The 137,034-nt window shown below is 34.7% G+C and overlaps 1 long non-coding RNA gene and 1 pseudogene across 1 annotated transcript; both read left to right on the top strand.

Moving 5' to 3' along the window:
* Window positions 1–26,251: 26,251 nt before the first annotated feature.
* LOC110196601 (uncharacterized) lies at window positions 26,252–110,833 on the top strand. The gene is made up of 3 exons (XR_002321264.2): window positions 26,252–26,362; window positions 109,171–109,319; window positions 110,387–110,833. It is a non-coding gene; the product is annotated as an uncharacterized LOC110196601 (long non-coding RNA).
* A 7,904-nt stretch (window positions 110,834–118,737) lies between these two features.
* On the top strand, window positions 118,738–119,269 carry LOC110196581 (ras-related protein Rab-2A pseudogene; annotated as a pseudogene).
* Window positions 119,270–137,034: the final 17,765 nt, after the last annotated feature.

The raw sequence follows: 137,034 nt of genomic DNA, 5'->3' as shown, positions 1-137,034 counted from the left end.
ACTTTTACATTTTAATTGGTAAAAATTTGAAAAAAAACAAAAGTTTGAAGGGAGTGACTAGTTTTGAGTACAAATATGAGCAAACAAAACTTAAGCTGATTAACATAGCATGTAATAAAATCTAAAATTGAATATATATGCACATTTAAAAATCATTTAAATACAAATTAATGTGCATTTTCATAAGCATTAAAAATTGGTCTGCATGAAGAAGAAAGTAAAATGAGGTCTGAGATAATTTTCTAGGTGATTTAGATCAGAACAGACTTTCTCCTGAAATCGCCAAATTATTCTAATATGTATATTGTTTTGAATTAAATATATATATGTATGTGTGTGTATATATATTTACACATATATATACACATACAACACACACATACACACACACACACACACACACGAAAGTTCAGTGACCTGAAAAGTATTACACAATCATTAAGGGAAAGAGCATCAGTTCTTTTCTCACTTTATATTGGAAGAGCCTCAGCCAATCACAAAACTAGTAATTATTAGGGTTTTTAAAAAAGATTTTCTTTAAACTTTTTTTAAAAAAAGATTTTTCTTTAAACTTTTTCAGATTTTTTTCATCATAGACAATTAAAACAAATCATTCAAAATTATAGCATTAAAACTTCTAGGCATAGTAGATAAACTAACAAAATTTCATATCAAATTGAAATTCATTAAATAAACAGTTTTCCTCACAGTTGAAAACAAACAAAAAAGGCCCTGTTTCTCCATTCTGCATAAAACTAGGGTAATATATAGCTGCCATGTAATTTTGTTTAATATGTATGAAAATATATTGCTTAAAATGTTGAAATTATGCACTTGCTTTCTTTAAATTTAGTTTCTCACCAGCAAAAAATGATTATTTTTTTTTACAAAGAATAATTACACTTAAATATTGGAAGAAAAGGGGGCTACTGAAATGTTGGCTATAGGAGGGCTATTTATAGTTTTTTAAAGCTACTAGCTTTCTGTGAATTGATTTACCACTTTTTGGATTAAATAGGAATGTCTTATTTTTATATAAGAATTCAGCTGCATTTATTATTTTCTGAGTTTCACTATCTCTAAAATTCATGATTCTATTAATAATATACAAACTAACATCTAATATTTTAATGTTTACTAACTGTTTTATATATTTTATCTCATTTGATCTGAACAACAGCCCAATGTGATGAGGTGGGGTCTGTTGTTATCCTTATTTTAGAGATGAGGAAACTGAGGCTGATAGAGAGGTTAAGTGTCACAATGCTAAGTAAATATTTGAGGCAGAAGTTGAATTCAGATGTCCTTATTCCCGCTCTAGTACTCTATTCACCTCGCTGCCTCAGTGCCATGGTCATTCCCTACATTGCTTTTAACTTCAAAATGGTTACTCTACATCATATAATCCTTAGCACTCCTATGAGGAAGCTAAGGGAGGTAATATTAACATGAGTTAACAGATGAAGAAACTGAGGGTCTGTTAAATTGTGATTTTCGCATTGTCACACAACTAAGGGACAAAAACCCATGTCTCTTACCCAGCGTGCTCCTTTTAGTAAATCATACTTTTTTTTTCCTTTAAGGCCCTAAGCTTTAAATAAAACTATGGAATTTCTGATTATAAATTATTTATTGGCACCAATTTTGGCTAAATTTGACATTTAGGAATCATGAACATTGGTTGATATTTGACATGGACATCCTCTTTTCATCATGGTACACTTATTCAGAACCAACAGGGAGTAAATAGATCCTGAAACAAGATCCAAATATTTTTGGGGCAACCAGTATAAATACATTAAGTTGTGATGTTGCACCCTTAACAAATTTATATCTGATTCTCCATGTAAGTAAGATGTGAAACTAGAATTTATTCATTATGTAACATCTAGAAATAAGAATTCTAAAATATTCATTTGTAATTCTATAATTATTTAGTGTTTGAAATCTTATAATAATTTAATATTTCTATTTATTTGATTAAATATAATAGTTTTTATTGTCTAATCATCTTTGCACTGATAAACTGGCACAGAAATCATACTTCATTGATTACCATTACTGAGTAAATTCTGTACTGCAGTGAGCACTGCAAATTGGCAAAGATGACAAAAGATGGGAATAGTCACTATTGGAAAGGTTGTGATAAGATATGCACAATAGTGAATTGTTGATTGAGGTGTGATTTAGCACAACCATTTTGAAAAGCAATTTGGAATTATACAAATAAAATGACTAAAATGTCTGCACTCTTTGACCCAGAGCTTCTGCAACTAACCTTGCAGCCCAAATTCAAATTTTCAAATACTGCATTTATATAGTGTTTTAATGGTTGCAAAGTGGTTTATATGTACCTCATTTTATCCTCACATCTCCCTAGGTGGTAAATTCTGTTATTATTCCCAATTAATAGATGAGGAAACTGAAGCACAGAGAGGTTAAGTGACTTGCTCAGAGCCACATAGCTATCAAATGTCTAAGGCCACATTTGAGGTCAAGTCTTCATGACTCTCTAGATCCAATACTCTATCCATTACCCTACCTACCTAGCTGTGAGCTTCTGAAGGTCCAGGGACTGTGTTTTTTTCTTTGTATCTCCTGCACTTATCACAGTATTTGGCACATAGTTAGTGCTTAACAAATGTGTCTTGACTTACTGACTGACTGACTATGAGGTATGACCACAGATAAATTAAATTAGTCATGTGCATATGGATGTGTTTGTGTGTGTGATGCATAAGCTCTCTGTGAGGCACTTCCAAAAGAAGAGCTCAGATTTTGGGCAATAGTAGTTCAATTGGAATCAATGTGTTAGCTACTTAAAGTGCTTATAACAAACATTAAAGGAGAGGTTTTGATATGTTTAGTTTTTATTATCTCAATTTTAGTCATAAGATTTCATTTTTTCCTCACAGCTTGCTCCCTATCATTGTTCTCATTAACTACTAAAACATGTAGTTTCTGACATATAAAAATCAAGGCATAAATACTATTCTTAAGGTTGTGTGCTTTCCTGTGATAGAATCTTTTATTTCATTTATCTTAAGTTTATCTCACTGTCTTAAAACTAAAAAGAATATACAGCAATATATATATATTGCTCAAAATATATATTTTGAGAATTGTTACTATCTGTATCTCCATAGTGATTTCAATATAAATATATTCCTTAAGAGAGAGTATTCCTATCTCTAATGAATGTAAAACAATTTAGATAAGAACTGGTAAGTATACTAATTTATCTGAACCAGTAACACAAAGAAGGGTGGGGTACTGAAGAAATATTAGTACATATCCAAAAGAGCAAGGAATAGAGCATTATTTATAGTAGCAGTAGGAAGAAAAAAAAAAAGAGAGATGGGGGGCCTTGATTTTTATCTAATTCTAAGAAGAGAAGACATTTGACATAATTCCATCCAGTCAGTCCTATTGTACTCATTGAACATTAACAATGACTCACAGGTCCCCAGTTTTAGAAAATTATATGCTATATTTCTATTACCCAGTGATTAGAAAACAGTGAAAATTTAAGTTCTGAAAACTAACTTTTTACTGTCTTTTAGTTATACTGCTGGTGGTAAAGATTAGATTATTTAGGATACTGACTGTATTTATTAACATTTTCAAGTAACTTTTTCAAAGAAAATTTATTGAATATGAAAATATTGGCTTGATTACTTTAGAAGCCAGAGTCTTTTGTGTGTCTTTTGTAAAGAAGTTAAGTCATCATCCAGAACAATGTTTTGAATTATTTTTTTTGTCCCCTCTTAGATAGGGAAGAAACTTACTATTTCATAAGATCAGTTGCCTTTGTTTATGTTCCCCCCACACTTCCCCGCTCCTGCCACAGGAGGTTGGCAGTGCTCTCACACAACCCACTTTGGATTGAGAAAGACCACCAGCTCATTCCCTTGGGAATATCAAACTGCCAGCAAATAGTAACAGCTTTAAGTCACAGTTTTACTGGATTGAGCTCAAAACAAGATTAAAAAAAGATTCATGTCATTTAACTTTTGTCTTGACTAATTTACAGTTGTCTTTTTAATTAAAACTAATTATTTCATTAGTTAAAAACATTCAATACTTAAGAAACTCTCCATAAATATTTACAAAACACAATTCAAATCAATTGGTAACCAGGCTTTATTACTGCATATGAAAAAAAAATGCAAGGCACTTCAAAAGGATGACATTTTCCCAAGCTTCTAAAGCTCTTTTCACCTCAATGGAAACTTATTAAGAGCTTTTGAATGAGTTTGTTTGTTAGCTTTCAGGAGGTCTAGTCTGTGTGGTGTTTTCTGTGATCACATATGTATCATAATTTGGCAACTGTGGACATGAATTGGCTGTACTTAGTTACCCAAGCATTTTATGGATGATTATTTGCATCCAGCAACTTTGCAGATAGTGTTATTATAGTAAATTTGGTCATGGTAAAATTTGGCCATGGTAAAATTGGTCATGATCCAAGGAACTATCTAATGGGTACTATCTATATAATGACATTATTGTAAGTGTATTAACTATACTCTACAGCACAGAATACCATTAAACAAGTAAGTTTTACTTTTAAGAGCTCTTAGGATACTGAAGAATAGTTTCTAAAATATTTTTCAAGTGTACATGGCTAAAAGGACATGACAGAGTAGACAGAGCATCAGCCCAGGCCCTAGTCTCACCTCTGACTCATATTGTTGCCCTGAGCAAATCATTTAGCCCTCAGTTCTGAGTGATTCTCTAAGATAATAAATTACAGAACAGTTACATATCTGCCTTGGTAGAGGAAGTTTGCACATTTGGAGCTTTCCTACACCAGTAAAATCACAGTTATAGATATAACCTCAAAAAACAAAAAGACAATTATTGAGAGTAAATTTCCTCATTGACAAAATGGTGTTGGACTAAATATCCTCTACACTTACTTTTTTCTAACTCACATGCTCTGTAAGTTTTCATATCAGTGCTTGATTTATTTTCTGCTATTGCTCTGTTACATCTTGGTACTTTTCAGATGGGCAAAGAATCCAGAGTTGGAAAGAAATCTTATATGTTATTTGTTTGAACTGCCCTTAATTTTATGTATGAAGAACTTGAGGTTAAGTGATTTGCTTGAGATCACAAGGTAGGTAGCACAGTGTAGATCTGAAGCCAGATCCTCTGATTCCAAATTCAATGCTCTTTCTACTACAGCAGGCTTTCTTTGGCAAATGGATAGAATTGTATTTTTAAAAAGAGGAACAGTGACACCCATGCTACAAGTAACCCAATGATATGCAAATATATACCAATTGTACTGATTTGTGTTCCCAAACCTGTAAATTTTGGAATTAATTCTGTGAACTGAGGTAAAATGCACATTGGCAAAATTTTGAATGCTTTCTCCCATATACCGTGGCATTTTCCACCACGCTATGGTGAGCTTTGGCTGAGGCATGTACTGTTTGCCCTGGCTCCTCCCTTCTGAAACCCATCATTCTTATGAGGTGATTGGTAAGAACCTTACCTGCCTCTAAAAGTTGTGAGGTATTCAGAAGGCTAGCTACTGGGAAAGGACTTAGAGAAGGGCTGGGAGACTTGCTTTATTTTATTTTATTTTATTATTTACAAGACATCAGAGGAAGCAGAAAAATAAATAAAACTTTCAGACTCCTGGAGACAATATCTGCTTTCCTTTCTAATTTTTGTTGATATCAATAACAAGACCTGTAGTAGCAAAACTGGGACTAATATTTTACCCCTTACTATACCTTGTTGATGCCCTTACACAACCTTCTGATATTCTCAATTCAGTATTTTCACTGTATGATCCTCATCACTATTACTATATTATTACTACCATATTAATATTACTATTGTATCAAAAATACTCCCCCTCTTAAATACTGGATCTTCATAAAATTTATAGTTTTAAACTTTTAAACATATAGCTTTTAAAATTTAAGCTTATTAGTATCAAAGAAAAGTCTTTTAAAAATTCAACAGCAAAATTTAAATTTCTTTTCACAGATGATAATGGACTTCTATTAGCCTGAGGATCAAGTTTATTGTCTTATCTATGGTAGCTATTTTTTTTTGACACATGAACTGACAAGAAAAAATGTGATATACAGCTTTGGAATACAATTGTCCCAAACTTTAATAATCTGTTTTCAGATTTTTTCTATTAACCCTTTCATCAATGTTTAAGTTAAAATTCTAAAGTACATACAGATTTTATGGAGGTCTTTTGTGTTATTTTAAAAGCTTTGTTGTATTACATATAATTTTTAAAAAAGTATATCTTGGAAAATCTTGGAGGTTGAGTAGTTGTGGGAGATGGCATACAAGTCTGAGATATGACCATACTCACATTTGGTCAAAGTAGAATAGAGTTGAATTGCATTGGCTTTCCAAACCACATTGTTTTAATCCTTGTTTTTCATTTTGTCTTTTGTATATTTAATGTCTTAACTTGTGAAGACATGAGCAAATATTTTTTCCTGCAGAAATCTAGTATGAAATAAACAAGTTTTCAGAATAGGGGAAAAACCATCTTTGGAGTTAGTACTTCCCCACAGGAATGTTTTATAATGGAAATAGGAAAACCAGATTTCTTGTTTTCATGTTCAATTTATTTGAAGGTTTAATTTTGATAGCCTTAGTATTCTTACAGAAAATTAACAAAAACATGTCCCTCCTTGCTTTTGATACTTAATGACTTCATGTAGTGTTTCACATACAGGTTCAACAGTAATTCAGTATAATCAAATGGTTTAAAAAATCATTAGACTTTGAAATTTTGCTTTGGCCTTGTCCACATTTATCAATGCTACCCCACTTTTCCCCCCTTCATATTCTCATCAGTCCCTGCCAATGATAGGATAAATTTTTTGTGTGTCTATGGTAGGGTTGGGAGGGTGGTGTCTAGACCCACATGTGATCTCATCTGTGTATGGAACTCCTGATGTGGAAAAGTCCTTCATCAATACCAATTCATAATTTATCCATAATCTTAGAAAGACGTTTGGGATACAAAATGAATAAATGACATACCAATTGGTCAGCTACATGTCAGAGTCAGTAATTGAACCCATTACTTCTTAACTCCAAGGCCAGCCTTTTATCCACTGTGTCATACTACATTTCAACATAAATTTCTGTCTATAAAATATAACTACACTACAAATATTGTATGTGTATATCTATCTATATCTGTGAATTGTATACATTAATTTTTTTCATAAAACTTGTTTTTAATTTGAAACTTAGGTTGTTTGTAATAGAAATAGTTTGTAAATACTATTTGAAAACAAATATATTGAAGGGTTTTTGTTGTTGTTCAAAGGTTGGTAGTACTCATTTTCTTTATTGAAGATTATAACATTTATATGTTGTAGAGAATTTGCAGAATTATTGCCTTGATGTTCTTTTCCTCTCACTCTTTCTTGGTGATAAAGGTAACACACTACTGTTGGTCAGCTATAATATTCTGTTTTCATTTAAGACTAGAATGAAGGGTAATGACATGTGGACACCCAGAGTTGTCCACTGGTCCCCTTTCCGTGGCAGCAGAAAGTGAGGATGTCTCCAACATGGGACACTCTATGGATAGGAGTCATACAAGATGGTCAGGCATGGATGGGTTGTGATCTGTATCATTGGAAGAAATCCCCGAAACATTGAAGACATAGGTCCATAATGGGTGAAAGTGAGATCATAGAATCAGATAGTAAAGAATCATAGAGGTCAGTGATAATTAGGATCTGAATACAAGTTCCAATACCATATTTATCATTCCCTCCCTCTGTTGTATAAACATTGAAATCTGATAAGTGAAAATCAAGTTTTCATAGTTGAGACTTCTTTGAAAATTTGACTTATATTAAGTGGCATTAGCATAAATTTTGTGGGACAATTGATAAAATAATCAAATGAAAATAAGTGTAAATTAAGCTCATTTTCTTGTCAATTCTTGTTCTTGTGGTTTTGAGTAGCAGTCCCAGTCTGTTTTAGGATTTAATGGTAATGTTTTTAAATAAACATTATTTACTATATTGTAATGCTTACTCAATTTTCTCAGCACCTTGTTTTGTTCAAGGAACTGGCAGTCCTCATTTTCCATTTACCACTAACCGTTGTTGAGAATTTGCAGAATTATTGCCTTGAAGCTTCTTTCCTCTCTTCTATTTCTCAGTGATCAGGGTAATACATTGCTCTAGGCCAGCTATAATATTATGTTTTTGGTGTCAGTCATGCATAGACAGCCACGTTCCTTTTTCAGATTTAAGTTGGCTCTCTCAATGTAAAATGATACATTATGTAGCATAGTGAAATTTTTAGAAGAGAAATTGTATCTTAAATTTGCAGTTATGCTACAGTCAGAGAAATTTCCTCGTTGTATTCTAATTGCAAATCTGTCAGTTCCTGAAACATATGTATCTTAGTAGTGGTTATAAATGAGTGTAAATATGCATGCCTCTGTTGTGTTTAGCCCATAAAGTACCTTGTACTTTGTACTCACTTGGTAGACACTCATATTTATTGTTTCTGAAAATGGGTATGTAATAGTAGATTTTAAATGATGATTGTATATTGGGAGTAGAAAAATCTTAATTGTAATAGTAGCATTGTAGTAATAGTAATCTTATAGTAACTATTGGAAAGATTCATTTTATTACAGTGTTCTAGACCATCTAAAGTCATTCTCACATCATAGGCCTAGTGGAAATATTTCTAAAGCCTGAGTTTAAACATATTCTTATGTATAGTTTTTATGTATGCAGCAACAATGTCTTCCTGCTTTAGAGGCTGTTGGGAAAGTTCCCTAGTGCTTGTACTGCTTGCTATCTCATCATAGCTGCAGCTATCTGTATAGAAATAATTGGATTATACCCACCAATTCCTATTTGAATCTCTGGGTTTTTGAGACCATTTTGGACATATCTGAATCTCTACACTGGCCTCGCCTTGCCCTGTTCCCTTTCTGCTCACTATTCTGACACCTACATCTTTGGACTCGTTTTATTGCTGCTTATTCTTATTTGAAGTCCTTTATGCTTTGGTCCTTCTTACTGTGACTGGTTCTGCTTACTGATATTTTGCCATATATGTTGATAATGTAGACAAGTATTTAAAACTAAAAAACAAAAACAAAACACCAAACTTCTATTTTCTTCTAAATTGCATATGGGAGAAAAATCAAAAGTAGTTCACTAGTTTCACAAAGATTAAAGTAGAAACTCATGATTCTAGTGTTTAAGGCTTTTCACAATTTAACTCTGGGGCAGGTAGGTGGCACAGTGGATAGAGTCCTGGGCAATTGGGAAGACTCATTTTCCTAAGTTCAAATCTGGCCTCAGACACTTAATAGCTGTGTGACTCTGGGCAAGTCATTTAACCCTGTTTACCTCAGTTTTCCCATCTGTAAAATGAGTTGGAGAAGGAAATGGCAAATGACTCCAGTATCTTTGCTATTAAAAAAACCCAAAACTCCAAATGGGGTCACAAAGAGTTAGATGTCACTGAAATGACTGAACAATAACAATTTAACTCTAACCTGTCTGTCTGGCCTTCTTATACTTTTCTGATACAATATCTTTATGTTTCAGCCAAGCTGAATTGCCTATAATCCCATTCTTATCCTCTTCTCCTTCTTCTGGTTGATCCCATATGTGCTGTGCCTCTTTCCCTTTCTACTTTGTTGATGTCCTTGTCTTCCTTCAAGGCCCAATTCTGCTGTACTTCATCTGTGAAGTTTTCCTTTTTTTTAACCTCTCTATCCCTGCTGCCACCAGCTAAGAGTAGTATCACCTTACATTTCTCATAGCATCTCTCCTTTGTCCTTAACTCATGCTAGGGCTTAGTTATGTATTAATTACGTATTTCTTTTTTCTCTATTAGATTGTAATTTCAGAGATTCTGAGTTGGAAGGGACCTTAAAGACCAGATAGTCTCTTGAAATGCCCCAAGTCAGTAATTGTTTATTAATTGTCTGCTAAGTACTAGCAGACTGTGCTAAGCACTGGAGATTCAGAGAGGCAAAGGACAGTCTGCTGTCAAGGAGCTCACATTCTAATGGCAGAAACAACATGAAAACAACTAGGTACAAACAACACATACCCACATATGGACATATCTATCTATATCTATCTATCTATCTATCTATCTATCTATCTATCTATCTATCTATCTATATCTATCTATCTATCGTATGATAAATTGGAGATATTCAACAAAGGGAAAGCACTAGCATTAAGGGGCCTTGGAAGGATTTTCTGTAGAGAGTCAGATTTTAGCTGGGTCTTGAAGGAACCTGAGGAATTCAGGAAGAGAGATGAAGAGGGAGAACATACTAGGCCTGAGGGACAGCTAGTGAGAGTGCCTGGAGTTAGGCGATAGACTATCTTGCAAGACGGGGAATAGGGCATAAGAAGATTTGAAAAGTAGAAAGGGGCCAGGTTATATTAGGCTTTACATGAGAAACAGAGGATTTTGTATTTAGTCCTGAGATGATAGGGAACCACTGGATTTTATTGAAAAAGGGGTGACATGGTCAGACCTGTGATGCAAGAAGATCAATTTAACAGCTGTGGTGGTAGGATTGACTGAAGTAGGGCTTGTGGAAGGTAAGCTATTGCAGTAGTCTAGGGCCTGTACCGTGGTGGTGATAGTGTCAGAGGAGAAAAAGGGACATGTACAAGAGATGTTAATGAGGTAAAATTGAAAGAACTTGGCAACAGATTGGGTATTGGCATAGAAAGGTCAAAAGGAGTAAGGAAATACAAAGAAAGAGGAAGAATTGTCAAGACTATACAACTCTACGACATTGGGTATGTGGCATGAGGGAGAGTAAAAAGATGAGGATATCTTGAGTTGCAAATCTGGGTAACTGGAAATGTGATAGTGCCCTTTCCAGAAACCAAGTGCTTTAATAAACATTTACTGAATGATTATAAAACAAGTTTCCAGAAGAAAGGTAGGTTTATTGTTTTGGAAGTTGTGTGATTAGTTTGGCTCTCTGCATTACTTAGATTCATTAGATGGTTGCTCAAATCTCTGTTCCACTTTGATTTTATATGAGTCTGGATCGATATTTTTGTTGGGAGCATTCTATAAAAGGATGAAGTGAAAATTTCATCTTTTACTTTACCTCCTTTAACCAATGCAAATTTAGTTGTTTCTCATCTGTTCCAAATATTCCTGTTAACATTTTTTTCTTTCCCAAGACTGAAAATAATTGAGTCTTTTGGAACTTACCATATGGCAAAATAGAAATTGATTTCCACTTTTTGCAATCTGTCTGGAAATTAATTGGAAATTGTGCTGAGGAATGGAACTGTAGAAATGTTGTATGGTGTGGTTCAAGAATAGGGCACATTAGCAAGTCCATTTTGGGGAATAAAACCAACTTGGATTTCAGAGCTATAAACCTCTTTTTTCTTGCACATTAAAATTCATTAGGTTTTGGATTTGTTCACTCACTTTATTTGGGATATTTAAGAAAACTACTGAAGATCTAAAGTTACATATTACTCTGAATTCTTCATTGCTTTTTTTCCCCTGAGTTATTGAAATTCATCCAGTGAAAAAGTAGCCCACATGAATTGTCATAAAATTTTAATCCATTGCTGATAATGTAACCTTTCAAAAAACTAACTCACATAAAGCCAGATGGCCATAGGAACTTCCCTATCCTTGTTTGCTTTCTTTACTGTTGGATGGCAGTGATATTAGGTTTGATAGTGTTGCTGCTAGCTGAATCTCTAGTGTCAAGAGAGGCTTCTGAAAAAAGGGAAGAGGAAAATGTCAGTCCCTTCTTACCTTTACTTCTTATCCCTTTGCCTGTTCTCTCCAGCTCCCATTTCAATTTCTTACTAACCTCAGACCAAATATAGGTGGTAAGCAGGAAGGAATTATGGTTTCCAGATCTAGTAAATGAGTTAAGGCATCTATGAATAAATGCATCAAAGCAAAAGAAAATGTTACAACACTTGATGAGACAGAGGACCCTGTGGAATTTGAGGAGAACATGGAACCACAACACAGTGTTCCTAAATGGTTTAAAAGAGAAATGAGAATTATGAGAGCAGAATTTATGGCCTATGCAGCAAAAATAAGGAGCAGAATAGAAAAACTGGAATCTGCAATGCCACAAACCTCGCTAAAGAAATATAAGAGAAAACAACAGATTGGGAATGCAAATACATAGAAGAAAAGGAGAACCTAGAAGTAAAAGTGATAACATTAAAAGAAAATATGCTCACTATGCATGAAAAACAAAGGAAGAATGCATAGAAACAATACAACAGTCATGTGTTTCCCAGAAGAACAGGACAGAACAAAAATCTTAGCATCATAATACAGGAATTAATACAAGACAGCCTTTTAAAACCTCTGATCATATAAAATGGAAAACCAATCAAAAGAATTAATAGATATCCTCCAGAAAAACAGAAACAAAAAAAACTAAGACTGTAGGCTCGAGATTCACAGAAGTCAATTTTAACAATTCAGTCCATTAACGACAAGTTCTGCAAACTTGAAGGTGAAAGACCTTCAAATACAAATGAAATTTGAATAAGACAAGACTATCCTTCAGCTACCAGAAAATGTAGGAAGGAATGGAATAATGTGTTCTAAAGAGCAATGGAGCTCAGGATAAAGCCCAGGATAGCCTACCTTACAAAACTAAGCTTACCTATAAATGATAAAAGATTGAAATTCAAGAATAAAGAAATGCTGTTAAAAAGAAAACCAAATTTGAAGAGATTATTTGTTTCTGCAGCACCCCAGGACAACAGAAATACAAGATGGATTAACAAACGCAGCAGATAAGGGCAGCAGCATCAACAGAGGGACAATAGAGAGATTAATAAAATACTTCTTTCTAAGTGAACACAAAGAGACAGTGGTGAAGGCAGAAGTCAGGTGGAAGTAACAGTGAAGAGGCAGGCCTGGAGCATTATGGATAGAACCTGGCAAACACCCTTCCTTCATGTGAATCAAAGGTTTTTGTGGGTCTACATTACAAAATGAGAAGGTGAATGAAAGGGGGGGGGAGTTGGGAGATAGGGGAGTGCTTGGTATGCCCAGTCGAATCCAGGATTAGTAATGAAGAGAAAGTAATCCCTGTGGTTTCAGGAAGAGAAGAGCATACCTGGGAGTAAGTGAGAAGAAGGGGGAAAATAATGAAAAGGGGAGGAAAATAAGGAGGCATTGCTTTGGTACTGAATGTGTCCTAGAGGATTTGCTACTTGAAAAGACCCCTTGTCTAACACTGGGAGGAGGTAATGGAGCTCTTGAGAGGAAACTGGTACCTGGGATAATGGGAGGGCATGATCCCAGGGAGAAGATTTTTGAGACAAATGAGCAAAAGAACATAATTAGGGAGAAGGTATGGATCAGTTATGGGCTACGTAATCAGCGATGTAGTCAAGGGAGTCCTGTGAAGGAGCATTTTCTTTTCTGTCAGCTGTAGGAATTGACTTTGTTTTGGGAGTGAAGCACAGGGCAAGTTCTACAAGGCAGTGGAAGAAACTGCCTAGAGGGGAGGGACCAGAATGGATGCCTTGGAAGTACTGATTCCTTGAAGAATACAGAGAATAGAGACTAGATAATTATAGGGGTCATGAACCAGAGAATGCGGGTCTAGAGTACACAGAAAGAGAGGATGGATTATGAAGAGAGTAAGAAGAAGCCTCTCTGGAAAAGGGTGCAAAAAAAGAAATACACCCCCTCCTGCACCAATAATAAACAGGATTAATTTAATCCCATATAGGGATCTTAAATAACCCAATCTAAAAAAAAGAAACAGATCTAATTGTAAAGGAACTACCAAAGAAAAATATTCTTGGGACAGCGGGGTGGTGCAGTGGATAGAGCACCAGCCCTTGAGTCAGGAGGACCTGAGTTCAAATCCTGCCTCAGACACATAACACTCACTAATTGTGTGACTCTGGGCAAGTCACTTAACCCTAATCGCCTCACTAAAAAAAATAAAAATAAAAACAATAAATAAATAAATACATACACACACACACACACACATACACACACACACACACATACATTGTCCTGATGGATTCACAAGAATATTCTATCAGACTTTTAATACTCATCCTTTACAAATTATTCTCAAAAATTGAGAAAGAACGCACCCTAAATGAATCCTTTTTTGTGATATAGTCCTAATACCTAAACCAGGTAAAGATAAAACACAGAAAGAAAACTTATATCATTAATGAATTTGTTGTTGTTCAGCCATTCAATTGTGTCTGACTCTTTGTGACTCCATGCACCTTAGCATGCCAGCCTATCTAGTATTTGTCCAAGTCTGTCCAAGTTCACGATCACTGTTTCCATAACACTTTCTATCCATTTCACCTTCTGCCCTCCTCCTTTTGCCTTCAATCTTTCCCAACATCAGGGTCTTTTCCAATGAGTTCTGTCTATTTATTATATGGCTAAAGTACTTAAGCTTCAGCTTCAATATTTGACCTTCCAGTGAATAGCTTGAATTAATATCTTTATGTTTTGACTGATTTGATCTTCGTGCTGTCCAAGGAACTCCCCAAAGTCTTCTCTAGCACCACAATTCAAAAATATGAATTCTGCGGCACTCAGCTTTCCTCCTAGTCCAACTCTCACAGCCATACATTGCTATTGGAAAAACCATAGCTTTGACTATATGGACCTTTGTCAGTAAGGTGATGTCTTTGCTTTTTAGAATGCTATCTAGAGGTTTGCCATAGTTTTTCCTTCCAAGGAGCAAGCATCTTTTGATTTCATGGCTGCAGTCACTATCTGCAGTGATCTTTGAGCCAAGAATATAACATCTGACACTGTGTCCACTTCTTGCCAGGAAGTGATGGGACCAGTTGCCAAGATCTTTTTTTTATATTATGCTTCAAGCCAGCTTTTATGCTTTCCTCTTTCACCCTCAAGAGTCTTCTTAATTCTTCTTCATTTTCTGCCATCAGAGTGCCATCAAATCTTTAATGAATATTGACTTAATAATTTTAAGTAAAATCCTGTCAAAAAAACAGTGATTTGTTGAAGAAATCATTTATTATGACAAAGTGGGATTTAGATTTATACAAGGCATGCCAGGATGGTTAAGCATTAAGAAAGTTATCAACATAATCATATTAAAAACCAAATTATCCATAACCACATAATAATCTGAATAGTTACAGAAATAAAAAAAAACCTTTGACAAAGTGGAGCACTCTTTTATGATGAAAATGGTATAGACTATAAGCTTAAAGCGATCTTTTTTAAAACTTAAAACCAAAAGGATATGAAAAGGAGATAGACTAGAACTCTTTCTAATAAATACAGGAATGAAGTAAAGATGCTCCTTTTCCCTGTGATTTGATATAGTTCTACATATGCTAGAAATAGCAGTAAAGCAAGAGAAATTAAAGACTTAGAGGAAAGGGATAAAATTATCCTTATTTGCTGATATGATAGAACTCCTGGAGAATCAGTAAAGATACAAATTGAGACTATTAATAGTTTCAACAAAGTTACAGGCTACAAAATAAGAAAAAGGTTTGGAACATGTTCTACCAGATTGGTAAAGCTTTGAGTATATTCCTATTGTCTAAGAATCTACCTTGGTGAGTATGATGAAACATATCACTAGCAGATTGGCCACCAGGTAATAAATTCTTTACTCACAGTTTGAAATGACTATGTAACTTTGAACTTGTCACCAAAATATTTGTGTTTTGAAATCTTTAACTTTTATCAGAAAGAAAAAAAAGGTGCTAAGATAATTTTTAAAGAGAAGCAGTTCTTAAAAAAATTAAAGTATGTTTGGTATGTAATAAACCCTACTAAATCTACAGAGATGAAATTTCTCTTTTCACTTTAATATAGACAGCTGAAATTCCCAAAAAAGTATATATCACATTTTGAGATGGACAATGATATAAAATATATTTCATATAAACTTACTTGTTCTACACACAAATAAGAAGTAGTTTAATTTTAAAAACTAGGATTTGGTTTATGTATAGTCTTTACTAGAAAAATTTCAACAAGAAAAAATGTTAAGCAAAATTAAAAAATATCAATGATAGGGAAATTAGTTTATACATGCTGTATTTCTATGGAAATTTCCACAATTATTACCAGTTCATAAGCTAGTAATTATGTTTCTTGAAATCACTCTACTATAGCTTGGGGCTCTTATTAACCTATAGAGACAGACATAAGCTAGAATATAGTCTTTCCTTTTGGTCAGGGAATTAAATATGTGTTTGTGTCTGTCTAGAATTTCAGTGCACAAACACAGAATACAAGCAATGCAAGCATCATTGTGATGACATACTTTTTAACATACTCTTTTTTAAAACATAGTTTTAACATGCTCTTCTTTAAAAACAAAAAACAAAAATCAAAACAAAAACCAGACCTTCTTCTACCAAATCAGGTCAGCCCTTTGTCTACCACTTGTAGGCTTAGAGAAGTGCTAATCTTTTTCAGGATGACCCCATGATGTGATGGAAAGAGCATTGAATGTACTATCTGAGAATGCAGATTTGAAACCTAGCTCTACTACTTGCTGCCCATTTGACCATGTTCAAATTTTTTTTTTACCTTTCTGAGCTATAATTTTCTCATCTGTAAAAAAAAATACTTGGGGCAACTAGGTGGCACAGTGGATAGAGCACCAGCCCTATAGTCAGGAGGACCTGAATTCAAATCTGGCCTCAGACACATAACACTTACTGGCTGTGTGACTCTGGACAAGTCACTTAACTCCATTGCCTAGGCAAAAAAAAAAATACTTGCACTACTTTCTGTACAGACTTATGAGGAAAACACTTAAGACTCTTTAGTAACTAACTCTTCACAGAATCAATTCATCTTTATATGTTACATATGTCCATGAAAAGTTGCATGTGATCTTTTTTGTTAGTTGACTTATATACTCATGTTGACATATTGTTGTTCCAGAGATGTATTATCTTCATTTATCACTGATACTCAATTGATCATGGTTCCCAAGTTTTTAACTTTTAATTTCTGTGATCCTCAGACTCTCTGTCAGCTAGTTAATAATTTATAAAAGTACTTTAGTGCTATTTAAAAGATCTTTTCATGGTATCTTTTTGTTGTGAAAAGAATCTCCTAATTTATATATTGTAAGTTTGTGCTTTTATGTAGAAAGTGTACGCTTTACTTTTTCATTCACCATTAGAATCATATCATATAAATTTTTTCTAAAAAGCCATGAAAAACTTGAAAAAACAGCTTAGCATTCTTCTTAGTGTTTTACTTCTTTTGATTTAGATCTCCCCACTGCCCTTAAAAATAGGGGAAAAGACTAAGAGATTAAATGTTTTTCCTGGGAAAAGACATGCATTTTGGTAATGATTCATTCTGCAAGGGACTGATTGAAGCAGTTTTTACAAAATGTACATGGTTCATCCATCCATAGTGACACAGGAGTACAACACTGTTTATACTTTAAACTTTTGAGCCTTCCCTAGAGGTAAATTTTCTTTAGTGAGAGACCCAACTAGCTGTCCAAGAACTTTTACCCTTGATTAGTGTTTGAAGTAACAGAGTAAAATGTAACTGGCTGACAAACTTGGTTTTGGTTAGGATCACTTTTTTATTATTGAGGGTATGTTATGTGTACGACAGGCGATGTCAGTTCTTAAATTTCAGTATTCTTATAACCTCCAGACTCATTATTTCCCTATGTTGTCAATGCTGAGAGAAGGGACAAAATCTGCCAAACAGAGCATTAGGACTTGAACGGGGACTAATCATTAAATTTTTTTGCTTGTAAAAGGGAATGATAAATTAATTTTCACCAGAAGAATATAGAACTTACATTCATAAAACTTGGTCCTTTACAAACTTAATGGGATACATTGATTTTCATACTTTGTGTACATTATAGGATCTTGAAATGCTCTTTTCATGTATTTTGATGATTTTTTTATGATAAAAAGAAACAACCTTTACCATAGTTTTCCTTTTGTTTTTGTATTGTGCTATGCATTAGAACTTTGGAACGTCTCATATTAGATCCACTTGGAAAGTTATAGAGACCTTTCCGATTTTGTAACCAGCATTAAAAGTTATTTTGAAAATTGCTTGATTTATTTTAGTCTATAGATTGTGCTGGTGGCTTCACACATTTACAGTTATTAGCACCCTACTTCTCAGTTATTACCATCATTCAATCAGTCATCAGTCATTTATTAAGCATCTGCTATGTCCCCTGCATTGTGCTAGGTGATGCGAATACAGAGACAAAAATGAAACATTCATTTCCCCCAGCTTCCTTCCTATTAACTTCTAGTAGAGAAAACCACTTGTAGAGAGATAAAAAAAAAAACAACAACAACTTCTGAAACAAAGGTGGGAAAGCAGTTTATTGGAAGCTGAATTTTGTAGTGTAATGGAAAGAGTACTGAATTTAAATAGCAAGGTTTGAGGTTTTTTCTATCTTTGATACTTACTAATTGTGCTACTATGAGCAAGTCACTTAACTTCTCTTTAAAGTATTGTATAAATAAACATGATTGATATTAGAAACTGCTTTAGTTTTTATTACAAATTATATTTTTTCAGAAATGTAAAATGTTAATTTGGCCCAGAGCCCATTCAGCTATGTGTTCTGTATTTTACTTGACTGCAAACTAACAAACAAATAAAAAATAAGCCAATGTAAAGGATTTATTCAGGAAGGTGAGTTTCAGTGTGTGTCCTAGTAATTTTTTTTTTTTTAGGCAATTGGAGTTAAGTGACTTGCCCAGGGTCACACAGCTAGTGTCAAGTGTTTAGTCTGAGGTTGGATTTGAACTCAGGTCCTCCTGACTTCAGGGCTGGTGCTCCATCCACTGCGACACCTAGCTGCCCTCCTAGTAACTTACTATCCCTGGTAAAAGTATGAAAAAACTGAAAAAGTATAAAAAAAATTCACTTAACAGAAATTGGCATGTAACCTCAGTCATCATCAATACTTTTCCCATGTCCTTGTTGATTACCTATCTTCTTCCCTACAGTGACCGTACCTTTTTGTCTTTCCTCACAGCCCTACCATATTCCCAATCTCTGTACTTCTCAGTGAGTTAGGAAACTGCTCTTCCACTGAAAAGGTTGAAACCTTCCTTAATAAGTTTCCTCCTCTCCATTCTTCAGGCCATTTCAGTATCATTACCAACTTTTCAGTCATGGCAGAGAAAAAAAAAACATACTTATTCTGTATTCTTTATTTAGCTAATCCCCCAAAATGCACTTTTAAAAAACAAATCTTATTTTTTTGTTGTTTTTACCATCATTTCCCAGTATATCCTTCTCCCTCCTTCTTCCAGAGATCCATCCCTCATAATAAAAGAATAAAGGAATAAATTTATCATAATTCATCAAACACATCGAAACAGTCTGACATATGCAGTATTGCAAGTTTATAATCCCCCACCTATTTGAAGAAGCTGAGTAGACAACTTTATCTCTTCTTTGGTGCAGAGTTTGGTCATTATAATAAAACAGCATTCAATTTTGACTTTTTTGTTCTTGTTTTTCGTACTTATACTTTGAATTTTTTCCTGGCTCAACTTACTGCATTTTACATTACTTCATATAAGTTTTCCAGTGCTTCTCTATGCTCATTATTTCTTATAGCAAAGTAATATTTCATCCAAAGTAATAGTCATACTCTATAGGTTGTTGATCCCAGGTAATGAGCATCTAGTTCTTTGCTACTAGGAATAATGCTGCTATAAATATTTGGGTGTCTATAGTACCTTTCTTTTTATTGTTGACCTCCTTGCCTTGAAGTAGGAGCTCTGAGTCAGTGTTATGTACATTTTCATAATTTTCTTTGCACAATTCTGTATTGCTTTCCTGAATGTTTGAATCAATTTATAGCTCTACTTAGAGTGTATCTGTCATTCTACAACCCCTCCAACAATGACTCTCCACTTCTTGTTTTTGCCAGTTTTCTGGGTGTAAAGTAAAATCCCAGAGTTGCTTGACTTCTTTTTTCTTATTATTAATAATTTGGAGCCCTGTTTCTCATAGTTGTTAATAGTTTTAAGTCTTGATAAGACACAGCCCCTTCCTTCATGAGGCTAAAGGGTAAGAAATGTGGACAAATAATTTTAATAAAAGTATAATAAGAAAGTTCACCTTCCCTAAAAGGTTCATCCACTGTAGTACCTCATTATAATTTGCTGGTGATCCTGACTTGTAGGATGCTATTTCAGTGGAATATGTTTGATTCTACAAAGCTGTATAGCTTCCCCTAAGGTCTGGATATCTGTTGTCCAACTACAAGTCTACCTGAATTTAGAAATGCAACCTGCTCAGTGTAAAGAGCTCTGGATTTAGAGTCAAAGGGCCTGAGTTCATCCCACCTTTGATAATTACAGACTGTGTTACTTTGTCCAAGTTGCTTTACCTGTCTGAAACTCAGTTTCCTCTTCTGTGAAATGATGATTTTGTTTAGATCAGGGGTTCTTAATCTGGGGTCTTTCCGCTTGTTTTAAAAGTATTTTGATAACTATGTTTCAATATAATTGATTTTCTTTGTAACACTGTTTTTTTAATGCATTTAAAAACAATATTTTTAAGAAGAATTCCATTGGCTTCACCAGGCTGTCAAAGAGGATCCATGACACTAACATAGTTTAAGAACTCTTGATCTAGATAATCTAAGGTCCCTTCAAGCTCTAATTTGGTCTGTGGTCATCACCAGCTTGACAAAGTGTCATACATCTTTTGGCCCCAGTCACCCTCAGTGAACACTTAAGTTATAAAGAGGTTGTGATCTGTGCTGATGAAGAGGCTAACAATGCTGATGAAAATAAATATGCAATTATGAACATGCGAATGAAGTGTTACTGTGTCTTCCTTGAAGTCATAGCGAAGACCATGATAATAGCTCATATTTATAGAATGCCCTACAGTTTATAAGAGGCAAAATGGTATGATAAAATGCTGAGCTGAAAGCCAGGAAGACCTACATTCAACTCCTGTCTTAACACACAAGCTATGTGACTTAGTGAGGAGAGATGGAGACAGGGGGGAGAGGAGAGAGGAAAGGAGTGTGTGTGTGTGTGTATGTGTATGTGTATGTATATAAAACACACTTGGCCAAAGAATTGCAAAGATATTTTGAAAATATTCAGAAAAAGAGAAATCTTTAATTTTGATTCAAATTTTTTTTAATGGCTTCTTTAATGTTTTATCATTGATTACATAAATTTAATTATTCAGAGAAAGATTAGCCAGGCAATGTTTCTGAAAATTTCTAATGTTCCATTAATCACCATCATTTGCTTGTCTTTCCATTCTACAGTTTATTCTGTTCTCTCTCAGGCTTTGCTTGTACCCTTTTAGATTTTTCCATGTGTGTTAAAACCCTAAGGTCTCAGTTTTTTCAGTTTACACCATTTTCCTACTATACCAAAATACTTGAAACTCCATTGCTATCACATTAGACTTTTCATGAAGCCTATGACTGGTTCATTCTCTTTTAGCTTTGGTTTTTCTCCAGTGGAATATTGGCCAATTGTACTGTCATATGTGTGAAGGCCACACTGATGACTAATGTTTAATAGGCAAATACCAAAACATTTGTTAGCTTGTGATGATTTGTGAGATGTTTTTGGCTAACTGATTAGTATGAGAATTTGGGTAGATAGATGAAAAAATATTTCAAAAAACATTAGAACTCATTCATTTGGGTGGGAGTTTAAAGCTGATTAATGATTATGGTTTGTGTTAGCAGTTATTTTTCATGATTACTCTTATTAACAAAACATAAGTATTAAATTTAAATCCGCTGGGTTAAATTGTGCATCATTTGCAACTTTTAAGGGGGTATTGGTGGAGGCAGACTTGGATTAATCATTTGCTTTTCGTAAGCTTTGCTTTCAACTATACAACATCATGCAAATGATATATTGGCCATAATGAAAGAAAATTGTTATATTCACCTGTTTGTAATGATAATTTGCTAATTGGCTTGTAACAAAGTCTCGGAAAGGTTTTATTTCTCAGTGAAACTGTGGAAAATATCTTGCTAAAGGTTTTAATGACAAAAAGATCTGTTTTTACTTTTCTGATGTCAATGTTGTGCTTTCAGACATGTGCAAACTTAACAGTCATCCTGTCTATATCATTTTCTTTTGGAATGACAGCTTAACAGTTTTCCTGCACGGATTGTGTTAAAAATCTTTACAGACCAGATTCACTAAAACATATGTTCAACTTTTGGGCTCCAAGCTGTACTAGCTGTAGTGCCAACTTTTTTTATTTTTTTCCAAAACTATACTTAACTTTGCAATTTTGTTACCATTGATCCTCATTATTAATGCTGCATTAAAACATCATTAATTTAGATTCTATTAATCTATAACTTCTATCATATCAGGTGATATGAAGCTTACTTTTTCCTAAGAAATAATTACCACATAAACAAATGGGTGGAGATTATTAATATAGCTGAGAGGACCAAATATTTCAAAAAACTTTAGTACTTTGTTGCTTTAAAATCTTGAGGAATATACATAATAATCAAAATATCCTGATCAAAAGGAGGTGCTTGAACCTTGGCATATACATTTCCTTTTATCAATTTCAGTACTAAGTAATATATCTCAGATTAGAACTAAAATCTTCTGACTCCTAGTGCTTTGTTCTTTTCAGTGTACCAAGTTGGCCATGCTTTGTAAATTGCTGTGGAATTGTTTGTTGCTAAATGACTGTTACCAGTAAAACCCTATCCAGACAGACCATTTGCAATGATTGACCCCTTTCCTGTCACTTGAAAGTAATAAAATTTTATCTTTAAAAATTATGTATTTAGGAACAGAACTCAACAATTTATACCATAACATTGAAAAGACAAACACCTTGAGAAGTGTAATCAGCACAGTGATTAATCTGGATTCCAGAGGACTCATAATGAAACATGCTACTCACCTCCTAAGACAGAGGTGATTGACTGAGCACAAATTGAAACAAGTATTTTTTGCACATGGTCAATGTGAGAATTTGTTTTCTTGACTATGCATATTTATTATAGGGTTGCTTTTTTTTTTTTGCCTTTTCAACGACATGAGTGGGGGAAGGTAGGATGGAAAGTAGTTTTTCATTAAATGAACAAAATCAAAGCATATATACTTTAGACTAACTCTAAAATAATTTTCTAGCAATTAGTCTTTCAGTGATGGCTTAATGTAATTCAACTGTTTTCTTGAAAGCAAAAGATAACTATTGATTTAATGAGAAAGGTAGTATACAACCTACTCATTTGTTGTCTGATTGTCTCCCTTTCTGTTGAACAGAATAACCTTGGTTTTCATTGAACTCTATAGCTTTTGTATTTATATATGGTTATATAAACAAATAAATAGTAGTAGTAGTAGTAGTATTTTTGTGTGGGTTGGAACTTCCTTAGTTAAGGAAGCCTATGGAGAGATAGGACTTTTGAGTGCCATACCCTAGCAACCAGAAATGTAGTGTTGAAGTAGTTTATCAGTTTATGGAGAGTGTGATTTGAACATATGCGAATTACATGGACTGTCACTTCATCCTACAGGAAGTAACCAAAAGTGTGCTTGGGGAGGTAGGGATAGGAAGGGAAAAGGGAAAGGGAGAAGAGAAGTCTCATTGTGTCTTCTCCCCTACCCCAAACACAAACATTCACACCTTGTGCTTTTGACCAAATATTTGATATGACATTAAGTAGACTTATAAAAGAACAGAGAAATGGAGAGTGTATGTTAAAAGAGAGGGTACTCAGCAGAATGCTGAGGAGTGAAGAGACGAATGAAAATCAAAGGACAGTGAACCAGTGATAATTACAAATAAACCTATCAGAAATACCTTTGTACTCAAATCTTTGAGTAATATGATTTGGCTTTGGGAATTTTTATTGGTGACAACCATTTTTCTTAATATCATCCCTTTAAGAAGACCAATGTCTTCTGCATCGAGTATGAAGAAATAGGTTTTCAGAACACTGTTAACAAACAGGGATACTTTCCATATAATTAAATGACTTGCCTCCCTTTCTGAACATCACAATGCTGATTGATTGCCCCATCTGAAATAGCATTTTCAATACTGCTCTTAGAAATGGGGAACCTCAGAGCATCTCATTCTGGTTCTTCATATTCCCTAATTCTTCTGAGCTACAATCATATCTGTAGAATTCTACCTGTAATTATGTCAATATTTATAAACTGAAAAAAAAAATGGAAATATTAGGCCATCTTTTTACCTGATTCTAACAGTACCTTTTTCATTGTATTTACTCCCTGATTAGGCAGGCAGAGGGGAAGCTGAATAAAAAGCACACTGACAAATTCAACTCATAAGACGGCTGTGATATTGGGAGATAAAGGAATACATAGGGGCATATAAGGAACAGTGCTGTGATGCTTTTTTTTTTTGGTTCATGATTCCTCTAAGCCAGTAAAACTACAATCAGAGAATTAATTTCCCAATATTTTTAATTGCTCCTATAAAAGTTTTGTCTTTTCCCATCTGTTTGTGATCTTTTCCAATAGCCATGTAGTGCATCAGTACCATTCATGCAATTGGGACCTCCTGTTATTATTGAAAATGACTCTCCATGGAAGATTCCCTAGAGGCAACTGGAGAATATATCAGTTCATGTGAATCAACAGATATCTGTGGTGTGTTTAACTAGTGCTAGGCACAGGGAATCATGTAATCTCCATAATCTGCATATTTGTTTCCAAACATAATTGAAAATGCTGACTGTTTTACTTAGTTAAGCCTTGAATGATTTTAGCTTCGGTTACCATAGCAATCACTGTTCGTATGTTTACCATTAATGGCACTTTAAGATAACTGAGCTGCTTTTGTTAAAAGTCTCAAAATTCCTTTTATGTGAAACTGAAGACAAGATGACTCACTTGGTTGTAGACTTTCTGAACAGGTCAAGCCTGGAAAAGCTTTAGTTAGGAACTTTGATTCATAGTATTAATACCAGCCCTCTTTTTTTTTTAAAGTGACCTTCTTAAGGTCAGATTATTTTCAAGATTTTTTTCTTTTAAACATACATTTTTAGAGTTATAAAATACTTTTATTAATTAGTAAGTTTTATTTTGTATTTATAGTTTGCTCATGATATAATTGACATCATTTAAATTAAAAAAAACAAATAGGAATATACTGGAGTTAGAGCTTTTATTTTTAAATTCAGTTCACAGTGTTTTTAGTTTGTCACATATTTGTAACTGAGAGGATAAACTATTTTAAATCTTATTTGTAACATAACTAGAACAGGTGAACCATTTAGAATTTTTAGCAAAGTCATTGACCCTTTTTCTGATCTTCTCTTGGCTATAAACAATTCATATCTTAAAATCCATCCTGTGTAGTCTTTAGAGAAGAAACAGCATAAATATATTTTGATTTGAATATTCATGTTTCATAGGCATAACAATTTAATATAAAATGTAAGAAAGATAAAATTAGTAGATAGTTGAACAATCACTCATTTATCTTTTTTTAACCTTATAACATAACTCAAATTCTGCCATTAATGTCACAGTTAAACTTTTTTCATACCATCTTGTTTATAGTGTATGTTATATATCTTTTTGAACTACTGTATCACCCATTTGCAGTGATTGTATCAGATGCGATTTTTTACATTAAAATTAAATGGTGATGTTCTGATTCACTGTATTTATCATACAGGTGCTGAAAAAACTTAGAAATCTATCAACATTATCTGTAATGTCTTCATATTTTCTATCATTTTCAGTATTCCAAGTTTAAGCCCTTTCTTTCTATCCTGTTTTCCCCATAGCTTTTCTATACTATTTTGGTACTTTCCTTCTCAACTACCTAGGTTGTTTTTTCTTAAAATTTGAATATTTAAATATATACATTGAAATGAACAAAATATAGCAGTTTCTTTCTCCCTACTACTGCTACAGAAAGAGGAAAATTGGCGTAGAGATATAGGAAAATGTTTAACTGCAACAGCCTCAGCTGAAAATGATTTGTTATCTATCACAAAAAAGTTAGGTTAACAGTGGAGCTAGAGAATTATGTTTTCTCTCCGTTTGTTAATATATAATATCATTTTAAAAAGTGTTGTTTTACTTTTGATAGTGTCAGAATAGACTGCCATCATAAGAAAGGCAATTCAATGTATTTTTAGATTCCATTCTTGAGTTATGCATGTAACTGAACTCAAACCACTTGTAAATCTGTAACATCATTAAGTTGGAAAAAATACCAACTCTTAAAAACTGAGTTTTTTGTCTCTCTTTTTCAGTCAGTGGCCAAAACTGGGCGACTCATGATCAGTCATGAGGCTCCCTTGACAGGAGGCTTTGCATCAGAGATCAGTTCTACAGTTCAGGTATAGTAACTTCTCTCTCTCTCTTTTTGCATAAATTCTAATATTTCATAGATTTTCCTGTGTCTTAGGGAGAAAAAAAAAACTAGTTATCACAACATACAAAAGTAAGTACTTCATTCAAATCCATGTTCACTGCCTTGTAGTTAATGGTGTAATTACATCTTCTGGAAAAGGGCTTTGGGTAAAAATAAAAGCTAAAAAATCCTATGAGAAGAAAGTTTGAAACCAGTTCAATATAGTATGTTCTGGTGTATTTAAAATTGTATTTGAATAAGCTGTATGCAGAGTTTTGCAAAATCTTCTTAGTTTGAATCTGATGTTTTCCCCTAATGAAACCAAAGCTGACTATGAAATGGTTCATTTTGAAGTTAGTCTTAAATGTTTTTAGACTCCAACTTGTAATAAATTACTTTGTCAAAAAGTCAGTCTTTTAAAGTCATTTGTGCAACTAAATTACTTTATGGTACTGGCAGCTGCAGCAGAATGGTTGAAAGGCTTATGTAAAGACATATTTTAAAATAGTCACTCAAAATGTGTGTCCTGTTACATGAGAAAAAATAATATTCCTTTCTGTATCACTTTCAGTTGTTAGAGTATTTACTTAATGCCTCTGTTCACATTTTTTATGCCATATCATGAAGTAGATAACATAAAAAGAGTATATTCCTTTTCCTTTACTTTGTATATTGAAAAGCAAATTAAATCTGACATGTTTTAATGTAAAAATACATTACTGGAATGAAATGTTTACTGTTGAAGTTGTACTGTTCTTTAGCCATATTGAGAATTTTTCTTAATTCCTAAAATATTTTATATTAATTTTAATATTAGATTTTCCTCTACTTTTTTAATTCAATTTTTAATTCACTTCAATATTAGTAGAGATTCCATTTTATTATAAATGGAATGTGTAGAACTCAATCATAGCACTTCCTCAGAAATTAAAATATTACCAATGAATAACATTAAATACCAATTCAGTGTTTATTATAACTTATAGGAAACTATTGATTATTTTGAAGTTTTAACTGCTATAACTTTATTTGTATTACAAAGTACAATAAAATAATTCAAAGTGTTTTTTTAAGGGAAGAACTGTTTTAAAAGTGACATTAATGAATAATTTAAATATGTTTGTCTTTTTTGAAATAGAACAAGGTTAACCATCTGTAGTTACCTACTAAAATGAACCGAGTATTATTGCTACTTAGAATTATTATGAGCTTAATTAGTACAAAGACATACGATGAATGGTTATATACAAAATTTAGTGAAAGCGAGCTTTGAGGTTCTTATAATATAAATTTTTTTCTTTCTTTCCCCTCCTCCCTCTGAGCCTGGGTCTCCCTCTCTCTCTTACCCAGCATGCACATGCAGTGGCCTCTCAAGTACCCAGCTCCAATACTTGATCAGCCCAAAGTTTTGACGTGGGCCAGTTTGCCTCTTGGGCATCCTGGTTACCCCCTGCTACTAGAGGTTATCCTAATGAGTGCAGACACTCAATTGCCTTCTGCCATTTGTTTTCCCATTTTATTAAGAGACAGCTTTCTTGTTAAAAGTCTTACAGTATTGTTTGCATCATCAGTATTTTGTATTTTAAAGCATTTTCCCCCTATGCTTGTCCAGTTTTCCATTGTTCATTTGTGGAAATTGAGTGCTGCTAAATGTTGTTAAAGGTTGATCGTTAAGATCAAGGTTATGTGGTAGGCCAGCTGGAAAAAAGAAATTGCGCTTTACATTTTTTTTAATGATGTGTTCAGTTCACTCTATCCCACATGCAACATTGATTAATACTTGTTGCCTAAATCTGAACTTCACTTGTCTGCTTTCTCTATAAATTTGCCCGCCAAATGCTTTATTACAATAACTTTATAATGACCTTTTCATTGCATTTGAACACCAAAGGGGTGTTCAACAAAAAAGGGATCAGGGTGGTAGTGAGGGAGTAAAGAAAAGTGGATGAAAAAGATTGGAAAGTAAAACTCTGTGGGATTTTTGCTCCTAGCTGTGCCCTTAAAGTATGCTCTCACTTAAGGGCACAGTAAATTTTGTGTGTGTTATGCATACCCACCCACTCTCTTTCTTTAGGAAGTATCAGAAGAGAATGATAGGATTTCTGGATCAGGGGTTTAATTTATTCACTTGTAGTTTTCTCTATTAAAATGCTTCAATTGATCAAACATGAAGTTATTTCAGTTATTAATGAAGCAAGACATTGACATGATACACAAGCATGTCAAACCTCTATATTAAAGAACTTAGAAAATTGAAATTTAATTTTCTTATAACAAGGGAATTGAAGATATACAAGATAAAATTGGAATTATGCAGGAATGATGGGTATAGATATGGCATCATGCAATGTGGAGTAAATGGATTTTAATGAGAAGTTAAAACAGCTCAGTGTTCACAAATATGTCCCTTCATGTCAATGAAAAATATATACCATGATAATGGGGGATAAAATGATTTTACTGAGATTATGCAGTAAGATGTGATGATGCTGTTATATTTGATGACAATGTTTTGTTGTGTACTTTTGAAGTGTTCTAAATATGGTGAGAATCTTTTTAACCCATTTAAAGGTTGTTGGCAGTCTTTTGATTTTTAAATCTGTGACATAAATTAAGAATGCCTTATGTTGTTGAAACTGAAATCACTTAACAATTCTGAGTTGTAGTTGTTTACCCTAGCTGAAATAATGAACTTTTCCCACATTTGTTAGTTGCTAGATTTTCCCTTTGAAAATTTTTCAAAAAGTAACCTTATTATCTCATGATGTCTACTTTTTGATAATCTAAGGAAAGTCCCTTATACAAATTAAAAAAAAATTCTAAATGGAGAAGCCTTAGAGACATTGTTTCATTGTTTTAGTTTCTAATTTAGTTTAGTTTTTTTTTTTAAGATACGTGTGTTGTAGATTAAAATACTGGCTTAAAATGTTCTCCAGATTACATCAACTAATGGAAAATATATGTGAAAATGTGCAGCCGGAAAATACTTGCGAAAAATATTTTTGTGGATTTCTAACCACTTTTAAATCAGTGAGAGATAACATATCATAGTGAATAAAGAACCTATCTGGCAGCCAGGAAGAACTGGGTTCAAGTCTCATATACGTACATTAAAGAATGTTATTGATTTACATTTGTAGAGGAAATTTCCTCATCTGGGAATTCCCTAAACCAATGAAATCACACTCTACAGCCATTAATTCAGCAATAAAATAAAGGCTATAGGTCTTAATTGCAAAAAAAAAAAATTCAAAAGGATGATTATGAACATTAGAGGGAATAATGATTTTTTAAAGAAAATTACTAAACAAAAGAGACACCTAAAAATCTTCCCATATTACCCAAATAAACAAGGTTTGGACCAAATATTAATGTGGTAGAAATTTTTCTTTTCATTTCAATTCTGAGTGGGAAAATATGCTATGTAAAATAGAGTTATCATAGGATGATTTGTTGTATGCAGGAAATATCACCAAATATATCAGTATTTTCAGTGTTTTATTAAAAGATTATTTAATCACATTTTTGTTCTGGACTTGTAATTTCTGTGGTGTGAACAACTCTTAGAGGAGCAATTTTCACTAGTGATGCAGGGCATTCATCTGCAAATTATATTATTAAAGATTTACTTGGGCCACTGAGATGTTAAGTGACTTGTCCACATTCATGAAACTGGGTATTCTGAATTCCAAGGCTGGTCCCTTGTATACTAACACATGCTGCCTGTTATGTCTAATCATATGGAGATACAGCATGCTGTAATGTGTAGGACACTGGTCTTGGAGTTAGGATGGTCTGTGTTCAAATACTTCCGTAGACTTCCTCACAAGCTGTGTGATCTTGGGCAAGTCACTAAACCACTGTATTCCTCAGTTTCTTCATTGTAAAATGAAAAGCTTGTATTTAATGATATCTAAGTTTTCTTCCAATATCATCTTACATAAAAGATGTAAAATGCTATATGAATATTGCTATATTATCTCATCTTTTTCAAAGAAATTGTAGTTATACTGCTCTAGCTGTGTTGCTTACAGATAGAAAAATGATCAAGGTATTATAAGGATTTATTATTTTTATATATTAGAGTTATTAAAATCTCATGTAATGAACTGTGCACATAGAACTTTAATTTAGTGAAAAGTAAATACTTTTAAAAGTAAACTATTATAAAATCTAATAAATTCTTCTCATTAAAATTAATTGGAGTTCATTTGAAGGGGAAGGGGAAAAAGTGTCAGACATAGTCAGGTGTATCTGACTCCTCTGTTGGGGAAAATTTATTGGTTTCAGATTCAAAGCTTGTTATCTCTTCTCATCTAAATTTGTATCTACATCTGTTCTCACTTTGAGGGAAGGCGCTTTCCTTCCTATTTTTCCATTTGACATGTACTAAAAGTGAAGATATACTTCTTCTAAGTGAAAATTTGACCATATTCATCTGAAGAAATTGAAATGTGTGTGTGTGTGTGTGTGTGTGTGTGTGTGTGTGTGTGTGTGTAATAGGCATGAAAGAGCATGCTTGTTAGCTATTATAATTGAGCAAAATAAAGATTTAGTAGATTCATGAACAAATGGATTATTTATTTTATTGATATTGATATTTATTGCCCTTCTGTATTCACAGATTTTTAAAATCTTTTCCATCTTTACACGTATTCTTTTATCAATATTAATTTTAAAATTAGTATTATTGAATCATACACAGAAATATACTTTATTTAAATCACAATATGAAACATAGTTTGTGGCATACTGAAATTTAATATGGCATATTGCTTTAGGCACAGTGGGAACTTACCTTTATTATTCATTTGTAACACATATTCCCATAATGATGAAATAAATTATGAGTCTGATTAGATTGTGCTCTAACAAAAAAACACACAAGAGAAGTAAAATCCTTTTCCCCCGACTTCTGGATTTAGTGCTTAATAAGAATGCCAAAAATCTTGGGGATTGTGGTTGGCTTAAAGATTTGTTTTTTTTTACACATGGAAGCAATAAGGCAGCAATAAAGAGTCCAGTTGGAGACCATGGTAAGTTTCCACACCATTGTTCCATCCTTTCTGTGAGGTCTCTTAACCTAGACTAAAAAGTCAGGGATTGTTGAATGCATATATGTATTTTTAAAGGAATCAGAACACCATAAACTAATAATCTGAAAAGATAAGAAATCACTATGTGAAAGGAAGTCTTTTATGTCCTTTAATGAAAGAGCTTTTGCTTTTCTTACTATCTCAAGTTGTATTTTTTTTTAATAGAGTACTCTAGCAAACAAATTCCTTATGCCTATCAAAATTAAAAATATGCAGTTTTCAGACATTGACAAATCGGTAGAAGTGTAAGGTCAAAGTCAGATTGTAGAGTTTTTGAGATCATGGAAAACTTTATTATAATTAAGATGTTAATGCTGGTATGTTGGAAAATTGAGACTCAGTATAAGGACTCAGTACTGAGTAATAATATAGTGATTATAAGAGCAGTTTTATATTTCTAATTTGCTTTAGACAACATAGTATGTTTGAAAAAATACACCATAGTGTATATAGTAATAGTTCAGTAGAATTGGGACAGATAGGTAGTGAAACCCTGGTGATGGTGTAATTAGGCAAGGCATATAATGATCAGAAATGGGGTGACTTTAATAATAATAATAATTTTGTGGCCTATGAAATAGAGACAGAGATGCTTCCTTTGGCTGATATTTAAATTTGTGTGATGCAGCGGTGATTGGTTTTACCCCTTTACATGGATGAAAAGTAAATAAATAGGCACAGAAATAAGTTCATTAAATAGCCACTATCATTATAAACCAAATGATAGTCTGCACAGATGTAGAGAAGACTACTATGCCAGTCTATACCTTCCCCCCTACTTTGGCAGTTATGCCAAAATACATAGGAAAATAATATCATCCAGAACATCCTCTTTAAATAAAAAACATCTCAATACGTATGCAATGTCACAGGCCTGATCTAAGAACATAAAATTTGCTATCATTTTGGAAATTATAATATTCTAAAAACTTATGATTCATTATAATATATATTACTGTCATTATTACTGATAAACAATTATACTTTAAACAAAAATACTGGCAGTATTTATTTTTAGGAAAATAAGCATCTTGTCCTGTCTCCCAAGCTAGTTTTACATTGTTTCCCCATGGACTCCTGAAATCTATCATGCCCAAAATCAGCCTTATTATATTTCCTCATAAATTGCTCCTTTTAACTTTATTTTTGTCATTTGTGACACCATTCACTCAGTCTCCCATATTTAAAATCTTCATACTTTTTTCCTCTTTCATCTTTGGTATGTAATATGCCAAGTTATCACTTCCTATTGATTCTATTTCAGTTTTCTTCAATTCAATAAACATTTAATAGATGCCTACTATATGACAGACTTTTTGCTAGACATTGGGGATACAAAAATAAAACAATTGTTACTCTCAAGGAGCTTACATTTGATCAGCAGAAAGGAGATACATGGGAGAAAGTGCATAAAAATTAAATACAAAATATGAACAAGATAATTTTTGGAAGGAGATCAGGCTTTCTTTTAGAGAGTATATTGAAGCTGAGCTGTAAAGGAAGGTAGGGATTCCATGAAGCAGAGGGTAAGAAGAACAAGTATAGGGGACGGTTTGCTCAAAAGTATATAGCAGATGGAATTTAGGACACAGGGAACAAGCAGCCAGGACAGTAGGTCTTGAACCAATGGTTTTGTTGTTATATTTTGTTGAATGGTGTATGCTAAGCCTGAAAAGAAGACTGGAGACAGATTGTGAGGGGCTTTAAAAATCAAGCAGAGGAGTTTGTGTAGAATTTCCTGAGAAAAGCAATGATGCAGCTAGACCTGTGCTTTAGGAACATCAATTTGACACCTCTATTAAAGATGAATTGTAGACAGGAGATGAGTAACAAAGATTAATTAGAAAGTGATTGTGATGATTCAGACAAGAGGTGATAAGGTGATAAGGTGATAATGAAAAATTAGGGCTCTCTCTAAAACATCTTCCTTCTTGACCATTTACATGTCAAGCACTGATTAACACTTTTTTTGGACATTTGTTTGTGCCTTTTAAAAAGTCTTGCTGCCTGTGTAAATGGTCAAGATAATGCTCATTTGAATGTAAGGTGCCTTGCAATTCTTAAAATGCTATATAAATGCTAGCTATTAGCAATTATTACTATTCTCTTCTCTGCCTTCTCTGTCCTTTACAACTCATCCTTCATATCACTGACAGATCTGATCATATCACTCTTTATAGTCAAAACCCTTCACTGATTCCCTTTTACCTAGTTCTGTCTGCCTAGCCTGAAGTTTCAAGACTCTGTACTTCAGTCAGATTGGATGCCTCATTGTCCCATATGTATGCGCTGTACTATACTGCCTCTACTTTGTTTCCTTCTCCCAGAACTTTTTCTTTTTCTGCCTGTTGAATTCTTTCCTATCCAAATTTTACAACCCATCAAAAACTCTGCCTCCTCTCTAAGACTTTCTTTGATCCCTCAGTTGATAATGATTTTGTACCTCTTACACATTTGCCATATATTACTTTATGTTATAATCATCTATTTATAGCATTTCCCTCTACCAGACTATAAACCCATTGAGGGCAAGGGCTGCACCTTGATTGCAGTGAAGTTTCTGTGTTCAGATTCACCAGTCTTTAAAGCTTTTAGCTTAAACTTCTACTAAGTTGTCAGTTTGTTTTTGTATCTCCTCCACCACCTAGCACAGGTCTATGTACACAACAGGCACTTTGTAAAGGTGTGTTGAGTTGTTGAATTCTTTGCTGAAACAATTGGTTACCAAAACTTTGATGACGTTTTGATAGCCTTCCTGCCCTGTAATAGGAATAGAGAATTGCTATTTTCCATTGTTCAGAAGTCATTCTAAAAATACTAAAGTGAATAAGTTAGCCTTTTGTTATGGTGCTTAGCACAGTGTGCTGCACTTAGGACACCTAAGTACTTTTCCCCATTTGGGCAAGCAAAAAATGAATTCCTGGGAAGGTCTCCAGAGCAAGATACATACATAGTTACCTCATGTTTATCTTCCATCCCTCCTTCCCCCACCAAAAAAAGTCTAAAATTTGGTGACAGCATTTATTTTTCCTTCCCTCCTTGCTCCCCAGGGATTGTTCCCCAGGAAGCACTTGCCCTTAAAGTACTTAAGTACACCAAATATTTAAGTACTTGGCACATGATTTACCTCACACAAACTCTTAGAAGTCATAGCCTGTGAATTAGTAGCTATGCTCTTCTAAAAATTTCCCAGGAGATTTTACCTATCAGTAGAAATAGGGCTTCAGACCAAGGAACATCTAACCTTATGGTAAAATTGTAATACAAGTCCTATCAATTATTCCCTGATTCAGTTATGATTAATAGACATTTTTTTCCTCTTTTCATCAACTGATGCTGTTTATTGTCACATAGAAATCTCTTGGAAAGTGTATCATAGATAGATAGATAGATAGATAGATAGATAGATAGATAGATAGATAGATAGATAGATAGATAATTTGATATACTAGCTAACCTCATGCCTATCGTATCCTTTGGGAAACAAATATCGCAAGTAAGGCTCATAACCTCCTCCCTCCATGTCTGTACTTCAACTTTTATATTTTCATATTATCAATATGTCTGATTTTCAATGTGTATTCAGTCGGTTCTGACTCTGTGACCTAATTTGGGATTTTCTTGACAAAGATACTGGAGTGGTTTGCCATTTACTTCTCCAGCTCATTTTACAGAAGAAGAAATAGAGGCAAACAGTGTTAAATGACTTGCCTATGTCACACAGCTAGTAAGTATCTGAGGCCAGATTTGAACTCAGAAAGATGAGTTTTCCTGTCTCCAGGCCCAGCATTCTATCCACTTCACCATTTAGCTCCCTTCTTTATCATTATATAGTATAATTGAACAAAATGTGTACCTTGTAAAAGCATAGTTTAGCTTTTAGAGGTAATGTAATCTAGTATAAATATTGCTGACCTTGGAAGCAGAAGATCTAGATTTGAATACCACTCCAGTACTTAATAGTTGTGTGAAAATGGACAAGTCATTGTCCATTGAACAGTCCATTGAGGCTTTCTGAGCCAATTTCTTCACCAATAAAATGGGGAAATGGTATTTCTCTTTCCTGCCCCATTAGGTTCATAGACCTAATCTGTAAGGGACCTTGCAGGCCATCTGATTCAATCTCCTTATTTTACAGATGAGGAAGCTATAGCCAGGGGTACTTACGCAACTTCCTCAAGGTCATATAGGTATTTAAAGCCAGACCCTTTGATTTGAGAACCCTTCTTCTTTACATTGTACAGCACTGCTTTATAAAGGAAAGACTTTGTAAACTTAAAAATGCTACCTAAGTGTGAATTATCATAATTGGTTGTCTACTGTTGATCAAAGGTATTTTAAAAAATCAATTACTAGCAAGGACTGATACTAGCCTCTGTATACATTTTGTTGATTACAGTATTTAAACTCTGATTATCAGAGACCACTTTAAATCTTTCCACAATAATTATAATTACTAATAAAAGCTGTCATTTACGTGGTGCTTTAAGGTTTGTAAAGTGCTTTACATATGTTACCTCATTTGATCCTTATGGGAAATGACCCCCAGGAGCTCTTATTATTCCCATTTTTCTGATAAGGAAACTGAGTCACAGAGACATTAAGTGATTTGCCCAGTGTCATGGAGATAGCAAGAAGTGTTTGAGGCTGGTTCAAATTCAGATCTTATTGATTCCAGGTCCACCACTCTATATACACTGTGCCACCTAACTTCCACAGAGCCAGTGATTTCCGTTTCATCTTTGTATTCTCTTTTCTAACAATTTTTAGGTTAATAATCACCTTGAAATATTCCTAGGCTCCCTTTTGCTTCCTTTCCTTCCTATCTCAGTCTACTTTTCTTTCCTTTCTTCTCATCTTCCCTGTCTATTCTCTTTGCTCAACTCATATTCCACTTCTGTTCCACATATGACCAATGGCATATCCAGCATTGAAGTGTTGGCTGGGTAACAAACCACATTCTATTGAAGCTAGAAATATCTCCTAACAATCATAAATTACGTTCAATAAAGAAGATATTCCTTTATAGGCTACCTGACAATGCCTTTGCATGAACTAGATATCTTTGGCCCCAAGGAAAAAAAATAATCCTTTAATAGCCAAGTAGTGATTTGAGAGTAGGTTGTATAGTTTTTGAGATATGGATTAGAACTATGATTTCATTGATATGAGGAATTCCTGGGTGAGAAAACCCCTTCCACCAGTGCATTTGGAGCCATCTTTGCAACTTATAGTTTTAGAGAGTTGCCTAGGGTATTGAGGGTCACATAATCATATATGCCAATGGTCGCAAACCATATATAGCAGAGGTTAGACTTTAATCCAGGTCTTATAGACTTCTGAGTTAGCTTTATATCCACTATACCATGCTGCCTTTCTCAGTTCTTGGATTATTTGGGAAGTTTTTTTTTCTCCTGTAGTCAGATTTTAGGAATATTATTGCTTATTAGTGTGTCTAACAGAGGATAGAGAAGAAGGTAAATTTGAAATGATTATAATTTACTTTTAAGTAATTTTCATTCATTCAACAAATATTTGTCAACTATTATATTCAAAGTTTTATTCCTAGGCCCAGAAAAAAGATAATAAAATAAGTAATGTAGAGTCTCTGTTCTCAGGATGATTACACTCTAGTCATGGAGATGTGTGTGCAGACATAAATGTAATAGTAGTTCCAGTTGCCTAGAGCTGGAATAAACCTTAGACATGATCTAGATAATCCCTTCTTTTCCTGCATGAGAAAACAAGAGGCCCAGAGAGTTCAAATGACTTGTCCAAGGTCACAGAGGTAGTAAATAGCAGAGGTGCAATTTGAACCCAGTTTTCCTGACATAAGGCCTAGTTCCCCCCCTTCCCCCCATTATACCACGTTACTGTTTAATAGCAATAGTTTGTATCAAGGGTCATAGATTTATAGACCTCTTATTTTATATATGAGAAAATTGAGATACATAGAAATTACATAACTTTCCAAAGGTTACATTTGTTAGTAGCAGAATCAGATTTGAATTAAAATTCATTTTTTTCCCTGCTATAACAAAATAAGGTTTAAAAAAAGTATAAGTACAAAAACAGATAGAAAATGAAGTGCTGTGAGTTCAAAGGTAGAGCAGAAGGAGGGTAAATTGAAGACAAAATGAGATGTGGGTGTTATCTATAGATTTCAGTTTTCTAGTGCCAGTTTTCTCATAAATAATACTATATGAAGATGGCACATTCAGAAAAGCTGAATGTAAACAGAATGCCTCCAAAAATGTATTTTAAAATCTCTAGAAGTCGTTACTATTTAAAATAATCCTGTTGTAAAACTTTTTGGGAAGGAAATAATCACTCCTAAATTTAAGTTTTATATAAATATGAACTTTCATAATAAGGACTTGCTTATAGCAATGTACACCAATAATCATGTTAATCATAGTATTTAAGCAGGTCCAAATATATAATGCACTCTATATACTCATAGGGAAGGTAAATAACCTGCCCTGTAGATATTACCTTATGGTATCAGCAGAAATTAAGTTGAACTAAATTAATGAGAGCTTATTTTGGTATAGATTTTCTCCTACATTCATTGCTATGAATCCATGGAAGACCACTAGCAAATGATATCTAGAAATATCAAACCCAGCTAGTTGATAGTCAAAGGAAAATCAAATGAATATGTGGCAAAAGACAAAGCTGCCCATTATGTGACTCTGTGTGTAGTTCTGAGAACCAGCATAAGTTTGGAGAGGCTTATCACTGAGTGGGCTGAAGGCAGGACTAATTTTTTGGCCATAGCCACCCTTGAACACTGTCTACTAAGTTACAGAGGGATTACAATCTGAGTTGATGGGGAGAAGGCCTAACTTGACAATTCATCAATCCTAAAATACAACTATAAACTAGTAAGTTTTACATCATTGCAAAATATTGAATTAAATATTATTCCTGGCTCACAATGGTCTCTAGGTCTCCAGCTGCAGCATGGTACTAAAAATAGCTCTTTTCAATAGCAATGCAGCATGATATAGTGCAAGGATGGGGAGCCAGATGTGGCCTCCAGGCATTAGGTTCCCCGCCCCTGGTATGGTGGTTAGAAAGATGAAGTCAGAATTAAGAAGGTATATGCCTTTGTCACTTACTAGCTGAGTGACCCTGTGCAAGTAGCTTAACCTTTTTGATCCTTAGTTTTCTCATCTGTTAAATGGGGATAATGAATACACTTGTCCACTCAACTTAATTACTCAATAAATTCAGTGGCTCCCTGTTATCTCTGGGATCAAATGTACATTCTTCTGTTGAGCATTTAAATCTCTTCACAATATGATCTCTTCCTACCTTTCCAATCCTCTTACATATTACTCATTTCCATGTACTTTACAATTTAGTCAGTACTGACCTATTGGCTATTCTGCTCACATGGTATTCTATCTGCCTTCTTTGTACTTTTGCACTGAATGTCTTCTATACATAGGATGCATTCCGTCCTCACCTCTGCTTCTTGGAATCCCTGTTTTGTTAAAGATTCGGATCAAGTACCCCTTGGTACATGAAGCCTTACCTGACATCACCCCCCACCTCTTAGAGCATCCCCCCCCCCCGAAAAAACTCATCCTGTATTCATTTTATATCTAGTATACATATTGTTATATGTCCTTTAGAAAATAATATCTTTGAGGGCATGTTCTACCTTTTGTATCCCCAGTGTTTAGTATATAGTACATGGCATATAGTAGATGCCTAATAAGTACTTATCGATTGATCAAATGAGATAATTTATGTAAAGTACCTTGTAAAGCTTAAGGTACTATATCAGCTCTTATACTAAATTATTCCTTTTATGTTTTTTTCATGTCTACTTCACTGTGGCTTGGAGATTCAATTTTGTGAGCTGATAAAACCATGGAGTTTTATCATCTGTGTATACTCATCTGGGTCATTATGGTCCCAGGGTTTGAACAGTTCATTGGACAGTGGGTGGTGTTTGAGGAAAGCCTAACCTGAGAGCTAGGTTAGAGGCATTACAATAACAAATACAGATTATACAGAAAATTAAAATTTCATTATATAGCAGTTTATTTGGATAGTCATTTAACCCTATTAAGGTAAGGACATACAAATGGAAAACCTTACTGCATTAGTAACTAAGTGGAAAATTGATTTATACCTGAGCCTAGCAGTGGGTGTTAACACAAAACTTTGACTGATGGAACTTCTAGAAATAAAATAACTCCATTTCATGATTACCTAGATTTGATTAGATTGCAGCTATATCTTTGCCTGTCAGTCATGATATATAGAATCTCCCTCTCACTAGAACATGAAAGACTACTATATCATACACTTTCTGTTCTATTATCAATAGTATTTTGGGGCTCTAACAATCTAAAACTGTTATTTGTCTTATTGGCCTATAACACTGAAAAAACTTTTATAATTTCTACTTATTTTTAATAATGACCTATTTTTCTATCCTCCTAGTTTTTTCCTCATGTTAGTTTTAAGCTAGATTGCCAATCATTTTTTCAAAAATCTTGCTGGAGGTAAATCAACAATAAAAAACCATCCAGAATTCCATCAACTTACATAATGATAAAAGACCTTAGATTTTCTCACAAATTCCTTAATCTCATCGCCAGTCAGAACTGGTCACCCTTGAATTCAAGGGCATATTCATACATACTGTCTCATTCTTCCTTCTAACCCTCAGCCATTTAAAAAAATTTTTTGCTATGTGCTTTTGGTGGGAGCCCAAGTACTCTCCTGTCCATTCCACTCAACTAAGACTGACCCAACTTCTTTTAATATGTGAAAAATTAACTCTCTACTGGACTTTTTCTGAGAACATACATGTATAATTAACAAAGGTATTCTAGAATTATAGCACTTAAATGTTAAAGATGTGAAATGGAAATTATTTTTAAGTAAGAAAGAGTTTGAACTTTGGTATTTTCTCTGCCTAGAAATCTTTTTCCTAATATAAGCAATTTCTGTTAAGAAAGGAGGTCAATCTTAATTTCATATTCATTGGGGGAATTTTGGCTTGGTTTCTTGTCTTAATTTCCTGCCACATTGTGTGTAGATTGTGAACATAAGTCATCAGAGCTCAGTTAATAACAGAGTTATTGTGCATTTTTATACTCAATACTTTAAATTTGTTGAAAGTGCTTTGTTGTACTCCTCAAATTGTTTCCCCAAACTTTGGAAGCAGATACACAAAAGCTTGCTGATACTTTGCTTTTATGTTTCTACTTTGAATTATTTAGATGAGCACAAATGAGCTCTTTGTTTTGAATAAATTAAAACAATGCTTGATTCTTACTGGAAATGCTGTAGCAGGATAAATTTATTTCAGGAGAAATTCATATAATTTTCAAGTTGACTAGGATTGCACTTTGTAAAACAGAATTTTTAGTGAAATTCTTCATTTGAAGACTGCTATTTTTAAATGTAACATTCTGAATTGTGGTACCTATTTAGCCATTTAGTTCTGTTACAGAACCTAATGAGTTATTTTATTTTTCCTATTTGAGCAGTATTCCAGAACTTGTGTTTCTTAACTCAGAGAATTATTCCACTTGGTTTCAAAATTTCTCAGCATGAAAAAAAAAGTGTTTTCTTATTTTTTCCTTGAAATTGTTTAACATTTTAAAAATGTTTAGGAAGGTAAAATGTTAGCTTTAAATACTTAAAACCACAATAAGAGTATTATTTGAAATATTGGATGTAGGAAAGATAACCCATCCATTATTTACTCAATTGTGCCAGCACCTTACACATAGTAGATCCTATGTTTTTTTTAATTAAATTCAATTTTTAAGCTTGACAAAATAAATATAATGCCCTATGACATTCTCAGCATACATTGAAAAATATGTTAGATTTGTATAGAATTTGTGCAGATATATTTTCAATTGTATTAGGAGTGATTCAAGCTGTACATACCTACTTAGGTTAGGACAGAACCTCCAGACCAGTTTAATCTGCAAGGTTCCTTTAGCAGGTCATACTGTTTGTGTTACTGAAATCTCATTTTATTTTTGTGGATTAATGTTATTGAATTTATGGCTAAAATTACTTTCTTGTGTTTTGTTACAAAAGCTGTTTTTTTTCCTCCATGAATGAGTTCACAACTTTTCAGAGTAAGAATATTTGAGTTTAACAAAGAATAGTTATTGAGTTTTAGTCACGTGAATCTAATTACTAATTAATGTGACAACAAGTTACAATCAATATTTGTCAGGAAAAAAGTAGTTAAGAATCATCAGGTTTGGTTTTTGCCTTTTCTTAACTGTATTTAAAATTAGTCTGTCAGTGTCAATGAAAATGTTTACTTAAACTGTGAATTTAGTTCTCTGGTTTCTGAATATCTGTAGTGTTTGATACAAGTGTTGACCATTCAATTATTTTTTCTTTTTTAAGCAGCACATTTCAGAAACTAAAGTTAAAACTGCATTAAGTGTTCGAACAGGTATTCAGTTTTTCCAGATTTAGCATTTAGTTATGGTTTTCGTTGAGGTAAAATCCTTCTGCTTTAAAGCTATTTAAAATAAATTAGTTTGAAATTATTCTAGTAAAGGAGTAATGGAATCCCTACACTTTTAATTTTCTTCTTTAGATTAAATAGGGTTTGTCCATCTTCATGTTGATACAAATCTCATTCCTTTGCGTCCTGTCCTAATTTGTGGTGTTATCATTTTAAGTAACAGGAAAAGATCAAATACTCTCTTTGAAGTATACATTCCAGAGCTGTATGTTTTACCATCTAGAAACTATACCTGGGAATAAATGTTCATTATCCCTTAAAGTCATTCCACTATCCAATTCAATGAATATTTATTAGGTACCTACTATTTGTTAGGCACTGGAGGTAATGTAAAAACAAAAATAAAACACCACCTGCCTTTAAGGAACTTACATTTTTCTTGTGGAGAGAGGATACAAAGTATATACAAAATTACAGAGAGAGAGAGAGAGAGAGAGAGAGAGAGAGAGAGAGAGAGAGAGAGAGAGAAATAGAGAGAGCTCCAATTGGAAAGATCACGAAGTCTTCTTATAGGAGGTGGTACATGAGCTGTGATTTGAAGGAAACTTGTGATTTGACAGAACAAAAGAGAGATGGACTTAATTTCAGATATCAAATACTATGTCACAAAATCATGGTGGCAGGAGATATAATGTTTTATGTGCCTGAGACCAGTTTGACTGCAGTAGAAAGTGTTTGAAAAGGAGGAACATTTAATGAGACTGGAGGAGTGGGATGGAAAAGGACTTTAAATGGCAAATTTGAATTTTATCTAAGAAGTAATAGAGAACTGGTGAGGATTTTTGAATAGTGAACCAATATGGCCAGGTCTGTTTAATTTTGCAGTTTGGCAATTATATGGAGGATATATTGGAGAGGATAGAGACTGGAAGCATAGAGGCTATTGTAGTATTTTAGGTGAAAGATGATAAGGGCCTGAGCTAGCATGGTGGCAGTGTGGTTGCAGAGAAGTTGACCTATATAACATATTATGGAGGGAGATTTGATGAAATGTAATAAATGATTGGAAGAAAGAGAATAATTAAAAAAAAATCAGTCATATTGTGAACCTGGGTGACCAGAAAAATGGTGGTGCTTGTTATTAAATAGGCAAAGTTGGAGGGGAGATGAGTTTAGGAGGTGAATATAATGAGTCTTGATTTGGATATATTATTTTTGAGATGTGTATAAAATACCCCAATGGAGATGTCCAGCAGGCAGCTAGTTATTCATGTGGAACTGGAATTTAGGAGAGTGATTGTGACTAGACAATTATTTTCCTGTTTTTATTCTAAATAAATACCCTTTATTTGGGAGGCAGCTTGCAAGCTATGGTGGAAGGAGTGCAGATTTTGGAGTCAGAAAACCTGGGTTCCAATTCTGAATCCAACCTTTACTGTATAACTCTTTATAAGTCACAAACTTCTCTTAGCTTTTTCTTACATGTAAAATGAGGATATCATAGATGTTCTGAGAAGATAGATATGTAAATATTCAAATACTGCATAAATTTAAGTTATTATCATCATTATAATTTATTTCATCAATGTAGGAAACTCCCTATGACTTTTTAGGAAATTCCCTCTACCATTGCAAAGAGACAACTGCATCACAACCTGTAGTTTTTGAAAGCTACGTGGGGGCACTGATGTGTTAAGTGACTTGCCCACTAACTTGAACAGTTTATGTGTGTCAGAGGCAAGTCTGGAACCCAGTTTCTCTTGGGAGACAGCATGATGTAATGAATGGAGAGCAGGTCTCAGACTCAGAACAATTTGGATTCATGTACCAGCCCTAATTGCTGTTTTATGTACACCCAAGTTTACATTTATTTGTACATTGAGCTGTGCATAATTAATTCACTTTATTTTTAGGAACTTTAGACATAACTTCCTTCAGTCTTTGTAGTCCAGTCCTTAAAACCTCAGTTAGTTCTGTCATGTGAACAGATGATACACCAGCATTAGAAAACATATCTAGAGATGGGGATATACAAAAGTAGTCTATAAAATTACTACCATCTTCTTTCCTACTCTACTCTGCTGCCCAAGAAACATCCTTTTCCTCTTCTAGCAGTTTTCCATAGACAAAATAGATATCTAATTTAGATATCTAATATACATATTAGGTATAATAGAGTAGATATCTGATTTAGAGCATTACCTGGAATTTGTATGTAAACTCCTTGGGGACAGGCCTGTCTAGCGCCTTGCACATAGCAGGAGTTAAACAAGCATTAGTTAAATTTAATTTTCAAAACATTAAATGACCTCATGTTTCCTTGATCTGACTATAATGAGTAGACTAATCTCTTGCTTTTCCCTTCATCTGAATTTTAGTACATACTATCCATATCTAAGACAAATTGAATGTATTTTATAGAGAGAATATTTCAACATCTCTGAATCAAATGTTTTATTAAAACAAATCTTTTTAGTTATCGTTCCAAAAACATAATTCAGCTACATTAAAATAATGAAGTACTATAAAACCATTGGGGAAATTTAATATGGTAGAAAGCTATATAATGCTTTTAGTGAATTCATCTAGTGAAAGTTAAGTAAGACTTTTATATATAACAGAACTGCCATATTTCCAAAAGTTACTCACATTTATACTGAATTCCTTTAACAATATTAGTATTTACTGGGCTCTGTTTTCACTTTTGTATGCAGTTGTATGTAAGTTAAATGCTTTTCTGGACATGCAAAGAAAAAATGAATGTTCTTTCTTTCTCTAAATCTTTTTGGTACTCCTAAGAATTTTCTCTTTGCCAATCTAGAAAAACATCAGCTACTATTATAGAGGGAAAACTTTCCTTTGTTTTTAAATCACTTTCGTTTTTCCCCAAAGACGCTGACCTGAATATTGTTATGAAGCCAAGAAGACTGTTAGGTGATACTGGAAAAACATAGACTCTCGTGACATTATGCAGCTTTGTAGTATACAGAATCCTCCCTCTGAAGCAGATTAAGTGTCCTACTCTGGCTGCCACTACTTATGCTGTAGGTACAGTCATCCATCACCACCCTTCCATTTACTTACTTTTTGCTTTATGGGAGTTTCCACAAGTAGTAAAGTTATAGTCTATATAGTTCAAGCCCTTGGTACCATAATTGGATTTTTGTGGTTAAAAAGAATGACCATTATCACTTCTTCCTAGATAGTGTCCTCACTGTCCTCATGTTACTTTATTCCATCCATGCACAGTAAGGAGAATTGGGCTTAACAAGTAGTATGAGATAAAAGGGAAGGATTTCAGTTTGAGAAAGGGGAATACTGTTGGTACTACTGTTTCAGAACAAATTTGTAATACCTTTTCAAATGCTGTCCTTTGAAAAAGTTATATGCCCTTTAACATGTAGTATATTCTGTGTGCATATATAGTCATGTTACAAATATGCATGCATATATATATGTATATACACATGTATGTATGTATCCCTACATGTGCATGCCTTTAGCTTATGAATAAGAGACAGCATGGCAGAGAAAATAGAGAGCTGGCCTCTGAGGAGGAAGAACTATCCTTAACTTTTGTCTGATAGACTGCTTTGTAACCCAGGACAAGTCACTTAATCTCTTAGTGCTCTAGGAAACCTTTTGTAATTTGCTTATATCATTTCATTACACTGAAGGATAATCTAGGAGCCTTTAAATAGTCATATATCCAGAGCACCTGACCTATCACAGCATTTTTTTGTTAGTATCAGAATTTTCACATAAAATGTACTATTTAAAAGTGACCTACTGTCATGTGTACTGAGAACAGCAGTTATGTCTAATCTGTGTAGCAATACTTTTGTCTGCCCATTCATGTTGCTTTTCATTATTTAAGAAATTGTCTTCATCTATTAGAAGATAGGGTCAAGTGTAAAGTTTCAACACTTTTTTTTTTATCTAAAATTGCTATCAACTTCCTATTTCAAAAGTACCTTAAGACATTTATTATATTCTCCCCCTTCTTATTCAGGTAAGACAGGGAAATGTATGATGAGCCATTCATCTTATATATTGCTGTCTGAATAATATTCCAGATGCATTGTTATGATTATTGGTAGTGTGGTGGATAGAACACTGGTTTTAGATTCAGGAAAACTTAAATTTGAATCCTTTCTCAGACATTAGCTATAAGATTCTGGGAAAGTGATTAACCCTCTCTAATCCTCAGGTTTATCATCTATAAATGAAAATAATCATAGCACCTACTTCATAAAGTGGTTGTGAGAATCAAATATGTATTGCCAAGTGCTTTCCAAACCTTAAAAAGTTATAGAAATTATCACATTGCTACTCAGAAACCTTCACTGGTTTCTTTTTGCTCTATGGCATAGTAATAGGAAAAAAATAGAAAGGCCCTTGCTTTAAACTTGGGCTGTGATCACTACATGATCATTCAGAGGTCACTTGACCTTTCATCTGTTAAATGGGAATAATAATACTTGTACTACCTACGTCATAGGGTTGTTGTGAAGAAAGTATTTGGTGAATTTTTTGTTATTAATCCTGATGTTGCCACCATGGGTGGCTAGGTGGTGCAGTGGATAGAAGACCAGGCCTGGAATCAGGAAGACTTGAGTTCAAATCTGGCTGTAGACACTGACTAGCTGTGTGACCCTGGGCAAGTCACTTAAGTCCATTTGCCTCAGTTTCTTCATCTGTAAAATGAGTTGGAGAAGGAAATGGCAAATCACTCCAATATTTTTGTCAAGAAAATCCCAAATAGGGTCATGAAGAGTGGGACACAACTGAAACAACTGAATAGCAACTATCATTTAAGATTCTATACAATATAGCTGCAATCTTCTTGTTTAGTTGTATCTTGTACAACTCTCAGTTTTCCATTCATTCTAGATTTCCTTCTCTCTGATCTTTGCTCTCACCATCCTGTGTTCCCAGAATGTCCTTCTTTCCTACCTCTGCATCAAATCAACTTAGCAAACATTTATTAAACTCCTTTTATGAATGTGGCTAAAGACAACACTGGGTGGTAAAAAGAGAATTACTCTCAGAACCTGGAATGTCCGAGTTCAAGTCCAACCTCTGATACATACTGGCCTTGTGACCCTGGAAAAGTCATCTGTCACTTAGTCTCTCTTCTCTGTGCCTTTATACTGACTATCCCTCATTTCTGAAATTTACTCCTTCCTCACCTCTTCCTTTTAGAATCCCTGATTTCCTTCAAGGCTCAATTCAAGTTTCTTGATCCCCATAGCTGTCAGTTTCCACATCCACCCCAAATACCTTGTACATTTTTTTGTTATACCTATGTATGTACATCTTTTCTCTCACCAATGGAATTTAAATGCCTTGGGAAGGGTCTATTTCATTTTTGTCTTTGTATTCGCACAGATATTGGAACATATTAGGTGCTTAATGAGCACTTGCCGTTTGATTGATTAGTTGGTTGAAAGTCATCACAATGGTATTTAAGGGTGAAACTAGAAGGATGACAATAGAAGAAAAATAGAAAGAGCAGTAGAGGTTTTAATAACAAATTCTTCCTGCCATCAAATACATTAAGTCCAGCACATTTGAGCTCTAATATCATAGAATCAGATGTTACTGTAAAAGCAGAAGCTACACTGAAGAAACTAAAGATGGGAGAAGATGGGAAATGCAGTTAGAGTAGACCAAGTACACTTATGGAGCACTGTGCTAGATGTGAGACAATTTTGAGAACCCTTAAGAATTGATTCTTAAGTTATCTGAAATAAGGAAGGATACTAAAGATATGGGGGGAAATTCTGATGTTATTATACCAAATAAACCACCATAAAATATCAATAGGCCTACTATTTCAAAAAAATTGCGAGAATAATTTACACACACAGGAGACATCCTTTATCAAAATACTAAATGGAAACAGTCAATCTTTTGCAAGCTATTTTACGTAACAGACCATTTCTTTATAATAACACCTAACACATTATCTAGTACATTATAGGCATGTAATAAAGACATATAGAATTGATTTGAATTTCTTTCAAAAGGTTATGGAATTTACAAAATATGTCTTAGACTGAGGTTTTCTAGAAATGAAAAATGTATTAAGATCTTGAGAAAACCGTCTTCACTCAGTGACTCTACTGCTCAAATTTTCTTCTAAACCCTCTGTAGTCTAGCTTTTAATTTCATTATTCAGCTGAATTCGAGCAAGTCACTGTTTTTATTCTGCCATCTTGGCTCTGCCTCAACATTTCAAATAATGCAAAATGGTAAAGAAGGATAAGGATCGTGAAAAGGCCATTAGATTTTACAATTAAGAAGAGATCACTGGTAATTTTGGAGAAGGCTGATCAAAGGGGGACTGCAGAGATCTGTTTTCTGGTGCTGAGGCAGAATTCTCTTGCTTTGCCTGTGCTTGGATCTGGGTTGCAGTTCTGGGTGGTGGTCCTGGGGCAAGGAGTCTTGATTCAATAAGCAAAATGTTAACTGTGAGTAGGAACCAATGATAGAGAGTCAAAGTTTTATTTGGATTCTGTTCTGGACATCTTTTGTAATGGTGGCAATCAACCTTTGACAAGCATTTTTCTCTAAGGCAGCTGCTAGATGCTGCTTATGGATAAGAGCCCTGGGACTAAAGTTAGGAAGACTTAAGTTCACATTTAGCCTCAGATACTTGCTATCTGTGTGACCCTGGGCATCTCACTTAACATTTGTCTGCCTCAGTTTCCTCAAGTATAAAATGTGGATAATAATAGTACCTACCTCCCAGGGTTTTGTGAGGATCAAATGAGAGCATGTTTGTAAAGCATTTAGTGAAGTGCCTTGCACATAAAGTGTTCTTAACAAATGCTTTTTCCCTTCTCTTCCCTCCCCTATTTCATCCTTGTTTTGTAATTAGTATTTGGGGGTGGGAGTGGGGTTGGGGAGAGCTTCAAACATAGTTATTTCTTTTCAAGGAATCTTTCACTCTTTAGAATATGCATGATACCTTATTAAGATGTTTTGCTCAGCAAAAATAAATGCTTTTATAAAAATGGTAGATGCACAATGAACAGTAGCATCTATTACTCATTATTTTTTAGATAGCTATGTCTAAACTGAATATTATTATTTGTGAAATCCTCTTTTGCTCTTATACCTTAATCTTTTCCAGCATGTCCTGGACACATATGTAGATTATAGATAGGAAGGGAAGCATATGGATTAATAATGTTATTATTGTCTTGAATGTCTTATATGGAAATTAATGAGGTCTGGTTTTTTTTATAGTGTTTTGGTATCTGCTCTTTGGTATCAGTCCCTCAATAACTTCAAACTATGTAGCGCCCATCATAGAACTATTCCATATATACTTGTTATAGTCAGACTGCCCTTCCTGTCTTGGTTTTCTTTTGTACCATTTGTCCTTTCTCACAGCATATCTAGGACTAGGATGTCCAAGTATGGTGGCTCAACTGTCTCTAATAAAGAAGATGTTTATTATTGGAATCTTGACAGATCTTTTCTATTTTTTATGCATTGTCTTTATTGCTTCCCAGTTTTTCTGTAAACATACTTTTGTCTCCATGTTTTGATTTTTTTTTTATGAAGGTATACTGCTTTGTAAGGGCATAATATTGCATTATCCTCACCTGTGAAGTTTGTAAGTGAGTTAACAGATCTTGCCGTAGGCTGCTATATTTCTGTGCTTGGCAAAGAAATCAAGTATTTGCTGGCTAAGGCAGTTTCTAGGTATTTAGTATTATTGAATATTGATTTACAATGGTTAAACTAAGAAATAGTGATAGTTTGTCTTGATATAAATTCTTTTATCTATTTCCCATTTTTTTTTTTACTATCAAAAACTTTTTTTAAAAGGTGAGATTGGAGTTGCCTCAATTAGAGACCATGTCTTCTAATTTTGTTTTCCCCCCTGGAAGAAACAAACTTTGCTCTCAATTTTGATTAAAGTCTGTCTCGTTTTGTTGTTGTTGTTATTAGAGGGAGATGTACTACGTTGACTTATAGAGTTTATTCTGTCACTCACCTAAGCCCTGATTAAAGTTTCCAACTTGTGTGTGTGTGTGTGTGTGTGTGTGTGTGTGTGTGTGTGTGTGTGTGTGTGTGTGACAAACATGCATATGATAACATGAAGAAGTAAAATCAAGAGCAATTTGTCTGGATCACAAGCTTCTGCTAAGTACAATTAAAACTAATGCTCCATACAAGAAAGGTTACAGATATAATTTTCAGATGTGATTTTGTAATTTCTTACAATACTGTTCATTACAGTAATAAGAGGAACAAACACTGGTTATTATAAAAACATTATAAAAGTCTTGGTTAGCAATTTTGAATTTAGCACATACTTATTCAAAGGATCTAGCACATACTTATTCAAATTGTATCCTTATAATAGTATCCTTATAATAATCTTTAGACTCAATAATTCATTAATTAATCCCATGGGTCTTTAGGCTTCTAAACTTTCAATTTTTTTTAATGTATGCTTAAGTAATTTAGTGGTTTGACTCTATTTTGGTGATTTGGAAATGACTCCTACATTATTGACTACTTATTTCTTGCCATTGAAAACTTAATTTTTTTCCCATTTCTTTTGCTTTCGGTGCTATTCGTGTATGAACACTTGACTTTGTCCTGGAAGAACATATTCGTGATGTGTGTGTGTGTGTGTGTGTGTGTGTGTGTGTGTGTGTGTGTGTGTATGACAGTTATATGTCAAATAGTCAGCAACTATTTGTACTGTGAATATAAATACAATAAAACATTTTCTAATAAATATATATAAATTACACATACATACATATATATACATATATACATACATATATATGTACACATATATGTGTATGTATATACTTACATATACATACATATGTATACATATATATATATACACACATATATATATGTGTGTGTATATTATATATAATGTAATTTTAAAAATCCTTCAAGGAATATACATTCTAATGAAGAAAGACAAGCTGGAACATTGGGAGGGAAAAAGGTACCCACAAGAAAGCATAATGGATAGGGATGAAGGAATGAGAATGGCTGGCCTGAGCACTTCCTTAGAAGGGAGGTTCCAAAGAAATTCACCCATCAGGAGAAGGATACAGGAGAAACAGACAGTTTTCCAGGGTAAGATTGTCATAGGGGCAGAGGCTTCCCTATATGTTCTATAAGCTGTAAGCCTCTTATTTCTTATTTTTGAAGCATATTTTTCCAATATATTTTTCACCATTCTATCCTAAGCTCACCATTGCAATGAAGTCACCATGTAATAAAACTCATGTTAATTTAATTTAAAAGGTTTTATCAGCTTTTTTGTAAAATTTCTTAACCTCCTCAATCTCTGCAAAAAATGTTGATATGAAAGTTGCAAGTGATATAGAATTTTTTAAAAAGGCTAATTCTTTAAAAGATTATCATGAACTTTTTTCCCCTCTTTATATCTCCTTCCCCTCATTTAGAAAGAAAAAAAAACCAACCACAAAATCTTTGTAATAATTATGCATAGTGAAATATGACAAATTCCCACATTGGCTATGTCTAGAAATGTATGTCTCATTCTGAATATTGAGTATATAATATCTCTGTCAGGTGGTAGGTAATATTTTTCATCACTGATTTCCTAGTATCATGGTTGTTTTTTTGCATTCATCAGAAGTCTTAAGTCTTTCAAAATTGTTCATTTTTAGAATGTAATTTTTAATTATGTAAATTATTCTCTTGGTTTTCACTTCACTCTGAAAAATTTTTTAAAATAAATAGAAGGTGAAGGCATTGTAAATGTAGGAGAATAATATAGTAGAAAAAATAATATGGTAGAATTCTAAAACATTGTATATTTGAAAGTATTCTTCAAATACTCTACAGAAATATTACCAAGCAATAATAACTTTTCTGCCTTAAAATAAAAATAAAATTCTTATCTCTGAGCACTATACCACAAATATTGTATAAATACAAGTATGATTAAATATTCTATGAAATGATATATCTTCTTCTACTTTTGGGTGCATAATAACCCAGATCCTTTATTTGCCTATTGAAAGAGAACTTATAAGCTGTCATTTTTTTTTACCTGCAACATGCTGATTCTTGTGGTTTCTTTTAACATAGAGAATGTCAATATTGTTATGATTCAGTTATTCCTATAAAATGTGTTCTAATTTGTCACTGGAAAAGGACCTCATGTTTAAAGTACCTTGAGTTAATTCTTTATAGTCAGTTCAGGGAAAGTGGGAGGGAGGAAAAATAAATGCTAATTAATTAGAAAAATAATAAAACTACATTAAGCAAATAACAAGGAAAAATGTATGTAGTTGGGTTAGTATTATTCTTAGCACCCTCTGCACCCTTTTCTGCCATTGTGTGATTATCACTGCAGAAGCACAGCTGAGGGTCATTTTGTATATTCCTTCAGCCATGGGCTACCATGACCAAAAAATTCATTGCCATTTGGCTAGCCAGATGGTCATGAACCTTTCAGTACTTAGCTAAGTCAGATATTGGAAAGTAGGTCATGTCTGTTTCTGGGACCATAACTTTAAGCCTTTCCAGTGTAGTAGAATCTGCCGGTGTTTTGACTGCACCCACACAGACTTTGAGAATGCAGGGTCACATCTCTGCCACAATGTTGTTTTGAAACAGAATCTTGGTTTACAAATGAATTCTTTTTAGTATATACATACAGTAGAGAATTCAGTGAATTGATTAGTTTTATTTGAATGATTACATTGATGGCATCTTTTGTGAAATAAAATTTTATATTTGCTTTGATTAAGCAACTTGGATTACATTGATACTCAGAAGAGTTGTATAAGATGTCACTTTATAGAGAACAAGTCATTGTAGCCAAATCCATTGTCCAGTGAAACAGTTTTAGTTTGTATACATAATTTTGAGGAAAGAGTTTTAGAGGTGATTTTTTAAAACAATTTACTTAGCCCTCATGATATGATTAGGCTGCAAATAATAATTGGTTCTTTTCATTTTATGAGTAAATGAAGGCATGGTGATAGCACAGATCTTCTAATTTAAAATTTAAACCTAATTATTTTATCAAAATACCCATTGGAATTAGGGCTCATATAGCAAAATATAATAAATGAGTTTATAAAATACTGAAAGTGGGGTCATCAAATAAAAAGATTTCTTAAAGCCTAAATTTAGTAGCTTTCATTTTTGTAGCAATTACAGTGAAATTATAGTAATTTCAAAAAATTTTTTTTCTCTGTTCATACTTTGTGATACAATGTAGTCATTGTTATTCAGTTGTTTTGGTCATGTCCAACTCTTCATGACCCCATTTAGGTTTTTCTTGACAAAGACACTGGAGAGGTTTGCCATTTTCTTCTCCACCTCATTTTATGGATAAGGTAACTGAGACAATCATAATTAAGTGACTTATCTAGGGTCACAGAGCTAGTAAGTGTTTGAGGCTGGATTTGAACTCAGGAAAATGAGTCTTCCTGATTCTAGGCCTGACACTCTATCCTCTGTGTCATCTAGTTGCCTCTTTGATACAACATACAGCTGAATAAACAGAATTTTGATTAATAGATACTTGTTTGTATATATGTGTGTATGTGTATATACATATACATTTATATATGTGTATATGTATATGTATACATATATATACAGAGACAGCTAAGTACTGAATAGAGTACTGAACCTGGAATCAGTAAGACATGAGTTTAAATCTGTCCTCAGAAACTTACTAGCTGTGTGACCCTGGGCAAGTCACTTAACCTCTGTTTACCTTAATCCACTGGAGAAAGATATGGCAAACCATATCAGTATCTTTGCCAAGAAACCTCATGGATAGTATTGGTGTGGTATGGTCTATAGGGCCACAAAGAGTTGTGCATGACTGAATAACTGAATAACAAAATATATGCATACATCTATGTATATATGCATATGTGTCTATATATGTGTCTATATATTTATACATAGTACACACATATAAAATTCGTATTTATAAGGATGTATGTATGTATACATACACACACATACACATACACACATACTGATTAAAAACATGTTGTGTCTCCGACCTCAGTTTTAGGATATCCCACAGAAATGACAAAAGTAAGAAGTATTTGACCTAGATAAATGGGGAAAACTCCATGGTTATATGACTGATGTTTTTTATAATATGATGTTGTTTTTCCATTTCCTCTGTAATAGCATATTTTGATTCAGTAACATCAGCATTTTAAGTTAGTATGTAAACATAACTAATGTAGATTCAGGCAGTTCTATGAGAGAAACAACCTATTTTTGTTTTCATGCATAAATGCTTTATTTGATATTAAACAGAGCCATATTTTCTGTGGCATTAATTGCTGACTTAACATGGGTTTAATCAAAACTAAATCTAGAAAGTTCTTGTCATTTTAATTGGCTTCAGTCTCGTTTGCAAATGTTCTAAGTTTAATCATATATTGATTGTGCACAACACTGTTCTGCCCTCAAGCAATCTTACTTCTTGAAATGCCTTTTATTTTAATGTAAGGTTTTAATACTGAGAGATTGCCTTTTGTGTCATTTGGCATCATATTTAGTTTAAAGTCACTTGTTGATTAATCTCAGAACTCTGAACCCGTGTGATTAGTTTCAAGTTATTTTATGCTTAAATAATTACTATCAAAAGCCTGATTTCATGGCCTTTCTTCTTCTTATGCCAAATTTATGATTAGGGTATGTCATTTCTTAAGAAGTTAAAATCACTTAGGTCTTTGGTATTTTTTTAATTGACACATCAAAAGGGATACTCAACGATAGCTAGGTGGCGCAATGGGTAGAGCACCGGCTCTGAAGTCAGGAGGACCTGGTTCAAATCCAGCCTCAGCTCAAACACTTGACACTTACTAGCTGTGTGACCCTGGGCAAGTCACTTAACCCCAATTGCATTTAGAAAAAAAAAGGATACTCAATAGAAATGGGTTGTCAGCTAAATGACTGCACATATCTGTATTTTATATTAACATTTATATATTGATGAATCTTCTAAAATTATAGAGAGATAAAATAATCAAAATTTGGGCTTTTTAAAAAAGATGCTTTTTAAAAAGTTGAGTTCTGTCATGATGGGAATCTAAACTATAATAAACCTGTAGAGGCAAGGAGTCCTTTATGTTCTAGAATCTAGCTTTATAGAAATGTGGGATAATATAATTAATTGGATTTATAACTGTATAAAGCATTTCTCAGTATTGTGATTAATGAATGGATAGCGGTTTGTTATTGTCCTATCTTATGACTTGACTTTTCTGTCCAGTAACTTTTATGAAACTTCAAAGGTACGATCATTTATAAGATAATACAAAGCTTTGAGAGAGAGAGAGAGCTATTAGAAGTAGCAGCTTAGTAGAGATGCTACATGCCTCGCTTAGTAGGGATGCTACACGCCTAACTTAGAACTGCAGGAGACAAAGAGCATGAGAATCAGCTAGGGATTTGGAGTTTCTCAACAGGACTGTCATTTTTATGGTTGATGATTGCAATATCTTCTGGCACTAAGGACTTGGAAAGAGTATGCTTGTTATCAATCAGACCCATCTGGGCTAAGGTACATAAGATAAAATGAGCCAACACAAGAAAGCCTCTAATGAAGAACCTGTGGCCCAAGGCATAAAAATGAATAGCCATTGCTAAGACAGTTAGCAATGGGAGTAATTTAGAGAGGGTACTTCAAACAACTGATGACCTCAGCTTCAGTAACTATGGAGAGCAAGGACCTGTTCCAGTGAGACTCTGAGGTTGCACCATGTATTTCCTCCTTATGCAATCAATGCCCATGTGTCTACTAAACTTAGATTTATCTCTCTGGTAGATGAGAGGGTTGAAGGCTTTATTATTCTATGTTTTATCAGAGAAGATGAAGAACGTAAGAAATGTTCCAAGACCAAAGCCAATAAGAAAAAAGAAATGAGGAGGCAGAATGGCTGTTTAAATTTGTTTCAAGAAGTTGAAAGGCAGAAGAATGTGACAGAAAAGAACTGTCTCCATAAGATCAGTGTGAAGTTATTTCCATTTCTTGTACATCTACCCACTGTAATGTCCAGCATTCTGTATTCCCTAGAGTGATAAGATGTTGTCTGGACTGTCTTAGCCATAGGTAATGAGGGATTCAGTACAAAGGAATATGGAGATGGCTATCTGCCAGACCAGAAGCCTGGCATACCAATCAGGAAGGATCATGTCTTTTTTCTGGCCCTTTCATGGTGTTACCTTTTACATAAATCTACATATCAATGAACAGGCATTTGTTAAGCATCTGGGATGTCAGGTGCTAAGGATACAAATACAAAAGTTGTACCATCCCTACCCACTAAATTTATATTCCACTAAGGGAAACAGAAAATCAACATACATGTTTAGTGATAAATACATGATATATACAAATCATTAATAAAACATTTATTTAACACTGTCAGCTGTATATCAGGCATTGTGTAGGTTAGTTGACTAAAGGGTAAAGTATATAAGGCAGAGTAATGCATAACCAGCTTAGAAAAATTATGTGATGCCAGATTGGGAGGAATTCTAAATGACAAAGAGAAGAGTTTGTTAACCTAAACTCAATGTGGAGCCACAGAAGCTTCTTGACCAGAGGAATACTGTAATCTAACCTGCTTTTAGGAATATCACTTTGGTGACTATGTGGAATATGTAGTGGTGAGGGGAGAGACTGAATGCAGGAAAGCCAACTAGGAGAACAGAGATTGTAGAGGGAATCATAGAATGTAAATCTATAAGGGATCTTAGAGTCATTGGGTTCATTCCTTTTATCTTACAAATGACATAACTGAAGTCCAGAGAGGCTGTTACTTACCGAAAGTCACATAGATAGCCTTTATCATCTAACTACTAATCAATTAATCAGTAGGCTGCATTTTTTATGCACTTACTATGTGCCATGCACTGTGCTAAGCAATAGTGATAGGAAAAAAAAACCCAAACAAACCTGAAAGTTTTTGCCATCAGAGAGCTTATATTCTGTTGCTGGAAACATCTGTCTCTATGTGTCTATACATATAAAAGTTTCGTACAAAGTAAATTCAAGGTAGCTTTTAAGGGGGAGGCACTAAGAGTTGGGAGAGACCAACCAGGAAAGGCCTCCTGTAGAAAACAGTGCTTGAACTCACTCTTAAAGAAAACCAGGCATTCCAAGAAGAGATGGTGCATTCCAGGCAGAGGAAACAACCAGTCGAAAGGCAGAGATATAGAAGATGGAGATGGAGTGCAAGTAGACCAGTGTGGCTGGAATGTAGAATATGTGGACAAGATCATATATAAGAAGACTAGAAAGATTTGAAGAGGATTCTGTATTTGATCTTAGAGGTAATAGGAAGATACTATAGTTTATTGAGTAAAAGGATCTATCTATCCATCTATCTGTCTATCTATCATCTATCTGCCTATCTATCTATCTATCTATCTATCTATCTATCTATCTATCTATCTATCTATCTATCTATCTGTCTGTCTGTCTATAGTTAGACCTTTGCCTGAGGAAAATCACTGTGGTGACTATGTATGTGGACAGTTAAGATACTATGAGAGCCAGAACAAGAGTAGTGACTGTGTGAATGTAAAGGAGGGGATATATTCAAAAGACACATATAGACATGTCAAGATTTGTAAGTGATGATATCTAGAGTACATATGAATTCAGTCTTCTTACCAGTGTACCCTACTGCCTTCTTATTTAAATTTTTCCCCAGCACCTTGTTTACTCAGGAAATGTTTAATGAGTTCCTAAAATAGTCCATGACAAATAGTAAGTCCTTAATAAATACTTGCTTGATTTAACAGAGTAGAGGTAACTTCTTGGGACATTTGCTGGAATGCAGTGAACTTTTCCCAAGACCAGAAAAGCCTAAATACTACTACTCATTTTTGGTGATTCATATGGGAACAAATTATACTACTACCAAGAAACCTGGAAAGAATCTCTAGAAATTATGAAATTCATAGTAGGAAGTTGGAGAATTTAGGAGCATAGCTGTTTTTTCCATTACTTTTCTGATTGAAGGGAGAATGTTAGAGAGGAAAGATGGAGAATGAATAACTACTTAATATAATAGTGGTAATCTATATTTTGGAATTATGGGGCTTTTGTCAGGGTTGGGTTGCATCTAATGAGGACTTGTAAGAGAGTATTTGTCAGGAAACTTGCTGATCTGATTACAACTTTAAGCTGAAAATAGAGAGGGAAGAAGAAATCTACCCAGATAAAATCCCCAAGCCATAATGAATAGCAAGTAAGACATAGAATAACTGTAGAGGTTCCCAGTAATTTACACATTCACAGAATTTAGGAGTCAGAAGGGAATTTGGCCATCCAGTCTAACCTATAACTGAAAGGAATCATCACTATGACAAACTAGACAAGTAGTCATCTACTCTCTGCTAAGGAGGGTAAATCTAATACTTCTTGGGCAATCTATTACATTCTTGAATAACTCTTTTAGGAAATTTTTCTTAGCTTTGCCTTTTTGCAACCACTACCCCTTGTTCCTGGTTCTACCCTGTGGGGCCAAATAGAACAAATTAATTTCTTCTCCCACATGACAGCCTTTCATGTACTTGAACACAGCTATATTGTTCCCCTTGGGGCTAGATGTCTCCAATCCTCAGACAATGTGTGCTGAAAGCCTGTGCCTCTAGATGTTCTCCAGCCCATTAGTTTTTTTTTTTCTTAAACTGTGGAACCTGGAACTGAATACAATACTCTATATATGATCTGGGAAGGAGAGAAATTACAATTCCTACCTCCCAGTTCTTAGAAGGTATACTTCTCTAAACATATCCTACTATTACATTACCTTTTTTTCCCCTTAACCACCTCTCCTTTCTAAACTTTGGTGTATGAGTGTATGGATACTACAGTAAACTAGAGACCTTAATAGAAGGCTGGAAATATATCTATGGGATAAATACTTTATGGGATAAAACTCTTGATTAGATTCCCTTACTGTATAGTAACACATGATCAGAAGAGAGATATATGTATGTATATATGTATATATTTGTACATGCATATACATATATATGTCCAGAAGAGATATACCTATACACACACACACGCACACACACACACACATACATACACATACATATATACATACACACATACATGTGCACATACCTGTATGGAAATCTTCAAATCTAATGGGAAAAACAGGATGGAGAGTATTTGGGTGGAGATTAAAGGAAGGAAAGATAAAATTGGTAGCATGGTAGGAATTTATTAAAGACAATGTTTTACATCAAGATTTCTAGACTAGAGAAGGAAGAAATAGATGATGAATTCCTCATACAGTTTACAAAGCTGGCACAGAAACACGATATAGCTTCAACTATTTAGACATCTGTGAGAGCTATCTTTCTAATAAAGTACTATTTACCTTACTGGATTGTGAAGAAGTGTTTTATACTACACTATGTGAAACTATTATTACTAGTCTGGTTTTGAAGGTCTTCTATGATACCTTCAGCCTGCATTTCTAGTCTTCTCTTCCACTACTTGTCTTCAGATACCATCCATTATAGGCAAAGTGGCCCACTCCCCCTTTTTTGTTAGCTTTGTGTTATATCTACTGCCAAGGAACATGTCTTATTCACTTTTGTTTTCCTCATGTATCAGGTACTCAATAAATAAAATACACAACCTTTTGTACTGGGATGGTGATGTCTATTGTAGTCTGCTAAGAATTCTTAACTAGATTTTAGTTAAATGAGTTTATTTGATAACTGAATCTAGATGAATAAAGTATTAGTATACTACTAATGTAGTAGAATGGTTTCCCTGTATTTTATTAAGGCAGAATTTTGGCATTAGGGTTTTTTTTTTGTTTTTGCTTTTTGGTGAGGCAACTGGGGTTAAGTGACTTGCCCAGGGTCACACAGCTAGTAAAGTGTCTTGTGTCTTGAAGCTGGATTTGAACTCATGTCCTTCTGACTTCAAGGCCAGAGCTCCATCCACTGCGCCACCTAGCTGCCCCCCACTGCACTACCCTGCTTCCCTATTAGGTTTAAATTTTCTTCTTCTTTGACTTTGTATAATTGTTCCACATTCTTCTGGTACCTGCTTTGTCTATGCTGAATATTCCTTCTCTTCTCTGTTGTAAAACATTCACTTTTCTCCATGCAATGTAATAGAAAGATCACTGGATTTGGCACCAGAAGGCCTGGGCTTGAATTCTTACTTTTCCATTTACCTGTGCAACTTTGGGCAGGGCATTACAACTCTGGTCTTCAGTTTCTTAATCTTTTAGATTGAGGGAGTTGGACTAGATGATCTCTGAGGCCCCTTTCAGTTCTAAATCTATGTTCCTGTGATAAATCTTAAATTTATCAGACTAAATACTGATTTTACAGAGACAAACGTTTCCTGAGAAGAAAGAGGGGGATAACTTTGACGTGACTCTATAGGAACTCATTCATCAAATCAGATCCTTGGGGGGACAAGAGCACATGTTGGGCAAGTCAGACAATCACCATCACCTTAACTACTGTGCCCCAGGGGAAACAGGTCAGGACCTTTAATTGAAGTGCCTTAGTAATAGCCATCTTTCTAGCACAGTGCCTGTAGCCATCATCTTGGGAAGCAACCCCTATGGAAATGTAGCCTGGCAAATGTTCCTACAGGTACTACTGATGATCAAGAAAACAAAAGATCCTTGCCACCAAAGTCCTTGGATGTGTCAAATGGTTCAACATCAGAAACCAATATGATTTTATTAATGGAAATGACATTAAAGAAGACCACATTGTCATCCTTTTTGCTGCTATACCCTACAGACCATAAGACCTTTCCATCTGACTTGCAGCTGAAACCTTACATATTTGTCATCTCTCCCATTAGAATATGAGCTTCTTCAGAGTAGCAACTGATTTACTTTTCTGTTTGTATCCTCAGCGCTTAGCACAGTGCTCTAAATGCCTTTTTATTTCTTTATTCATTCATTCTTTTAAAAAGTGTGTAAAAATGTAAGCAAGGAAAGATAACTGAGAAAAAGGCAAGAATAGTATTAAGAAAAAAAAATCCAGCTTGTGATAAAAGCTAACAACAGCAAAATGGTGTGTGCATTATTTTTAAAAGTTTTTTGGAGCCAAGAAGAAGAATAAGTATTGTTAGATTAGTGGCGTGTGCCAGATGTCATAGAAAATAAATACTCAACTAACCTCTGTTTTGCTTCTGTTTGCTATACAAGGGGAAGTGATCTGAAGGATAAAGCAAAGCTGGTTAATGGAAAATTGAGACACAGGTTAAATGAGAAGATCATCAGATAATATCTAGATGGTGTCAACAAATTTTAAGTTATCTTTCCTATATGGACTACATCAAAAGGTACAGAAAAACTTGGAATTTTTATTGCTGAGCTATTGCTGATGATCTTTGAGACACTGTGGACTTCAAAAGAGGTGCCTCTATCTCTGTACCTGATGCTCAGTAAAAAAAAGGCAAAAGATCTTTTTTATGAGCAAATAAAAATAACTGGACTATGTCTAGAGAAAAATGTCTTTGAATTTCTAAGTGGGATGTCTTTTAAAGAGAGATATAGTTGTTGAAAAAAGGCAAAACTATCATGATGTTGTAGAAAAATGTAGTAGCTTTTTCATAGAACCCATTTCATAGTAGAATCTATACCATAAATAGTTTTATGGCAGTCATTATAAAGAATTTGGGTTGTGTTAGTTAAATTTTACTCTGGCAGGAGGCCAGAGTGAAGGCCCCAAGTTCAAGCAGAATGAAGATATATTCTTTTGTGTGCTATTCTTTTCAGATTTCCATTAAAAAAATGGTCTTACTGAATCAAGAACATTGTCATAGAACTTTCAAAGGTGATTCATTTACGTTTTGGTAAAGACTTAATTTTTTTCTAACTAGTTATGTCATCTTTTTGCGTGTTTAGTGAAAAAATAATTTCAGACTCATAAGCTTTCCTGAAGACAGCACAACTTTCAATAGGCACTTGTAGACACTCCATCCCCGAACCCTGAAGGAAACAGCGGTTAATGTTGGAGTTATGTTTTTGCTGTTTCTTTGTCCATTTTCCAACTTCGCCTTTTAATTACACCTATGAACAAAAGAGTACTATTGGAAATGAAATATCATTAAATGACTCCATGAAAGTTCACCTATATATGTATACAACATTATATGCAAATCTTATGTAATAAGATTTTAACTTTTATCATGATAATCCACAGTGTTCAGTACTAATTTTGTAGTCTCAATGAAATGAATCTATTAAATTATTTATTCTTTCCTACTACTATTTCCTCAAAAACCAGTGTTTTAATTATTTCCTTATCTCTCTGTTTTTGTTGTTGTTTTTCTTTTTTCTTTTTCTCTTTTTTTTTACTTTACCTCTTTCTTTCTCTCCTTGTCTGGCTTTTATCTAGGTCATGGTTTTTTGACCAAAAAACAAGAACAACAACAACAAAAAACTTTTTGTTTGTGTAATTTGCAGGATATCTGTGTCTGTTCAAGATATTTTATTTACTTAAGGTCCTCCCCCCATTTTGTCCTGTTCCTCAGCCACGTTATCTGCTAATCTTAGAGATTTTTACTTGTTTTTTAACATCTCCCCCAAAGGTATTCAGCAAACAAAGGCAGATGACAAAGTTTAACTGAATTTGTTTCTTCTATGACCTCACTTATCCTTTATCAGTTCTTTAAGAGCAAAAGACTCAATTACAACATTGGCCAGCCTTGGATCCCCAACTTAGGAGATATTAAAGAAGAAGGAGGTAAAAGGCATTTAGGGAGCCAAGAGGGTAGAAGCCCTCTCCTTTAATCCCTGTTAAGGGCACAGTTTTCTCACTTAGCAGCTACATGCCAAGAGAACTTTTTCTTTCTCAAAGCAAAAGAAAAAAGGTAGCTTCTGGATTACTTAAGGGAAAGATTTTCTTGTTTTTCTTCTCAAAATGTAAGTGCATAGTAAAAGAAAAGGCAAGGCAAGTCATAACATTTGAAACAGACTTTTATGATTTGGGGAGAGTTTCTTCATTCTTATTTTAACTTAAATTAATGGTTTGATCTTTACTTCTACTGTCTAGAAAAAAGAAGAAGAAAGAAAGGAAGGAAGGAAGGAAGGAAGGAAGGAAGGAAGGAAGGAAGGAAGGAAGGAAGGAAGGAAGGAAGGAAGGAAGGAAGGAAGGAAGGAAGGAAGGAAGGAAAAAAAGAAAGAAAGAAAGAAAGAAAGAAAGAAAGAAAGAGAGAGAGAGAGAGAGAGAGAGAGAGAGAGAGAAAGAGAAAAAGAGAGAGAGAAAGAGAGAGAGAGAAAGAAAGAGAGAGAGAGAAAGAAAGAAAGAGAGAAAGAAAGAAAGAAAGAAAGAAAAGAAAGAAAGAAAGAAAGAAAGAAAGAAAGAAAGAAAGAAAGAAAGAGAGAAAGAAAGAAAGAAAGAGAGAGAAAAGAAATGCCTAAGGACTTAGAATTAATGGAACACTGAAATCTGAATGTTTCTGCCAGCCCTTGGTCATGATCTTTCCATCAGGGTGTCATTTTCTATTAGCTTTAAGTTACAGTGTTAACACCTGCAAGTGTCTCATGGAAAAGGAAAACTTATATTGAGAACATAGTAACCAATCCTTAGTAAACTGAGTATAGGCCCATAGGCCTACTGCCCCAAGCACATGAAGTCAAGTTGCCTGTCTGCCAGCATTATTTAAAGGACTCTGTTAATCAACCTGCATTATTTAAAGGACTCTGTTAATCAACCTGCTGCCTTTCATTAATTTTTTTTTCAGAATTGTGATTAATTTGTTAAGGTCAGAAGCTTCATTTGTGAAGGAAACTATCTTAAGCAAAAGTGGTTCATGCAAATGTAGTAAATATTTACTACTCTATTCCTTAACCATAAACATGTAAAATGTCCTCATATCTACAGAGAGGTACAGCAACTTTTATTCCTGTAATGAAGGGAAATCTACTTTTAAAATAGATTTTAATTATATTTTTTCTCATAATTAAAAGATAATAATTGTTATCAAGCTTTGTTAAATATACACTGATAAAGGATGATTTTCAAGGACCATTTATGAAATTTATCTTAAATTATGAATTAAGGAAATGGAAATTGTTTTCTTTCAGATGGTGTTATTAAATGCTAAACAGTGAGATGCAGATTACTTTTACATTTTAAAAGAAAATTTATAAGCCTACATTTAAAATATTTTCTGTGTCTACAAGACATTATTTATATATGTATACATAATATATACATAATAAAATAGAACTTAAACATGTATAACATGTAGTGAATTAATAAAAATGCTTTTTAATGATGGGTGAACATTTTGTAAATTTCTTATGGTGAAAATGATACTCCAAGATAATAGTCTTTCTTTCGGAGAAATGATGTGCATTTTTTTTTATCATAGTCTTTATATGAAATATGATATTTTATACTAAATAGTAAAAAGCTACCAAAATATTTTCCACCAAAGTCAAATTAAGTCCCTGGAATTGTCTTTTTAAAGAATTTTTAAAAAGGACTTTTTAGAGCTACTAAGTAACATTTGACTCCATATTTGGTTCTGTAACAATGATAAATCTAAAATTTTGTAAGAGATTAATTATCTAATTGAAAATGTGCTGTTAGACACAGCAAACATTAACCTGTAATAGATGTTAGATATACTGGCATCGTTGCCAAGACCAAACATTTGAAGGCTGGTAATGGATTTTTTTTTTCTGATAAAGGATACCAATGTGCTATTTTTTAATAGATAGTAGAAAGCTATTAAAAGAAAGAAAGCTGATTTGAGTTGAATTTTCCAACTCATCAGAGTCCTCCTTATCCCATCTAATAAAATAGCTAACTGAGTCACAAATACCATATGACAAACTCTGGAATTTTGATCATTAAAAATGTAAGGATTTGCTTTTATTTTTGTTTTGGGGATATTGTATATTATATTATAGCTAGATACTGTTTCATTAATTGTGTTGTTTACTGGTAATTAGTAAAGACAGAGGAAACAAAGTAGTGTTGGAACATAAGGAACTCTGTAGCTTTTTATTGCTGTGGTAGTGGCAACACTAGTAGTGTTTGGGCTACAAATGAGTTGTAGCTAGAATAGAATCATCTGCTCTTAAAAGAGGCTATAAAATTAACAACTAGTAAGTTAAGAGATGGTATTAACAAACTTGGAAGAAGCAGGAATCCAAGTCATTCAGGTAAAGGGATAGAGAGAATAAGCATTTTACTAAGTGCCTCCTCGGAAATTATCTCCTTTGATCAAAGGTGTATTCTTCACAATATCTGACCATAGGAGGCAGTATGGTCCAGTGAAAGAACATTGAATTTGGAGACAGTGGATCTGGGTTTAAATTCTGGCTCTACCACATTTTCTTCATCATTATCATCATCGTCATGATCATAACATTTATGTAACACTTTAAGGTTTGGAAGTTCTTCATAAATATTACCTCATTTATTATCATAACAACCCTAGGAAGTGGATGCTATTATTATCCCCATTTTGCAGATGAGGAAACTGAGGCTAACAATGTTTGAATGAGTTGCCCAGGGTCACACAGCTAGGGAAGTGCCTGAGGCTGGATCTGACTCAGGTTTTCCTGACTCCAGGTTCAGTGCTCTATCAACTGTTCCACCTATCTACTTCTTATTACATTTGTGACCACAAGCAAATCACTTGACATCTTTGGGCCTCTAAGTTCCTCACCTATAAAATATGAAGATTAGACAAGATAGCCACTAAGATCCCTTTGAGCGCTAAATTTGTATCTGTTGTTTTTATATTACACTCACTGGTGAATCCTAGTAGCTGCAATGTATTCTGTGATAGTAACTTAAATAGTACTTTATGAATTTCCACTGGCTTTAGGGCAGTGTGACTTTTGTAAAGAATCTAGCATAGCAACAAATTAAAACACATTATTTTCAAAACATTTCAAATCCACTTACATAGGGTAGGGTAAATTAACAAATCAGTCAAACACACCATAGTAAAGGAAAATAAAACCTTTAATAATTGAAACAGAACTCAGGAACTAAACAATCACAGAATTTCAGAGTTGGAAGGGACATTAGAGGTCAGCAGATAACCTTCCACCCAATGTAAGAATTTCCTCTTCAATATCCTCAGCAGTCATCTGTTTTCTGAACAATCCAACTGTCAGGTAGAACACTATCTCTCTAGCAAATTCATTCCATTTGGGGAGAGCTATAATTGTTGTACTGAGCAGAGTACACTGTAATTCCTACCAAGAGACCTGTACAATAAGTTGAATGCCTCTTCCACATGATAACCATACACATATTTTTTGAAGACAGATATATCATGTATTTCTTGTTTCCTCCCCATGCTCCAGCTAAACGTTCCCAGTTTCTTTAAAATTTCTGCTTACTTATATTCTGTCTTAGCCTGCATTTTTTTTTGTATTGTCCACTTGGAAACTGTGAAAGATTTTGCCAGATGCTTTGCTGAAATCAGGTTATTCTATGTTCATTTTTTTTTTGCATTTACTGGTATAGTAACTATTAAAAAAGCAAATTAATTTCATTTGGTAGGACATAGAGGTGGAAGAGGGCATGATGGGGATAAGAAATGAGTTGTAGTCTTATTCTGTGGAAGTATGTAGTATATGAAGAGGGAGTAATATGCACTCAGGTTGCATAGGTGAGTTGGAGCCAGATTGTGAAGGGCAGTAATTTATATTGTATTCATTAGCTAATGAGGAACCACTGAAGGTTTTTGAATATGATTGAATATGATGATATGATTATAGCAGTGGTATGATTATTTTGGCAATGCTATGAAAAACAGATCAGAAAGGAGTTAGACTAGAATAGGAATACCATTTAGGCAGTTTGTGTCTCATGGATATAGACTATTCTATGGTGTATCCTTTTAAAATGAGAGATAACTAGAGAACTTTCTATGTATGCCGCATGTGTCTCCCAAGATGCCTCTGCCTTTTCTCCTATATGAGGATTATTTGTAATTATTTCAATGCTGCATTGGTTCTGTGCTTTTATTAAAGTGGGTATTCTCTCTGATGAGCTAGTTCACAATCCATCTATGCCTACTCATCTCCCAACTCCTGTGCATCTCTTCCCATTTGTGATTATCTTGCCAAACCTGTTTATAATTAATCTGTGTTTATATTATCAAAATTTAGGAGTTTATTTTTGTTTTGTTATTTTGTTTGTTTTGTTTTTGAGGTTCTCTTTATCTCACTTAGATTAGAAAGTACAGTAGCCCCTCACTGGCCCAACCCCAGTGCTGACTGGTATGGAAACTTCAACCAGGGCCATTTTACCCTTTCTTAGGTAATCTGGTAGCTCTGTGTTCCTTAGAGGATCCCCACATTAGTGTCTGACTTAGTATGGACACTTGATCAGCTTTAACCCTTCTGTGACTCAGAACTTCAGAACTCAAGCAACCCCCTAGTCTCAGCCTCCCTAAGTTTCTAGGATTGCAAAGATGTGCTCCCAGGCCCAGACACAGTTTGTTTTTTAAGGACTGTCCCACCTTTCTGGGCCAGATTCTTTTTTATGGTCTCTGGACAGAAGACTACATTTGTCTCTTTCCTAAACTTTTAAAATTTGCCTTCCTAAGGTCTAATGTTGGCTGCTAGGTGGTGAAGTAGATAAAGCGCCAGGCCTGGAGTCAGGAAGACCTGAGTTAAAATCTGGCCTCAGACACTTACTGGCTTTGTGACCCTGGACAGTCACTTAAGGCTGTTTGCCTCAATGTCCTCCTCTGTAAAATGAGCTAGAGAGGGAAATGGCAAACCATTGCAGTATCTTTGCCAAGAAAACCCCAAATGGGGTCATGAAGAGTCAGACTCAGGGGTAGCTAGGTGGTGAAGTAGATAGAGCACTGGCTCTGAAATCAGGAGTACCTGAGTTCAAATCTGGCCTCAGACCAAATACTTGACACTTACTAGCTGTGTGACCCTGGGCAGGTCACTTAACCCCAGTTGCCTAAAAAAACCAAAACCAAAAATGGAACAAAACAAAAGAGTCAGACTCGACTGAACCTGAGCAACAACAAAAAAGTTCTAATGTAACTTCCCTGGAAGTGCCCAACATTCTTTCTTTTGGCTCCTTATGAGTTTTGAGATGACACAGCACTTTTATTACTAGGTTTTTGTCACTTCTACTTTATTCATCATCATTTTGTTGGTCAGAATTCAGTCCAGAGTAGCAGCTGCCTGTTATAGCTTCTTTCATACTTACTTGTGTAGTTCAAAAATCTTTTATTTTCTCCACAAATTAGTAGATGGTCTTCATCACTTGTTTTGGCTAAGAAATTCATTAGTTTAGACTAACCAGGCACTGAGCCTCCCTGAGCTTAGCTAGGTCATTGCACTCCTGACACATAGTCTGCCATATTCAACGCCTTTTCAACATGGTAGAATCTACCTAAGTTTTCATTCCATTAGGATAGCCTTGGAGAACCCAGGGTAACCTCAACTTTATGGTGAATCATCGGAGGAGGACTTTTATGAAGTGATTAATTCATACCATTTAGGGCTCATTTGATAGTAGGAAGAGACACGGAAGAGACCCAGAGGATAGGCTTGTTGGTTTGTTTGAATCCTAATGGGAACAGATAGGTGACCTGAATAAAAGGAAATAAATGTTTCTGCCAGGGAAGTTGGGAGAAAGCAAAACCTACATGATATTGAACTTATAAAGTATGAAATGTGAGATGATAATTGTTTAGAGATCAGATAGATTTGTTAGGAGGACTCATCCACAGAGTGTTGGATAATGGCAGAAGCCCAGGGATCTGTCCCTTTACTGTCTCCTTTCCTGTGTCTCCCCCTTGCCAACCACTTCACAGCCTCTTTCAGACCATACCCTGAAAGAACTTCTGTCCTGGGCACCAAATGTCTAGATTGAAGGCTGCCTGTTTTAGACCCCTATTTCCTTTCTGGAAAAAAAAAAAGCATGGCCTCATCCATGCTTCACTTCATTTTGTTTTCTCTAGCCATTTCTTCTGCAACTTTCTCACCTTTCCTCTGTATTATCTCTCCCTTCATCAGTTCTGGAAACATGAGCCCTGATCAAATCAACTCTGCCTTTGTTCCTTGATGGGCTCAATATAGTTTCACATAGGCCTGTTCGCCACCCTGCAATTTTCTGAAAGAGGGTGCCCCTTCTTGGCTACCAATCCCCTATCTATATAGTTTTTCCTATTTGAATATAGGCTCTTTCAGGGCAGGTACTGTCTTTATTTTTGTATTTGTATCCCAGCACTTAGCTGTGCTTGGCATGTGACTAGGACTTAACACATCTTGCTTCCTTCCTTCCTTCCTTCCTTCCTTCCTTCCTTCCTTCCTTCCTTCCTTCCTGTCCATTGAATAGACAGGAGATCAGAAAAAAGAGGTCTATACATATTTTTGACATACACAGCATGAGAATTTGTTTTGCTTCACTATGCTTATTTGTTACAAGGGTTTTGCTTTTCTTTCTTTCTTTTGTCTTTTTGCTTTTAAATTGGGAAGAAGGTGGAAGGGAAAACAATAAATGCTTGCTAATTGAAAAATAGAATTTAATTTTTAAAAAAGGGAATACCCTCCCCCAGACACAAAAGAAATGTCCTCTTAGTGTGAAGGACTCTGAACCTGACAGGACAAGAATATATTCAGAAAGTGGATGGACTAGGAATTTGCCTCCAAGTGGAGAGGAGTCCAGAAAGGCTATCCAACAGGGTCAGCAGGGCTAACCCTTAGAAAGAGGAGTATGTCCACATTCCAGATTAAAATGGTGTGGGTAATGCAGTTAGGAAGTCCAACATCTGTTACGCATTAATAAATAATAAAATGAGAAGTCAGACAGAGTTCAACGGTATAGTTGCATTCTCAGACAGTATGAAAGCTCTTCTTATTGTAGGTAGGATCTCTTACTCTAATCCACAAGGGGAAAAATGACCAATTGTAATATAGTCAATGAAGTCTCCAAATTAACTATAAGCATCTTAAGGGCAATAACAGTGCCTTTCTTCTGTTCTTCACAAAGTGCATCCCCTGTATGCTTAATAACTATTATATGTGATTGACTAATTAATGTCCCTGAACTCATGGTTCTCAAAATGCCAAAACAAAGTACACAGTTTTGATTTCTAATACATTCACTTGATCTTTTGTAATGACCTTTCTTTTATAGTTTTATAGAAAATCTTGATTTTTTAGTGACATTTTAAAAGGGCAGAGTGATAGGTTGCATTATTGAATTAAAAGTATAGGACTTGGAGTCAAAGGACTTGGTTGTGTTTGGATCTACCTTCTCTGGATCTTACTTTCCTTATTTGTGAAATGTAGACGTTAGGCTCAAAGAAGTATAAGGTCCCCTCCAGCCTGATATTTTATGATCCTACATTGTCACTTTTTTATAGTTCAACTTTTGAACAGGTAATGTGGACAGATGAAGTACTTCACTAGGAGGAAAGGGCCCTTTGGCCCCTTCTCCTATACCCATTGTATCAAGTCACCTTTCCTACTTAACTAATTAGTATTCTTTCAAACTGAAATGGTTGGTTTTCTTTCTTTCTCTCCCTCTCTCTCCATCTTTCCTTTTCCCTTCTTTTTCTCCTTCCTTCTTTCTTCTTTTTACTGCAGTACTGAAATACCTAAATCTCATAAGGTTTTTAAAACCAAAAACTAAAAAACCTCCAAAACTTTTAAATAAGGTTTTTCTCTATGTGATTATCACCCTCATAAGAAACACTATTAAAGCAAAGCTGGAGAACTTATACTAATGCAAAAAAAATAAAGACAGCTTGACTGAGGATGCTCATTCCCATTAATAGTTATTTAAAATGACCCCTGAATTACTTCTTTTTTGGTTTGTATACAATCAAAGGAAAAGCTAATTCCTTAAGAAGGGTGTGTGTGGGGGGGTGATATGTAAATCTTTCTGCAAAATAAAAATACTTTATAATAGGAAAATAAGAAGAAAGTTAACAAATTCTATTAAATATTTAGGAAAACATCTGACAAAATCAAGAGAACAAGAATCTGTCTTCATGTTATGAATTTTTGATGTTCTTTTATAGATTATATGTTTTTTTCTGTTTTGTCTTTGACTAATAAAAGAAAATATAAAAAAACACATTTTGCCATTCTAATAAAAAGAGTGGTTGGACATCAGCTTACTTTTTTTGCTATATTTCATGGTTGGATTTCAGTTTTTACTGCTTGTGACTTTACTTGAATTTAAAATATGCAACATCAAGTTTTCCTAGTACCTTCAGAATAATTATCCTTTACTTTTGTCAGCTTTATTTTGGATCAGTGTTGTAGCTATGGATTATTAGATTATGTCTAGTTTTCTTAGTACATTTCAGGGAAAATGACTGTCTTTCTTTTCTACTTAAACAATAATGATGGAAGTTACCAGATCTTCTGAAATATCAGAGTGAGAAAATTGGAAATGGCTTCAACCTAGCAACTCAAGAAAAATTGGATGCAGTCAGACGCCATCTGCAAATGCCTTTGAGACTCTATCACATGCATTTTCTCTGCCATGTTTCCTTCTTCTCCCAACTGAATTTTTTCTTTTTTCCCCCATTTCCTTTCTTTTCTAACGTTGCTTTTTACCTTTCTTCTCTCCTGGACATTGTCTATTTCCTATATACCTTTTTGAATATAAAAATCCTTCAGAACATTTGTGCCAAGGACTGATCTAGGATATTGGCATTATCCTGCTTTGAAAGTTCCCATTTTATTTTACAGAGCTGCAGTTGGTAGGCTTTCAGGGCAGTATGTAAAGCCTGGTTGAAATTGGACTTTGGCTTAGTTTTAAAGATGTCACTTCTTTCAAAGACAGCTATTGTCTGAAAAGTTCATTGGAGTATTTTCCTCCCCGGATATTTGTGGAAAATACATTTTTTTTATATCCTAATTCCTTTATGTACCATTAGCAGGCAGAACAAGAAGTAATTTTTCTCCAAGTTTCCTAAATGTTTTTTTAAAGATTATTTTAAGACCTTTTAAGACTATTGAGACCAATTATCTACTGCAGTAATCTTAATGGGAAGGGAATCAATTAGTGACCCTGTTTTAACATTTTGTGTATGAATGGTAGTGTCCAGATTTTTCACTATCTTATTGAGCTTCTCATATCTATTATCTGTGTTTAATTTCTCTGAAAATTTTTGAAAAAAGGAATGATGTATTTATTGCTCATGCTCAGGTGAGATCTAGCAAAGACAGAAAATTAGAACTATGATCCAAAGTTGAGATTTGTCTGTTTGGTTTCAGTTGAGTCTGAGTCATGAAATCAGAAATTTGGGTCTCCATATGAAAGAATAGAGGAGGAGGAAATTTGGAACGTTGGCAGGAGGCAGAAAGTAATTGTAGTAAATGGATAATACCGTATAATTCATTCAGTGACTATAGTTAGAGTATGGGTTACAGAAGAACAAATATAATTGTGTTCACATGAAAGTATAATGTGATATATGGGAAGCATCTACTTAATATTTGATATTTTTTACATCATGATCCCTCATGAGAGTTTTTTTTTGGTAAAGATGAAATTATAGTGCTGTTGTTAAGAAAATTTGGAGCTTCGTAGTTTGTATATGTATTTGTGTTATTCTTTTTGTTGTTCAGTTGTTTCAGTCATGTCCTACTTTTCCTACTCTGACCCTTTTTGGCGGGTTTTCTTAGCAAAGATGCTAGAGTGATTTGCCCTTTCCTTCTCTAGCTCATTTTACAGATGAGGAACTGAGGCAAACAGAGTTCAGTGACTTTTCCAGGGTCACATAGCTAGTAAATGTCTGAGGCCAGATTTGAACTCAGGAAAACAAGTTTTCATAACTTCAGGCCCAGCACTGTATCCCTTGTGCTACTTAGCTACCATTGCTACACATTGTTTTTTTCATAATAGATACACTTTGTAGTAAGCCTGCTAGTATTTATGATTTGCTATATATACCCAAATGACACTAAATTTCACTTAATTGAGTCGGCCTGAGATAGCACCTTTGAAAATGGTTTTATGGTGACTATTACATTCACAGAAAGAATCATTTTTGTGGATTTATTTACTGGTGTTTTTAATATCCAGAATTTCAGATACTATATATTCTCAGCCTCTTAATGTAACCTTGTACAGCATAGTCTAAAGTAAAATTTTTGTTTTGATTTTATTTTGAATTTTAAATGTTTGATATTTTAGTCATCTAAATAGTCCCAGATTGTTTTATTCTTTTAAATATATATTTTTTGTTAAATGTTTCCCAATTACATGTAAAAAGTTAACAATAATTTTAATATTTTGAGTTCCAAGTTCTCTTTTTCCCTCTCACTCTTGTCCCTTCAAGAAGGCAAGTAATTTGATATCAATTATACATCCTTAGAATGTTATAATAGTAAACACAAACCATAAAGTATACATTTGAACTGTTTAAGAATTGTGGTAAAAACAATGAATGTCAGGTTTTAAGGTGATAACTAGTTTTTTTCTTTTTAAAAGTTGAAATAAATAATCCATCTTTGCTCACTATTTAGAGTTTACATATGCACACATAATAACCTCTTTAAATGTCATTCACAAATTTGATAAGCCTTCATCCAGGTTGTCACTGGCAAAAATGTCCAAAGTTAGTGAAGAAAGACCTTTGAGTAGAAAAAATCAAGTTAGTTACTGAAGGTTAAGCTAAATCAAGTTTATCTAAGTGTTTTCAGTCTATATTACTGTAGGTCTGTTTTACTAGCATGTAGGTTTGGGGACTAGAGAAAGAAATTTTCTCATATCTCTCAGCTCTCTTTATTAAAGCTTTATCTGATGGAGCCCAGTCTTTTTTTTTTCTATATACAGATCCCCCCAAATAGGACAGACTCCCTCTCCCCATCCCTGCAACCCAGCTTATAGGTATGCATCTAGTCCATTTGAGGGGAGAAATGCAATGAAATAATAGAAGAGCCATTCAAATGGAATTGTGTCCAAATATTTTTGGCCCACTTTTTAACATAGATGCAGAATCAACTTGAAAAAAATCCAGAAGTAATTTCACTGGTGAAATCATAGACTACCTTACATTTTCATTAAAATTTTTGAAACTTATGCATTTCCTTAGTTCCTAATGAAAATATAGTATGCTCCAAAGTCTTGAAATTAGGCTCAGATGCAAATAGATTGTACCCCCCAAACCCTTTGTTTTTCAACTCTGAGACTGATAATGAGGGATTTAGTTGTAGAATTTCAAATATAGAAATGTGGCAGGTGAAAATACTAGTCTAAAATCCAAGAGGAAAGAAATATTTTTTTCAACAGAATCCAAGAACAACTTGGTGGGAATGCTAAATTATGAGAACATGTAATACCAACATTCTGATGTGAACAGCATTCCCAGACTGCCAGCCATGATTTCAGCTTGAACCCTATACCATCATCCAGGGATACAACTCTTAAAGAAATGGGACCTGACACCTTCTTCTGCAGTCCTCATCTCAGCAACTAACTACTCAAATAAAGATCTGGAAAGGAAAAAAAAAACTTCTCCCTACCACTAGAGTCCTTGATATTGTCAAATGTTTTCACATCAGAAGCAGGTGTGGTTTTATTAATGAAAATCACATTAAAGATCATATATTACCCACAGATTTGGGGTCTTTATGTCTGACTTGAAGTTGAAACCTCCCCTGTATATTGTTTCCTCCTCTAGAATGGCAGCTCCTTGTGGGCAGGGACTATCTAGCTTTTTTCTATTTATATCCCAGGTGCTTAGTGCAGTGCTTTGCATATAATAAGCACTTAAGAAATGCTTATTCATTCATTCTTGATTTTATTAGAAAGCAAAGTAGCTAAATATTAAAACATTTTAAGTTGGACTGTGTGATTACAAGCAAACCTTTCAGTATTATCTCATAAAACATATGACCCAAGTTCCTCCATTTGGATCCTGGAAAGGTCCTTAGGGGGTAGCAAGCATTGAATGTTGTATTACTGTATTGAAAACACAAAGTGTCTTCCATTTAATTTAAGAAAAAAACATCATGAAGTTAAACAGCATATAAAATCTTATTTCTCCAAACTTAAGAAATTTTACTGTCCTATTGGATAGATAAATGTGCATGGAAAAGGTGTTGGGGAAGGGGAGGAAGGGCAGTAAATGTTTTTTCTTTTCTATGCTACCAGTTGTTATGGGTTGTTTTGAGACGTAAATATCTTTAAACTTGTTATCCCTGGAGGTCTTTGCCTCTTTTTACATTTTCAGAATGGAGTCTTCTACTCTCAAAACAGGAACTTCTGCATACTTTCTAGGAGTTAAAGGCCAACCATATCCTAAACTTTCCGACTTTGGGATAAGCTTCCTTGTCCTGATAAAATATATGGCTAGTATATGAGAAATCTGGCACTGATATAGCTATTTTTCTTTTTTTTAATGTTCATTTTTAAATTTTGAGTTCCGAATTCTCTCCATCCACTCCCTTTGAGCCCCTCTCCTACCCACTGAGAAGGCAAGCAACATGATACTTATTATACATGTGAAGTCATACAAAACATATTTCCATAGTGTCTATTTTTCCAACTGAGGACACAATGACACTTCTGGCCCTAGGCTATCTCTGGTTCCTTGGACTTGACAGTGGAAATGTTTTGGGGAAGAAACTCTTAAATGTGGCTGGTGCTTGGTAGAAAAGCAACTTTTCCCCTCAAATTGACTGCTGATTCCCTAAGCTAGTTTTTTTCTAACTCTGCATAAGTATTAGATGTTGTATCAAGTAGCATAAATTCATCTTCCCTTGAAAAGCCTCAGTAATACATCTGTTAGATACAAGAATACATTTTATATATATATAGGACACTAAAGTTTTTTTTCTCTCGCCTACATTTCCAGTCTAATTTTATGTTACTGCCCTCTATATACCCTACATTCCACTCAAACTGACCTATTGATTTCTTTTCCCACAACATCTCCTACTCCATGCCTTTACATAGTGTGTCTCCCATGTATGCAATTCATTTCCTTCTCCCTTCTGTGGCATGGAATCCTTAGCTTCCTTCTAAGCCTACCTCAGATTCCATATGAAGCCTTCCTCTCTGCAAGGACTGTTATTTTCCTCTTGAAATTATTCTGTATATAATTTGTATTGATTTACCTGCATACAAGTTATGTACCCCTCCCTAGAGAAAACATGCCCATCGAGGGAAGGTTCTTCTTCATTTTTGTATCCCTGTCGTCATTTGAAGCATTTTATACATTGTAGGTGCCTAATATATGTATTTTTTAAGTGAATCAAATTTTGTGTTTTAAAAAAAAACTACAAGTTGATGTTGTTTGTGCTTCATTCTTAAAGAGAACCATGACATTAGGGAGGTGGTGCTTTGATTTGCAAGTGAATTGGATTTAAGTGAGGAAGGACTGTGCAAAGTCATCAGCCTCATTCTCTCCTCCACAGCCATCTGGGTCCAGTAGTGAGACATAGATCAGGATGACTGGAGATGGCCCTGGATGCAGTGGGAGATTTTAGCCTTTTTAAGTTAAGTGTCTATTCCACTTAAAAGAGCCTCTAGTCTTTGGTGGAGAAAGGGCAGAATAGGCCAAGGTATATGAGTATAGCACTATTTGCTCATTTATGTGGTGCACACTGAAACTTTGCTTATTTCCCGCCATGGGTAGTTTGTCAATGCATATTGCATTGCATATGCAGTCAATAGAAGAAGCACTAAGAACACCAAATCATGTCTTTAGAAACTATTCAATGGGAAAAATGTCCTGATAGTTTCTTGTGAATTTTTACACAAAATATGTTGCTAGAATACTTTCAGGTAAGAGACAGCATAACATAATGGATAAAGATCTGATTCTGACAAGTCGCTTAACCTCTGATTGCCCTATAAAACACAGTTCATAAGACTATAAGTTACAGAAGAGTTGCCAGATCTATATTAGAGGAAGGACTTTCCACACTGGGAGTTCCTATCACAGATGATATCAGAATTCTGGGCCAAAAAGAAAAATTTGAGGCATTCTTAATATATAAAATTAGTTGTAGATTACATATACAAAGATAATTGCAAGGCTAAAAATCATTTAGCTTAAATGAAAAAAGGAAGATTTCTTATTCAGTGCCTTTGTTTGCCAGCCCACACCTCCCACACCCCACTCCCAGCCACTGCAACCTCCCTTGATTTTCATAATTCAGTTCACTGGTTCATCCAGATAATGGTTCACTGGCTCTCCCAGATAAGTGTTCTTTTAAATACTTGACTTTGAAAATTTCATTGTATTGAGTTCTTTCTTAAATTGTTGTTGCTGTTATAAAAAGAATATTTTTTCTTTAGACATCCATTGGGACATTTAAAATCATAAATAATAAAAAAAATTCTACACTTTTGATTCTGTTCCTAGTTTCGTCATTTTCATTAAAATGTTCCTTTTTGGAGCTATTTACAATATGATAATGTATTTACTATAACACCTCTGACTTAAGACTGTCCTGCAGTAGAAGACAAGTTGATCAATTTAATGATGAATAACTATGAGAATAAGCAGCTTTTTTTTCTGTTTGTTGTTCAAATCAAATAATAAATTCAAGTTAGGGTTTTTAGGAAGGTAGAATAAAATTTAAATTGATGGATTATATATAGCATAAAATTCTATATTTTAATTATTTACATTAAGGGATTAAAGAAAAGTTAAAAGTCTGACATGATATGTCTACCTTATAGCTAGTTACATTATATTAGTGCTTCTGTAATGTTTTTACGCCGTGATCCACTGAGACCTACTGCCACATATTGCCACTATTATCAATACAAACAAAGTGTTGGAGCAGTTCCATTTTTTTCCCCCTGGAAAAAGGAAAACAATTGATAAATCTTCCCCTCATTTTGGAAACAACTGTATTCTTACCTGAAAAGATAACATTATTGATCAAAGCTAAAAATATGCCAACACTGTATTGTGGCTGCTAAAAAGTTGTTGCAATTTTGTGCAGCAGAAATAGAGTGCCTATATCAGAAGTAAGACATTCAGGCCTCATAGGAGTATCATGTTCAAGTCTGGCAGTCACATACTAAGGAATTCAACAAACTTAAATGTAAAGAGTAGGAAACACAGAATAGTGAGAGGTCTGGAACCCAGGACAAATGAGAAATAGCTAAAGATATAAAGAAATTAAATATGTAAAATAGAAGCCTTGGAGGGAAACAATAGCTATCTTCAAATATCAGAAGTTACCCTATGGAAGTAGTTTTGTGAGTTCAAAAGTTATAATAATGTTTAAAAATCTTCAGAACTAAAACCAGTGGGAGAAATATTCAGGGAAGTAGGTTTTATTTCTACACCAGGAACTACTTTCTAATAACTTGAGCCATTTAGCCACATAACTAGTTGCCTCATAGTGTCACTGGAAATCATGAGCAGAAGCTAGCCTGCCACTAGACTAGCATTAATGCTGTCAAAGGGATTCCAGTACTCAGTAAAGACTGGACAGCAGTACTTGTAATGGCCTTTTCAGCTTTGTGGTTCTAAAGTAAATGGTGGTCTAGGTTCTCTTCTCTTTCATTAGAATGATTTAGTTAAACAACACAACCAGAAGAGAGATGTAAAAACATAAGAAAACCTCTCTGAGTTTTTCTTTTAATTAGTAGTTCAGTCACTTTAAGAAGTTTAGCCATTTCTCATTGTGTTAGGTTTCTTTTAAATCACAATGATCTAGTTTGTGTATAGAAAAGTAACCTTATGGAAATTATGTTTCTTTACAGGGCTGAATGTTCACTGAAAGTCTAGGTATTTCTTTTTGTTTTGCATGAATGCCTTTCTTCCTTGCTGCATGGATATTACTAAAATTCTTGGTGAGAATAAAAAGATATCACTTCTGCTTGTGAGCTTTGCTTTTTAATAGCCATTGGTTCATATTGCTTGAAGACTGACATGAACAGAACTATTTGTTTTATTTGAAAGAATTATTGGCTTCATTTTTCATATTGATGTATCATGTGCTTTCTCCTAAAAATGAAAAAGGAAATGTACTATGAGAAGTGGTCATTTTCTTTGAAAAGTTCCTTAAAAGATAACTTCATTGCACTCTGATTGTTTTTACATTTGACCTGATATCTTTACCTGAAGTGCATAAAAAAAAACATGAGAGGAGGCTGGTTGTCTCTGTTATGCTTTCTATGGCCAGCTATTGTTCCATTACAGCCTCAGTAGGTTTTTAAATTGAAGTAAAGCTTCATGGAAGAGGTACCTCTTTTTAAAAATAAATTATTTTACTATTAACTTAATCACCAATAACCATTTAAGTATAAAAAGAGAGATCTATACAAGAAAATGTGAACTTCTGTTGCATATTTTAAAGGTTCTTATTAAGTTCAACAAAGTGGTAACAAAATGTCCCTTTTTGTGTTACATTTTGAACTTTGTTCTGTTTATTTTTATTTTATTGATATAATGCCCTTTTTGTTTTTTTCTTTTATTTCCATCACTACCTAATAACTTGACCTCCCTCCGTAACCCCCACAAAAGCCCTTCCTTGCAACAAATAAGTATAAACAAGCAAACGAATCAATAAATTGGCCATGTCTGAAAACATGTCTTATTTTGCATCTCTTGGGAAATATACTCCAATATCCATCTTCTGAAGTTATGATTGGTTCTATTTTTTATTTTTGAAGTCTTTTGAAGTTGTTCTCCTTTATGTTATTTTGCTCATCTATAAATTGACCTCCTGGTTTTACTTATTTCACTTTGCATCAGTTTATACCAGTCTTCCCAAGTTTTTCTTAAATTTATTGTATCTATCATTTCTTGAGTGCTGGGCTTGAAGTCAGGAAACTCGAGCTCAAATCTGTCCTCAGACACATACTAGCTGTATAATCCTAGACAAGTCACTTAACTACCTAATCTCTGTCTACTATATAAATGTGCTATTATTATTATTGTTCTCATCATCATTGTTATTATGCACAATATGTTGAACCATTTCCCACTTAATGGGCACCCATTTTGTTTATGGTTCTTTACTACAAAAAGAAGTATTGCTATAAACTTTTTTGTGTATTTAGATCCTTTCTGTCTTTGATGTCTTTCAGGTGAATGACTAGTAATGGAATTTCTACATCCAAGAGTAATGTGATTTAGTGTCTTTTGGCATATGGTTCTGTTTTTTTTTTCTTCTCCAGACTGATTAGACCAATCGAAAGTTCCACCAACAGTGTACCAATTTGTTTGTTTACTTTTTTTAAAAAATGATACTATGTTCTTTCTTTAGGTTATATATCAATTTGTAATTTATTGGGGTGTGTGGTATAAAATATTCTTCTTAGCTTAATCTCTGTCAAACTGCTTTCTAGTTTTTTCATTAGTTTTGGCCAAATAGAGAATCTCTACCCTAATTAGAATAGATTCACTATCTGGTATCCCTTGATAGTGAATAAACATTTTTCCTTGTTTAAGCAGAGAATACTTTGATTTTTGATCATGTATAAAAGTAGAAGTCATTGCAGGAAGGTTCAATCAATGTTCCTGCATGTGTTCTTTTTTTTTTTTTTTTTTTTTTGGCTAGGCAGTGGGGGTTAAGTGACTTGCCTGACTCCAGGGCTGGAGCTCTATCCACTGTGCCACCTAGCTGTCCCGCTCCTGCATGTATTCTTTAAAAATAAAATGAAATAAAGAACTCATAAAGAATATTGAGCTAGGTTCATCATAAAAAAGTCTTACAGAATTTAGAATTAGATTACTATTTTCCAGCCTGTTTTAATTCTATGATCTATTTGTAAATTTGCTAGGAAAAACTAGGAATATTAGAAGTAGTAGAAAAATAGTTTATGAGTTATCCTTTCATACACACAGGTACCTAATAAGCACTTAATAAATTCTTGTTGACTGCCTGACACACATGAACAATCTTCCTTCCTTTTCCTACCAAGCAGTTATGGAATTATGGATAGAATGCCAGATCTGAAATCAAAGCCTGCCTCAGATACTTACTAGCTGTGTGACTATGGGCAAGTCACTTGGCCTTTCTCAGCTTCAATTTCCTCATGTGTAAAAAGGAGATTATAATAAGCATCTACTTCAGAATGTCATTGTGAAAATCTAATCAAGTGAAAAAAATATGTAAAACATTTTACAAAACTGAAGTGCTAAGTATTAATGTATCATCATCATTGTTACTGCTACCATTATTTTCCTTATCAAAATGAGAAAGAAAACCCAACAATCTTAGAAGTACACTAGTGTCACAATTCATTAAGTCAGAAACAGCTATCTTGATCAGAAAAAAGGAAGAAAAGTATAAGATATGGAAAAAGATAGAAGAGAGAAAAAATAAAGGAGACATGGAGAAGATATGTTTGACATAGGGAAGAAAAATAAGAGAAGACAAGTTATAGGGAGAGGGACAAAATGAATGAATTTAAAAGCATTTGTTAAGTCCCTGTTCTGTACCAAGTACTATGCTAACTGCCATGGACACAATACATGAGCAAAATAGTTCCTGCTGTCAAGGGTTCAACAACAGGACTGATGAAAGGATCCAGTAGTTCTCAGGGTGCAACTATAGAGGCAGATGGCAAGGTGGTATAGTCGTTAGAGTGTAGTGCTCAGTCAAAAGACTGTACCTGGGAATTTAGAGGACAGGTGGTAAGGTCCATCTTACTGAAATGATGATCATTAGTGACTGCCCTATTCACCTCACAAGTGTGAATTGGGCCCAGTCAGCCAGACAGGGGTGGGATGAAGTGAAGAGGTGGGAGTAAGATTAGATACAGTGGATACTCACTATAATATTAAGGGTATATAACATAGGCCTGACTTATATAACAAATTGAGCATAATATTTTTAATTTTATAAATTTCCTTGGACAGAAACACTGCAGTTCATTGAGAAAGAAGTAAAAGTACTTTGTTCCACTCCTTGATGTCTCAGGAGAAAAATATTTGTGCAGTTGGGAATTTTTCAGATAATTCTGAGACACTCCCTTCAAGTTCAAGAAAGTTGGCAAGTCTAGATAAGAGGAAGTATATAAATATGTACATTTTGAATGGGCAAAAAGTTTATATTTGACCAACATTAAATAATAAAACACATTGTTGAAGGAGCTGCTACATTAAACACTCATAGTAAATGATAGGCTTTTCTAGTTTTTTTTTTCTACTAAGCTTTGAGCTTTATTTCTGTCCTGGCACATAGACTTTAAAAAAAATAATGTATTTTTGTAATTATAGAATTTAAGAAAAATCATACTTACAATATTAATCATCTATTGAATTGCATCTGTTTTTAATCTGAAAATATGGTGAGTACAGACTCCTTTCTGCTTAAGTCCTTGTTTTTAAAAAGTTCCTTTTGGATAGATTAGTTTGCTAATTGTCTTAATTTGATTTCTCTGAGTTTTGGGTGTTATATAAATCCTTCCTGAGGATTTTCCTCAGTATTTTGTTTGAATAGTTTATGTGACAAGTATGACATGGTCCCTGTCTGCCAAGAGATTACAATTGCTGAAATTTATGTAATACTTAAAGTTTACAAAACATTCTATATATGTAGCACAAACCCTGAGTTCATTCTAAAAATCCTTACTTGGACCAGCAGGTCAGATTCTCAGAGGACAGATGGCTACTTCTCCCCTCGTGGTTCTAGTGGTAACCCTGAGGAGCTTAGAGTGGTTTCTCTAGTTCACAAGCACCCATTAGTATGCTTCTCTCCCCACTCAGTTGATATGAATTTGCTGACCAGACTTAATTAGCCATTGGAAATGGATTTACTAAGGTGACAGAGTGTTTGATACAAACATCACCTCAAACTGGGGTGACGTACTTTTCCATAAGTAAATACAGGGTCCAGGAGAAAGTAGGAGAAAGCTTGGAGACCCATGTGACAAAGAGAAACTCATAGCTCCTGATTACTGGACGTCCCTTTCTCTTCTTCATTGTTAAACTCCCCCGGGATTTGCTACTTACATTCATTACTGGACCCAGATGGCTCTGGAGGTGAAAGTGAGGCAGACCTCCTACTTAATTCCAGTTCACTTGTGTGCCATGGCATCCCTGAATGAAGGACAGCAGCAATCTCCTGGGGTAGAATAGAGCTTTCTGCTGGGCTGCTTACAGATTCCTCTATCAGGAAGCTTTACCTTTTCCTCCTTAGGCCTCACATAATGCTTCATTTTTACCATTGTTGAGCACTTATAGATTGCTTTGTACTTTAATTATTTGGTTGTCAGTTATCTCTACTAGAGCATTAGCTCCATTAAGACAAAAACCATGTCTTATCTAAATAATGTTATATCTCATCTAGCATAATGCTTTGCATGTGACAAGTGTTTAACACATATGTTCTTACTTTAATATCAAATGTAAAGATATGTATTCAGTTTTATGATTTATGAATCTTCACAAAATCAAGATGTCTTTTTGTATTGAGATGGATAGAGTATATTTTACAGTTCTGAAGGTGTTAACAGCATTACTACATTATGAAAATATTTAAGCACATGGACTTTATGATCCTTCAGTAACCATATTTCAGAGGACTGAATTTTATGTCACAATTAAGTCCTGTTTTTTTCCTAAATGTGATGCCATTGATATACCTAATGTTTGGAATCATTTTCCATCACCTCATTTCAAAAAGGTCTCAAGAGTATCTTAGTCTTATTGTCTTGAATAGAAAAGGCATATTTTCTGTCAACTCAATTTTTTTCTCTTACCTCCCTATTTTCATCCCCACTACTATCCATCCATGCATACATACATACAGACATACAAATATAGACATATAGACAGATTTGCATATGCATATGTTATATATTTGCAAATATATTTATATATGCAGATTTAAAGCATCTATGCCAATATACTCAATAGGGAGTGATCACATCAACAAGCAGAATGAGATTAACGGTAACAATATGACCAGATAGATATTAGCCTTGTTTGCTCATGGGGAAAAAATATGACAGAATCAATCAGAAAAGTTGTTATCTTTTTATGCATTGGCTTATAATAAGTATATGATGAATGTGGGATACCTTTGAAATCTTTAGGGTAATTACATTTTCCAATGACCAGAGATTTTATTTGATGCAAATATTAGCACTTCTGAGAATAATCAGCCTGTTTGTATCTTTATCAAGCCAAAGGAGACTTGATTCACCAAGAATCTGCCAGATCAGTTAAACATTGCTCAGATAAACTGCTTTTATTTAATATTATGAAATTGTTCAGGCATAGGCTGTGCTCAGAAATGAATGCTCTGAAAATGCTCCCTCAAATATTAGCTTATGATTATCATTTTATCTCTGATTTTCATAACTCCCTCTTCTTGATCCTTCTGTTAGGTGCTTGTGTTCTGAGGCTTTTGGGGGATGATTTGTATTTTTTCCTAGATGACCTAAGTCTTAGGTCCTAAGGTATTTCACATCCTGTCACTACATAAGATGAATTAAAGTCAGTCCATCTCCAATCACCAATTTATAAACTTTTTCCTTAAAAGACCAAATGAGTATATCATTTGTTTATTGTAGAAGAGGAAGTTGTAATCCTGATTTCATGATGATATCTTTGATCTTTCATAGAATAAATCATTCTATATAGGTATGTTGATTTTAAGTCATGAATGAATGAAAAAAAATTGTTAAGACCTTCTTATGTATCAAGCACTCAGGATACAAATAACAAAGTAAAAACAGTCTCTACTGTTAAGAAGTTTATTATATTCTGTAGTAACAAAAGGGGAGTGTTGACCATGGAGAAATACTTTGGACTGAAAATTTAGAGGATTAATGAGTTGATCCATAGGGGAGTAGATGAACAAGCTTAATTCAGGAACAATGGCCAGATTGTTTTGATCATGGTTCAGAGTTTCAGAACTGGAAGGAGCCTGAAATGCAGTGATGTGGCAGTTAGCAAGACTGCAGAGGAAGGAGTGAAGTGAAGCATGGTGCTTGAGTTTTTCCTGAAATACAGATTCGTGAGAGACAGTCACCAATGGTGAGCAGGGCCTTGTTGAGGGGTTTAGGGGTTCTGGGATGCCAAAATAGCAACCCAGGTCCTGATCTAATGAATTCAACCCAAGCTTTCTTTCAGCCAAAGATAAGGTTTATTAGAACACCAATCGGGTTGAGAGAAATTCCTAGTGAATCTGCAGTATTGGCCAGATTTTAAGAATCTGAGCACCTTAATGGTGGTCAAGATGGATCTTATATACAGAAAGACTGTGAGAGGGATCTAGGAGTGGCCAAGTAGTCTGAGGTGACTGTGAGGAGGGGTCTAGGGAGGATCTGTGTGGCAGTGGCCAATAAGCTGGAGTAACTGTGAGGTAACAGAACACCAGGGACCTGGACCATGTGGCCAAGGGAGAATGGAGTCTAGTTAGGATTAAGGGTGGGACGTGTCAGAGGTTATTGGAGAGGTAATAGAATTGGGAGATTGGTTGTATCCACAATGAAAGGCCAGTTGAGTGGATTCTAGCCTCTGGTGAATGACAGAGACTTGACCATGTGGGAAAGTCCAGGGCTTTTCCTTTTTGGGGTTCCAGATCCTGAAGACATGGTCTTTTCCTTTTAAAGTTTCAGATCCCATCCCCATCAGCCCCAGGGTTGAAGGTTCTCTAGAGAATGGTGTATTATGGGCACCAAGGCAGTTGGTGAGACTGTGGAGAAGGTGATCAGGGAGGTAAGAGTGAAGTATTTTAAAACAAAAATTCTGTTTTTAAGTTCATGGCACAGCTATGTTTAACTACCTGGATGATCTTATGTCAGTCACTTAATCATTTTCATTTTTTTAACCTTTCTGTCAAAGGGAGAGAGTGGAACTAATCCATCTGTAAGATCCTTTTCAATTGTAATAGTCCATAATTCCATATGAAGATTAAATCTACCTTATATATTTAAAAATATGAGTCAATGCTGACCTTTTGAGCCTGATATTTAAATAACTATGTAAAATTAGTATTTGTAACTTAAGAAGTTTCCAATTCAAGACTGAACTGCTTGAAATAATTTCCAAATTGCTTATTTTTTCCCTGAGGTTTAATGTAAGTATGTGTAATTCTGAGGAGTTTGACAATTTGGAGAGCCTAAACCAAATTCCATTTACTGTGAGAGATAGAGAGGACAACATGCTTAGCTTTGGATTCTCACACACACATATGCATATATTTTACATATATGCATATGTGTATATACATACATATGTGCACATATACTAGTTATAAGGCATGACTTCATAAGAATAATAGCAAAACGATGATGTAGTATATGTGCTGTATATATATATATATATACACACATACAAAATCTTTATTATTCTCTTTTAACGGGAGCTTAGGTTTTGAATGTCCTCTGGAAATACAAGAGGGAATATTTTTCTAGGACAGTAAATCAGTGCTTTTCAGAATAAACGGAACGTAAGAAATTTTCGGGAGAAAGCAAGAATGCTGCTGTAAAAGTTGGCTTTTTATCAGAATGTGGTGGGATGCCTGTGAAATAGTGTTTTGTTGTCACAAACTCTTTCTGTTCTGTTCAGTTCAGCATCTGACCTCATATTTTGTCAATCTTGTTTTGTTGGCTTACAAAGATGTTATGCAGTACAACCAGACCCTTCCATTACTGTTATTTTGGAGGTTTTCAGGCAAATGCTTTGCCATCTTTTCTCTGGTTGGTATTTTATAAGAAATGTGGTGGAGTGGGTGGGTAGATGGGGGAGAGTGTCAATTTCATGAATCTGGAGATCATTTGAAATGTAACCAAATGTAACTAAAGCCAGCGAAAATTATAAAGTATAGTGACAGTGTACTACAAAATTGAACAAGCAGTTGAAATACAAGTAGGTGTCCAGTAATAGGTCTGAAGACTGTTTTAAAAATCATATCTATTCCCCCCCATCTTTGCAGAGGTAGTACAGTTGTGGAGTATTTCATATATTGTCAGATTTTTTTCACTGCATTGATTGGCCTTATTTTTTTTCTCTTCTGCTTCCTCTCTTCTTTTTTTTCAAAATTGATGTAAGGCATAGTTCTCTGTGAATGGGGATACTGGAGGAAATTTAAGCACTGTAAAAAAAAATCAGATTTATTACTTTTAATGTTAAGTTTGCTTTGTGATGAATTAGCCAGTTATGTGAGCTCTTCATCCTCTTCCTTACCCCTTATTGTAGATATTCCCCAAGGGTTAGCCTTACCCCTCTTTTCTTGAAACCTCTCTCGACCATCTTTTTCACCCCTATGGCTTTTACTACCACCTCCTTGCAGATGATTTCAAAATTGGCATTCCTGACCTCCTCTAAGCTCCAGACTCACATCTTAAACTTTATGAAGAATGTTTCCACGTGAATATCCTGGAGCCAGCAGTTCAAATGCAACATATCTTTAACCAGGTTAATCATTCCCTCCCTCCTCTTCCCCTACCCTGAACCTGATCCTGTTTCTGATATCACTTTTTCTGCCTATGTTCTCACCCTCCCATGTTAGTAATTTTAGTATCATCTATGACTCTTCTCTTTCCCTCAGCTCTCACATACAGAGTAATAGGTCTGGAAAAACTATACCTCTGCCACTTTTCTTGGATACATTTCTTTTTCTCTATTCCCTTTGTCACTGTTCAAGTTTGGGCCCTCATTACCACCCATCTAGACTATGGCCATCTTATTCCCACCTTGAGTCCTGTCACTACTGCAATTTGTTCTTCAAACTGTGGACACAGTGATCTTTGTCATACTTAGATCTGGAGGTGTCACTGCTCTGCTAAAAAACCTTTAATTGCTCTTCATCATCAGGTTCCTTTGCCTAGAAGGTCTTCCATGCACTGCGCCTTCCACCCAAGTTAGTATATTCTCTGCATCCTAAAAGCTTTGCTTTTGCCCAAGCTGTTCTGTGTAGCTGAAATCCATTCTTTCCCTTTCTTGTTGAATTCTACCATAGCATTTAAATTCCAACCTAAATGCCATTTTCTCTAGGAAGTCTTTCCTGATCCTCCTGCCCAATACCAACATCCTTTCCCAATTCAGACTTCACTTTGCATTGCAACTTTACTGTACTCACCTTATAATAATTGATATTACAACTAACTGTTGATGTCTCACCTCTTTACTATTCATTCATTCAGCAAATATTTATTTAAATATCCTGTATGTACTATGCTAGACAATCAGGATATAAAGGAAAAAAATGAAACCATTTATGCACTCAAGATGCTTGCATTCTATTGCAGGGAAAACATCATGTAGACACAGAAGCAGACTACTGGAGAGCAAGATTGATGGGCTATGAGCCCAAGCCAAGACCTTTGCCCCTCACCCCCAAAAGAATTTGGGTCTCATTTATCTACAGGCCTAAGAAAACCCTTGAACTTTCTTTGAACTCATTTATCTGGTCAAGGAAGTTTAGCAGTCTCCTGATTATTAACTGACCTTATCTCCTAGGCCTTATTTCCCTTTGATACCCTAATGGAGAAGCCTAGTGTCTGATACCCTAATGAAGTATCCAGACCCCATTCAACCTCTTCCTTCCCTATCTTCCAATTTTTTGTTACCCTGATGAAGCCTAGCCCTCCATTTTCTATTCCAAGATGACCCCATTCAACCTCCCAGATACTCCCATTCTTCCTAAACTCCTCCCCTAGTCACCCCAGATACTCCTCCCAGCCCCTCTTCCAAACACCCCAAAATTACTTGGCTGTATATAAGATATAAGATGACAGAAGACCCTGTGAGCCCTTACTTTTGCTTTTTGGTCATTGAGATAGACCATAGACCCATTTATTGTTTACTGTTAGCCTAACTAATAAATTGATCATGCTCAGACCATTGTCTCTCAATTTACCTTGATTTGCAAATGTAACATACGGTTTTACTCTTTACCTCCTCTTGGTAAAAATAGGACTGATATTTTTAGAATTCAAAACTCAAGCTTGTTTTACAAGAATGATTGCTGCCTAGGGACCCTGTCTTACCAATTGAATCAACAGAACAGTGTTGGGGGAATTTCACAGCAGCATTCACAGTGATACAGCATTTCTGATATTTCTAAATCTCTTGTCACTAGGTGACTGATCTGTCAGTCAGCATCAGGACAACCAGCAATAGTACAGCAACCAAATACAGTTGTCACCAGCTGACCTAATGTAATTGACCGCTCAGTCATCACCCAGTGACAGTGGATTTAGTAATAACAGCAATGTTGTAGTACCTCTCCCCTCCTTAAATTCAGAGGATTCATCAAAAAAAGGTCCTTTCTGCTTTGGTTCTTGCTGTTGTTCTGATAAAACCAGAATGGAAACAGACACCCATACATCTTCAAATTTCTACTTAACATAAGTCTCATAAATTATGCAAATGGGAAAGGGTGGGGTAGGCCAATAAACAAAACTCTATATGTCTCCTAGGTTTGGTCAATAATTTTACTAGCCTGATTAAAACAGAGTAAGATGTCTCACTGTTAAAAGATATCTGGGTGCTTCACATGCCAAGTTTACTGGCACCTGTTAGGGAATTTATCCTCTAATTAGGTTTGATTGTGAAGGAGAAGGAAAAACTGGTGGCATAAAGAAACATGGCCTAGTAATAAAAATATAAACTTTCTGCAAGATGTGCTGTATTCATTGAACTCCTTCCCATCTTAAAGTATTATTGCTGTTAGACCTTTCAGCATAGCTACAATTAATATGTCAAAATCCAACCTGCCTCCTTTCCATTTATCCTGTGACCACTATCCAATGTTTTCAAATGATTGGATGGGAATTTTTTTTTTATTGAAAAACAATGCAATTGTGTGTCCTCTTGCTTTTGTAGCACAGTGCAGAGTCTGCATCTTGAAAAATCAGCTCCTCATTCTCAGGATTCTCCTGTATCCTCCCACTATTATAGATATCTATAGAAGGCTTAGCATCTAGAGATGGAGAACCTCATAGAGATCATCTTCATATAGTGTATAGTGTCTAGGTTTTTGTTTAAGACTAGGCCTCACTGTCTTGCCCATGTTAGAAGTGCAGGGGCTACTCACTGGTCTGATCCTACTATAATCAGCATGGGAACTCTGACCTGCTCTATTTCTGACCTGGACTAGTTCGCCCCTTCTTAGGCAAACTGGTCCCTCTCCACTCTCACTCCCCACTCCCTTTCCCCCACCCCGGGACTCATGATATTAATGCCAAATTTAATATAGATCCCTGATCAGCATAGTCCCTATAGATCAAAATCTCAAGATCAGGAGATCCACCAACCTCCCTGGTAGCTTAGGTGAGGGTATATGCCACTGTACCGGCATTTTTAAAAATATGTCAGATATGTGTTTTATATACATATATACATATACATATATATATATATATATATATATGTGTGTGTGTATATGTATGTGTGTATTATATATATACATATATATATATATATATATGTGTGTGTGTATATGTATGTGTGTATTATATATATATATATGTATATATGTGTATATATACAGATATCTTTTTCAACCTCATAATTCAGTTCTAATATTTCTTGCTGACTTATGGAATCACTGATTTCTGTAGTTTGAATTCTGTAGTTTTATAGTTTTATAGTTTTCAGAGATTAAGTTTCTTGGGTTAGATTTACTACTTTCTCTTCTAACCTGCTTATTCTACCTCCAGTTCTTTCCTTAAAAGTTTTTATTTCATTTCCAAAAAATGTTTACTTCATTTCTGTTAGGTATTCACATAGTCCTTATAGAAAAATCATTTTTTTTTCCTTTGACACTTGTCATGGAATTCTATTTGTAATGTTTTAATATACTGGTTGGTCTTTTCTTTGATTTACTCAACTCTTTAGTTTCTGAACTGGGTCTTTGCTCCAGGGTCAGGTTCTTCCCTGGCTGCACTTTTGAGTGGGATGGTAAGCCTTGCTTGTTTTAATCCCAGGCCCCTTAGATTCCTTGCTTAAACGTCCACTTCCAAGATCTCTGAGATTCCAAGTCCTGGATCACCAGTGACATCTCTAGCATCTCAGGACAGGGCATTAGGTCCCTCAGAGCCCCTGGATCTGGGATATCCTTGTTTTTTCCCTGTGGTACTATAATCATTTTTTCCAGCAACTGCTCTCTGAGGCTTGCAGGGTCTCCACCCTCGGACTTTTTCAGGGGAGCTCTGTTGCTGGCTCCTGACATAGAACCTAGAAGACTACACAAGTCACATTTCTGATTGAGCAGTTGCATTGCTTTGGAGGAGTTGAGGGAAAATAAGAAGCCAATTATCCATGGGTGCTTTTTTTTTTTTTGCTTTTTGTGTAGTTGATTAGAAGAAATCACTTAATGCAGTTTCTCATTGGGTTTCTTGATTATTACTTTTTTCTCTTGGGAACTTGAGGGTTTTGCTGAAGTTGGTATTCAGGAGCAATGTAGCCCTCTCTATCAGGCAGCCAATTTGGCCACTTTGGGTTTTTGTTTTGTTTTGTTTTTGTTTTAATTTTTGTTCTTTATCAAAAGATGGGTCAGTCTTTCCATTTACAGAATCACAGAATTCTAGAGTTGGAATGGACCTTTGTGGCCATCTCGTTGATCCCATAATGGAAGAAATCCCTGCTAAATGATCATCTGGTTTTCCAATGAAGGGAAACCTTCACTCAGTTCATCATGCATTTATTAAGTGTTTACTATGTGCCAGGCACTGTAGGGTGTGTGTGGGTGTGTGTGTGTAATAAATGGGACAAATTACGTATTTGGCACATAGGGGCTTTTGCTACTGATGGAGTTCTTAAAAGGCCATTGGTCTAAAATAGTAAGAGATTGATTCCATCTGTCATTTAAATTTTTGAAAACCTCCCATTAAGGCACTTTGAAAATTATATAATTTTCTAGAAACATCACCTTTTTATTGATCAGAAAGGTGTTATTTCTACTGAAAGAGCAATAAATTTGGAGTCAGTGGACCTAGGTTCAAATCTTCATTCATACTACTTACTATCTGTTTGATCTTGAGCAAGTTGCTTACTCTCTCTGGGCCTCAGTTTTATTGTCTGTAAAAGAAAGGTTTTGGATTTCATTACCTCTCAAGTCCCTTCTAGCCCTGATTCTATGATATAATAATGAGAATCAGTGGATTTCAGCACAGCAGTACACAGAGGCAGATTCTTTACAGGAACATGTCACAGTTTGTTCTTTGAAATTGCTAGAGATTGATCTGCTTCTTCACCTTCACTTATGGGGGGACATTCTTTATTTTTCACATATTTGTATCTTATATCTTCCTATTGAAACTATCTCATAAAGACTGATTGGAATGGTGTAGTATTTTTCTAATAGCTCAATACTTGTTTTGAAATTCAGTTAATCTGCTTCTAAGAAGTACTTTAGCCATAGGGAAAACATGCCACTGAGAGAAAAGATTCTGTCCTGTCCCCAAAACAGCATTTGGAAGGCTTATCAAGTGTAACTTTCTTGTAGTAGATTAATTTATCTTAGCCCAGGAGGAATAGTGAGTACAGTGTATGAATGCATGTTATTTGTGTATGTATTGCTAGGTGACTAAAGCATATGCCTTTTTCTTCATGTGGTAGGTAATATATCTACTTCAGGAGAGGGAAGGAAAGCTAGGAAACCACTGCTGAGAATGAATGGGAAGTTGATGAGAGTATAGTGGCAAAATGTTAGATTACTAGCAAAGAAAAGATATTTGATTACTAGCCAAGAAAGGATTCCAAGAAACCATATAAACACATACCCAATCATAAGATCATACTTGATCTAGAGGCATTTTCCATTCCAAAATCTCTTTTTTTTAAACTTTCATAGTGCCCTCAAAATGTATGATTTTAGATAAAACTTTTAAAAGCTTTTCAAAACTAAAAATAAAATTACTTGTAAAGTTTATAGGAAATTTGGCTCATTTTGAATTGTGAATTTTAAAAATAGTAATTTTCATGCTTTTATAGCCCCTGACTTAGTTCTATCAATGTGTATATTACTATTTTATATCTAACTCATGCAGTCACATGAGCAGTTGATGAAATTTATATTGACATCTGTAGCAGTAATAAATTTTTCTAAGCGCTAAGTTTTCTAAGCTTGTCTACATTGTAAATCTTGAGACTTGTAGTCATAAATTACTAAAGATTCTAAATTTAATTTCACTCAATTTAACAAATACTAGGCACCTACTGTAGTAGGGTAGACATTTTAATATTTTCCAGAAAGAAACTAAGCAATCTAAGCAGACTTTTTCAAAAAGATTCCCTAATGTTTCATGTCCCCAAGTTTCTTCTAGCATTTTTAGGAGCTTATTTGGCCAGTAGTTTATAAGTATAGGTTCCTCTTTGTATTTATACTGAAAACAGAGTTTTTCTTTGTCCATTTTTTTTGCTTCAGAAGACAAAACACTAAAATTTGTCTGTTAATAACCTATATTGTTAGTTTTAGTAGAGTAATGCAATCATCATTTAAAAAAAATTATCAGTTTGATGAATTACTATTTCACCTCCCTAACTCATGTTTGCTTTTTTCAATTTGGCATCCTTTAGATCCACTTTTATTATGAGTGAGATTTACTTTAGGAAGTAATAAGAACTAAAAATAATTTTATCTTAATTTTCAAATATCTGACTGTGCAGTTTTGTTCTGTTATTTACTTTCTAAATTTCTCAGAGCATATACAGATAATAAAATAATGTAATTTAATACTTATAAAAACTGTCTATTTCAAATATATGTACTTTTTTGCCATATAACACATAAGATAAGTATGTTACAGATAAGTAAATGCAATATGCACACAATATATGAGAGGGACTAACAATTGGGGAAACCTGGAGAAGCTTGTTGAAGACAGTAGCATTTGAGCTTAGTCTTGAAAGAGCTAGGGATTCCAAGATGCATGAGCAAGAAGTGAGGACATTCCTAGCATGGTAGACAGCTAATACCAAGGCTGTGGGAGATAGATAAAATGCCAGGTTAAGAGCAAGTTGGTTAATGTGGGTACATTATGGAATATGTGAGAATGAATAATGTGTTATCTTTGTGGAAAGGTAGGTTAGAAGTAAATTCTAAAGGAATTTAAATTTGTCATTTATGCTGTTGGCAGTAGGGAGCCATTGAAACTTCTTGAGCCAGGAAAGTGATGTGGTCACATCTGTGTTTTAGGAATATCAATTTAACATCTGTATAGAGAGGCTGGATTAGAGAGGAGAGGGGCTGGATACAAGGAGAAAAATAAGGAACTTTTTATAAAGGAGTTAATAATGACCAATGACGGTGGTTATGGTATAAGTATATATAAAGAGGGCCAGGCCTTAAGTCAGGAAGACTCATCTCCCTAAGTTCAAATCTGGCCTCAGACACTTACTAGCTGTGTAATCCTGGACAAGAACAGTTTGCCTCAGCTCCTCATCTGTAAAAGGAGCTGGAGAAGGAAATGACAAACCTCTCCAGTATCTTTGCCAAGAAAACCACACATGGAGTCATCAAGAGTCAGACATGACTGAAATGACTGAACACAGTGGTAAGAGTAGAGAGAAGGGAACTTGTGCTAGAGAGCAGAAAGTTCTTCTGTGTGTGTGTGTGTGTGTGTGTGTGTGTGTGAGATCAGTAATAACTTAAGCTCTTAGGAATGTACATGAACATCTAATGTGTTTCTAGATGTATAAAACATTATATATATATATATATATATATATATCATTGTTCAAAACATGTTCTATACCATTGTGTTCCGAAAGAGTAAATGTGCCTAAATGTCTATCATATTCAAAGGTACAAGTAATCCTAAATTACACATTATTTAGCATAGTAAGCCACAGTGACCTAATTAATCAATAGCTAGAGTAAGGAATTCCATAATTTCATATATGCCCTTTGTATATTTGCCAGGACATCAGATCCCTTGGCTATTGTTAATCAAAATTACATAAATGAAAATTTAAGTTTGGGCCCACAACGATAGCCAAAGGACAGAAGAACTTCTCCCAGTTTGATTTGTCTTTTCATTATCACATTAACAACTATCTAGTCAATCAATCAGCAAATATTTGTTAAGGACAACTAGGTGACTCAGTGGATAGAGCACTGGGCCTGGAGTCAGAAAGATCTGAGTTCAAATCTGGCCTCAAAAACTAGTTGTGTGATCCTTGGCAAGTCATTTAACTTCTATTTACCTTAATCCACTGAAGAAGGAGATAGCGAACCATTCCATTATCGTTGTCAAGAAATTCTCATGGACAGCTTTAGCATGCTATGGTCCACAGAGTCGTGAATGGTTGGACACAACTGAAAAATAGCCATTGTTCTCAAAGATCTTACCTTCTGGGAGATGTAACTGTACATAAATAAGAATATGCAAAAAAAAATACAAGGTAATTTTGTAAGGGGTAGCTACATGACACAGTGGATAGCATGTCAGTTCTTGAGTCAGGAAGACAGCTTTGTGAGTTCAAATCTGGCCCCAGACATTTACTAGCTGTGTTAACCTGGGAAAGTCACTTAACCCTATTTGCCTCAGTTTTCTCATCTGTAAAATGATCTGGAGAAGGAAATGGCAAACCACTTCAGTGATTTTGCCAAGAAAATCCTAAATGAGTTCATGAAGAATCAGATACAACTGAACAACAACAAATTTTGTTGGGGAGACCCTGACTGCTTGAGCAGATCAGTCAAGTGCTCACGTGAAAGATAATACTTGAGCTGATCTTTGGGAAACAGAAACAACCCCCCAGACAAACAAACAAACAAAACCCTACGGATTCTGAAAAGCAGAAGTGAAGAGAAAATACAATTCAGGCACTAGGGACAGCCTGTACAAAGTCAGGATACAGGGTATCATGTGTGACAGATAGCAAGAAGGTCAATTCTACTGGCCCAAAGAGTGCATAAAAGAATAACATATTATAAGGCTAGAAAGGTCTTCCGAAAATGTTGCACCTAGGATCTAATTCATATAGCAAGGCTGTGACTTTCTTAATCCTGGACACTATACCTCTCTTAATACTGCCTAAAATCATATTACCTTTTGTAGTACATTTCACCCTGTTGATGCTTGTATGTCTACTTATATGTTATGTTTGCTTATATCTCAATATATAGATTAAATGTTTAGGAAAATGTGTCTTTTGTTTCCCAAGATTGCAGCGACAGTATTCTGAGGGAAGAAATTTTTGGTTGAGACTTGTGATTTCATTGGTATAGGAAACTCTTAGTAAGTAGCTCTCTTAGTAAGTAGACTGTCAACTGGTATGCAACTTGTCATTTTAGAGAGTTGCCTGGGGCAATGAGAGCTTAAGTGATTTGTCCAGTGTCACAGAGCCAGGATGTGTCAGAGGCAATCCATAAATCCAAATTTTCATGATGTGTGGAGCCTGGATACATAGTGTTCATTTTAGTTTTTTGTGTTCCTTTATTGCAGAGCTAGGATTGGTCACAATTTTGAGGTGTAGCTGCCGAGATGGAAAGCACCAGGCATATGGTTTATCACAGAAATGTGGACATTTTAGAGCTTTTTAAAAAATCATACATGTAAAGAAAATAGGCCAAGAGAGTTTAGATTACTTGCCTAAGCTCATATGGCAAATTCTGACTGCTATAAATTTTTCTAATATATATTTATCCCTATTATAAGGAAGATGTTTTAACTTTGAAAGACTGACATAGTCATACATACATATGTATGTATGTTGTATGTATGTATACTTACTTTTATGTGTTGTAGAAATGACTTAGAACTGGGAAAAATGGAGCTCAGTATTTAAAATGCAGTAACTAAGGAATTTGACACTTTAAATCAGTGTTGTTTTGCCCGCACACATACCTCTGCCTTCTTTTTGTTTTTAAAGAAACCACAGGATAGGAGAAAAGCCTACTGCTTGTGCTTCAGTTTGTAAGAGCAATGAAATGTTTTTCTCTTACTGCTCCTAAAGTTTCCCTTGCTCTTTAAAGTCCTTATTTGATTGGTCTTGACCATAACATGACCAGAAAGAACTTAAACTCGTACGTACCGCAGCATCCTCAGAAACTTCGTGACATGTTTGCTACCCTTATATATTTGGAGTCAAGTGGCCAACTTCAGGTATTTATGCATGTATTTTAAGATCCAGTGAATTCATTTGGCAAAGGTGCTGTTAACTTTTCATATTAAAAGTATGTTCTGTATAACCGGGTCAGGGGAGGTGTTGGGAAAGGGATATTAGTTTTCAGAGCTATTACTGATGTGTAGTGAGAGTAGTTGCCATAGAGATCCAACAGCCTCTTATGGGAATGCAATCATGATCCTAAAAATCTGAAGTTCTAACCAATCTCGAAAAAACAGTACTTAAAATGGAGTCATTTTAGTAATAAAAAATAAATGAATATAACTTTGTGTCATTTTTCTCCTGTAAGTGTACTTAACAATTGAGAAACTTACCTTTAGCATGTAACTTTTAAAATCAGTTGCAGTGCTTAAAAGTATTGATGATTCATAAACAGAATTTATGGCATATATTACACCTCAGTATTCCCTATGTAGTTCTTCTTTTTTTAATTATTCAAGATGTAACTGTGACTTTTTTATGTTAGCAGAAAATCTTAAAAATAAAATCGTTGAAGTTGCTGGTAGAACTTGCTAATCAGATTTTGAGGTTTTAAAATTTTCAGCATGCATGCTCTTGTGTAGAGGAAACTCTCATTGCATTTGAAATCTATTCATGCTGCATGGGTAATAATACATGATTTAATTTCCCTAAGCATAGCCCCTATCAAAAGAATACCATTCTAAGATCAGTAGTTGTGAGTTTGAAATTGCTCTGGGTACTGCCTGATGTGTGAACACTATATTTATAGGTCCACAACCACACATTTGCTCTGCAGCTGTGCTTAATGGTTATCAGTTTGGCACCCCACATGATTACTTTGGAGTATGAATGGAGACTTCCGAGCCCTTTGGCAGCTCCAAAGAAACTGAAGTACCAAATGCTGAAGTCGATCATGTGAATTTAATTATGCTGGTTACATAATTAGCATTTGAGGAAATCTGAGAAAAATCCTTTGGGGGATGATGATTTTGTATTTCAAAATGCAAATGTTCTCATTCGAAGGGCTGGAAAGTAAAAATGATGGAACTTTGAGACACTGTAGCCTCAAGTATGTAAGATCTATTTCCAACAACTTTTAGAACTAAATATTCATAACAATATGCCTGAGTTGCGTGACCCAAAGTACTGGGACTTGTCTGCCTAAGTGTACATACATGGGCACATCTGCATACACTTATGTTCAGATGGTGGCACTTAAATCTGTATAACCAGCTTTACACCTATAATGACAACCTAGAGCTATTTAACACCTAAATGCCAGTTTGAAAATGAACAAGAATTGTGCTAATGATCAGCAAATGGATCCTGTGACTGCATATTGAGATGATTAGATGCCTATAGTATATACCTAATCTTTGGGAAATTCTACCTTTGTAAGTACAGTTCAGTTTTAAAAGTAATTGAAATTACAGTCATGTTCTAATTTCTTACCATTTTAACTGCATCGAAGTATTTGATTTTATAAATTTAAATTTTTTCCCTCAGTTTGGTTTTATTATGGTTCTATGAAGCAAGTTAGCTACAAAGAAACTCCAATGAAGATATTTAATATGAGGAAAAGGGAAGAAAATACATTTTACAAAACTTAGCAATGCAGCAAGTGTAATCAAGAGATTTGGGTTCCTGTTAGCCCCAACTTGACATTAATGGTCTCTGATGGTCTCTTTGTGACCTTGGGCAAGTCATTTCATAGTCCTGGGTCTCAGTTCCCTCATGTATAAAATGTGGAAGATGCATCCAGTAATCTCTGAGGTTCCTTCTGCTTTAAAATTTTGTGATTCTATATACATAGCCTGAGTTATGGGTATAAAACTACTCAAGACCTGTATTTATTTCTGACTGTAGTCTTTATTTTGACCTATCAAATTTATTACAATCCAGTTGCATTTACCATGATGTTATTTGAATTCCATACTTGGTTTTGAAACAAATGAGAGAAGGTAATTTTACTTTGCACATTATTTGGTATTTCATTAGATTGTGAGCTCCTTGCTATCAAAGACTGTTTATTTTTTTGTCTTTGTCTATCTTGGGGTATGTATATGCATGATGCTTAATAACAGTGCTTTAATATGTATTTGTTGAATTAAATAGAGTTAAATGAAGTACTCAGTGAAAGAATTTTCTGAAAACTAAGGAGTGTGTTTTATAGTACATCACCCACAAACTTACCATACAACTTTCCATAAAATAATCAGTTTGTAAAGTTTAAATCACTGAGAAAAATTGTCAAGCAAAGGCTAATTGACCATTTTTTTTTCAGTATTTGGTAGACAGGCTTTCTTTTCACATATAGATTGTACTACATGGACACTCTCTTAACTCTCCCATTTTGTGATTCTTTTGATTCAGAATTTGTCATTGCTCAAAAAACACAGTTGAAATATGATTTCATAATGAATATAATAATGATAAGGATAGTTATATTAAAGGTAAATTTTATGGGACTGGTATAAATGTGGAGAGATCTTCATGAATGTGTAAAACAAAAGAATTCGTGGATTAGACTGGCATATTTATTATATATTTTTACACACAGATATACCACACATCCATCCATCCACCCTCCATCTATCTATGTATGTATCTATCCACAGTATTCTAATATTAGATTTAAAAAATAAAACGTCTCTGTATTTGTGCCTAAAGTTTATTGTGAGCAATGTGTGAATTGTTAACTGGATCAGATATAAACATGTTGAGTATTTAATTACAAACTGTCTCAACTCCAGACAATGTTAAAACAAAATAAAACAAAAAACCTTATAAGCATTTTGAGAGTACTGTGTTTTTAAAATCAATGCAGATATGAAATCGGCTATTATTTTATTAGATTATCTGTAGGAGCCTTTTTAAAGAAACAAAACAAAACAAGATTGAAACTGGACCTCTGCACTCAAATAAGCAGCCAGATTTGTAATTAACAGTTTGTGCAGACATCACAAAACACTTCTCAAATCAACTTTAAAATCTTTGAAGTGAAAATAATAATAAAAAAAATAGTTAAGATAAATTCAGCAGAGTGGACAGGGTCCCTGCCATCCCATCCGACAGGGATGGGGCACCACTAGGGGGTGGAAAAGAGCAGGAGAAGCCCAGATCAGGAAGCAGTTCACCTGGGAAAAGGGAGGGGGGACAGATGGGCTAAGAAGCAAAGTTAATGAAGTGAGAAGGCACATTATCACGTAGTTTCCTGGTTTTACTGATTATTCTTACTAAGTAAAGCCAGTTGTTTCTATACTGCCAAATGAGTCCAAATACTGTCAAAATATAATTTTAACCAATTTTTAAATTGCTTAATTAAAAAAAAAAAGCAATTACTTAAAAAAAAATTGTCCTCTAAATTCCACTGCCCTGAGGCTGAATCCAGTCATGAATCCTACTACTCTGCAGGCTGCATTGAATAGCCTTCTCTAACAGTAGCATACCTTCTCTTTTCTCTTTCACTGATCCCCTTTCCACCATGCCCTATACCTCAAAGTTCTTAAGGGAAAAAATACCAAATAAATTCTCTGCCTTCATTATTAACTAACATTACAAAAAGCTCAGGAAAGGAAGCCCACAGTTGTAGTTCTGCAATTTGCATTTTATATTGCATAATACAATTTAATTTGTAGGGCAATTTCTGCACACTTATAAATAGGAACTTCTGGTTGCAGTGTTGCATGCATTATTTTTCTTCACTTATCAGAAAAGAAAAAAAGTATTTCTTCTGAATGCGTTCATGCCGTATTTATGCATTTTTGTCATTGTGTAGGTATACATATAATGATAGGTTGCATATGACCTATATGTAAATTCTTATGTTTTAGGGGGAAACATTGCCATTTTGCTTTACACCTTGATATTTAGTATAGGTTCTTAATTAAATTCACATATTTAACTTCAGGATAAGGCAGACAAATTTCATTGGTTAAATATTTTTATATTGTTTTATAAAAACTGACATGGATATTATTGTCCCTTATAAGTACATTAATAAAATGTATCCTTTACTTTACTTCTAATTACAGAATTGTCTGGAACCCATTTCCCATTCCCCAGTCTCTCCTTTGGAAGTGCAGCTTGGAATTTGGCTTTGCAATTATATCTAAATTGCATACTAAAATCCACTACATTGTGACAGCAAATACTTAATGTACTGCCAAACAACTGACAATTTTATATTGACCAAAATATTTGTAGCCCCTCCCCCTAAAAAATATTCCCTCTTTATTCTCCTCATCTCTCACAACTCTATAAATTCCATAGAGTTGTAAAGCTGGAAGTGAACTTAAAAATCACCTACTGCTCATTTTACAAAGTAGGAAAATTTAGGGTCATAAAATGTCTTTTTTATGGTTATCCAGGGAATTAGTGACAGAACCAGCTTAAGAATCTGATTCTGAACTTCTTTCCACTGTACCATGCTACTTTGGAAAAGTGTAGATGCTGATTCTTATTTCTTCAATTTGTATATCTCTTTAACATCTCAAATATGAAATTTTCTATAATACACTGACCTCTCAGTTCATCAACCTACTCACCTGTAAACCTTCCTTGCGTCCTGTCAGCACCTGAACCTGTATTTATGGAGTAAGACATTTTAGCCATGTCATATTTAAGGCATTCCATAATGTAACTCAAGTTCACCTTTTCTATTTTATATCATACTATTTCTTTTCACCACAAGATGTTCCCCTATATTGTTGTAAGAGACAATATTCTTCCACCTCTGTATATTCACTTCAGATATCACATGCCTAGAACATAGAGAAATGTTCTCTCTGACTTTTGAAATATTTCTTTCCCTCCTTATTCTGTCTGTTAGGTACTTCTATGAAACTTTCCCTGAGCCACCCTTCTCCCATCTCAAAATGCTCTGATTTCTCAAATTTTCCTAAAGGTCTTTCCCTTCTCTTTCTTTTTGCCCTTACTTATTTATTTATCTATGTATATGCCTCATCCTCCTTATTCATTTGCAAATTTCTTAGGTTCAAGGACTATATTGTTTTCATTCTTTTTATCTTCAACTGCTTCACACCATATGTATGTAATACATAGTAAGTACCAAACAATTTGGATTAATTTGTGGAAAAATCTATTTCCAAATCAGAATAGTTTGATAGTATGTTGTTATACTTAAGTACTCATAATCATAATAACTATAAATAAACATTTACAAATAGAAGTCCAGCTTCAATGATCTGCTTTAATGAACAGAAAAATCTTTATATGTAATGTACCTGTTTGTAACAACTATCTCTTTAAAGACAAAGAACTTGGAAACTGTTTATGTCTCAAATAGGTTAGCTATTTCTCCTGCAAATTTGTTTCTACTATTAAGATCATTTTCACATAGTCTTCTGCTGGTGATGATGGAAAATAAAACTTTGAACCATTCCATGTCAAATTATTCAATTACTGGAATCCTAAGTAAATGATTTTTAACAATGTTTACTAATGTTGCAAAGCTTTATGCTTCATTTCAGCTATTCATTGTGATTAAATTAAAACAGATTTATTTCTACAAATAAAATTCTAAATAAATCAATGGGTCTGTCATTTATGGGTCTTTCATTTATTCAGAAAAGCCAATCTTAACCTTAAGGTTATGTGGCTGAGTCTAGCCAATCAGTTCAATTCAAACAAACAAACAAAAAAAGCAGTTAATTCACTGAAAAAAAATAAGTAAAGTACATATTTGAAATTCTCTAGCTAGAGCATTATCAGTTGGTTTGAATTTTTTGCTAGTAGGCTGTGTATGCCTTTGGCTGAGAGACTTTCTTGTTCATCTTTGAATCTTCTCATTACCCAAGATAGGCCTTTGAACGTTGTAGAGGCACAATGGAAATTTGCTGCATTGAAGCTCATTAAATGGTCTTTATAACAATTAATTTTAGTATTGTGATTATATAAACTAATTATATAAATTAAAAAAACTAAAAAAAACCCTATTGCATAGGAGAATACAATGCATTTTAAATTGGATATTTTATCCAGGGTTTTGCTTTTTTAAGGTAACCTCTCAAACTTAGCAGAGAGATAGTACGTGGGGGAAAATCATTCTTATCACCATCGGTTTGAAACTAATCTGAAAGAAAAAAATGGAAATATGGACAAAGTTAAGAAAGTGAAATAAAATCCTTTTTTAACATAGTTTGAATGGCAAAAATTTAAAAGGACCCTGAGAATATTTCTGGTGTTACAGACCACTTGAGGGTAGTAACATTGCTTTCCTTGGGTCTTTGTAAGCTCCATTTGCTATACTACTGGTTTAGATAGCCCAGCACCATGTGGTGGTGTTAGAATGCTATATAAACATTGAAAAAGTGAAAAACAAGCATGGAAATCATATGCTTTGTAGCGCTATTAAAAGTAGCTTTATGAAAATATGTTAAGCTACTTGCTGCTGAGCAAACCAAAATAGAAAAAAAAATGGACTAAATAAATTCCTACCTTTCAGGAATTAATTTCATCTCAAAGTGACCCATTGCTGAGGAGTCATTCCTGTCCATATAGTTTTTTTCCTTCAATTTTACAGTATATATAGGTGTGTGTATACATATATACATACACATCTGTTCTCTAATTTCATTTTAGAATTTTACTTAAGCTGATTTTTTTCATCTATCAGGAAGCATTTTGAAATATACAATTTGAGAAGCTTTAGTTTCTCTGGAGATTTTACTGTTTTCCATTAGTGTATACAGATTATTTTAACAAAAGCATTTTTTTTTATCACAAGTAAATTTTAAATGTCAAAATAAGTTGTATTAAATCCAACTCAAAAGAATTTAATCAACACTTTTTTTCTAGCCAAAAACTTCTTTGGTAGGTTTAAATACCTAGCATATAGCATACAAAACGATTTTTGTTGAGGATTGACTTTTTTTGGTTTGTTTTTAGCTATTAATCTCTATCCAAGATCTCCAAATGGAAATGTTTATGTTTTTATTTGGTTTCTAAGTTGCTGTGATTCTAAGGGAGAACTATACTAGTGCATGATAAAGTTTATATACAGAAACAGAGCCTGTACTCTAAATCTTCATGATTAAATAATATCAAAGTGAATTAAGTTTGGCTGATTTGAACCTTTGTGATTTTATAATTGATTTTGTGATGAAATACTTTCAAATGATATTATAGATTCTAGCATTTGTTTTCTAGTTTTGTTTCCTTCTGTTTTACTCCATCTCGAGCTTTAAAGAACTGACTTAGAAATATTAGGGGAAAATGCAGTGTTCATTATTGTCTATAAAAAAAAAGTTCTACCAAATTTAAGTGAAGTTTTTATTTTAAATTTTGATTAGGTTTACTCTGATTTTATGTCTGTAGAACTCATTCTTGGAAAAAATGGGAGCTTTCTCTGAACATATTTATATTCTGAAACAATTGTCACTATTGGTCACCTAACAAAGTTAAGCTAGACTGCATCTTGCCCTGACTATTTAGGTCGGAAATTATAACATTGAAAAATATGCTTGTTTCACATTTTAAGTTATTTAAAATCTGAATTTTAATGGTAACCTAAAATTTTGTTCAACTATCTGAAAGAAATTTTTGAGAGTGAAAATTATACTGATGCCAAATTGCTAGTAATTTTCCATATGAGGAAAAAAACCCAGAAATTTTTTTATAGTGACAGATATTGAAGACTCCTCATCTATCTTAAATATCATTGCTAAAAACTGCATTAAGATCATAATTTCATATGAAAGTTTTAGCTAGAATATTCAGATTTCACTAGAATATTTTAAGATGTTTTGCCAGATGCTATTGAAGCCTTAATATTCTTGATTTTACCTTATTTTAATCAGTACATGTTTCTATTTATTCTATGCTTTCAGCAATATTTATTGAGTATTAGAATATCTGACTTATATTTAATGTCTCTTGGTGGTACTCTTTAGTTGGAGACAGATTTTGCATCTGCATTTGAGTTGGGGGCTAAGATGGGAGGAGTATATATTGTAAAGAATTTGGTGGTCACATGTAGAAATTTTGTTTTAAAGTATTATAGGCATTATTTTGTTTTAAAGTAATGTTTCGAAGCATGAATAAAGTTGATAATATTTGGAACACATGTTTAAAAATATCTAAATGTAGAGAACAACAAAAACAATTGAAACTGTATGATGCAAAATCATAGTGACCAAGTGTGACCTCAAGGAAATGCCACCACTTTTGTATCTTTGTAGAGGTGGAGGACTATGGATGTGAAACTTTGAGTATAATATCAGTCTTCTAGTAAGTCAGTTAATTTTGCTGAACTTTTTCCCCTTGTTTTTACTCTTTATTATAAGGGATGGCTGTTTAGGAAGGGAGGAGTGAGATATATCGTAAAATGTAGGTGATGTAAAACAAAATGTATCAATAACAAAAAATAAAAAGAAACAATACCTTTTCTGTTAGGAAAGGTTTTTTTTTCTTTTTAATGAACATTATTGAAGTTTTAATTCAGCAGCAGAATTGATTTCCCCCTGTAAAGGGTAGTGCCTTCACAGGTTTCTATGACTCATTTGTTGAAGAAGTGTGATTCAGGACACCACAATCTATTTCCTCATCTGCTGGCTATTCTGACCACTGGCAAACTCTCTTGACAAATTTGCAATAATATGTCACACTTATGTATAGCCTCATGTTTAGAAATTGATTCCACAGCAGTGAAAGTTTTGAATTTACATAATAGGAACTAAAATGTGTCTGATGTGAACTAAAGTACTTCAGTGTGAAAACTAACAAATGTACCAAAGATTATTAGTGCCTTATAAATAGATCTGTATAGGGTTTAATTTGTGTGCTTCTGATTAAGGTATTTACCTATTTAACTACATGTGGAGGCAAAATATCTTCTTTGTATTCTTATTCCACACTAAAAAATTAATGAAAGTTAAATATTTGTTATAGTTTAACCTTGAGCTGCAAAGTCAGAAGATTTTGGTTATATGCTTAATCATGTCCAGCTTTCACCACTTGGATACCCTACTTTATCCCTGTGAACCTCAGGGGTTCACTTTTCTCTCAATTGTGCCCTCATTTTGAAAATAAGAATACTTCACAAAAGTATTATGAGGAAACGCCAATTTAAACTGTAAATTTTTATATTGATGTAACTTATTGATATTAATAGAGATAATGATGCTATTGATATAATAACAGAGCATGCATCCCATTTTCATAGATCTCTTCAGGTCATTTCATCCAGATAGTTTTCTCCTTCAAGAGAAGTGTCTCTGTGAACTGTGTGACCTAATATATATTTGTGATTCTCCTCTATAGCTGAATTGTTTTCAGAATCATATTAATGTTCTAATATTTCACGTAGTGTTAACAGTAATATAATATGGACCAGGTAGGTGGTACAGTGGGTAAAGGACTGGGCCTAGAGTCAGGAAGACTCATCTTCCTAAGTTCAAGTTTGGCCTCAGACACTTCCTAGACGAGTGACCTTGGGTGAGTCACTTAACCCTGCTTGCCTTAGTTTCCTCATCTATAAAATGAGCTGGAGAAGGAAATGGCAAATCCCCCCAGTATCTTTACCAAGAAAATCCCAAACGGGGTCACAACGAGTTAGACACTACTGAAATGACTGAACAATAACAACAATGCTTATTTACTTAGCATTTCACATTTTCAAAGAAACTTAAAATATACGTATCTATTATTACTTTGCTGCTTAACTTTGAGATGATCATTTTCATCTTTATGCAGATAAGGAAACTCAGACTTATGATTTCTTTAAGTGCTCCAGTAAACAGTATATACCCATTTTTGCTCACAGTGTGTTTCTCATTATACCACATTGCAGTTATGATATAAGAATTCCAAGCTGGATGTGCTATCTTTTTTTTTTAACTGTAGAGACATGGGAAAAGAAGTACATCAGCTGAAAGCAATTATGAATATAGAAAATATTTGTTTTTTTTCCAAACCTACTTTAAACTTTTCTCCTCAGAAATCCCATAGCAAGGTAGCTCACAGCTAAATAATGGACTGTGTCTTATTTTCTCTCATTTAGAGGTCAGAGATGCAAAATTATCTCCATCTGTGCTGAAAAGAATCTATGCCTAGGATAACTTTTTATTTTTAAGAAAAAAATGGTGTTTGAAAAAACAAGTGGGATGACCATATTTCATTTGGGATTCTAATTTGAAAGCATTTATTTTCTCAGTATCTCTCAAATAGCGATGTGATTGATGCCTGTTTTGTGCCCTCTATCAGATCCATTTCCTACCTGATGGCTGTTGATATATCAAATACATAAAGTGGTCCTGTTGTGGAATTTCTTTTACTTTAGGCTCTTATATGTCCTCCTTCTGCCCCCTCCTACCTAAAACCTCCACCTTCACCACTACTAAGTGACATTTTGTCTGCCCTTTCATCTCTCCAGATCTTGCCTTTTTTCCCCCCATCTATCCTCATTGTAGAGCACGGGTGCGGAGCTTGCGTCCTCGAGACCACATGTGGCCCTATAGGTCCTCAAGTGCAGCCCTTTGATTCCAAATTTCACAGAACAAATCCCCTTTATAAAAGGATTCTGTAAAACTTGGCCTCACACCCAAGGACCTAGAAAGCCACATGTGGCCTCAAGGCCATAGGCTCCCCACCCCTAAGCTAGAATCACTCTTAATTTTACTGACTCTAGCTTTTGATCAGGTTTTCTCCATTTCCTAATGAACCTCTTAATTTCCCAGGCCAGGTCCTGGTATTCCTTGTTTCTTCTTTCTGTCTCTCAGGCCTGAACTAATTCTCTCTGTGTTCCCCTTCCCCAAACAACACTTGTTATTTTACTTCAGACATTTGCCTCTTCAGACTACTATAATATATCAATAAATGATTTATTATGTCCAAATTGAATTCATCTCATTGAAGCAATGATAGCTCAACATCAGGAAAGCAATTTGTATAATTATCTAAATAAAAATAATGTTTATAAAACCTAATGATTATTCTAATAGATGAAGAAAAAAATCTAGGACTACATATAGTATGTATTCATGTTAAAAAACAAAAACAAAGAAACCTTAAAAGCAAAGGCAGGGAAAAGCCATTCTTTAATATAGTCAAATGCACATACCTAAAACCAAGAATATTAACAGAAATAAAGCAAAAATACCTCCTCTCCCTACTATTATTTAACACATTTCTAGAAATGCCAGCAATAGCAATAAAACAAAAGAAAAAAAAGGATTTAAACATCAGCAAAAAGAACATAAAATGATAATTGTTTATGAATAACATGATGATGAACCTAGAGAAACCAGAGAATCAGCAAAGAAATTAGTTGAAATGATTAATACCTTCAGTAATGTAACAAGATACAAAATATGCCTACAAAAATCATAATCATTTCTCTGTAGTATTAACAAAAACCAGGAAGAAATTAAAAAAATACATTTTTATCAGGTTTTAGTAAGTCATAATGATTATTCTTTACTACTTATGTGGTTTGGATTCTGTATTCATGTCCATTCCATACCTAGTAGACCTATGAATTTTAAAGGAATATGCAGAGAGGGTAGAAATTGAGAAAATAAGCCATGGCTGCTGAAGATTACTGTCAAAAAATGTTGTGTAAGTAAAAAAAAAAATAAAAAGGTTTTCTTTATTAAAAGCTTACACCAAATTGGCATTACTGTTTTGCTTATATTTTAACTTACAGAGTCATCTGTATGTTTAAGGTAAAGTTCTTAAGATTTTACATTTTTTACTCTAAGCCTAGGTCTCTGATTTGTATAAAGTTTATTTCTGAAAACATTCCTCTCTGTAGTCCTACTGGAGTTGGGAGCACTGTACTGGTTTTATATTTTGAACAATTGGTAACCATTTGCAGATGATTTGATTTCCCCTACTACTTTTTTGAGAGTACTTTAAGAAAAAAAATCTTGCTTCGATATTGTTGAAAAGTGGACTTTTGGTCAGATATAAGGAGAATTGAGTAATGCTTGGAAATCACTTTGAAAATGGAAAGTACTATTTAGTATAAGATGTTGAATATTATTTCTGGCATAGTGTTGGTTTATGGTAGAAATACTAAAATTGGATCTGGATGTATATTATCCAGAGACAAAATTGAAAAAGTTAACTGTAGAGTGCTGTTTAATTTTGTTTTAAATTAACCAAGGACATTTTAAAAGAAGGCTAAGCTAGCTATAGTGATTTTCTTATTTAGTGGTTTGCCAAAAGTCACTATTTTTAAAATTGATTTAAGATCTTTAAGTTTAAAAAAAATTATTGAAATTAACTTCAATCTTTATTTATAGGAAGAGTGTTTCTTGAATCTTGAGGCACCAATTTCAAGAGTGTGTGGATATGATACACCATTTCCTCATATCTTTGAGACATTCTATATCCCAGACAAATGGAAATGTTATGATGCCCTTCGAAAAATGATAAATTATTGATCAAATAGGTCGGTATGTTTTCATTTTTTGAAAAAGCAAACATTTGTTATTATGATGAAATTTTTGTAAGAGAGGTTTTTTCCATAAGTAAATGACATTCATTGTAAATTAGTGAGGTTTCATGCTATAATCTGTTTGGCCAGATTTAATAGGTTTCTTTATCTCTGTCAGTTATTAAAATGCAGTAGGTTATATATACAATGTAATTACATGATTTCTTGTGAAAACAATTTGCACTACGTTCTACACAACACAGATTTTCAAAAGCAAATGAGAATTAATTCTTGATGATAACATGGAACCTGTTTCTCCAACTTTGGGGTTCAAAAAGTAAGCTTGCCTAAGCCTACAGGAGGAACTGCTTGAAACATGAGGAAATAATGCATGAAAGGAAGAGGATAATATAACCCCTCTCCTCTTTTACTCCATGCATAATGTCACTGGGTCTAGTAGTTCCATTTTGAAACAGGGTTACAGATATGCATTAGTTCTGGCTAGTAGTTCACACAGAATCTCTCAGACACATGGCTGTAGTCCCTGAGGAGAAGCCTTCTTAAGTAACTACAAAAAATGCTGCATGGGCAATGGTGGTATCAGCCAGGTGTTCGAGGAACCACCAGTTCCAAATAAGACATTCTTGTCTTAAAATAGGCCTTTGAAAGTAACCAGGAAGGGCACAATTATTTACCTAGCTCCTTGGGTTGTGGTGTTAAGTATTATGGATCCAAACAGTGAATGGTAAAGGCAGTAATGAGCTACTTTATGCTTTATCAATGTATTTCGATATAGCATTGAGATCAATTTTTATATTCATATAAATGCATTTCTTTTTTCATAAGTATGAGAAAATTATTTAAACCTTATGTAAACTTAAGTATATTTGAACAAAATGTATGAAACATTTGTAGGTTTATATACTGTTTATACTAACAACACAATAAAAATAGCTTTTCTGCTCAACAAATCAAATCAGGCATAAAAAGACAATTGTGGGACTAAGAAATATGTATATGTAATTAATTATAATTATTCTCAGTTGGTCTTAATCTGTATGATTTGTTATTGTCTTTTATAGAGGCCAGAGGAAAGAACTAGATGCAAAAGTATCTCAATGGACTTTGATATTTACTCAAATTTGTTTCTTCTTCACATGGACTTCATATGAAACCATCTGTCCTGAATATTGGTCAAGAAGAAGCTAAAGCTCAGAATCCTCACTATTAGCAAATACAAAAAAAAAAAAAGGATATTTCAAATAGTGAATAGTTTAATATGGGCTTTATAAAATTTTCCACATTCTATGAGTATAAATACTATTAAGTTTATATAACCTTGCTTGTTTACATCTTTAAATGACTTCTCTGTAAATAGGGGATGTGGGACTATATTCAATAAAGCTTTTTCAAGTTGTCAGGTTTTTTCCTCATGTTGTTTCTAGTAAAATCCATAATTGTAAATTCTCAAAATTGTGAAGCATGAATTGGTTGTTGGTTAAGTTATAATAAAAATGAAATAGAGATTGGTTTGGGCCTTCTGACTTTAGACTGCTATACCCAGGGTCATTTCTTTTTGGCCAATGTAGTTTTGTCTCTTTAAGATTTCTTTAATATCTGGCCTATTCTCCTGTACTGCCTCAATAAGGTGCTACAACGGTGTCTCCTCTTTCTTTGTCTCTGTCTCTGTCTCTGTCTTTATTTCTCTCTCTCAATCAGTGTCTTTCTCTGTTCATCTGTCAGGCACAAATACACATGAACATGAATAGTTCAGCAAAGAACACCTTCCTGTTACCTACTTCTCTCCTGTTTTCCTGTTTTTAAAAAATTACTACAGGAATACGAAAGGATCTGTGATTGCTTTGGTGTGGGAAACTCTGTCTTCTGATGTAGATTGCAACCCATGTATAATGTAATCCTCAAGGATAGCTTGAGGCTTAAAGAGATTAAGTCCAGGAATACTGTCAAGTGTCAGAGGCAGGGATTTGAACCGAGATCATATTGATTCAAATTCTAACTCTCTGTTACACCACATTACCTCTTTAAAAAATATTATAAACTGAATACACTCAATAAATTCAAATATATCAGTAGTCTAAAAAACTATGCAACATGTCTCCAGATAAAGGTGGGCAAAATAAGACTGACAGGCCTTAAAGAATCTGTTCCAATTTTTAGCTCTCTTGTGATCGCATAACTTTTTTGTGTGTGTTTGAAAATTAGTATGCAAAAATTAAAAATTAAAACCCAGGTTTGATTAGAGGAAGGACTTCCAGTGCTACAATTTTTCCTTACTACCAAAATCTTGTCTATGAATGGGGTAGCACAATGGAATAATAACTCACATTTTTTAGTCACTTTAAGGTTTACAGAGTACAATACAGACATCTCTACAACAGCCCTGTAAAATAGGTTCTACCATTATTCCCAGTTGCAGGTAGGGAAATAGACACAAAAATAAAGTACCTTGACCAGCATCATACAAAAAAAACCCAAAGTGGCTAAGGTGAGATTCAAACCCAGATCTTTGTGACTTCAGATTCGGCATTTTATTTATCATACCACTGCACAAAGCAGCCAACTCACACTACTTTACTCTCAAACTATGCAGACTTCCCCTACTATCTTAAGATACATAAAGAACATAGGTCAGAGCTTCATCCATCCGTAAAGCAGAGAGAACCATGGCCATTGTTTATTCCTTTCCACATAAACATTAAAAATGATAACTTTCTCATGAATATCAATGGATTTATTATTTTATAGTACATAGGGTAACACCAGAAAAATTAACTTGCAATTGAAATCTGGTGCATATATATACATATATATATGTGTATATGTGTGTGTGTGTGTGTGTGTGTGTATATATATATATATATATATATATAATATATATATATATACATATACACATATATATTAATATTGGAGAGAGTACTGCCAAGCTCTGTACTAGTATGTGTTTACATGTAATCATAAAAACTATAGTTGAGGAAACCCCTAATGATTGCATCCCCACTAGCAAAAGTTTTGCAGAATAAATATGATTCATGGGGAAGGAAAATATTTAGCAATAACTTAATAGTCCTAAACCCTAATAACCAATTTCCGAAGGAAAGATTCCTGCCACTATCATGTTAAGCAGTTAAGGTGGTCATGGGTCTTTATGAGTGACCATGCAGTTCAGCAGATGCTCAGGGGGTAATTTATTTGCCACAAACTCTCACTGGATTCAGTGATTATCTAGTACAAAATTACTTGGTGGTTTGGATGGACAAACTGTCTTTAACAGTGTTTTTTTGGAGGGAATCCATTTGGAATAGCAGTGCAACAGCCTTTCTTTTTAGAGAAAGTGTTTTTGCTCATCCACAATTCTTTTCTTAGGAAACATGGACTTATACACGAATCACAGTCTTTACCTGAAAAATGCCAATAGAGAATTTTTTTTACTCCTGGACTCCTCTTCCCATCATAGTTCACCAGGACAGCAGGAAGTTATAGAGAGAAAACCAGTTTTGTCTAAGTACTTTCCAGAGAACATGTTGCTCCAACTAAAGCCTTGAATATTTATACACAAATGGATAAAATGTAAATTAACAAGCAATCTAAAGATCTTAATGCAAGGAAGCAAGTTTGGCCTTGTAGGTATCACTGAGACTTGGCAGATGAGACCCATATTGTACTGTGGCTCTGGATACCTTATTCAAAGAAAATAAGATGGGTAAAAAGGATTAGGGATGGGGGCAGAGTAGCATTATATATATGTATGAATGTATGTGTACATATATATGTATATATATATATATGTGTGTGTGTGTGTGTGTGTGTGTGTGTGTGTATGTATATTGAGAACATATGCTGCTGTGATGAAACCTAGGGAGTGGTGGAAAGTATTTGGGTGAAAAACAACATGGAGAAACAGTGCTGCCCTAAGATTACATAATAAAAATACCTACTAAAAAAAATCACAGAAGCACAATATAGCAGTTACAGGAAATTTAGATTATACAGACATCTGTTGGATCTCTTTTCATCAAAAGAAGAATACGTAATACTTCCCTTAATGATAATTTTGTCCTTCAAAAAGATAGTGCAGCAAACAAGGGAAATTTTACTCTGAATCTGCTTTTCACTAACAAAGAGGAACTGGTTGCTGGGATGTATAATTGGAAATGACCACCCCATCTTATTGATGGGAAAGAAAGCTGGAAATTATTCAACATGAATCCTCTTTTTAGAGACTTTACAAAGGGTTCAAAGGAAAGATAGATTCCCATAAACCAGGCATGCACAACATACGGCCTGCCAAAGGATTTCGGGTGGCTGTCATATGACCCATGGCAACCAGCCATCATCAGTCTTTCTCTAGTGTAACCTATCTGAGGCCTGAAGAAGTTTACAAGTTGTGCAGGTCTGCCATAGACCAAAATTTTCTGAGAGAAGTCAATGCAAGAGGAATAGGAAGCTCTCAAGAATGAAAGTCTAAAAACAGAGTTTTGATGAGGAAAAGGAGGAGTTGTCTAAAAGAGATAGTTGCTTATGGAAGCAAAGGGGACTCACCAACTAACTTCATCTTTAAAAGACAAAAAAGTGAAAGCAAGGGTACATAACAGGATGAATGCAAAACATGTATTCCTGTTAGAATAGTATCAGGATTGCTAATAGAATGCTAATAGTCAGGCTGCTGGAAAAGCTACTGATAACAAAAAGGGTTAGACTCTGGCTATGTGGGGAAAATGATAACTGACAATAGAAAAGAGAGTGCTTAACTCTGTTTTCTTTGCCAAGGAGTATAGTACTTGGCTTACAAAGGGCAGAACAAAACTGTCTAAGAGGGAGTTGATATTCCAGACAAAATATTAATGAGATCTAGCTGGCTGTTGAGTTCAAGTCAGTTGGTTCTGATGATTTACCTTCCAAAGTACTGAAATATTTGGCATATATGATTGTTGAGCTACCATTGGTGATCTCTGGGAGACTGTGACCTACAAGATGGTGAAGTTGTTTTCAACAATCTTTAATAAATCTAAAACCTCAGGAAAAACAAAAAAAAAAAGGTATCCACCAGATATGGAATAACTGAAGTTGAATTCATAAAACAAGAAGACAGAAATGCCTCTCAAGGTTGTTTTATTCAAACCCTCATTAAACAGCAGTAAAAACTTTCTTCAAACTTCCATTCAACCCTTCTCTCAAGCCCTAATCCATATGGCCATGAATACAATCCAATTCACAGGATTATGATTCAGTCTACCTGTAAAGTCCCATGCCAATTCCCTCTTCTCTCTCAGTGACAAATTTGAGTTCTTCACTTTGAAAGTGGTGGCAGAATCTTCTGTATAATGGAAGAATAGCAGAATGCAAAACAAAACAACATACAATGTATTTTTTTAAACTGAAGAAAAATAGACACAATGGAAATGAAAAGCTATAACAAAATTTACTAAATATCAAAGGGATGCAAAAAAACAAGCATTGCAGTCATATTTTCAGACAAAGCAAAAAAAAATTCATTTTGTTAAAATTGATAAACAGCAAAACTACATCATGCTTACAGGAACCATAGATAATGAAACAGTTAAGCACATATGCATTAAATATGCATTCATAAAACAAAAGTTATTGAATTCAAACATACATAATAGTTAACTTCCCCTCCCATGGCTAGATAAATCTAGTGGATAAAAATATATAACTGAAAAAATGGTTGAAAATAGAGTAGAAAGGTATATGTTATCCTATTAATGAAAACACTAAGGGGGCGGAGCCAAGATGGCAGAGTGAAAGCAGTGACTTGCTTGAGCTCACATCCAAACCCCTCCAAATACTCATAAAAAATGGCTCTAAACAAATTCTGAAGTGGCAGAACGCACAAAAAGACAGAGTGAAACAAATTTCCAGCCCAAGACAGCCTGGATGATTGATCAGAAAGGTGTATCACGCTGGGCTGGGAGCAGCACGGCATGGGCGCTCAGGCTGCAGTGAACCTGGAGCAGGCCTCAGAGGACTGAATCTCGGGCAGCTGTGGAGGTTTCCAGACTCCTCAATCCACCAATGCCAAAGACAACTTAGAAGGTCAGTGGGAAAAGTCTGTTTCTGTCAGTGCTGAGAAAGGAAGGCAGGGTCTGAGCTCCATTCCCCAAGAGCGTGGCCCTGGTGGGGGGTAGCTGCTTCCCAAGCTTCCTGCCCCGACTGAAAGGGAATCCAGTGGCTGGTCAGAAAAGGATTGCAGGGATCTCTTTGCCAGTGCTGAGGCAGGAATCTCTTGCTTTGCCCATGTTTGGATTTGGGCCACAGTTCTGGGTGGCGGTGCTGGGGTGAGGAGGAGTGCTGGCTTAGTGGAGCTTGTAGCAGCTGTGGAGAGGAACCCCTCCTCACAGTTACAGGACAGAAAGGAGTACTTGTAGTCACAGGCCAGGAAAGGAGTAAATACCTTGCCCCTTATCATACCACCTTGCAAGAACTGAAAATTTACAGGTCCCTACAAGTATCTCTGAAAACAGCTGTACAAACCCCCAAAAAAGCTTGGGACAGTACATTCTCCACATTGGAAGCAGATTCGTACCTTAACAAAGAGTTTAAAACTCAAGTAATTGGCTGGGATCATGAGCAAGCAGCGCAAAAAGAGTCAGACTATATTATCTTACTTTGGTGAAAAAGAAGATCAAAATATACAACCAGAAGAAGACAACAAAGTCAAAGCTCCTACATCCAAAGCCTCCAAGAAAAATATGAATCAGTCCCAGGCCTTGGAAGAGCTCAAAAGGGATCTTGAGAAGCAAGTAAGGGAAGTAGAGGAAAAACTGAGAGTGATGTAAGAAAATCACGAAAAACAAGTCAACATCTTCCTAAGGGGGACCCCCAAAATACTGAAGAAAATAACACCTTAAAAAATAGCCTAACCCAAATGGCAGAAGAGGTCCAAAAAGCCAATGAGGAGAAGAATGCCCTAAAAAGAAAAATTGGCCAAATGGAAAAGGAAGTCCAAAAGCTTACTGAAGAAAATACTTCCTTAAAAATTAGAATAGAGCAATTGGAAGATAGTGACTTTATGAGAAATCATGATACAGTAGAACAAATACAAAAGAATGAAAAGTTAGAAAACAATGTGAAATATCTCATTGGAAAAACAACAGACCTGGAAAATAGATCCAGGAGAGAGAATTTAAAAATTATTGGACTATCTGAAAGCCATGATCAAAAAAAGAGCCTAGACATCATCTTTCAAGAAATTATCAAGGAAAACTGCCCTGATATATTAGAACCAGAGGGCAAAATAGAAATTGAAAGAATCCACATCTCCTCCTGAAAGAGATCCCCAAAGGAAAACTCCTAGGAATATTATAGCCAAATTCCAGAGTTCCCAGGTCAAGAAGAAAATATTACAAGCTGCCAGAAGGAAACAGTTCGAGTACTGTGGGAACACAATCAGGATAACACAAGATTTAGAAGCTTCTACATTAAAGGACCACAGAGCATGGAATATAATATTCCAGAGGGCAAAGGAGATAGGATTACAACCAAGAATCACCTACCCAGCAAAGCTGAGTATAATCCTTCAGGGGAAAAAATGGTCATTCAGTGAAATAGAGGACTTTCAAGCATTCTTGATGAAAAGACCAGAGCTGAATAGAAAATTTGACTTTCAAACACAGGACTCCAGTGGAACATGAAGAGGTAAACAGGAAAGAAATCATAAAGACTTATTAAGATTGAACTATTTACATTCCTGCATGGAAAGATGATATTTATAACTCATGAGACCTTTGTCATTATTAGGGTAGTTGGAGGGAAAAAATTATATGTATGTATATGTAGATAGATAAATAGAGGGCACAGGGTGAGCTGAAGATTAAGGGGACATATCTGGAGAATAAAATTAAGGGATGAGAGAGGATTACACTAGGAGAAGAAGAAAGGGAGAGGTAGAATAGGGTAAATTATCTCACAAAAAAACCCCAGAAAAGTCTCTTACAGTCGAGGGCAAATGGGGGAAGGTGAGAGGGAATGAGTGAATCTTATTCTCATAGGATTTGGCTTAAGGAGGGAATAACATACACATTCAATTGGGTATGGAAATCTGTCTTACCCTACAGGAAAATAGGGGAAGAAGGGGACAAGAGAGCAGGGGGATGATAGAGAGGAGGGCAGATTGGGAAAGAGGGTAATCAGAAGTAAATACTTCTGAGGAGGGACAGGGTCAAAAGAAAGAATAAAATAAATGGGATGGCAGGATAGGATTAAGGGAAATAGAGTTAGTTTTTCCCAACATGTCTACTATGGAAGTGTTTTGCATAACTGCACATGTACAACCTATATTGAGTTGCTTTCCTTTTCAATGAGGGTGGGTGGGGAGGGAGGAAGACAGAAAATTTGAAAAACATGTTTTAAAAAATGTTTTCACATGCTACTGGGAAATAAGAAATATAGGAAATGGGATACAGAAGTCTATCCTGCCCTACAGGAAAATAGAAGGGGAAGGGGATAAGAGAAGGGGAGAGAGATAGAAGAGAGGACAGACTAGGGGAAGGGATATTCAGAATGCATGCCATCTTGGGGTGGGGGGAGGGTGAGATGGGGTGAAAATTTGGAACTCAAAAACTTGTGGAAATAAATGTTGAAAACTAAAAATAAATAAATTTATATTAAAAAAAAGAAAACACTAAAGAACATATATATACTTAACAACATCATGTGCCATCTTTACAGAAATGGACTGTGCTAGGTCACAGAAAGCTTATAAATAAATATTAAAAAACAGAAATATTAAACATGTCTTTTACAGATCATAAAGCCAATAAATAGTAATACAGGGAACACAATCAAAACATATATTCCTAAGTAGAAACTTCATTATAATATTCTAAATAATGAGTTGTTGGAGAGGAAATAAGAGAAAAGGTAAATATATGAAAAAGCAATGATAATGAGATAGCAAGCCAATATTTCTGTTTTGCACTAAATCTGAGTAAAAATATCTCTTAAAATTACAAAATAGAAAAAAAAAGATTAGTGAACTAAAAGTGAAAAATTTCAAAACAAAAAAATAAAATAAAATAAGCATAGAAGAGGAAATCATAAATATTTGACAAGAAATAGGTAAAATGGAGACTATAGAAGTGGTAAAAGTTAAAGCTAGTTCTTTGAAAAAATTAAGAAAATTTATGAATCAACTTGATCAAAAAAAGGAAGGAAATATATTAAAAATGAAGAAAGTATAATTACAACAAACAGAGAAGAAATAGAATTGTGAGAATGTACCATACATAGTTATAGGTTAACAAAACTGATAATTTAAAAGGAGGAGAGAGCTATCTGCCTGCTTGTTTTGCAGTTGGACTATAAGGCAGGGCTCGTTTCCTCATGAAATTTCCATAGCAATTAGGTCCAACAGCTTTTCTCAGAGCTGCAGCCAACCATAGATACCACTATGACCCATGCCTGCCTCTTCAAGTACTTCATTATTGGCAACACAGGATTGGTAAATCATGTCTATTGCTGCAATTTACTAGATTCCAGCCTACACGTGACCTGACCATTAGTGTAGAGTGTGGGACTCACCTCACTGCCACTGAAGGCAAGCAGATCAAGCTCCAGGTCTTTGACACAGCTTGGCAAGTCTTTCTGCTCCGTCTCAAGATGCTCTTACTGTGATGCTGCTGGGGTCCTGCTTGATAGTGAGATAGCTTCAGTCCCTTGACAACCTGACTGGAAGATGCCCATCAACATTCCGACTAGATTATAGTCTTCATGCTGATTGGCAATAAAAGTAATCCAGAATCCGGATGAAGTAAAGAGAGAAGGGGAAGCTTTTGTTTAAACCACGGACTTATCTTCATGGACACCTCAGTAAAGACAACATACATAAAAAAAGCCTTCATCAGTACAACTAAGAGGATTTATGAGAAGATCCAAAAGGATTCTTTGACATGAATAATGAGGTCAAAACAGCAATAAGATAGTTCTTCAGCATTCCCTGGCTACTGCCATCCTCTCAGGGAGCCAGTGAGGATAGCAGTCTGAGGGAGGCTTCTGTTGAGCAGATTTGGGCTTAAGAGTGTCTTGAATGGGGCTAACTAACTTTCCCTTTCATCTTTACCAAGGTCTAGTTCATATGTGAATACCGTGAAGTGATTTTTTGTGGCAAAAGACTTTATTTTACAAATTCTTATAGAACTTTGAATAAATGTTAAAGGAGATTGTATTTCTATATGTTTGGTCAACTGAGGTGTTAATTTTACACATGCCCTTGAAAAATATTGAACACTATAAAAATCACCTGAGTATTTGATATCAGTTTATTTAGCAAATTTCCCAGGTACCTCTGCTGACCTAATATTTATAAAATCTCAACTTTACAGCTAAAAGGTACCTCAGAAGTCATTAATCCAGCACTCTGGTTTAAAAGATGAGAATGAGGCCCAGAGAGCTTAAAATTCAAGATCGGGTATTCAGTGAAAGCAAAGCTCCAATCTAGGCCCTCTTGGTTTTAAATCCAGTGTGTTTTCCACTGAATCGTACTGTTTGTACAACTTCAAAAATATATCTATTTTCAAAGTTATTCTCTCTGCATAGATTGTTCAGTAAGCTGCTTGATTGCATTTGCCTTGTTTGAATTCATTGACTCATTTTCATAAATTCTATACTATTAGATTAGATATGCTTATAGAAAGAAGCATTGTTGGGAACTGGGGATAAATTGAATTTGAAATCTGTTAAGTCTTTTTTACATGCTTATCATCTTGTCACCATCAAGTCCTATGTGACTGACTATCATCTATGCCTAGATTCTACGTGTATGTGTTTGTTGGAGTGTGTGTGTGTGTGTTAACTGACTTTAATGCCATAAGTTTACTTCTTCAGAAATGTTTTCCATGTTTGCTTTTATGAATACTCCCTGTAAAAACATAGTAAGGAGTGAAAAATAACAGCAGAATGACCTTATTCAAATAGCATCAAGACGAATATATTTTCAAATGTCATATTAAAAAATAAAGTTTAAAAATAGGGAATTGTTTATAATAATTAACAAAATCCATAATAGAGATATTAACTCAATCTCAAACAATGAAAGCAAACAAGCCATAAAGAAACCTCCAAAGGGAAACAGCCTTGGCTTAGGTGGCTTTCCAGGTGACTGCTATCAAATGTTCAAAGAACAATCAATGAACCTCTCTTCCTTTATTTCAAAGGTGGAGGGTTATGTGTGTGGAAAACATATACTATATATATATATATAGACAGTTACGTATCTTGGTTAGTTTTATTGCACTGATTTTTGACCTCTCTTTATTCTTTGTTATAAGGGATCACTCACTGGATAGAGGGAGGAAATAAATTTTAAAACTGATCATTATATATAAACAAAACATAAAAATTTAAAAAAGTGATTCATGCCCATGCAACACAAAAATAGTCTCAAAAATATAGAAAGAAAATGCTCTGCCAAATTCCTTTTATGATACAAATATATTGAAACCAGGGATAAATTAATTTCACTAACAAATAGCAATTTTTAAATTATAAGTAAAATATTAACCAAAAGACTATAGCAGTAGATCCAAAAATTATTCACTGCAACCAACTTGAATTTTTATCAGGGTTACAAGATTGGTACAAACTAGAAAGACAACATGATTATATTAATCACATATTCATATCAAAAGAAGCAAAAAAAAATGCTGACAAGTTAGGTACAACAATGGCAAAAATATATATATAAAGCATATACATAGAACTGTTTTTAATATGATTTTACATTGTATTATGAAATTTGTTGAGCATAACATTTTATCTTCTTTGTCCTTTGCAGATGCACATGACGTAGTAGGTAATAGATATTATCATCTGCACTTATAGATGAAGAAAGGCCAGATTCAGAGAGGCAGTATACAACTAAGATGTGCTGGAAACAGGATTTGAACTCATGTCTTTTCTAACTACAAGTCAAATATTCTTTTCATTACACTGATTTATCTCTTTGAAAGTCATGGCATTTTTCATCTAGTTAACCCCCCCCCCCATAAAACTACACTTATTAAAAAAAAATCTAGCTACTATCCTCTGATGTTTCTCAGATATGACAGGAAGTATCTTCAGGCACAATGTCATATGGGTTAAACATCTGACTTCATGCTGCAAAGCAAGAAAATTCCAAATTTCAGCATGGGAAACTGTTGACAACTGGCGTTACTTTAAGGGACTGAAAATGAGTAACTCTACATTATTAGTTTCTTTTTAAAGTCAGCCTTTGTAACTAGCATATAAGATTTCTGGCTATACTTGTAAGAGTGTTGTTAAATTTATATGTATAGCTGGACTATCTGGAGGTCCTCTTTTTGAAATGTTTAATGCCTCTCATCTTAGTCTAATGGTAAAATTTTCCTTGGAAAAAAAAGTGTATGTGTGTGTGTGTGTGTGTGTGTGTGTGTGTAATCCTTTCAGTCCCTTATAAGAGGACAACAAATTAATAAAAAGAAAGTTAATTTTAAATTTAAGGTAATTTAATAAAACCTCTTATGCACAGAAAACTTATAGATGTATAAGATTTAAAAGTAAACATTTCTCTTGCTTATCCTGAAAAAAGAGCTCCTGAATAGCAGCTATTGCTATAGCAAGAGAGGAGTAATAATGGTATTACTGCAAACAGCTCTTTAATTTCTTGTAAACTAATTTTCCAATCTGTCATAAGTTACACTTTATCTTGTGGTTGGCATTTCCAGTAATGTCCAAATAAATGGTGCTGCAGTGGAAAGAGTATTGGATTTGAAGTCTGAAACCAAGTCTCAAATCCTGATCCTTCCACTTACACCCTGTGTGACACCAGGCAAGTTATTCTTCCTTTCTGAGTCATTTTTGGTGTTGGTCTCCAACAGAGGTATCAAACACACGGCCTGATTGCAGTTCACAACCTTCCCAAGTACATGTGAAACAAAATTAAGGTGTAATTGGGTATATTTAACAAAATAAATATACAATAAGTACAGATAATGTTAATATATGGATCCTTATGTATAGTTCAGTGGTCCTTGTTTCTATTTGAGTTTGACACCACTGATCTAGATGACTTTTAAAGTCATCATTTCAAAATCTTTGATTGTATGACCATCAATCTGCTCATTGAATTTAGTTTTAGCTTCCTAATTGACTGTTTATGGTCCCATGGAGACCATTCTGGAGTCACAGTCCATTCATTGCCCAATATCCTAACCATACTTCTTTTGGGGAGATCAATGGTCTCCAATTGTAAGGAACTGTAAGAAACACCCAGCATCATAGGGAAGAGTAGGGAAGAGAGTATAAGAAAACTAGAAAGGTAAGAAGTGGTAACCTTATCAAGTGCTTTAACATCTAAACAAAGATCTTTGATCTCAGAGGTAATGGAAAAACCACTGGAATTTATTGAATATGGAGATTATCACTTGGATAGTTTTTTTTTTTAGAGATGCTAGTTTGTCAAGTAGATATGCTTGAATGTGTTGTCTTTGTTAGCACATTTTTCAGGATGATACATAGACAAATTCTCTTCTACCTGTATGAAGTTGTGTATACATAAGATCACTCATTTATGTTATTTTCTGAAATTGATGCACTGGAGCTATGCCCAAAGCAGTTGACTTCTGTAGATACCCACTGGGAGGAGACTTTTATTATATTTTTTAAAAGATCTGCAAAGTATCAAAATGATTCTTATGGTAAAATGGTATTTTTGGGTAATTTTTAGAATCCTAGATTAAGTACTAAATTATACATGGAGAGATGTGTATTACCATTTTTAGTCAAAATTAATAGACATTCACTACAGCATAGCTATAGCATGAGAATTCTCTGAATGGATTATTTTTGGAATTAAAAATTTCCTATTTTTTTTTTAAACTTGTCATTTCAAGTATTCAATCAACATACATATATATTAAGAATTTACTATGTGCCCCATACTATCATTGGTGGTGAAGATAAAGGTAGGGAGCAATCTCAGTGATTTCACTCACAGAGGAATGGAGAATCCCTATACAAAGGCAGGTGGGCACTGTGATATGTTGCTTAGAGAACTGAGGTTAAATAACTTTTCCAGGGTCACATCATTATCTAATCAAGGTAAGATTTGAACCCAGGTCTTCCTAAATTTAAGACCAGTTTTCTGTCTGCTATACTATGCTGCCTTTCTAGTGGTCAAGATATAAAGATGATAAACAAATAGTCCTTACCCTCATGAAGCTCATTATCGAGTAAGGGGATATAAAATATACTCAAATAACTATAATACACATTTGCTGATACACAGGAGAATCCAAAGGTGGATGGCTTGAGAAATTTGCAGAAGGAGGGATCATTTCTAGCTGGATGGATCAAGGAAAGTGATATCTGAGGGAGTCCTCAAAGGCATTGGAGGAGGATGTCAGTAGGTGGAAGTGGCCTGGGTACTTCAAAATGATTCAGACAGAAGATGATGGGATATGAGTGAAGGGAACAGGGAGTAGTGCAATACGGCTTGCTAGACTGTAGGGCCGTAAAATGAAATAAGGCAGGAGAGTAGGCTAGCACCAGATTATGGAGAGCCTTGAATATCAGGCTAAAGTATTTGTGATTTATTCATTAGGAAATGGGGGGGGGCAGTGGGGCAACGTTGGCTGCCTTTTTAGCTTCCCGTAGTGGCCTACTAATCCATTTCATGGGCAGTACTAAAATAAGCCTTGTAGAAAGTTGTTTGTCTTTTAAAAAAAACACAACACTTTTTAATTTGCATCCCTAGAAAGAGGATAGAGCCCGTTTTCAAGGTCTGAAGGTTTACTCATAGGCAACAGATAAAGAATTCTTCTTCATAATTTATCTACTTTTTCCCCCCCTAACCTTCAGGTTATTATGTCTTCTTTCATTGCTTCCCTCCCCTTTGTATTCCAGACCCACCTGATTCTACTATTATAATCATTCCCTTAAAAACAGCAGCAAAAACCACATGTTTTGGTTGAAACTTATTTTTTATTGTTCCCTTAAATTACAGAGAAGACATTTAAACAAATGAGCAAGTATTTCCAAATCTTTTTTCTCTGTCATTGCATTTTCAGTTCAACTCAATAGGAGAGCTACTTGAATCTTCTTTCATATTTTAAATTCTAAGCTTTATTTTTTTAACCCTCTCCTTTGAAATAATCACTTGAGAGATTGTGGTTCTCTATTCAATAAAAAAGGGACTGTTCCTTTTTTTTTTTTTGGTAAATCTAAAGGTCATTTATCTTTTAGAACCAAAAAGGGATATTTATTAGTAAATAAAATATAATATTCCCTCCAACTTTTATCCATTAAATAATGGTGTTGTCCATCTCTCTGTATGGACAGGCAGAACCATTATGGAAGATGTGTATGTGAACATATATGTGTTATGTTGCATATTATATAATATAGAATAATATAAAGTACATTTTAAAAACTTTAATTAGCTGTTCTTTTATTTCTCTTACCACTCCTGTTCAGCAACACACAAATAATTCTTCCCCTCTTCCCGCTGAGAAAGAACTTAAAAATCCTTAGACTTGCTGGATTTTGTTGTCATCATTATTAAAAGGGTTTCTGTTCATACTATCATAGATTTAGAGTTGGAAAGGACTTAGTCACCTATGACTCCAACCCCCTTATTTTACAGATAAGGAAACTGAGGTACAGAGAAGCTAACTGACTTCCCCAAGCTCACACATACAGTAAGACTTTGAGGCAAGATTTAACCCATACATTCACTCTCCACTATCCTATTCTAACTATCAACATAATGTTATTTAAAAATCTCTAAGAATAACCTCTCAATTCAGCAAGCCTAACCCAAGGCATGAGGAAAGCAGCTCTATAAGCTCGTATTGCTTAGAGAAATATTTACTAGCAGGAACTAAAAGTAGTTAAAGAGATTACCTGCTAAGTATTATAATAATTGAGTTTTATGTATGTATATACATATATAGACACAAACATATGTACACCTATATGTGTAAACTTTATTACTTGAATGATTTTAGTTAGAAAACCTTGCCTATTAGGATGTATTTCTTGTCTTGCTAGGTTTTTGGTAGCTACTAAATTTTTACAACCTGCAGAAATGTGTTGGACAGTCTTTACTGTTTCTTGTAATCTACATTGATTTCTATGTAAACACTCATAAAGGATAAAGCTTCTGTAATTTCTAGTCTTGATTTGCCATCATAAACTCATCTAATTCCATAAACAAATCCATATGATTCAGCCATTAATTTGATGCTTCTCTGTCCACATATTTTTGGTTGAGTTCATGTGGATGTCACCCATGAAGGGCCCCTTTATTCCGTTCTTGGATCTTAGCCATTTCAAAGGCTGTTATCTGGAGGCAAATGATTTTTGTTTATATTTGACAGATCCAGTGGCCTCTACCTGTTAACATTGTTATTACTCAGTAATGGGATGTTGCTTGTACCAGAAGTATTTTCATAGGCTTTGAAAATTTATCATGTGCCTCCAAGAATATCTATCTACATGCTTCTTCCTTTTCAATGAGAATGAATATTCCTCCTTTTTTGCACTTTTATGAAATGGGCTCTGTACCAAAGCTTACATTTATATACCACTTTCAGGTTTGCAAAGCTCTTTGATAATATGATCTCATTTTATTCTTACAGCAATGCTGGGAGGTAGGTCCTCGTAGGAGCTTAAGTGATTTGCCCAGGGTCACATAACTAGTAAGTGTCAGGTGTGTGTGTGTGGGGGGGTTGAGATTGGGGGGAGTTGAACTAAAGTTTTCCTTATTGCAGGTCTAGGGCTCTATACATTGTGCCTCCTAATTGCTACAATGTTGTATTTCATTAGTATTGTTAGGGTTTTTGGTAGAATACTCTCCAAATATGTTATAGTCCATTTTATGTTTCCTAATGTATGCATTATTGATACTAATCATATCAAATAATTAATATTAAAGATGATACAATTTCTATAGATATATTTTATATAGTTATATATTAAAATTATATTTAATAATTATAATGATTAATAATATTAATAACAATACTGTTACTACTATGCCTTCTGTAAACTATGCAACTTTTTGGTTCTTCAAACACAATATTTATGCTTGAATAAGCAAAATAATTCCTGTACCATATTTATGTGAACAATACCTCCTTCCTGGAAAAGCTTTATTTCTATTCCCATAAATAAAACATCTTACTGTAAAACCTTTGTAGTTGAAAGATTAAACAGAGAGCTATGGATAGTTTCATCTCTTTAAAGGCTTCTCATCTGGTAATCATGTAGCAGCATGCATCTCCCTGGCACATAGGAGTGGGTTGGGTGGGTGGGAAGCCTTTATAGGTTCCTCAGATAGATGATCTTAGTCCTGTGATTAGATCTGTATGCCCAAACAAGAAATGATTAGCTTTCCTATTCTAGAATGAAAATTTTATTTGGTGATTCAGCAGCGAGAGGCTAAACAAACAGTCTGTAAATTTATTACACTTTGACTTGTCAATATGTGATATGCCTTTATTTAGCAAAAAAGCCTCTAACAAACTAATTTGATTTGATTTGAGGGATCACACAGAAATGGGAGGACTGCTGGTCTAAATGCTGTAACAGACAGTGATAAGATAGAGTGAGTTCATGATGAAGGGGAAATAGATTGAAGAAAGTGAAGCAATAAGAAAGAGTACTGATGAACTTGCATCAAAGACAGATTGCTGAGGGTGGGGATATTTAGAGAAATAGTGATTAAGTGATGTGTTGGATGATAGCTATAAGACTTATGTGGGACAAAGAAATGAAGGTTCCAAATCATTACTACTCATCAACTAAGAGAATAAGTAGAGAATTTGAAAATAAGTAGAACTCCATTTGAAAAAAGACAATTGTTTTTGGTCTGACCTTTTTTTTTTCTTTCTTAAAATTAATTTATTGATACCTCTTTTTATGTTATATTCATTTCCAAATATATCTCTCTCCCTCTCCTGCCCAGAGAGCAATCCTCTGGAACAAAGAATAAACAAGGAAGGGGGAGGATACTTTTGAAAAAACTAACCAATACATTAATCAAACAACATGGATTTAGTGCCTACTACTTACTAATATAGAAGAGTAATACAATAGAAAGAGTATCTGACTCTGCTTTTAAAAAAATGTGGGTTCATTGATAAATGTTGTTCCCAGGAATTATTGTAACAAAGTAATGATTGTTTTGTAAGAAAAAGTGAGCAAGACATCAATATGTCAATAAACTGTTGACAACTTAAAAAAAAAGATGTGGGTTCAATTTATAGAAGATGGCAGAAGAGAGGCAGTAATGCAGTTGAGTTCTCTCAACACTCCCCTCTAAACAACTTTAAAATAATACCTCAAGTAAAATTTTGGAGTAGCAGAGCCAACAAAAGGTCAAGGTGAGATATTTTTCAGGCTGAAGAAAACCTAGGAGGTCTGCAGGAGAAATCCATGACACTGAAGTGGAGGCCTCTCTAGAGCTCATACATATCATGGCAGAAACAGTTGCAACAGCAGCAGCAGCAAATTCAGGAGCTCTCAACACAAGAGAAGACAATAAAGATGTTCAACAAAGGGTCAGAAAGAGATTAGAGGGGACCCTTTGCTGTTACTGGGCACAGCTGGCGCTGATTGGCAACTCTACTAGCCATACACAGTCCTGGGTCACAGTTCCAGGATGGAGAAGAACACTTGTGGTTGTTCACAAGGAAGCAGGGACCCTGATTGAAGTCCCAGGGCAAAGAAGAACACTAGTGCTTATGGCTGCAGGAAACAGGGGCTTGAATCACAGTTCCAGGGCTAAGTGGAGGACTAGTGCTTGTGACTGAAGGGGAACAGGGACCCATCCTGGGTAAAGACCAAAACACAAGCAAGGACAGCAGTAACTGTGCCTTATCCCAGATCACACTGCATTGGAAACATTGAAAACTTGTAGACCACTTGAACAACCTCTGAAAATAGGAGCATGAAAAAGGCTGAAGCTTAGGACACTGTTTTCCTACCCCAGGTAAGCAAAGCCCAACTTTAAAACAAAGTTAAAATTCAAGAGATAGTCTGGAAAATGAGCAAATAAACAAACAAAAACCCTTAACCATAAAAAGTATTATGGAGGCAGAGAAGAGGGAGACATAAACTTAGAAGACATCTATAAGCAAAGCCTCAACGAAAAATGCTAATTGGACTGAAGCCCAAAAAAGAATTCCTAGAAGAATTTTAAGAAAGACCTGAGCGGTAGAGAAGAAATAGGGGAAAAATGAAAATGATGCAAATAGGCACAAAAATACTGAAAAAAATAACCCCTTAAAAAACAGAATTTGCCTAATGTAAAATTCAGTAACAAACTCCTTAAAAGAAAGAATTGTTGGGAGGCAGAGAACAAGCAGAGACTTGCTTGAGCTCTCCCAAATTCTCCTCCAAATAACTATAATGCTTCAAACAAATTCTGGCTCACCAGAACCCACAATAGGACAGAGTGAAACAATTTTCTAGCCCAAGACAGTTGGGTCACCAGCAAAGGTCTATTGTACTGGGATGAGAGTAGAGAACAATGTAGTGCAGACCTCTATTCCCTGTATCCTTTCATAATTAAATTAAACCTCAGTAGCTATGAACAAAAGTGATTTATAACAAGGAGAAGTGCTGGGAGCTGAGGCTGGGGTGGGGAGGTAGCTGAGTGGCTATCACCTTAGGGCACTCAGATGATTGTGGTGGGTGGAGGGGCACAGAGTACTGGAGTAGGTGAGCTCAAGCATTGAGGTGTGGATGAAAACACAACGAGCCTGGCAGAGGCTGGGAATACAGGTGAGATCAAACACAGCTCCACTCTGTCTTCTCATTGTCCTTGCTGAAGATATGCCCTGAGTTTCAGAATCTGTCAACTGTTTCCCTTTTTGTTCCCTGCTATAGAACATCTGAGAGGAGGTGAAGGAGAGACCCAAGCAATAGGGATTCTGTAGCTTGTATTTGAAAGACTTTTGTTTTATTTTGGGGGGAGAGAATACTATGCCACTGAATGCTTTTAATAAATCACGTGGAAATTAATAGCAAACTGTTAGTCCCTTGAGTTGGGGGGGGGTGTCATGATTAAGGGGAGCAAATTGGGTACACAGGGTGGGCAAGTAGAAGTAAATGGAATTTTTTTTTAATTTTGGGTACATTTTGAGATTATTCTAGTTCATGCAGTTAGACCTCTATTAAACCGAGGAACCAGGTCAGTGGGTGCCCACAAGTAGAGAAAAAAAGAAGGGAACAGGCTATTCCCAGGTAGTTAGAGCATCATCAGCTTTGACTAATTACTTGACAGCCTGGTGCTCTTCTTAGTGGTAAGAAGGAAAGGAAGAGGCCAGGGTGGGTAAACAAACTATTCTCTCTAACACCCACCACCTAAAGCAGCTATCATATTTGTATACATAGTGTGTTTCCCCTCCCAAACTCTAGTACCCATGCTCCCATCACCTTACACCTGGGTTATTCCAATAGCCCCTCGGTTTGTCTCCCTGCCTCAAGTCTCTTCCCCTCCCCCATCTATTCTTTAATCAGCTGTCAGACTGATCTTCCAGAAGTACTGCTTTGTCCATGTCACCCTCTCCCAGGCCCCACTCCTCCCACATTCAATCACCTTCAATGGCTCTTTATCAGGAAGAAATAGAAAACTCTCTCTTTGGCATTCAAAGCCCCTACCACTTGGCCCCTTCTTACCTTTCCAGTCTTCTTACACCCTACTCTCCCTGCTGGGCCTGGAGGCAGGAAGACCTGATTTGAAATCCAGCCTCAGATGCTTACTAGCTTTGTGATCCTAGGCAAAATTTTTTTTTTCTAAATTTAATTAAAAAAAAAATCTTTGCCTCAGTTTCCCTGGTAATCCTCAGTAAAATGGAGATAATAATTGTACCTATCTCCTGAGATAATTGTGAGGACCAAATAGGATAATTACAAAGCATGGCTGGCACATAGTAAGTGCTATATAAATGTTAACTACTATTATTTCAGCTCATTAGATCCAGTGACACTGGACTTCCTGTTCCTCGAAACCCATCATCATTTTTACTGGCTATGTCCCACACCTGGAATTCTCTCTTTCACCTCTTCCTCCTTGATTTCTTGGCTTCCTTCAAGCCCCAGCTAAAATCCCACTTTCTACAAGAAGCTTTTCTCAATGCCAGTCCTTTCCCTCTGTTGATTATCTCTAATTTACTCTGGATATATCTTGTTCATACATAATTTTTTTGTGTTGTCACTGCCATAAAACTATGAGCTCCTTGAGAATAAGGACTGTCTTTTACCTTTCTCTGGATCACTAGCATGTAGCACAGTGCTTGGCACATAGCAGGCACTTAAAAAATGATTGTTGACTGACTAACCCGAGTAAAATGAAAATTCCTTAGGAAAGGACCTATTTTTTTGTCATTATATCTCCAACTCTGAGCATTTTTTTCTGACAAATAATAGGCTATTAATAAATGCTTGTTGAATTGAATAAAATTCAAGAAACTTATTTTTAATTATAACAAGGACACCCCCTTCACATATGTAGTTCAAAACCCACTGTGAGCCATGGTAGACTTTCTTCAAGAATCGTGGCTAAAAAAAAGTTCTTACCTCATGGCCAAAACTGAGCCATAGTAGACTTTCTTCAAGAATTGTGGCTGAAAAAAGGTTCTTGCCTCATGGCCAAAACTGAGGTCCCGTTTTCTGAACTAGATTGGTTTGACTAACAGACATGAATAGGCCCATATTCTAAACCTTTCCAACTTGGCAAAACCCACCAGAGTTTGTATTCCTCTGGGATAGCATTTAAGAACACAAGACTGGAAGAATTCAGAGGGTAATGTAGGTGATGTAAAAATACATGCGATACTAATAAAAATTTATTTAAAACAGTGGAGCACAAGAGGACCACAACCAAACCACAGAGTGGAAGCACTGGGGAAAATCATTTTTTTTTCATGGAGAATGTATTTTAATAGATGATCCCCTCAAAATGATTATTCCTACTGATTTTAGCACCTAAAAACATAAAACATTATTCTGTCCCATTATTCAAACTAATCATCAGAAATGAATTGATATTGTGGATTTGAGGGGTGGAGAGAGAGAGAGAAGCTGTGTAGCATGGTGCAAGGAGAATGGATTTAGAAAGAATCAGGGGACCTCATTTTGAATTTTGTCTATGACACTTCCTAGCTACATGACTGTGGGTAAGACCCTTAATTTGGGGCATGCTGGTAAATATTTAACAACTGATTCTACAGGAAAAAAAAATGCAGCCAGGACATATTTTTAAGTTTAATCTGAATTATTAACATTTTCTCCATCACTTCCTTAAGTCTAGACAGTCAATAAAACAATAAATCAATGGCCATATGAGAAAATGACCAAAATCACTATTAGAGTAATGCAAATTACTCTATTATTATTATTTTACTAATTATATTATATATAATATAATTATATCATATTAAATATTATACTAATAAATGCAACTCCAAGATTGTATCTCATCCCCTTAGATTGTCAAAGATGACAAAAAGTGAAAATGACAAATACTGGAGGGACATGGAAAAATAGGGACATTAGTGAACTGTTGGTGAAGTTGTGAACTGGTCCAACCATTCTGGAAGACAAATTGGAATTATGCCCCCAAAGCTACTAAACTGTGCATACCCTTTGACCCAGTGGTACTGCTACTCCATACCTTGAAAAGACAAAAGAAGGAAGAAAAGGTCCCATATGTACACAAATACTTATAGCAATTCTTTTTGTTGTGGCAATGAATTGGAAACTGAAGGGGTGCCCATCAATTAGGTAATAGCTGAACAAGTTATTGTATATGAACAAGTTAGGTTATATGGTATATAAGCCCATGCTATAAAGAATGAAAAAGAGGATAGTTTCAGAGACACATGGAAAAACTTGTATGAACTGATTCAAAGTGAAGTGAGCAGAACCAGGAGAACAATTAGTATAAGAGCAACAACAGTGTAGAGACAAAGAACTTTGAAGGACTTGGAAACTCTAATCCATACAATGACCAACCACCTTCCTGGAGGACTCATGATGAAATGCGCTATCCACCTCCAGATGGAGAAGTAACGGACTTGGAGTGCAGTTTGAAGAATATCTATATCTATATCTATATCTATATCTATATCTATATCTATATCTATATCTATATCTATATCTATATCTATATCTATATCTATATCTATATCTATATCTATATCTATATCTATATCTATATCTATGTCTATGTCTATGTCTATGTCTATGTCTATGTCTATGTCTATGTCTATATCTATATCTATATCTATATCTATATCTATATCTATATGTATACATGTATATATATGCATACATGTATATATGTATATATATGTATATATATATATATATGTATATATGTATATATGTATATATATTTTTTATGTGGCTAAAGAGGGAATTTGTTTTGTTTTACTATATCTATTTATAATCTTTTTTCCCCCTCTCAATGGGGGAGAGGGAGAGAATCTAAACCTGAAAATAAAGTTGGATTAAAAAAAAAGAGGGAAAGATGAAAAGCACTAATAAAACTTTTAAAAAGGCATTTTGGAACTATGTTTTGAAGCTGGGGATAGACAAGAAGCAGAGAGAAGGGATTCCAAGTGGGGGGAATAGCACGTGCCACACTTTTGGGTAGGTGGGTAGGAGCGTGTCCAAGGTTTTGAAAGACATGATCATCGGGGGAAATGGTGCAAAAGCCCTTGAAAAGCATACTTATTGAATGTTCTTTTTGTCAGCTTCGTGACTTTCAATGAAACTTGCATTAGTCAAAGAGAAGGCCTTTAGACATGACTTTAAATAACACACGTCAAAAGGAGACTAAATTCTATGTAATTTGAGATAATTAAATGTGGCTATTTTGTCATACTACAATTTACTGCTCTGCTCCTTATGTCTCCAGTTTTGATATTTGTCATGGATGTGAATGGTTTATTTCAGTGGATGCTTACCCACATGTGCAGGGTACAGGTGGTAATTATTGTCTTTCCTAGCCCAGATGAAATTTTCAGAGTTCTCTAATATTATTCAGAGCATCTCCAGCAGAAAGAAAAAGGGAAGTATTCAAGGACCAGGCATTGACAAAAAGCAATGCTTCTTTTATGGAATTTGGATTCAATTTGTAGCACTTTTCCCCCATTCCCAACTCGAAAACCCTCCTCTGCCATCTACCTCTCTGCATTTTATGAATCTTTTTGTTGTTCAGTCATTACAGTTGTGTCTGACTTTTTGTGACCCTATTTGGGGTTTTCTTGGCAATGATACTGGAGTGGTTTGTCATTTCTTTCTTTAGCTCATTTTATAGATGAAGAAACTGAAGCAAACAGGGTTAAGTAACTTGCCCAGGGTCACACAGATAGTAACTATCTGAGGCTGGATTTGAACTCACAAAGATGAGTCTTTCTGACTCCAGGCCTGGCATTCTCTCCACTGTTTTTTTTTTTAAAGCAATTGGGGTTCAGTGACTTGCCTAGGGTCACACAGCTAGTAAGTGTCAACTGTTTGGTCTGAGGTCAGATTTGAACTCAGGTCCTCCTGACTTCAGGACTGGTGCTCTATCCACTGTGCCACCTAGCTGCCCCATTCTCTCCACTATTCCATCTAGAGGCCCCATCTTATTTATTTACTAGCAAGCAAACAGCTATTACCAAATATCTTACTGGTCTTACCTCTAGGACTGTGAAGATTAAATCAACATTTGCAAAATACTTTGAGACTCTTGAAGGGAAGGGCTTCCTTTACTTAAAGCAAGCTTACAACACTTAATACACAAGCTTTGCCTTATGTGGAGTGTTGATACAACTAGTCTGTGCTGCTCTTGACTGCCTTTCAAAGTCAGCATAGACAGAAGAGTGATTTCTAGTTTGCTCTTACAATTCTTGGCTGTGTAACAGTGGTAAAGTCATGAATGTCTCTGAGCCTACAGAATTCCAGAGTGTTAAGATTAGAAGAGACAGAGAGAAGAAAACCAAAGTTCCCAAGGTCACAGTCTAAGGCCCAACCAGGACTCAAACATAAGACTTCTTACCATTGCTCTTTTTCCTCAGTTTTCTCATCTATAAAATGGGGATATTATTCTCATTAGCTCTCTCAAAAGATCTTTTTTCAGGAAAGTTCTTTGTAAAGTCCTGTATACATGTGAGGTATGCCTGCTTAATTCCTACATTATTAGGGTTTCCTGTAGTACTTTGTCTAGACCCCTCCTTTGCCTTTGTCACATACATTATTATCTGTATTATATTAATCCATGTGCATGCCTTATTTCTCCATCAGACTGTAAATTCCTTGAATATAAAAACAGTGCCTTTTTCCACTAACTTTTTATCCCCAGTGCCTAGCATAGAGTTAATGCTTAATAATTATTTGTTAAATGGGATTGAATTGTCCTCCTTTCTCATCACTATCTTTTAGAAACTTTCTTTTCCTTTGTGTATCAGCTTAGGTACACTTCCTTTGGGAAGCCTTCTCTTTTCCCCCTGCTGAAAACTTTGGCTCTCTCCTCCAAGAGCACTATCTAATGTCTTCTTGGCCCCCAACACAACCTACCTGTGAATGAATGAATTAAAAAGCATTCAGTAAGCACTTAAATTCAGTCCAGGCACTGTGCTAAACCCTAGGGATGTAAATACAAGTGAACAGTCCCTTCCCTTAAGGAGTTTACATTCCTATAGGGGAAAACAACACATATAGCCTAGTAAAAGTTGGAAAGATTAGGGGTTAGGATAAAATGAGATTCTGAGTAAGGTAAAGTAAAAACTCACCTATCAGACTGTAGAGGTTGGGGTTGGGGAGCCTAAATTCTGGTAGATAATTAACACAAAATCTATAGATGTCAGAGCAGCTGGCTAGAACAATTCATACTTGGAAAAGACTCCTGCCACCATACAAACAGATCTTAACAAGCCAAAACATTGGACTTAACCTAATAAGATGAAATGTAGTAAGAATAAATATAAAGGCTTATAATTATTTTTAAAATCTCTCATCTCTCTTTCTCTCTCTGTCTCTCTGTCTCTCTCCGTGTTCATGTCATAGAAGCATAGGTGTAAGTTTGGAAGGAACCTCAGAGTCCACCTACTAAAGAATGATAGATTTAGAGTTGGAAGAAAGTGATCAAGTCCAACCTCCTCATCCTATAAATGAAGAAACTGAGGCCCAGAGATATTAGGTGACTTGTCCAAGGTCATACAACTATTAACTGTCTGATTCCAGGTCAAGTCTTCTTGACAAGTCCTGCCTTATGCACTATGCCACCTAACTGCCCAAGTGATATACCTTAAGACACACAGATAGTAAGGGTCAAAGACAGATTTCTGTATCCCTATTCCACCACTACAATGTAAGCCACCTGAGGGCAAAAACTATTTCATTTTAAAAGTCTATGTATCTCTAGTGCCTTGAACATACTCAGCCCTTAAAAAACATATTTATTGAATTGAGAATATTCTTCCCTTATTAGAGTACAACCTTTCTCTCCTATTTTCATCTAAAGGCAACTAGGTGTAGTACATAGAGCACTGGGCCTCTATAAAGGCTTGGATTCAAATGTGGCTTCAGATACTCCTTAGCTATGTGACCCTGAGCAAGTCCTTTAAACCTCTGTCTACCTCATTTTCCTCAACTGTGAAATGGGGATCAGCATAACCCCAACCTCCCAGGGTTGTTGTGAGGATCGAATGAGATAATATTTGTAAAGCATTTAATACAGTCTTTGGCGTATAGTAGATGCTTAATACATGCCGGTTCTCATCCTTCCTATTGTCAAACACCCTTGCACAGAGTGCTGTCCCCCTTTCTACTATACATATAAACAGAACTAGATTTGGACTCAGAGAACCTTGGCTTGAATCTCAAACTTGCTACTTGCTCTCTCTGTGACCCTGGGAAAGTCACTTAATTTCTCAAGGCCAAAGTTTCATCATCTGTAAAATAAGGGGATTGAATTATATGACTCTGAAGGTCCCTTCCAACTCTAAAGCTATGAGCCTAGGAGTCCTTTCACAGTGGCTTTTGGCCCTCTATCTCTTAGTGTGTGGTGTGGGCTTCAGGAGATTCTATCACTTACATATTTTTACTTTGGCCATCTAAGAAAACATGTAATTACACTGGGACTGAAAGGAGTTCAACCAACTGAGGAAAGGAAGCTAACTACAGGCAGCGGGCTTTATGCACACCACTAATAACCAGTGTTGTCAATTGCGCTACTGTAAGCCAAATGGTGGCTCCAGGAGGAGCTGGTTGCCAAGTTGTTAGGACAGATCACCAAATGGCACACTCCAGTTTTAAGCTGCTGTTGATTTTGAATGGGATCTTGATGGGGAGGGAAAGGAGAAAGAGATACAGAAGAATTTCTGGCCTGATGAGAGTAAGGGAAATTATGACCAATGAAATGGTGCTGAGCAGATCCTGGCCCTGCTCTCTGATTTTCTGATGTGATCTTGAGGCAGATGACAGTCCTCACATAAATATGTTTACCCATACGGGGAAGGGGAGAGAATAAGTCCGGCCATTAGCTCAATTACTGTTTGCTTCCTCTGCCTGAATTTCTGCCATTTTCATCTCAAGAGGCAAACCTGGTTGGCTGTCAGGATTCCAAACTCCTTAAATTTTCCCTCCTCCCCTCATTGAAATGTCAACTTTTGGCACCAAACAATAACTGTAACCTGGGCTTGCAACTCATAGAAAGAGATTTGCTCCAGCAAAT

The sequence above is a fragment of the Phascolarctos cinereus genome, unplaced genomic scaffold (genome assembly GCF_003287225.1).
Source record: "Phascolarctos cinereus isolate Bilbo 61053 unplaced genomic scaffold, phaCin_HiC Scaffold_5;HRSCAF=322, whole genome shotgun sequence".
Classification (NCBI taxonomy): Eukaryota; Metazoa; Chordata; class Mammalia; order Diprotodontia; family Phascolarctidae; genus Phascolarctos; species Phascolarctos cinereus.
Note: the sequence above shows the minus strand (reverse complement) of the source record. Positions and strands in the feature narration are given on the sequence as shown.